Source organism: Mercenaria mercenaria, chromosome 11, assembly GCF_021730395.1.
Source record: "Mercenaria mercenaria strain notata chromosome 11, MADL_Memer_1, whole genome shotgun sequence".
Taxonomy (NCBI): domain Eukaryota; kingdom Metazoa; phylum Mollusca; class Bivalvia; order Venerida; family Veneridae; genus Mercenaria; species Mercenaria mercenaria.
In genome coordinates, this window is record NC_069371.1 from 34,527,230 (window position 1) to 34,671,408 (window position 144,179).

General features: G+C 36.0%; 1 protein-coding gene and 2 pseudogenes across 5 annotated transcripts; all 3 read left to right on the forward strand.

Moving 5' to 3' along the window:
• Positions 1–729: 729 nt before the first annotated feature.
• On the forward strand, positions 730–9,540 carry LOC123531710 (uncharacterized). Of its 5 annotated transcripts, none has more exons than XM_053517111.1 (10): positions 730–1,794; positions 2,864–2,943; positions 4,192–4,337; positions 6,480–6,625; positions 6,865–6,997; positions 7,617–7,751; positions 7,875–8,015; positions 8,174–8,308; positions 8,496–8,644; positions 9,137–9,540. In XM_053517111.1, the coding sequence occupies exons 1-9, from the start codon at positions 1,265–1,267 to the stop codon at positions 8,583–8,585; spliced, it is 1,536 nt and encodes a 511-aa protein (XP_053373086.1). In that variant the 5' UTR covers positions 730–1,264; the 3' UTR covers positions 8,586–8,644; positions 9,137–9,540. The 5 variants fall into 5 exon arrangements, with proteins under 5 accessions (XP_053373086.1, XP_053373085.1, XP_053373087.1 ...); XM_053517110.1 differs by lacking the exon at positions 9,137–9,540 and adding an exon at positions 8,862–9,097; XM_053517113.1 differs by lacking the exon at positions 9,137–9,540 and adding an exon at positions 8,862–9,095 and having other exon boundaries at positions 1,482–1,654.
• A 3,711-nt stretch (positions 9,541–13,251) lies between these two features.
• On the forward strand, positions 13,252–70,989 carry LOC123530874 (kinesin-like protein KIF13A; annotated as a pseudogene).
• Positions 70,990–136,094: 65,105 nt separating this feature from the next.
• The window catches only part of LOC123541056 (trafficking protein particle complex subunit 4-like), a 12,578-nt pseudogene continuing 4,493 nt past the window's right edge, over positions 136,095–144,179 (forward strand).

The following is a 144,179-nucleotide window of genomic DNA, read 5'->3' on the forward strand; positions in this document are numbered from 1 at the left end:
CTATAATAAATCATAACACTTATATTTAGTTGCATTAAAGTTGTTTCCCCTTGATGCAGTTACGCCATTTTCTTCAAATGTTTACCAAATTACATGCTACAAAAATTGATTTATTTCATTGATAAGTGGATGGAGAAAAGCATACTAATTTATTTGATAACATCAATCTACATCATTTTGGTAAGGGTAAATACTTATTGATGCATGTCACTTATCTTGTTATGTTTTTTTCTGTCCAAATGATCAGCATTTGCATACGAAAGTTGGTGGGGTAAGGAATTTACATTATCACAGCAGTTTCGCCACAAGAGTACACAGCATGTATGCAGCAGGAGTACACAGCATGTACGCCGCAGGACTCGGGCCAGGAGTACACAGCATGTACGCCGCAGGAGTACACAGCATGTACGCCGCAGGGGTAGTACACCGCAGGCTCATTTGCATGTGAAAAGTGTATGTGCCGCGTACATGCTGCGTACTATTTCTCGCATACTAAATTCCTCCAGCGTACATCCTGTGTACTATGTAGTCCACAGCATGTACGCAGCAAGTAGTACGCGGCAGAGCTCATTTGCATGTCAAAAGTGTACTACAAACGTACTATCGGTGTATGTGCGGTGTATATCCTGCGTACTATTGATTTCAGTACACATCATGTACGCATCATATACGCTGTATGTACACAGCAAGAGTACGCAGCAGGCCTTTTTCTTCTGTAAGGGTGCGCAAAAAACACCCTCTTCCCCAGTAATTTTGGATAAATATTTTTTATACAAATAAATGTAAGTCATTTATTTATACAGAATATTTACCAATTTTGTTTTTGTTTACACCAGTTGGTGTTGTAAGTGAAAACTATTAGATGGTGTGTTCAATTTTATAAATAACCGATTGCAATCAAATATTTCTAAGGTGGCCGACTTTATCATCTGTCCGGGTTTATCATCAGTACCAGTAGTGGTTTTTATATAAACACCGGTTTGACGACAGTGTTTGTGAGGATTCATTGTCGTAAGAAACTTAGTTGTGACTGTGACAGGAAGTTGTCTAAAATTATCGTGTCACCTATTTTTCGCGACGTTCTGAAAGACAAGTTTTGGGCATATTCTTCGTTGTGTGGTGATAGACAGTAGGTGGATTATGGAAACAGAAGCGTCTCAATATGTAGAATCGGTGTTTTCCACGAACAGTGCGGAAAAGGTATCAACAACACCTTCGAGAACCAGGAAAAGACATTTTTCAGAATCTTCAGATATAAATAGTGATGCTCAGACTAAGAAAAAAAAAAAAGGATGATGTTAGTGAAGGGGAAAGGATAGATGATTCAAGGGACATGAAAGAGCTCATTTTAAAGTTGTCAAAGGAGGTGAGAATGTTGTCAGATAGATTTAGTTCAAGGATTGATGCATTGGAAGAACAGTTCTCTGGATCAGAAAAGCGCATAATAGACAAAATGACAAAAGTTTTTGATAAACATATAAGTTCAGAGGTGTCACGCATGAAAAATGACATGACAAAAGAGATAGAGAACAAGATTGGTGACCTGCGTAGTGAGCTCTCTACGGATATGGATGAGATGAACCAGAAGATTAACGAGATTTCTGGTAATGACAGTTATGTGAAAAAACAGGATGATATCGCACTTAATATTGTGGTACGTAATTTGTCATTTAACACTTCTGAAAATATTCATAAGAAAATGACAGATTTGACACAGAAAGTTCTTCAACTGCCAGAAGTCTCGTATGTACGAGTAGAACGTAAGGAGGCGATGTCAGCTAGGCAGTACACCAGGTATCAAGTCAACTCGTCCCCCAGTCAACTTGTATCCGATTTGGTCATTTCGTCCCCTAAAATTGGTCATTTCGTCCCCCCCTTGATAAAATTTGGTCCACTCGTCCCCCCCTTGGTCAATTTCCCCCTTTTGATAAACTCGTCCCCCTTTTGATAAACTCGTACCCTTTTTGTAATTTAATTCCAATAAATATTATGAGGATTTTTTATTTTCTTACATAAATTTGTACTTAAATTAAGTTAAAATCGTTTTCTAAAAATTGTGACTTTCAGTTGAGTTATTTTTTATAGTTCACTATAGAATATATATATATAAAAAAAAAATAATAAAATGCCCTTGGAAATAAAAAGAAAAGTAAGACAATAATTAACTTTTTACGATTCATAGCAAGAAAAAAGAAGCCAATAATCGGTATAATTGAATATAAATTAATTGATTAGTAATGGAAGTATAATTAGATTAAAGTCTTTTAGTGGCGCTAAACTTAACAAACATTTTAATCTGTTGGCACTTTAAAATTTTAAATTTATTCGATAATTATAACTAGTTGTAATTAGAACTGATAATTAGATAATTGATAATTAGAATGCAAATGAAAATTAAAGGATTAATAGAATCCCATGTAAGTAGTCAATCAATTAAATACTGACACACTTCTAATCACAAGATAAGATATGCGGTACTTTAATTAATAGGTGATAATGCGACATTGTAAAGGTGATAATTATATTATAACAGAGAGGACAGTTAAGAAAACAATTTGTTGAAAGTACGAAAAAACAACATCAAAGCACCAAAATAATAGAGACTAATGATTGCAACTGTCTTTGAACTACCGGCGTCCAAATGTATATAAACTTTCTATATGAGGTAAGCAATCACTTTCTGCTTAATTATCACAGTGTTAAAGTTATTTGACGAAGGATTATTAGATATATAAATTTTCTGTATTAAATTTAGATTTTTATTCTGTGTTAGACGTGCAAAGATCTATAGGATTAATATTGATTGACTTTAATATAAAGTGCTTAGAATGTCGTCGTCTTCACCTCTCTGCATCTTTTGCAGCAAGAGAGTGCATGCTCACCATCATGCAATTTCGTGTGATATGTGCGGTAACTGGCAGCACAGAAAATGTGGATCAACAGGTAAGAATTTTTATGCCCCCTAAGGGAGGCATATAGTTTTTGAACCGTCTGTCCGTCTGTCAGTCTGTCGGTCTGTCAGTCTGTCAGTCTGTCCGCAATTTTCGTGTCCGGTCCATATCTTTGTCATCGATGGATGGATTTTCAAATAACATGGCATGAATGTGTACCACAGTAAGACGACGTGTCGCGCGCAAGACCCAGGTCCGTAGCTCAAAGGTCAAGGTCACACTTAGACATTAAAGGAGAGTGCATTGATGGGCTTGTCCGGTCCATATCTTTGTCATCGATGGATGGATTTTCAAATAACTTGGCATGAATGTGTACCACAGTAAGACGACGTGTCGCGCGCAAGACCCAGGTCCGTAGCTCAAAGGTCAAGGTCACACTTAGACATTGAAGGATATTGCATTGATGGGCGTGTCCGGTCCATATCTTTGTCATCGATGGATGGATTTTCAAATAACTTGGCATGAATGTGTACCACAGTATGACAACGTGTCCCGCGCAAGACCCAGGTCCCTAGCTCAAAGGTCAAGGTCACACTTAGACATTAAAGGATAGTGCATTGATGGGCGTGTCCGGTCCATATCTTTGTCAACCATAGATGGATTTTCAAATAACTTGGCATGAATGTGTACCACAGTAAGACGACGTGTCGCGCGCAAGACCCAGGTCCGTAGCCCAAAGGTCAAGGTCACACTTAGACGTTAAAGGTCATTTTTCATGATAGTGCATTGATGGGCGTGTCCGGTCCATATCTTTGTCATTCATGCATGGATTTTAAAATAACTACGCATGAATGTGTGGCACAGTAAGACGACGTGTCGCCCGCAAGACCCAGCTCCGTAGGTCAAAGGTCCTAAACTCTAACATCGGCCATAACTACTCATTCAAAGTGCCATCGGGGGCATATGTCATCCTATGGAGACAGCTCTTGTTATATATATTTTAATTTTCGGACCTGATCCATATCATCATCCGCTGTTCTGATATGAGAACAACGTAACATTTCTCATACCCAGTTTAAAATCGAGAAAATGATAAGTAAGAGTAATAATAGAATTGTATCAATTATGTTACAAATTAGTACAAAACGAAATAGATTATATCATAAAGACTCGTCATAATCTAGTGACCTACCTTTTCTGCCCACGTGAACTTCGTGCAAACTTATTTGGTCAATCTCTTTTAAAAAATTTAGTTTGGGCCGCGTCTTTAAGAAAATTGTTTTTTCTCATTAATTTACAGGTATCACTGTAAAACAGTATAAGGCTGCTGTTGCTGCTGGGTCAGATTTGGCATTTATATGTGCACCATGTGAACTGAAAATTCCGCCAGTAGACGATGATCACGATAGCGTAACAGATGACGAAATTCAAATGGATCTTGAGCAGGTATTGTAGAATAAATGTTTAAAAATCTATTATTTGTATTTCACTTCTGCAAATATCATATCAGCACAGGATAATTGACTCATAACATACACACATCACTTATTCACCGATGTGATTATAATGCATATAGATGGTTTTAATGTCTGGTAAGAATTGCTTGTTACTCCATAACTTCCAGGAAGCGGACTCAACAGTGGTTACAATAAGCTTAAAGCTTTCATCAAAATCGAGCTAAACAAATTAGTATACCCTTACAGAAGAAAAAGGCCTGCTGCGTACTCTTGCTGTGTACATACAGCGTATATGATGCGTACATGATGTGTACTGAAATCAATAGTACGCAGGATATACACCGCACATACACCGATAGTACGTTTGTAGTACACTTTTGACATGCAAATGAGCTCTGCCGCGTACTACTTGCTGCGTACATGCTGTGGACTACATAGTACACAGGATGTACGCTGGAGGAATTTAGTATGCGAGAAATAGTACGCAGCATGTACGCGGCACATACACTTTTCACATGCAAATGAGCCTGCGGTGTACTACCCCTGCGGCGTACATGCTGTGTACTCCTGCGGCGTACATGCTGTGTACTCCTGGCCCGAGTCCTGCGGCGTACATGCTGTGTACTCCTGCTGCATACATGCTGTGTACTCTTGTGGCGAAACTGCTGTGATAATGTAAATTCCTTACCCCACCAACTTTCGTATGCAAATGCTGATCATTTGGACAGAAAAAAACATAACAAAGATAAGTGACATGCATCAATAAGTATTTACCCTTACCAAAATGATGTAGATTGATGTTATCAAATAAATTAGTATGCTTTTCTCCATCCACTTATCAATGAAATAAATCAATTTTTGTAGCATGTAATTTGGTAAACATTTGAAGAAAATGGCGTAACTGCATCAAGGGGAAACAACTTTAATGCAACTAAATATAAGTGTTATGATTTATTATAGACGATGTGTGCGTAGTATGTATTTATTTTGATTAAAATCCATCTGAGAACAATCTAGGACTGGAATTATATAAGCATTTATACACTTTTACGTCCGTAAAAAGTAGCGCACCAATAAATTTTGGATTGATTTTTTCCAATGGGGCAAGCGCAATTAGCCAAAAACGTTCTGAAAATATACGAGCGGCAAATCCGATGAACAACTTTTTAATTTGGCGAGGCCTTAATGAGTTAACATAATGAGCATTAAAGCCTTTATAAAACATGATAGAGTGGTGTTTTGCTTAAGAGAATTCAAATAACAGTGAGAGCTATTAATTCTTCTCATTCGGGTGCTGTTGAGGCATTATCTTGGTAATTATTTCATGTATTACAAAATGTAATGCAACGAAGTTCAAATAAGGCTTTTCAATTATCCAAGTTACAAAGCTCCAGGATTAATTCAAAATGAAAAAGAATATATTTTTACACTGCATGCAAGGTGCAGCTCAGAAATCACTAAGATGTAAGCTTCACAAATGAACATTGCAAATAGTTTGGCAAATTTTTATTGTTCAGAATACCGGTAATCTGAACTATTCTACGCTATTAAGATAAAAGTTACTCGGACATCAAGTTCTTGCTTCCAAAAAAAAAAAAAAATGTACAAATCCTTCCTGCATGAAGTCCCTCCCGCGTATATGAAGTTTACTTCAGACTTTAACTTATAAAAAAAAAACTAAGTATAAATGCCAAAAGAAATTGTACAAGTCTTTCCCGTGTATATGAAGTGTACTGCACAAATTTCAAAGTATCTGCGGTGTACATGCAGTGTACTATTTTCTTGTACAAGTCCCTCCTGCGTACATGCAGTGTACTCCTTAAATTTTCAGAGTCTGTGCTGCGTACTTGAAGTGTACTAGTGACCTCCTGCGTACATGCTGTGTACTCGTCGAAATAGTACACGGCATGTACGCGGCATGCGGTGTATGTAAAATGTACTCCTCTGGCGTACTACTGTGTTCGCGGCATATACACAGCAAATACGCAGCATGTACGCCACAGAGGCTTGCTTCTGTAAGGGTAAACTAAATATTATTGTGTATGGGCCCGTTGCCTTAAATGCAAATAAAAAAAGTTTTGCATGCAGACGTTATGCATGTGAGGATAGATTGTACTTTTCTTTTTTAAAGGATTCCGAACAGCACACACGTTCTACAGACAACCTGGAGAGATCAACAAATACAGACGATGTCGAGATGCAGGAATCTATGGCAGTGAATAATGAGTCAGTGAGAATCGACGTTTCTTTTGCTGAGCCTAACGTGATTGTCGAAAGGTAAGTGTTAATAGCCGTTAACAAAAAAGAAATTTCACCGATCCTAAGCAGGTTTAAATATGATTCGTTCTTCATTAAGTGAATTACATGGTTTCTCATAGGTTCATATTAGAGTTTATACATTCTAACGGGAATCTTTATTTATCGTCATATAGTACGAGCGGTAAAGCTCGTACGTAACTTTTGACTGTTTATTCTTTCCGAACAGACAGGCAAAGAACGAAATTTGTTTGTTACAGATCTATTCTCGATCCACCTCCAACAGCCACCTTGATCGATGATAGACCGGTTGAATTCGAACTGATTCCTGGCGGTACGCAGAGGGGGAAGGACTTGCTGGTTGATTCCAGAGGATACTCGTACAATGTGAAGGTAATTGAATAAAAAAAATGCATAAGTCACTATTACTATTATAATCACGATTACTATAATGAGAAACAAAATACTTCGTTTTAAAATTGAATATACATTATATTATTATAAAAATAAAATAAGATTACATGAGCGTCTTTCCGCATTGAAATTATTTAACTCGTTGAATAAAATTTAGTATTTTATTCAACTCGTTTGATACATTCAATATGAAAAAACACTCATGTAATATCCTTTATTAATATGCACATTTTCCACTGTAGGAGGTTTGAGGGCGCACACGGAAGTGGCGGTGTGCTGTGTGTAATGGTTCCATGAAGTGTCCATCAGGGGTCATAGAGCGGGAGGGACAGTTTAAAGGTAGTGGATCTGACCATATACACGAACCGGACCCAGCGCGTTGTGTCACAGCCAAGGTCACAAATAAGGTAACAAAAGCAAGAAATATGAAAAAATTATTATTATTATTGCAGTAATGAAAAAAAGGACATAAAAATATCCGAAATACACTTCAGCTAATGTTATTCAATGAAGAATTGTACTGAACAGTCTGTTCGTTCTAAGCATGTCGAAACATTGCAAAGTTACTTCTTTTCAGGTGAAAGATTTGGCTTCCAAGGATATGTTTAAATCGGCGCGCACGATTACGGAGGAGGTGTCGGATGGGGTGACGGGAATCACAAATGTTGAACCATTCAATAAGCGGTACCGGAAAGATTTACGACCAGAAGATCCAAAAAACCTGGACTTTGAGGTAATTTTGTGTTATTTTAAATATTTACATTCTCAATTGGCATGTCATGAATTGCGATGTGTTGTTAAATGTGTATCGACTTTCAGTACTCTGCAACGTTTTTTTGTTTTCTTGCATTTTCAGTTGAACGAGAACGACTTACCGCCAGCATTCCTCAGGGGTGACATCCGTGTTGGTGCAAAACGTCACTTGATATTCGCGTCAGATCAGCAACTCGATCTTCTTCGTCAGGCCAAACGCTGGTACATTGACGGCACGTTTAAGGTAATTGAATACTTGCATTTATTGAATACTTGTATTTATATACGTCGGTTTCATTTCATAACTGGGGATATATGACTGCCAAAAAAAACAGCATCACTATCAAAATGAAAATAATATTTCCATGGTTTACCGGCATGCTCAGAATGATTACTTTTCAGGTGGTACGTGAACCATTCACACAGCTACTGTCTATTCATGCGTTCGTGCGCCCTGGTGATTGCAGCAAACAGGTCCCATTGGTCTACATATTCATGTCAAGAAGATCAACAGCTGACTACGTCAAGGTTCTTCAGGTAAGATGTTTGGAAATCAACAATGGCATTTTTTTTTCCAGAAAAATATATAACCATGATATGGCTCATCTGTTAAAACAGTTATCTTTCAGTAATTGTTTTTTAACTCTACGTGCTTACAGATAAATTATGAAAATGGTAGAGGTAAGTGAGTAAAAAAAAACAACATTTATTTTGTATTCTTCAGGCTGTGGGTCGAATGTTGAAAGGCCAGTGCGTTGTCGAGGGATTCGTGGTGGATTATGAACAGGCTTTATGGAAGGCAGTACGTCTTTGAGGGGGCCGACATCCGTGGTTGCGCGTTCCACTGGGGACAGGCAGTTTGGAAACGTGGTGGTACGTCACTTACAAATAATGATATGATGTAGCTTCAGATTTACAAATCATTCTCATGATATTTATGCGGAGAGATTATTTATATGACTAGGTATATTAAGTGCTCTAAGTAATACATGGTACTGGATAAAAAACATGTAAGATCGTTATATTCTTTATAACATTTTTAATACAGATACTGTATCATACATTGCCATCAACAAATCATTCATTTCAGAATCTAGGCCTTTCCACACAATACACGCAGGACGTAGGGACATACTGCTACATCCGAAAACTGTTATGCTTACCGTTCCTCCCACCAGAGCATATCCAACCAACGTTCTACGCCCTGTGTGATCTCAACTCAGCAGACCACCTGAAGCCGTTACTGAAGTACATCCATCACACTTGGCTACAGTCATCCACATGGCCTGTCACATCATGGTCCGTGTTTTAATAATAAATCACTGAAAACTGTATATTTATGATCTTTTTAATTATGTTTTACAGGTACACAAACGAGAACCTTTCGACGACTAGACTTCTGAAAGAAATGTCTTTAGTGTACAGACACCCGATAACAAGCTAAATGCTATGTGAAGTGTGCATGTAGAACAGACATTCAAAGTGTAACGGACATAAATCATGAACATTGATGAACACATAGTTATGAATTCAAATACTATTTCATAATTTATATTACAGTTATTGCATGTTATACATGTGTACCAGATTACAAGTGCTAATTAATAAATGTTATGTGAAGTGTGTAGTACAGACATTCAAAGTGTTACGAAATAAAACATTAACATTGATGAATACATATAGTTGTGAATCCAATTACTATTTATTGCATGTTATACATGTGTACATTATCTATTTCAATGAAATAAATTAAACAAACACTAGTCTAGTTTCTTTATAGTACCCCCCGACAACAAAGTTGTAAGGGGGGGTATACTGGTTTCAGGTTGTCTGTCTGTCTGTCCGTAGACGCAATCTTGTGCGCACCATCTCTCCTTATCCCCTTGACAGAATTTAATGAAACTTCACACAAGTGATCAGTACCAACAGTAGTTGTGCATGGGGCATGTTAGGTTCTTTTAGAAAAAAAATTTGCAGAGTTATGGAACTTTGTTTTTTTGTTACTATACTATATACATAGACACAGTCTTGTGCGCACCATCTCTCCTCATCCCCTTGACACAATTTAATGAAACTTCACACAAGTGATCAGTACCAACAGTAGTTGAGCATGGGGCATGTTAGGTTCTTTTAGAAAAAAAATTTGTAGAGTTATGGGACTTTGTTTTTTTGTTACTATACTATATACATAGACACAATCTTGTGCGCACCATCTCTCCTCATCCCCTTGACAAAATTTAATGAAACTTCACACAAGTGATCAGTAACAACACTAGTTGTGCATGGGGCATGTTAGATTATTTCAGAAAAAAAATTTGCAGAGTTATGGGACTTTGTTTTTTTTTTTACTATACTATATACATAGACACAATCTTGTGCGCACCATCTCTCCTCATCCCCTTGACACAATTTAATGAAACTTCACACAAGTGATCAGTAACAACAGTAGTTGTGCATGGGGCATGTTAGGTTCTTTCAGCGACAAAAATTGCAGAGTTATGGGACTTTGTTTCTTGTTAACATACTATGTACATACAGTCTGCATATGCAATCTTGTGCGTGCCTAATCTACCAAACCCTTTCACACAATTTAATGAAACTTCACACAAGTGATCAGTACCAACCCTAGTTGTGCATGGTGCATGTTACATTCTTTTAGATAAATATTCTGCATAGTTATGGGACTTTGTTTTTTGTTACTATACTGTATACATACAGTCTATATACATACAGTCCACATAACTATGCAATCTTGTGTGCGTCAAATTGCAATGTACTGTGTCAGTGCATGAGGGGGTACATTCATCACCTTTAGTGATAGCTCTAGTTTTTACTATATTATTTTATATTTTGTTATATTATTAGCCATAACTTGGTATACAAATGTATGCGAAAAGCTTTAGCTGATAATAATCACATTAAAAGTTGTTAAAATACGCTGATTGGAAGGTGTTAATGCTGATTAACTGCTTGAGAAGTTGTTGATTAACTGAATGAAACGCGGTAAAAGTTAATTAGACGGACGGAGGAAATTATTTGTTATAAAAAAGGTGTAGTCTTATATTAAAAATACGAACATTAAAAAATCAACTGTTTTCGCATACTTGCAAAAAAAAAAAAAAAAAAAAAAACTGTACTGAAAATATTAGTCAGTTAACTGGTTATAATAAAAGAAGGATATTAATCACATTAAAAGTCTTGATTGGAAGGTGTTAATGGTATTTAATTGCATCAGAAGGTGTTGATTGACGGAATAAAATGTGCTAATAGTTGATTATATTTAGGAAATTAATCTTATTCAAAAGATGGAAATTAAGCAGAAAAAAATACGAATATTAAAAATTAATCCTGCAGACTTACATAATAAAAAATATAATAATAATAATAATAAAAAAACATAAAAAAAATCCAGAAAATCCTCTGGTTCAATTGATCGTTTTTGACGCATTTTTTTTAAACAAACAAAAACATATTTATATTTTTAGCATTAAATATACTTCTTTTTTATAAAAAAGAAATACTGAAGACAAAAATAAGATTCTAGCAGCAAAAAGCAAGTTAGGGAAAACCCCCTTACAGAAGCAAGCCTCTGTGGCGTACATGCTGCGTATTTGCTGTGTATATGCCGCGAACACAGTAGTACGCCAGAGGAGTACATTTTACATACACCGCATGCCGCGTACATGCCGCGAACTATTTCGACGAGTACACAGCATGTACGCAGGAGGTCACTAGTACACTTCAAGTACGCAGCACAGACTCTGAAAATTTAAGGAGTACACTGCATGTACGCAGGAGGGACTTGTACAAGAAAATAGTACACTGCATGTACACCGCAGATACTTTGAAATTTGTGCAGTACACTTCATATACGTGGGAAAGACTTGTACAATTTCTTTTGGCATTTATACTTAGTTTTTTTTTTATAAGTTAAAGTCTGAAGTAAACTTCATATACGCGGGAGGGACTTGTTCTTTTCTTTTGGTGTTTATACTTTGAATTTTTTTAGGTAAAAGTCTGAAGTACACTTCATGCAGGAAGGATTTGTACATTTTTTTTTTTTTTGGAAGCAAGAACTTGATTTCCGAGTAACTTTTATCTTAATAGCATAGAATAATTCAGATTACCGGTATTCTGAACAATGAAAATTTGCCAAACTATTTGCAATGTTCATTTGTGAAGCTTACATCTTAGTGATTTCTGAGCTGCACCTTGCATGCAGTGTAAAAATATATTCTTTTTCATTTTGAATTAATCCTGGAGCTTTCTAACTTGGATAATTGAAAAGCCTTATTTGAACTTCGTTGCATTACATTTTGTAATACATGAAATAATTACCAAGATAATGCCTCAACAGAGCCCGAATGAGAAGAATTAATAGCTCTCACTGTTATTTGAATACTCTTAAGCAAAACACCATTCTATCATGTTTTATAAAGGCTTTAATGCTCATTATGTTAACTCATTAAGGCCTCACCAAATTAAAAAGTTGTTCATCGTATATTTTCAGAACGTTTTTGGCTAATTGCGCTCGCCCCATTGGAAAAAATCAATCCAAAATTTTTTGGTGCGCTACTTTTTACGGACGTAAAAGTGTATAAATGCTTATATAATTCCAGTCCTAGATTGTTCTCAGATGGATTCTAATCAAAATAAATACATACTACGCACACATCATCTATAATAAATCATAACACTTACATTTAGTTGCATTAAAGTTGTTTCCCCTTGATGCAGTTACGCCATTTTCTTCAAATGTTTACCAAATTACATGCTACAAAAATTGATTTATTTCATTGAAAAGTGGATGAAGAAAAGCATACTAATTTATTTGATAACATCAATCTACATTATTTTGGTAAGGGTAAATAATTATTGATACATGTCACTTATCTTTTTTCTGTTTTTTTCTGTCCAAATGATCAGCATTTGCATACGAAAGTTGGTGGGGTAAGGAATTTACATTATCACAGCAGTTTCGCCACAAGAGTACACAGCATGTATGCAGCAGGAGTACACAGCATGTACGCCGCAGGACTCGGGCCAGGAGTACACAGCATGTACGCCGCAGGAGTACACTGCATGTACGCCGCAGGGGTAGTACACCGCAGGCTCATTTGCATGTGAAAAGTGTATGTGCCGCGTACATGCTGCGTACTATTTCCCGCATACTAAATTCCTCCAGCGTACATCCTGTGTACTATGTAGTCCACAGCATGTACGCAGCAAGTAGTACGCGGCAGAGCTCATTTGCATGTCAAAAGTGTACTACAAACGTACTATCGGTGTATGTGCGGTGTATATCCTGCGTACTATTTAAAGCCCTTGATTTCAGTACACATCATGTACGCATCATATACGCTGTATGTACACAGCAAGAGTACGCAGCAGGCCTTTTTCTTCTGTAAGGACCCTTTTCTACAAAAAAAGTATTCATACACAGTGACCAGACAAAGGAGGAAAGACGCCTTGTGTCTAATATGAGGATGCTGGTGAATGCCATCAACAAAGGCCAGACAAATTTGAAAGTTCGGGGTACCCGTGTAGTAGATGGAGTATTGAAGGAGCAGTCTACAAATGAACAATCTATGAAAGGCTCAGATGCCGGTGACTATAATAACTCTTGTGAAAATCATAGTGATCGTGTAAATGGTGGTAATCAACATAACATTTCTAACGATAGTGAAAATAAAGATAAATTTTCTAGGGTAAATGGTAACTTTCGTGGTGCCCATGGTGGACGCGGAGCATGGTCGTTTGGTGGAACAAACCGGGGAAACAGTCGTGGCAACAGTCGTGGCACTAGAGGACAAGGTCGTGGCAGATACGGAAATTTCTGATTTAAGTCAGGATTTTGGAACGTTAATTGTTTTAATAAAAATTTTAATTCTGACAATTTTAAAGTTAGGGAGGCATGTATTGGTACACTGACGAGATAAAGAAACGCCTCATTCAAACTCGGTATACAATTTTTCGTTAACCGTGATTCAAAATTAGAAAAGAACAATTCCATTCGCAAATTAGATGCTTTACAAGAATTTATGGTCAATAAGAAATCATTTCATTGTCGCATTAAGCTTAAATCTTGAATTTTAATAGCCCGGTCGGAGAAATTGCATTAGAAAAATCAGTAGCGTGTGTGGCCACCTCTGCTAGCAACCACAGCAGCATGGCGACGCCTCATAGAGCCGCACCAGTTGCGTAACAGATACCGTGGGATTCTGGCCCACTCCTGGTGCAGCGCTGCTACCAGTTCCCGGACGTTTGCTGGCTAGGGTTAACGTTGGCGTAACCGCCGTCCGAGATAATCCCACGCGTGTTCAATCGGATTGCAGTCCGGTGAACATGCCGGCCAAGGTAAAACATTAATGTTTCTAGCCTTCTACCCTGGTGACGCGTGCAACGTGAGGTCGCGCGTTGTCGTGCTGATAGACTAATCCTTGACGTTGACGGAATAAAGGGACAACTACATGACGTAATATCTGGTCGATGTAACGCCTGGCTGTGAGATTACCTTGGTAAACGACGAGTTGGGACTTAAACCTATGGTTGATTGCTGCCCACACCATTACTCCATCTCCACCGTAACGATTGTGCTCCAAAACGCAATTGTTTGCGTAGCGTTCATGGCGTCGTCTATAGACACGGATACGTCCGTCGGCGTTCCACAAGTTGAAACGCGACTCGTCACTGAACACTACGTTCTGCCAACGCTGGCCGCGATGGTTGCGGGCCCAAATAAGACGTTGGTGACGGTGGCGTAACGTTAGAATTAGACCGCGGTAGGGCCTACGACAGGTAATTCCGCGTTCCCTGAGTCGATTTCTCACTGTATGTCAACTTATTGGACGTCCACGGTTACCTACAACTATACGTGACTGAATTGCGCCGTCACAAATCTGTCACGTAAATGACGTTGACGTATATAATTATCCTGTCGTATTGACGTTACACGCGGTCTACCTGAACGTGGTCTATCGATAGACGTTCCCGTGTCTCTAACACGTCGAATAAGACGCACAATTGTCGAACGAGAGACGTTAAAACGTCTAGCAACTTGTTCCTGCGTTCGCCCACATTCAAGCATAGCCAAAACCTGAGCCCTCTCTTCAGAATTCAGCCTCGGCATTACGAAAACTAATGTTTTTTTTTCAGAGAATAGCTGAAAATATGGTTGTGTGTCGTATTACACATGTACATGTGCAAAAATCGTTCAATCAAACCACATGGTTTACATGCACGGACTGCACGAGGAAATCATGACCAGGTACAAGAAGTGAACAAATGGCTGAATGAAATCGCGCGAGTTTTTGTTCACTGTGTTTGTCGGTCAGAGTACATGTAGATTTATTACATTTCACAACAATTAAAAGCGTTAGGAAAAAAATAACGCCAAATTTCAATGAGGCGTTTCTTTATCTCGTCAGTATATTTTAGAACTTGATATTATAGGGGTTGCTGAAACCCACTTGAAAGCTGGTGAAAACATTGATTTAAATCAATGTTGGGCGGTTAAAACCGCCCCCGGTTTTAACCAGCGGTTTTAACCGGTTAAAACTGCCCCGGTCAGTACTCCATGAAGTGGTCAATACCGGTCAATACTGGTCGATTGGTCAGTACTGGTCAATTAGTCAATACTGACTGTTAAAATATTCTGCAGAGTTTATGAACAATTTCAATAATGACTGTTAAGAGCATTTCGGGCTTGATGAAGGTGTTTGCATGCATTATATTTATTTAAAGCAACCAAATCAATACCCCCAAATTTGTCAAAAGTGGTTGATTTGTCAGTACTGGTTGATACTGGTCATTAAACTGCTAATTTAACTGAACTTCATTCGTAGAAAGTATTTCATAAACTGTGGCAGTTAAGTGTTTGATTCACAAGACTTAGTGTTAAATCTAATTATTTTCACAGTCACTGGAATAAAATTCAATGAAAAATTGGTGCGAACAACTGGACCCTTGATGAAAGTGGTTTAATTGTGTTTTGATAGCAAGTCCCTTACAGAAGAAAAAGGCCTGCTGCGTACTCTTGCTGTGTACATACAGCGTATATGATGCGTACATGATGTGTACTGAAATCAATAGTACGCAGGATATACACCGCACATACACCGATAGTACGTTTGTAGTACACTTTTGACATGCAAATGAGCTCTGCCGCGTACTACTTGCTGCGTACATGCTGTGGACTACATAGTACACAGGATGTACGCTGGAGGAATTTAGTATGCGAGAAATAGTACGCAGCATGTACACGGCACATACACTTTTCACATGCAAATGAGCCTGCGGTGTACTACCCCTGCGGCGTACATGCTGTGTACTCCTGCGGTGTACATGCTGTGTACTCCTGCGGCGTACATGCTGTGTACTCCTGGCCCGAGTCCTGCGGCGTACATGCTGTGTACTTCTGCTGCATACATGCTGTGTACTCTTGTGGCGAAACTGCTGTGATAATGTAAATTCCTTACCCCACCAAATTTCGTATGCAAATGCTGATCATTTGGACAGAAAAAAACAGAAAAAAGATAAGTGACATGCATCAATAAGTATTTACCCTTACCAAAATAATGTAGATTGATGTTATCAAATAAATTAGTATGCTTTTCTCCATCCACTTTTCAATGAAATAAATCAATTTTTGTAGCATGTAATTTGGTAAACATTTGAAGAAAATGGCGTAACTGCATCAAGGGAAACAACTTTAATGCAACTTAATATAAGTGTTATGATTTATTATAGACGATGTGTGCGTAGTATGTATTTATTTTGATTAAAATCCATCTGAGAACAATCTAGGACTGGAATTATATAAGCATTTATACACTTTTACGTCCGTAAAAAGTAGCGCACCAAAAAATTTTGGATTGATTTTTTCCAATGGGGCAAGCGCAATTAGCCAAAAACGTTCTGAAAATATACGAGCGGCAAATCCGATGAACAACTTTTTAATTTGGTGAGGCCTTAATGAGTTAACATAATGAGCATTAAAGCCTTTATAAAACATGATAGAGTGGTGTTTTGCTTAAGAGTATTCAAATAACAGTGAGAGCTATTAATTCTTCTCATTCGGGCGCTGTTGCGGCATTATCTTGGTGATTATTTCATGTATAACAAAATGTAATGCAACGAAGTTCAAATAAGGCTTTTCAATTATCCAAGTTAGAAAGCTCCAGGATTAATTCAAAATGAAAAAGAATATATTTTTACACTGCATGCAAGATGCAGCTCAGAAATCACTAAGATGTAAGCTTCACAAATGAACATTGTAAATAGTTTGGCAAATTTTTATTGTTCAGAATACCGGTAATCTGAACTATTCTATGCTATTAAGATAAAAGTTACTCGGAAATAAAGTTCTTGCTTCCAAAAAAAAAAATGTACAAATCCTTCCTGCATGAAGTCCCTCCCGCGTATATGAAGTTTACTTCAGACTTTAACTTATAAAAAAAAATTTAATATAAATGCCAAAAAAAACTGTACAAGTCTTTCCCGCGGATATTAAGTGTACTGCACAAATTTTCAGAGTCTGTGCTGCGTACTTGAAGTGTACTAGTGACCTCCTGCGTACATGCTGTGTACTAGTCGAAATTGTACACGGCATGTACGCGGCATGCGGTGTATGTAAAATGTACTCCTCTGGCGTACTACTGTGTTCGCGGCATATACACAGCAAATACGCAGCATGTACGCCACAGAGGCTTGCTTCTGTAAGGGGTGTCACATCGCCTAATTGACACCATGTCTTACAATATACAATAGATTATATTTTGCAGGCCTGTCTATCTAGTCACTAATTAGCTGTGATGATCAATAATCCCACTGTATTAATGAGACCTGTGCTTGAACATGGTAACTTTATCTTAATACAAAAATTACTTATGCAATCAAAGTATTCAAATGACCAGTATTGACCACTATATGTGTAGATCAGGGATACTGTGTATGACCAAAATTTGAATTGACCAGTACTGTCCATTTCAGTGAGTGTAACTTATAGTAATATTTTTTTAATTAATTCAAAATAAAGGCTACTGTAACATGTGTAAGAAGATAAAAGCATTGAATAAACCAGATTTGACCACTGACCAGTCTAAGTATATTGTCCAGAACTGAGCCTGACCAGAACACATTGCCAAGGACCAAAACTGAATCGGCCAGTATTGACCACTATACTTTTTTATGAACAAAATTTTATATCATTCAAATTGCATTATTATTTTTACATTACTGTTACAGCCTGTTCTAATCTGTGAATGTGCATTATGTAAAAGTGTTGAATTAACCAGTATTGACCACCCAAGAGTGACCAAAGTATTGAATCGACCAGTATTGACCGGTTTTAACCAGTATTGACCGCCGGCCCGGTCAATACTCATATTGACCGGCTTTTTGCCAACATTGATTTAAATGGCTATAAATGGTATGGAAACAATAGAAATGATATACATGTAAATGCCTGGACAGGTTCAGGAGGGGTGGGACTGTTGATTAAAACTGAAATATTGGAAGAATACTATGTTTCAATTGTAGAATGTTCATTTGAAGGCATCTTATGGGTATGCCTTAGTCATAAATATGCAAATAGTTGTTTATACTGCTGTGTTTGTTATTTGCCGCCAAAATCTTCAACACGATTAATTGATGCTAAGATGTATTTTGATAATTTACTTACTAGTATATATGAGTTTCAAAATAAAGGTGAAATCTGTATTTTTGGCGATTTTAATGGTCGCTGTGGTGAATTACCAGATTTTATAGAAGGAATTTATGATTTGCCTTCAAGAGAAGTTATTGATTATACATCCAATAGTTATGGAGAGTTACTTTTAAACTTTTTGATTGATGTAAATTTTGTAATGTTAAATGGTAGAAACTGCTTGAAAAATGACTTTACCTGCATACGCCCACAGGGATGTTCTGTTGTGGATTATTGCCTGGTGAGCCATGAATCTTTGCACCTTTACAGTAATTTCACAGTAATAAGGTCTAGAGAACTAGTACAAAAAGCTGGTGTACAGGGATTAATGGGAATTCCTGATCATTCTTTGCTTACTTGGGAGTTTAACTTCGACAGAAATATTCAAAGTCGTAATCATAATGTTTCTGATGTAAGGGTCAATGCAGATAATGTTAGATTTCAAGTAAATAATATTCCAAATGATTTATTTTCTGGTTAGTGTTATGTCTAGAGCGACACAACGGGGCGCCACGCCCTGCCCTTTTTTACTGCCGCCACGCTGCCCTTAAAATGTGCCCTCTTGCCTTTGATCTTCTGCTAAATCCCGCCAATTTCCCTGTTGACATGCCTCGACGATTTTTTGATCAGCAAATTACGTCACGGCAAATGCACACAGGTAACGAGAATCAATATAGTGTTAAAACTAATTGATAAAGAGTATGGATCCTGTGTAATGTCAGAAAGGCGCTTGTAAGCGGCCAGCTGATTACCGAGCACGTGAAAAGTGCCCTAGATTTTTTTGTGCAAAATTTAAATTAGCCTAGACCGTTGTTTAGTATGATAACAAGTATATATCAATGCAGTTTGATTCTACTGTAATTTCAACTAGAAAATGCACAAATTTTAATGAATATTGAAAGTAAAAGAAAGTTTATAATGTCCGTTCACGAGTCTTATTACTCCCGATGTCGTATGCATTTTTTCCATATTTCCTTCAAAACACAGGCAATCGGCGTGTGACTTTGACCCCTTATGAATGATGGACCCCCCACCCTGTTCTCTACAACCCAGATCCCAAACATAATAACAGAAAAACACATTTCCAAAAAAAAAAAAAATGCTATATATAAAAAAAATAAAGGTATGGTACTTTACGGCCAAACATTAAGGAAAAAATGGAATGGCCTCAGTAACGATCCCACTGCGTACACAATTTTCGGTCGATTTTTGAAAATCTGGTCTTAATCAACGCATAAAGCATAAATCTTAACGGTAAACATGCACTTTGGTCTCAAGGCTGCATCATTTTGATGCAGCGAGACGCTATTCTTTGACAAAATCATCTCGTACACGATGTGACCTAACCTGTATATTTCTCGGGCCAATCACAGGCAATCGGCGTGTGACTTTGACCCCTTATAAATGATGGACCCCCCACCCTGTTCTCTACAACCCAGATCCCAAACATAACAGAAACAGCCTTCTGTAAAGTTGTACTAAACTGCGTATTTAAGGCATTAGTTAGGTACAGCCTTCTGTAAAGTTGTACTAAACTGCGTATTTAAGGCATTAGTTAGGTAGAATCTTTTTCAAAACCTGGTTATCAAATTCAGAAATACCTTTGGTTAGAAATGTCAGTTTTTCATGGAATTTCAATCTTCTTATAATAGTAATGAGTTTGAGTTGCTGAGTTGTGTTAAAGTGCATGCTGGGTATATTAGCAGTTTTAAGACTTTGTTTCTGCGGCAGATTGACAGGTCCAAGGCCCTTGTTGGACCTCCAGTGCCTAATGGTTAAGATGACTAACTATGAAACTCTTGCCCCTTAGTGCTTCAGGTGTGTGCACTGATCGGGAAGTAGAATTCTTTCATTTGAGGAAGTCACCCAGCTGGGTTCTAGAACGTTCTTTGGTTTCTAGGCTTATCCTTCCAGCAGTCTGGGTTGTTGTCGTATAACCTTACACCAGTTATAGGCAAATGTTTGCTTCAGTGAATGTTTTCAGTTATTAACAATATCTTTATAACAGAATGACCGGGACTATTTAAAAAGGACTCAAAATTATTCTAGTGTTATGAAATGTTGCATGTCTTTAGCATATTTTTATCAATTATTAAAAGCAGCTGTGCATCGAGAGAAACAGTCAAGGTGAAATGTACAAGAAACTTAATTTCTCATCGGACATGTTAAATATTTTATCTCTTTCAGGATGACGGACCACCTCAGAAAGGAGACCCATTCTATGAATCATATGAGAACCACAATCTGATTGGGGTAGCTAATGTGTTTCTGGACTAACTTTTTTATGATGTTAAACTGGACCATCAAGTACCAATCATCAGTCAGCAGGGAGAGGTAGGCTGTTTTATATTATAATACTCTATTTATTTATTTTTTAAAGTCCGGCAATGGAGTGTCAGATTCAGTGGCTGAAAGTCTGATTTAAAGCCATTAAGGAGCTTAATTGAATTACAGTTTATACTTGATGAATGCACTTTAAGTCAATACAAATGCCTGTTTGAAAACTCAAAAAGGAGTCATGGACCAGGTGTTGATTCTGTTGAAAGCTTGTCTGTTTTTGCCTTCCACCACAGTACTCAGCGTTACGTATTTTAAAAAAACACACAACAAAAAATAGGCTGCCTTTGGCTAAATGATGGTGGAAGAAAGTTCTTAGTTCAGAATGCACACATACATGAATATATTTAACATAGTTTGTAAAGAATACCGACATAAAATATATTTGGTAGACCTTAAATACAACCAATTAGTAACATAAATGTCATTAAAAGTCATGTATATATATACAGGTTGCCGGCAAACTACATATGGAGATATCTAAGCTGGGCAGCGGGATCATGGATCGTTATGCAGACATAAATGATGATAGTGACGATGAGGAAGGCAATGAAGATGATGCTGATCAATCAATGTCAGTAGAAGCACCGCTTATAATCAGAGTAAAATAAATGCTTTTTTCTTCTTGCCAAATTTTCAATAATCTGCGCTAATTGGTGTGTCATTGAGGTGAAGCAACAATTTAAACAGCAACAGAACATTTTAATACTCGAAAAGCTATTGTGATTAGTTTCAATTTATACACAGAAAGTAATATGATTGATATTTGTCAAACATTTTCTAAGTTTAACTGTTAATGTTTGTTTTAATATGTCCTTTATAGGTAAAGATTTGTGAAGCAAAAGGCCTGCGAAAGGATCTATCAAATTTTGTGTTCTGCCAGTACTCTTTCTGGGGTCATGATGACCCCATCTCTGTCCCACCAGAGTTACACCCAGACACTAGTAAAAAGGACACCAAATGTATCAAGATTAACCATGAAAGGGTAAGCACATAGAATGTTTTAAGTTAGCAATGTTAGAGCAAGACGACTGGTCACTAATATATCAAGAACAATCTTTGGGCTAGGGCATTACTGATATTATTGTAGAACCCCACTAAACTGTGCCATCTGCAATTGAGATATATCATAAGATTTTCCATTTTAAATTTACAACTGCAAAATCATGCATGGAATCCTTGCATATAAATATCAGATATTTTATCATGAAAGTGTAGTTTTCTATTGTAGTTCTACTTTCAACATATTTGCAAAAAATATTCTGAAAATCTAAGACAATTTTTTGCTTAAAAAAATATGCTCAAACTTCTTTTGCAGGATTTTAAAGTGTACATGTCAGAAGAGTTCATTGAGCATGCCCAGGAAGGGGCATTATCTATCGAGGTCTGGGGACATAAAGTTGTTGGGTTTGGTCAGCAGAACTCCCAGGAAGACAGTGTGGCTAGATCCAACTCTCTTGTTGACAGGTATAATGATAATAAATACCTTGCTTAAATCACTTACTCATCACTGCCCTGAGTGCACCACAAGGATGTTCAGTTATTTCATGTAAGGAATTCCTCCAGCTAGCACACTGATAATGGGTGGTTTTAACAAAGTTCCCACCCATATCTGGAATGATGCTCGTAGGGGAGGGGTCTTCCTCCACCGTTGAAAGCTAAAGTTGCAGTATGTCATAAATTACACAATCTTACCCATTAAAGTACTTCATATATCATTCTAAAATTGAAAATTTGATGTACTGAAGTGAATAACTACTGCATTAATGATTATATATGACAAGATTTTACCTATTATTTATGCTTTTAAGTTATTACAATATGCATAGATGAAAAAATTAAGCCAGGTATACATGATGTTGCAAGCATGGTGAGTTAATAAACATCTTATAGAACCTGCAAGATACCATAATAAGAAACTCTAACTAATAACTGTAAATAATACCTTAACCCGAGCATGGGAATTCAAATTTGAAAATGGCTGACAATTACTGACAGATACATCTGATGAAAGCATGTTTAACTTTCAGATGGCATGAAGTAACCAGGAAAATAGAACTGTGGATTGAGATACATGAAGTTAATGACCAAGGTGAATATGCCCCTGTAGAGGTCAAACCTCAGGCTGACGTCCCAGCTGCCGGAGTATTTCAGCTAAGACAGGTAAATTGAAATTTATGCACATGTAAAATAAATACTATTTAACGTAGCGGACCCATTATGACAGTTGGCAAGTAACATATTCTCCACAGGCAGTTTCGGCATTCTCAGGTTTTTACAGAAAGCCTTGCGCGCATTGAGGTACTTTCGCCCAAAGAACGCCGGACCAGAATGTGTGATAGCACAGAAATTGCTGTGTTTCACTATATGTCCGATACCTTAATTCTTCATTCTGTTTGCAATATCTATTAGTAATTAGTAAATTGTTACAATTGTACACCTACAGTTGAACTCGGCATTTAGACAACTTTTGAATTGAGATTACTCACTGAGGTCACATTGTAATAGTGAAAAGTCTTAAATGGATATTGCTATATTAATACTTGAGTATCCAATAGGTTAGTGAAGACAGTGGTAGTATGCTGAGCATTTACTGCAGACACTACGTCATCCCGAAGCTTAAAATGTTTTAAGATGTTTGGCTAAAAATGTTGATAAATGGTAAAATATTTTTTTTTTAAACTTTGAAATCTTTGTTGGTACAGCTATAATGGATAAAAACCTTTTTAAAAAGACAAAGGTATCTTAAATGAATGAAATAAAGAGTGCTTTAAGTTATTGTTCTCTGAAGGGCAAACATTCGGAGAGGTTTTCTATAGAGCATTTTTACCATACTGTACACATACATTACTGATTTTCATTTTAATGATGTTTGTATAAATACAACTTCAATACTTACAGGGCCATGCCAGACGTATACTCACTCGTATAAAGTCCCGGGGTGACTCAGGCACTCTTCCATTAATCTGTGATAGTATAAGCTCGCTTGCCATTGGTTGTATTTGTGCTCGCTCCAAGATACAGAAAGGCTTGGACAGTTACCAAGAGGAAGATCTAGGTCAAGGGCTAAGTGCAAAACTTCTTTGTTTTTTTTGTTACTATACTATATACATAGACACAATTTAATGAAACTTCACACAAGTGGTCAGTACCAACCCTAGTTGTGCATGGGGCATGTTAGGTTCTTTTAGAAAAAAAATTGCAGAGTTATGGGACTTTGTTTTTTTGTTACTATACTTAATATACATAGACACAATCTTGTGCACACCATCTCTCCTCATCCCCTTGACTTAATTTAATGAAACTTCACACAAGTGATCAGTAACAACAGTAGTTGTGCATGGGGCATGTTAGGTTCTTTTAGAAAAAAAATTTGCAGAGTTATGGGACTTGTTTTTTTGTTACTATACTATATACATAGACACAAATTGTGCACACCATCTCTCCTCATCCCCTTGACACAATTTAATGAAACTTCACACAAGTGATCAGTACCAACAGTAGTTGTGCATGGGGCATGTTAGGTTCTTTTAGAAAAAAAAATTGCAGAGTTATGGGACTTTGTTTTTTTTGTTACTGTACTACATACATAGACACAATCTTGTGCGCACCATCTCTCCTCATCCCCTTGACACAGTTTAATGAAACTTCACACAAGTGATCAGTAACAACAGTAGTTGTGCATGGGGCATGTTAGGTTCTTTCAGGAAAAAAATTTGCAGAGTTATGGGACTTTGTTTTTTTGTTACTATACTATATACATAGACACAATCTTGTGCGCACCATCTCTCCTCATCCCCTTGACACAGTTTAATGAAACTTCACACAAGTGATCAGTAACAACAGTAGTTGTGCATGGGGCATGTTAGGTTCTTTCAGGAAAAAAATTTGCAGAGTTATGGGACTTTGTTTTTTTGTTACTATACTATATACATAGACACAATCTTGTGTGCACCATCTCCTCATCCACTTGACACAATTTAATGAAACTTCACACAAGTGATCAGTACCAACAGTAGTTGTGCATGGGGCGTGTTAGGTTCTTTCAGCGACAAAAATTGCAGAGTTATGGGACTTTGTTTCTTGTTAACATACTATGTACATACAGTCTGCATATGCAATCTTGTGCGTGCCTAATTTACCAAACCTTTGCACACAGTTTAATGAAACTTCACACAAGTGATCAGTACCAACCCTAGTTGTGCATGGTGCATGTTACATTCTTTTAGATAAATATTCTGCATAGTTATGGGACTTTGTTTTTTGTTACTATACTGTATACATACAGTCTATATACATACAGTCCACATAATTATGCAATCTTGTGTGCGTCAAATTGCAATGTACTGTGTCAGTGCATGCGGGGGGTACATTCATCACCTTTAGTGATAGCTCTAGTTTTGACTGGTTCATTGATTTATGACCTGGAAAAAACTATGATAGAGAATGTGCGTGCCTGGTATTCAGATTAAATTCTGTTTTGAACTGGTTTATAATTATTCTAGACTAGTTCACTGATTTATACATTTTCAGATAAAACTGAAGCAGACTGTGATAGAGAAAGCGCATTAATAGACCAGTGGGTATCACTGACTGAGGAAAGAAATGCTGTGATGGTTCCCGTAGCAGGCAGTGAAATTCCAGGGGCACCAGCAGACTGGTAATGATTTTTGAGTTAATATCGTAGTGTGAGAAAAGGAGACTGCTAGTCTAAAGGTCCTGTTTATCAATAGCCAGATAAAATCCTCAAGGGCTGTCATCCCAGATTTTTCCTCTTTGACAGTATCACAGAAAGCAGTACACCTGTAGTCATTTTTTCTTCCTCTCTGATTTATTTTGGGAGGCTTTCTGACAAAATTTGTGCTCTAATTGAACTTTTATTTCTGGTCCTTTTGGGAAAATGGGGTTTCACTATAATGGAGTTACCTCCCATTTACATGTTAACAAAGTGTGCTATCACTTTGCTTGGTTGTGTTTATATCTTCTTACAGAAGAAGCTTGTGTTCAGAATTGTGCAGGAGGTTCACCCTTACCCTGCTAAATTTCTATAATGAACTTGTTGTCTTTCAATTTGGACAGTACCATTTACTGTTCAAAGGGGTGCTTATCAAAACAAAAAGATTTTGACTGAATAGCAAACAGGGCAGATCATGATCAGACTGCACAGATGGGCAGGCGATCGTGATCTACACTGGTCGCAAAGGCCAAGTCAATCCGTCCATCATGTTAAGTGTTAATTAGGTTTAAGCAGCAATTGAAGCAGAACTGAAATGCTTTTGTGTAACCCCTGTATTAAAAAAAAAGATTTTTTGGGGGGGAAAAAATTGATGCTTTTTTCTGGAGAAATTGGGCTACATAACAATTAATTGTTAAAGAATACCTATTATTATTATGGAGCTATAATTTCCATTCTATGGCATATCCTCTGATAAGTGATGCACATTCCAAAAAAATAAATCGCCACAAATGAAATTGGTTCCATCAGTTTTGCCTCTCAATTTGCTGCTTTCCTTTATTCAGATAAACCTAGTTGTCCTTAAAATTTGTTCACTGTTTTGTTTTTTATTGCCAGCTAACAGAAATCTTTCCTTTAGATTCAGTCTTGATGTAATGATGCTGTATTTGCAGCGGCCCACAGACTCTAGGGACTTGTTCTTACCAGAGCAATATCTGTGTCATTTTCTTTTCTCTGGTTATAATTTCCCTGAACAACGCCAGGAACTATTTTTGTGGCGACCCATTATTGAATTATACATCTAGGATAGGAAGAAATTAAAATCTTCATTTAACAAGAATAAAGTTACATGACACTGAAAGAGTAGATATCTTTTGTGTCACATTCTTGAGATATTTTTATTGGTAAGAATTTGTATATTGAGCAACATGCACTCCTTCACGGCTGTTTTAATTGGTTGAGTTTTGCTTGTTGCAGTTATTGGGAAAATGGAATTTTTTGTAAATATTGGTCAATATATGCACATTTTAATTTACAGAGTGCTTTGTCAGCTTTTTTTTGGTTGCTGTCTGACTATGAATCTAAGGATTGAATTTTATCTCAGGCATGAGTTATTAAATAAATAACACTCTCCATCTAAATCATTTCTCACCCTCTGTCTAATGTTGAGAAGTTGATCAGGAAAATGAGAGTTTACTTCCTTAGTAGAATTGCTGATAATGGCTAGATCACCTTAGCTTCACATACCTGATATATTATTGGAACTCAGTGTTCAGAAACAACCCAAACAAATGGGTTTTAATATGTGAAATTTGTCATTTGCGCTTTGCAACCTGTAAGGATCCAGACCAGATACAAAATGCATAGATGCGAGGATAAATGAATGAACAGTATGAATGTGTGGATAAACAAACAGTATGGATGTGTGGAAAAATAAGAGTATGGATGTGTGGATAAATGAACAGTATTGATGTGTGGCTAAACAAGCAGTATGGTTGTATGGATAAACAAACAGTATGGATGTGTGGATAAGCAAATAGTATGGATGTGTGGATAAACAAATGGTGTGGATGTGTGGATAAGCAAATAGTATGGATGTGTGGATAAACAAACAGTATGGATGTGTGGATAAATGAACAGTATGGATGTGTGGCTAAACAAGCAGTATGGTTGTATGGATAAACAAACAGTATGGATGTGTGGATAAGCAAATAGTATGGATGTGCTGATAAACAAACGGTGTGGATAAACAGACAGTGTGGATAAATAAACAGTATGGATGTGGGGATAAATAAACAGTATGGATGTGTGGATAAACAAACAGTATGGATGTGGGAATAAACAAACAGTATGGATGGGTGGGTAAACAAACAGTATGGATGTGTGGATAAACAAACTGTATGGATGAAACAGTATGGATGTGTGGATAAACAAACAGTATGGATGTGTGGATAAACAAACAGTATGGATGTGTGGATAAATGAACAGTATGGATGTGGGGATAAACAAACAGTATGGATGTGGGGATAAACAAACAGTATGGATGTGTGGGTAAACAAACAGTATGGATGTGTGGGTAAACAAACAGTATGGATGTGGGGATAAACAAACAGTATGTATGTGTGGATAAACAAACAGTATGGATGTGTGGATAAACAAACAGTATGGATGTGTGGATAAACAAACAGTATGGATGTGGGGATAAACAAACAGTATGGATGTGGGGATAAACAAACAGTATGGATGTGGGGATAAACAAACAGTATGGATGTGGGGATAAACAAACAGTATGGATGTGTGGATAAATGAACAGTATGGATGTGGGGATAAACAAACAGTATGGATGTGGGGATAAACAAACAGTATGGATGTGTGGGTAAACAAACAGTATGGATGTGTGGGTAAACAAACAGTATGGCTATAGGGATAAAAAAACATGTGCACTAGACAAATCCTTGCTGGTCACTAAGCCCTTACATTGGTTTTCACACAGTGGAGCTGAAATTTATACTTTATTTTTCAGGGAAGCTCCGCCTGACATGGAACAACATCGACCAGTGCTCTTTTTGGATTTAAATTGTACGTATTGTCTGATTCAATCTTACAATTTTAATATTTTTCTTTCAACATTATTTTTAAGATTTCAAGGTAATTGTTACTCAGTTCCTATGAGGAGCCAACTAGTTCAATGACATCAGGTTCTTGAAAGAAAATTTTAATGGAATCGATAGGCAGAGAAATGTAATATCTAATTAAGCCCTGCATGCTTTGAACTAAAATCCTTATAATCTGTTAAAGCTCTATTTTAATGAGAGCTTAAAGGACCTAGCGTTGGGATTAGTGTCAGAAAATTTTTAGTTTTCAGAACAAAAAATAATGCTATGGAATATTCAGAATAATAAAGCAGAATATAGAAAAAGAAAAATGACAAACCTTAAGGCAAGCAGCTGTAATGCTTCCAGAGCCAACAAGAGAAACTGTGTGTGCACTAATAGCTCTTCAAGGTTTTAACCATTGTTGAGCTGGTGACACCTTACCAAGTGAACTTCAGTTCAAGCTGCTAATCAAAGATAAAATTACTGTAGTTCAATTTTTCACCATTTAGTAAGGGTGGATTCTCACCATTCAGTGGAAGCATATTTTAGCTATTCAGTAGAGGTAGTGGATAAGGCAAAGTATCATGCATGTCTAAAAATATCACAAGTTATGCTTATGTTATGCTATTATTACAGCTGATGATATGACGACCCCAAATGCCAAAGAAGGAACACAAGCTGCTGGTATCAACTCTATACTGCCAAAAGAACAATCCAATAACTATGTCGCTTTACCAATACTCAAAGCTTACACGGAAACTGATAACGTAAGTTGTAAACAAATGTTTCTAGTCGACAAACATAATTATATGTCATTAAAATAAACAGACAATAAAACATGAAAATCAAGTTGACAGTTATGTAGGACATAGAAAATAAAAAAAAGTGGATAATAATTATCTAGCTAGTCCAAAACCAGTGATTTTAATTAATACACTATTCAATTTACCCAGTGTGTTACGTGTTGTCACCTTGTCTTCCATTGGTTCTGTTTTAATAGCAGTTTATTTGTTATGGCTTTAAATATGACCATTTTGCATAAAATATTTTGCTGAAAGGTAACGCTCAATTTTTTGCAACATCAGCTTCTGCAGCTCTTTTGTTTTCTTTACTCCATCTCAAATAAGATTAATGTAGTCATAAAAAGAAAATGCCCTAAAATCTCAGTTATAAACCAGATTTAAAAATAATCTGGTCTCGGAAATATGCCAATGATTCCTGCAGTATTGGCAAAGAAGTCTCCAACATTCAACATGCTCTATAGACAGAATACAAGTGTGTTGGCCTGAAAAAAAAACAGATGACGTGTGGTCAGTGTTATTGTAAAATTTTGTCAAGGTCTGAAATGAAATAGAAAAATAGGGAAACTGCAAAGGTGGCTCTCAACAAAAGTGAAAATGTTGCAGGCTCTTTTTGACTGAGCTTGTTCATGGATGGTTGTGGAAATGCATATGCTACCGTTCATGCCATCAAGCCCCAGGTTGAGCAGAACTTGGTGTTTAAGATCACGTTTTGTCTTCTCTTCAGTGGCTGAAGCTTAAAGGTCCATTACTAAGAGAAAGTGAGTTGGCAATTTTTTTCATAGCCAGTGCATAGACTTCTGCAAGACACTAAATAATGAAGATTGGCAGGTCAAAATTTACAGAAGGTCTTTGGATCTCAAAGAAATGTATGTGTATTATGTTGAAATTTCAATGAATCGACAGAATGACCCCCCAGGTCTTTTTAACTTTCTTCATACTTCATAGAAAAATAATTGTACATATACTGCTATATATTTTAAATTTCTACATACCAACTTTCATTTTCCAATAAAATGAAATAGTTTCTGTGCTTTTTAAAAGAAATTAAAATGTTCACTTTCCTTAGTATTGGACCTTTAAAAGTGGCTTTGACCAAGAATATTTTTCCAAAACCTTTTATCTTGATAAATAACTTACACTAAGCTGATTTTGTTTCCTTATACTCATAATAGTACATCAAAGTAAGCGGACAAATCCTTGTAAAAAGTTGAAATAGGCCACACTTACCAGGATTCTATGGTATGATAAAATATCTGAATTTAGTAGGGATGGGAACGAATACTGAAATCAATATTCGAATATTTGGTTTGCCATATTCGAATATATTCGAATATTCGGTTAGTTTTAATGGAAGCTTTAAATTCTTATTAAGTGATTGGCATATACACAATGTATTCATTTGTTTAAAGCGTGGATCATCGTAAATAAGGCCGAAAAAATGTTTGTTTCGGGTAACCCGATCCTACATAGCGAAACCTGCCGATCCTAGCGTTTTATTTCACGATTCTGTCAGTATAATCATGAGCATATTTAACTAATTCAGTGTTTTAGCTTCAAAATGATACAAAAAGTCAAAACGATTATAATTTTGACCGTCGCAATTTTATCTAAAAATAGCAGGTCGTCCCATTTAAACACGTACGTGACGCGCTGTTGTATTACCGCCGCCATTTTGAAAAATTTCAAACGGCGTGTTAAAATTGTCGTGTAAAATGCAAGTAAGGCAGACTTAAACCTCCTTCAACATGAACTTGTGCATCAGTCATACGTTTTTCTTGATTTTATTATTAATTACTTCAAAATTTAATTCGAATACGGCCGATTGCGGATGAAAACCGATTCTGCGGATGGTCTGAAACGTCGTACAAAATATTGTGAAAAGATCGACAATATCTACAAGTTTGGTATTGTTTTAAAAAAAAAAATTCTACAACTTGTTACATAAAACAGGCACCAGTAAAAATGAACAAAAGATAAAAAGATATCACATTTACACCTAATACAAACTGTTAATCCGTAGCGATGACCCCAGGTAATTATGCATAGCAATTTTCTTGTTAATTGGACATCTTTTGACATGCATCTGACACATTGACGCCTGTTGCAAACTGTTAATAAGTAACGATGGCCCCTGCCAATTATGCATTGCTATTTTCTTGTTAATTAGACATCTTTTGATACGTGATAAACCAACATGACACGGGTTTATTCTGTAGAATTAGCATGCTCATATTGCCCAAAATCAATGATACTTATTTTGAAAAAAAAAATATACAATAATTTACGAATATTCGAATTTGATTTTCATATTCAAATATTCGACCGATTTTCGAATATTCGAACATTCGTTCCCATCCCTAGAATTTAGGAATATGTAACCAGATGATCCCTTTAAGCTTGAGGACACAGATACTGTAAAGTCATTTAACTTGGTGTTATTTAAAATGTGAGGTTTTGGCAGATGTGGCTATTTTATTTGGACATGACATTTATGGGTCTTAAATGTGAAAAAATACATAAATTGGGAATTTTATTTGTTAATTTAGGTAACGTTTTGTGGGAAGGCCATTATTCAGGACAGGTCCTGATTTTAGGCTTTTGACTGCCAGAATTTCCCTTTATAGCTCTATTGAAAAAGAAGATATCAGGGTTGTTTTTTTATTTATTTATTTATTTATTTATTTATTTATTTATTTATTTATTTATTTCATTGAGACCTGCATAGGCTGATAGCAAAATCCCAAAAAGTAGTCCCTCACAAATATTAATGATTTCACAGTACGACTTGAATCACTTGAGTTTCTTGTAGTTTGATTCATTTTGTTGTGTCTAGAAAATTAAAGAGTCTGTTAGATGAAAAATTGCTTATGGTTACATAAATTTGTTTTCTTGTCTAGTAATTCCTCATGTCTTATAAATGTCATTGTATTATCTGCTTAGAGGCAAAACAGATATAAAAGTAGGCCTTTGGTGTCAATAAAATCACGGAAATGGCCTCTAAATATTTTGTCAGTAAATAAAATGTCAGGTTTTTCAGAAATGATAACACTTTATAAAGAAGTGAGTCAGTCATGTTGTTCAAACTAATGAAGTCTAAATCAGGATTTAATTATGTCTGGCTTAGAGATTTATAAAATATTTTTATTCAAGAAAGTTGTTGGAGAAATACACCGGAACAAATTGAGTTGTCTACCCTTACAGAAGCAAGCCTCTGTGGCGTACATGCTGCGTATTTGCTGTGTATATGCCGCGAACACAGTAGTACGCCAGAGGAGTACATTTTACATACACCGCATGCCGCGTACATGCCGTGTACTATTTCGACGAGTACACAGCATGTACGCAGGAGGTCACTAGTACACTTCAAGTACGCAGCACAGACTCTGAAAATTTAAGGAGTACACTGCATGTACGCAGGAGGGACTTGTACAAGAAAATAGTACACTGCATGTACACCGCAGATACTTTGAAATTTGTGCAGTACACTTCATATACACGGGAAAGACTTGTACAATTTCTTTTGGCATTTATACTTAGTTTTTTTTTATAAGTTAAAGTCTGAAGTAAACTTCATATACGCGGGAGGGACTTCATGCAGGAAGGATTTGTACATTTTTTTTTTTTTTTTGGAAGCAAGAACTTGATGTCCGAGTAACTTTTATCTTAATAGCGTAGAATAGTTCAGATTACCGGTATTCTGAACAATAAAAATTTGCCAAACTATTTGCAATGTTCATTTGTGAAGCTTACATCTTAGTGATTTCTGAGCTGCACCTTGCATGCAGTGTAAAAATATATTCTTTTTCATTTTGAATTAATCCTGGAGCTTTCTAACTTGGATAATTGAAAAGCCTTATTTGAACTTCGTTGCATTACATTTTGTAATACATGAAATAATTACCAAGATAATGCCTCAACAGCACCCGAATGAGAAGAATTAATAGCTCTCACTGTTATTTGAATTCTCTTAAGCAAAACACCACTCTATCATGTTTTATAAAGGCTTTAATGCTCATTATGTTAACTCATTAAGGCCTCGCCAAATTAAAAAGTTGTTCATCGGATTTGCCGCTCGTATATTTTCAGAACGTTTTTGGCTAATTGCGCTTGCCCCATTGGAAAAAATCAATCCAAAATTTATTGGTGCGCTACTTTTTACGGACGTAAAAGTGTATAAATGCTTATATAATTCCAGTCCTAGATTGTTCTCAGATGGATTTTAATCAAAATAAATACATACTACGCACACATCGTCTATAATAAATCATAACACTTATATTTAGTTGCATTAAAGTTGTTTCCCCTTGATGCAGTTACGCCATTTTCTTCAAATGTTTACCAAATTACATGCTACAAAAATTGATTTATTTCATTGATAAGTGGATGGAGAAAAGCATACTAATTTATTTGATAACATCAATCTACATCATTTTGGTAAGGGTAAATACTTATTGATGCATGTCACTTATCTTTGTTATGTTTTTTTCTGTCCAAATGATCAGCATTTGCATACGAAAGTTGGTGGGGTAAGGAATTAACATTATCACAGCAGTTTCGCCACAAGAGTACACAGCATGTATGCAGCAGGAGTACACAGCATGTACGCCGCAGGACTCGGGCCAGGAGTACACAGCATGTACGCCGCAGGAGTACACAGCATGTACGCCGCAGGGGTAGTACACCGCAGGCTCATTTGCATGTGAAAAGTGTATGTGCCGCGTACATGCTGCGTACTATTTCTCGCATACTAAATTCCTCCAGCGTACATCCTGTGTACTATGTAGTCCACAGCATGTACGCAGCAAGTAGTACGCGGCAGAGCTCATTTGCATGTCAAAAGTGTACTACAAACGTACTATCGGTGTATGTGCGGTGTATATCCTGCGTACTATTGATTTCAGTACACATCATGTACGCATCATATACGCTGTATGTACACAGCAAGAGTACGCAGCAGGCCTTTTTCTTCTGTAAGGGTATGTAGCCCAGGAATTCCATTACTTTTGTCTGATTTTGTGATAAGTACAAAAGTTATTGTGTTTTATTTGAGTTATATGCTATCTTGCAGCCTTAAGTACACATTTTTACGTAAGCACCACAAAGGTCAAGGTCACTTATTACAAAGAGTTTTAAAGTGTAACTATGAAGCCTAGCCAGGTCATATTAAATCGTCATAAAGTCCAGAAGGCTACACAACCAGGTTTCTGAGTTTGATTCTGTTTCCAACTGAAATTATTTCTAGCCTATGTGATGTAAAATGCTATTGAGAATCATACAGCTGTTTCAAGGTCAAGGTCAGTTTGAATCAAGATTATGATGATTAATTGAGCTGTGTAGATCAAAATGTTCATCTACTATGTACTTGAATATACACATGGTATTCCTATCAATGGTATTTATAGCACGAGTGTTGCCCTTAATCCAGAACCTTCACATAGTAATCAACTGTTTGTAGTGTTCATTTCTTAGCTTAGTCCCTTTGATGACAGCTGTAAAAAGGTTAGACTGTCCTTCCTGCTGAATTTACTAAGATATCATGCATGTCTTTGATTGATAAAAATTGGCAGAAAACCTGATGTGTATACAACTATATATAAAAAAACAACTTTTTATTAATTTCAGGTGTGTGCCATTGCATCTTGGGATTCTTCAATCCATGATCGGCGAACCTGAATCGTATAACTGGAGCAGATAATCGTGTGTATTTGATACTTAAGGTGGTGTTGCGACTAAGTCACCCTGCTTACATGGAAGTTGTGCTGCGTAAACGTATCTGTGTGAATGTAAAACATCGTAACATGAGTCTGACAGACAAACTGAAGAAAAAGATGTGGTATGGCGGGGTAAGTCTATGATATGTTTAATATCTTAAAAGTTTTTGTGATTATTGGCTGAACACCACTAAATACAACTGTTCTTTATTTCATATAAAATCCACTTACTAAGTAACATTTTTTGGACATTTTCTAGTATATCAGATATTAGAGACTTGTATTCCAGTTAAGAACTATATCCCAAAGGTAGAAAAAGAAAAGGGGTGTTAATTTTATATAAGAAAGCTACAATTTGTTAAATACAACTCACTGGATTTGCTCCTTCCCATTTCTTTCAATGTCTCTTTCTTAGACTTAAGTTCCTATGCTGCCATTTTTTATCTAGCATGCAATAGGAACATTCCAAGTTTGATAGCATGCTACAAATACATGCTGAAACACAGTTACTACTGAGGACGGGCACAAGGAAAGGAAGAAAGATTAGGACTATTTATTTTTGGCCTACTTGTGACCAGCATAGGCTTACATTTGATTTGGTAGCAATCAGCCTATAATGGAGGTTTATATACATACATATATTCATAAACCTGAAAGATATATTTCAGAAATGTAACACCAGTAATGACTATATTTAAATGTAGTCAGACATGTATATTAATTAAGACCAGACTTGAGATAGTTAAAAACTGATAATGACAAAGTTTGGAGGAAACAATATTTTTAGTGTAATGGCTTCAAACTTTACTAACCCACTGCCTTAGCTGTTGAAATATACAGTAAGTCATTAGAGCTATTTCTAAATCCATCTTTAAAATGGGAAGTTTGAAACCAATTTTGTACTAGATACAGTCAGACTTCATTCGCTCAAACTAAACTAAATTTTTGGTACGAGCCATCAAACAAAAGTACATTGTATAGGGATTTGGACGGGACCAGACAATGAATTTAAGAGAAGGGTGGTGTTGAAATTAATTTAGTTCAAATGAACAAAATTTGACAAGTAAGTTGATTGGCAGTACTTAGTATTCGGTATATTTGAATCAAACTGTTGATAGAATACTGCGAATTGTTAAACCAAATTTGCATGCAAATTATTTCCAGGCATCTGAAGACTTGGAGCACATGGAAAGGCTTGCACAGATGGCCGCATCACAGAATGAAGTGAGTGCCGCTGACAGGGAGACGTATATAGAGAAGTACATCAAGGGCGTGTCTGCAGTAGAGAGTATACTCACTCTGGATAGGCTGAGACAGGTCAGTAATCTTCAGGATTGAGTCAAAGGTCGTAAAACTTTTGACCTTAATGATTGGGTCGAAGGTCATAAAAATTTTATGCCAGTGAAACAAAGGTAGAAGTCAAACATTATAAGATTCTTTCACAAGTTGAATTTCCTGGCCCCGAGGTCAACTGTCCAGGCAGTAACGAGGCTCTGCCTAGTTACCACATAAACAAGATATTTCCGTCTGCAGCTACTTCAGTAATAGAATCTTTTTCTTGCATACCACATTCAAGAAATAGTAATAATAATAATAAAATCAATCGAGTAGCTTTCTTTTTAGAACTGTCCTAAATTCTTGTCTGGTATGCAAGAATGTATATTCTGCTTTAAACAACAGATGATGCATGTACCAGTGAGGAAACATTATGATATCAGTTAAGATGTCAGAGAGCCATATAATTATTTCAGTTCATTACTACTCAGATGAATGAAGTTTAGCGTTATGTTGACATACGATACGTTCCGCAATAATTAAGATTATTTCTTACTTTGACATCATGCGTACACAATTTTTATGAGTTTACTTACCTAACTTGTATATGTCGGGTTAGGATACTCCAGAAAGTAAAATACCATATTCAACCGCCTCGGTAGCCTAGTGGTAGTGCACCCGCTTCGAGTGCAGGAGGCGTGGGTTCGATCCACGGCTGCATCGTACCAGAGACGTAAAAAAATGGTACTAGCAGCTTCCTCGCTTGTTGCTCAGCATTAAGGGGATAGTGTTAGGACTGGTCAGCCCAGTGTCAGTATAATGTGACTGGGTGGGGTATCATGCCATGTGTCTACGGCGTGATATTCCAGTGAGGCAGCACTATAAAGTTGGGCATTGTGCTCACTGCTATAAGTAGACACCGTCATTTATATGACTGAAAAATTGTTGAAAAAGACGTTAAACCCGAACACACAAAATACCATATTCTACTTCTTTTTTTCAACTTTGTATATTTTACGACACACAGAGTGAAATAATATGAGTTTGGCGGTCAGATTCTTGACTGAATGATTTGTCACATGTTGTCGCCACTTCACCTATGCAGTCAAGACAGTTATATGTGACCTTTAGCTGGAACTTTGAAAAAAGTTTGGAACATTGAAAAAAGTTCACATATGTCACAGACTCTTGAAAGACAGTCTCAAAATATGAATAGCTTCACATTTATATAAAGCATACCTGCATATTTTACATGTAGAATGTTAAACCATGATAAAAAAAGAACAACTGATAATTTGAGTTAATATTTTGAAATGATATATAAAAATAATCAATATCCTCTGTTTGCTGTCAACTGTGAAGGTGCCAAGTACAAAAAAGGGGTCAAAGACATTAATATATATTGTTCTGTAATGTCAGCAAGAGGTGACATATGTTATTACAGACTGGTACTAAATATCAGTATAGATATTTAGTTATCGGGGAATGCTTTGATCAAGCTTCTCTTTGTACTGAATATACTCTTGCAGAGATATAACAATCATTCCCATATTGTCCCCATCATATTTATCGAAAAACAGCTAGCAAGAAATATGATGATAGTCAAACTTAGTTATTTCCCTTAACAAAAGGATCTTCAGAATAATATTATATGGCGAAGGGACCGGCTCAAAAGTCATTCAATACCGACAGACAGTATTACTTCCAGACAGGAAAAGTACAATAACTTTCCAGGGCTCTCGTTTGGCAAAATTTAGGGCAGAATATATTGGCCCCATTCCCCCCTCAAAATGGTATGTTTTTTTCCCCCCATTTCAAAAAAATTCCCCCCTCAAGTCCAAGAACATTAGCGCTAAGCGTTTTGCAGCTGATTTGTTGGCCTTAAAATTTTGTTGCCAAAAATTCAGTGGCTCAGAGAAAAAATACGAAGTGTGATGTCTAAATAAGGTTGTTTATATTTGGCAGAATTCATACAGCAGAGTTTATAATTAGTAAAGGCCATTTATGACCAAAATGCCAAATAAAGGAAAAAACTCGCAAAGAATTGATTTTTTGTGTAAGTATTATACAAGATGTATGCAACAACATATAAAAAGTATAGAAAAGTATCATGATGCAAAATGTCTATTTTTGGGGTTAAAATGTTTAAAATATTAATGAAACTGTGGATTTCTGGAATCGGCTCATAACAACAGATTTATGCATCTAAGGAGGTCCAACTTTGGCACTACATTATAATACTATATTGTGCAAAATGTAAATTAATTAGAAATTTAGAAGAAAACAAAATGGCGTCCTAAATCCAATATGGCCGCCATAAAACGACATTTAAACCAGAATTGTAGTCGATTTTATGTCAAATTGTCTCATATCATTGCTTTTACATATAATAAGCTAGTTATTGTTAGTAACAGAATGCAGTTGACCTAAGATGAATAACATACTGCCAGCAGGTTCAATACGGGGCAATAGTGAAGTATACAGATAAAACTGCCGAGTCATTCAGCAGTAGAAATTGTCGTAAAGCAGCGATAACTTCCTTATTTATTAACAAAATATATGAGGATGGGTACTTTTCTTTCTTAGTAAGATCATTTCCAATCTGATAATCATGGTTTTGAGGAAAAGGTGTTTTCAGTTAATTTTCTTTTTCATTAAAAAGGAAAATGGGGCACGAAAAATATGGTAGATTCAAAAAGTCCTCAAGCCTTTTTCTGCCCCCTTTTTTTTGCTCTGTAGAGCTATTTTCCTTAGATTTTGCATTTATTTTCTGAAATGACATGAAAGATCTATGCTTGACATGTAGGTAGCATTTTCAAAAAGAAATAATAACATGACAGAATTTGCCATGGAAACTTATATCATACACCACCACTGCAATCAGGGGTCTCATTTTCAGCTGATTTTGCAATTTGTGTGTTTGACTAAAACTATTTTTCTTGCATCAAACATAACCCCCACTTTTCTTTTGATATTTATTCCGCACTGATAATATTCTTCAAGAAAATGTAAGTTACAGACATTCTAAATTCGTCCTGATGTGTGCTGCAGCCATTGGAAAAATATGTCAATTTTGTATAGTATAAAGACGAACAGCTATTTAGTTTGTTATAACCTTTGAATGACTTGGGTTAATAACAGTCATAGCTTGATCTCAGCATCACACATTATGTTAAATACAATCATATAGTAAAAGAGAACCAAATATTTGTTAGATCAAGTACTCGTGTATTCAATGTAAAATATGTTTGAATTTGGACCAACCAGAAACAAGTTCCATTAATAGCACCAGTCAAAGCACACCTGTGCTAGGGTATAGATAAGAAGATGAATTACAATGAAGTCGTTTTGTATCCACACATCAAGGAATCAACTTATAATTTATCTCGGTAGCTTGAAAAAGAGTTGTTGCAGCTACACTGTCAGGGCAGATAAATTATATACAAGAAACGCGGCAATGCCACGAAACCAGGTTTTCAACACTTTTCATAAGAATAAACAAGAGTGCCAGAATGTAACAATATACGCCCGTCACAGCAAATTTCTTACTCTAGCACCTGTATTTGCAGATGTAATTTTAATTTTGTGGTTGTTTAGTAATCATTGTAATTCTTTTGTTTTTCTAAGTCCACAAAAAAACTCCTTACCAGGTAGAGATACCTTAAAATACACCTAAAATTAGAAAGTAACAACTATGTTGTACCACAGAAAAGTGGTCTTGGTTTTTCCCAACGGTCAATAATAAAAAAAGTTACAATATAAGTTATTTATAGTAACAACTAAGGGAAGTTAATCTTAGAATAAAAAAAGTCCACACAGAAATCCTTACCAGGTAGAGATTGGTCAAAATACACCTCAAAATTGGATGTAACATGCATGTTGTACTACAGAAAAGTGGTCTCGATTTTTCCCTACGTCTAGTAATGAAAAAGTTACATTATAAGCTATTTATAGTAACAACAAAGGGAAGTAATTCTAAAGAAGGGAACTGCGCAAGACACTTTGTCTCATGATGGTGTATAATTGTGCCAAGTTACATCAAAATCCTTCTATGCATGAAGAAGATATGCTCCAGACAAAGTTTTCATTCTTGTATCCTTTGACCTCTAAGTGTGACCTTGACCTTAGACCTAGGGACCTGGTTCTTGCGCATGACACTCCGTCTCATGATGGTGAACAATTGTGCCAACTTTCATCGAAATCCCTCCATGCATGTAGAAGATATGCTAACCCTAACCCTATTTTTAGTAACAATGACCTTGACCTTGATCCCAGAAACCCCAAAATCAATCCCAAGCTACAACTTTATATAAGTTTTCTATACACCAAGTTTCATCATGATAGCTCATTCCTAAGTTAAAATTATTGACCGGAAACCCTTTTTCTATTTTAAGTAACAGTGACCTTGACCTTGACCCCAGAAACCCCAAAATCAATCCCAGCCTTTGTCTTGATATAAGCTACATACATACCAAGTTTTATTCAAATATCTTTACTGAAACAAAAGTTATTGACCGGAAACCCTTTTTCTATTTAAAGTAACAGTGACCTTGACCCCAGAAACCCCAAAATCAATCCCAGCCTTTGTCTTGATATAAGCTACATACATACCAAGTTTTATTCAAATATCTTTACCAAAACAAAAGTTATTGACCGGAAACACCAGTTTGACGCCGCCGCCCGCCTGCCCGACAGAATTAAGGTTTGGGTCAGTTAAGTTGAAAAGAATGTTTATATTTGTTTGCAGTTCTTTTCGCGTTTGAAATTCCCCCTTAAAAGAATTTTTTTGAAAAATCATGCGAAATTCCCCCCTTGCATGGACCCTGGCCCAAGTCCCAAAAAGCGAACGAGAGCCCTGCTTTCTGTGTCAGACGTGGAGTCATTTAATTCAAGATATTTTTTATAGGAAATTGCTTTGGCTGTAATGAATCATGGTTGTTTAAGTCTGAGAGTCTTTTTGTACCCCCCGACAACAAAGTTGTAAGGGGGGTATACTGGTTTCAGGTTGTCTGTCTGTCTGTCCGTCTGTCCTTAGACGCAATCTTGTGCACACCATCTTTCCTTATCCCCTTGACAGAATTTAATGAAACTTCACACAAGTGATCAGTACCAACAGTAGTTGTGCATGGGGCATGTTAGGTTCTTTTAGAAAAAAAATTTGCAGAGTTATGGGACTTTGTTTTTTTGTTACTATACTATATACATAGACACAGTCTTGTGCGCACCATCTCTCCTCATTCCCTTGACACAATTTAATGAAACTTCACACAAGTGATCAGTAACAACAGTAGTTGTGCATGGGGCATGTTAGGTTCTTTCAGAAAAAAATTTTGCAGACTTATGGGACTTGTTTTTTGTGTTACTATACTATATACATAGACACAATCTTGTGCGCACCATTCTCTCATCCCCTTGACACAATTTAACGAAACTTCACACAAGTGATCAGTAAAAAACAGTAGTTGTGCATGGGGCATGTTTAGGTTCTTTCAGCAACAAAAAATTGCAGAGTTATGGGACTTTGTTTCTTGTTAACATACTATGTACATACAGTCTGCATATGCAATCTTGTGTGTGCCTAATCTACCAAACCCTTACACACAATTTAATGAAACTTCACACAAGTGATCAGTACCAACCCTAGTTGTGCATGGTGCATGTTACATTCTTTTAGATAAATATTCTGCATAGTTATGGGACTTTGTTTATTTTACTATACTGTATACATACAGTCTATATGCATACAGTCCACATAATTCTGCAATCTTGTGTGCGTCAAATTGCAATGTACTGTGTCAGTGCATGCGGGGGGTACATTCATCACCTTTAGTGATAGCTCTAGTTATATCTGAGGGAGTGGGGTGGAGGGTGTCACCCATATGGCCTAGTCTGTAATCACAAATTCAAGGGGTTAGAGGGGTCACTCGTACGGTCTAGTCTGTAATCATACAGTGTTATTTTAGCTAAATTTAATTCAATAAAAACAACCTCTTTCTGTTTTCTTAAGTTCAAAATAATGTAAATACATCATGGATCTGTCTAATCGAAAAAATCTGAATATCTCCTGAAACTATTTTCATTCAGACATATTGTTGGATGAAGAAAACATTTTAGATAGTTTGTAAAACATTTTTGTCGAGCCCACTTGCGGTGGACTCGATATAGTCATCACTTTTGGCGGGTTGGTGTATGTGCGTCTGTCAGATTTTGTCCAGACCATAACTTTGACCAATCTTGTTTATATTTGGCATGAATGTACCTCAATGAGAAGGCGTGTTGTGTGCTAACCCCATGTTCCTATTTCAAAGGTCAAGGTCACAGTTGGAGGTTAAAGGTCAAACTGAAGTTTGTCAGGACCATAACTTTGACATGCATAGGCCAATCTTGTTTATATTTGGCATGAATTTTAACCTCAATGGGAAGGAGTGTCTTGCACAAACTCCATGTTCCTATCTCAAAGGTCAGGGTCACAGTTGGAGGTCAAAGGTCATATTGAAGTTTGTCCAGCCATTTCTTCTTCATGCATGGTTGGATTTTGATGTAACTTGGCATGAAGATTCACTATTATGAAATGAGAGTGTCATGCACAAGAACCAGGTCCCTAGGTCTAAGGTCAAGGTCACATTTAGAGGCCGAAGGTGCTGGCGGGCTCACGTTCTGCCCTTGGGCTCGCAGAATGTATTTCTAGTAGAAAAAAGTAGACAAGAAGCTATGTGTTGAAAAAAACCGACATAATTCTTTCTTCAATGCAAATTGAAAGCAAGTGTAGAAAGCAACAAATAACTATTCCAAAGTGAGGCATGCATACCCCGCTACTTAATAAATTTGATCATCTTTCATTTTTCAGGAGGTAGCTGTGAAAGAATTAATGGCCAAGCAAGGGCAGTCACTCCGTAAAACCACAAGTGTTCCAAATATACACCAGGTATAAAATTTGTAAAAAGCTGTTTTGGGTGTAATATTTAAAAAATAAACAAAAAGTTAAAATCTGAATATGCAGCTTATCTTAGGAGAAAGAAGGGAGGGAAACTTAGACTTTTAGGGCTTTCTCTAGGTTGTCGAAAAAAATATATGAGCGGCGCCATGAGAAAACCAATATAGTAGCTTTGTGACCAGCATGGATCAAGACCAGCCTGCACAGGATCCATGCTGTTCGCTGTCAGTTTCTCCAATTCCAAAAGGCTTTGAAAGCTTACAGCATGGATCCTGACCAGACTGCTGGATCCATGCTGGTCGCAAAGGCACTGTTGGTTTTCTCATAGTGCGGCTCAAATACCTTTTTACTGAAGCAGTATTTCAGAAATTAAAAATTGAGACCAATTGTCTGCATTCATAAAGTTGCTTCTTTACAGTATATGACACAGGATCTCTGATAGAGCTGTCAGTTGAAACAACGAATGAGCCATGCCATGAGAAAACCAACATAATGCATTTGCGACCAGCATGGATCCAGACCAGCCTGCGCATCCACGCAGTCTGGTCAGGATCCTTGCTGTTTGCTTTCAAAGCCTATTGGAGTAAGAGAATCCGTTAGCGAACAGCGTGGATCCTGACCAGACTGCGCGGATGCGCAGGCTGGTCTGGATCCATGCTGGTCGCAAATGCATTTTGTTGATTTTCTCATGGCACGGCTCAAATGTGCTTGTTAGTGTACTAAATGTTAGTAAAATGTTACTTGATGGGGGCTTTTTCCGCTTGAATGCTTTATAAGCTAAGTATAGGAGAAAAACCCTTTTCTACTCATTGTGATATAGGTAGACAAAATCACCTTTTTGAATTTTGTATTCCGTGCATAATAACTTATTTTATAGTTCACCAGTTGTTAACTTAATAATTTATTGAACTTTGAAATTTCATGATATTTGTAAAACCATAATGAGGTGATTTTGTCCACTAATGTTACAATGAACAGAGAAGGGTATATAGAGGACAGGGGATTTAATTGTACTTCACTCAGAAAGCATTCATATAAAGTGAATGTTACAAAACACAAAAGTATGGATTGTCTTATTCAGTATCCATGGTTACGAAAAACAGAGGTAAGATTTCTCAATGTATTAATTGAGGCTAGTCTTCTTGTGAGAAGTGCTGTGAAAAGTTAGCTCACTTAAATTGATCATAATACAGTCACAAATATGTATAATCAGTCACAGTTTGAAAATGAAGTGTGAAAAATTAACTTTTGGTTTGAAGTGTGATTTTAAAATCTTGAATTTCACTGTGATGTGCTAATACAGAAAATTACTATCACACTATGCAGTCAGGTATTTCTACCTGTTTGTCTTTTCTTCATGCTTTTTAGAATGCTATTGGTGATTTTCTCATTGTAAAAAGTACCATGTTCGAGAAATAGCATTTCATCTTCAGTAATTCATGAATCCCAATGCACCCTGTTGTTTTTGAGGTTGCTTTGAAAAAAGTTGTTTTAAATGGCAAGGTAGAGAGTCAGTGAGCCCTTTAAATTCGCTCAAATAATGTATATACATTAACTTTAGAGAAAGGGATTTTCACAAACCATTAGCTAGGTCAGGTTAATATAGATTTAATAATTTTTAATTCACTGCTTTTTGCTGCTAAAGTAGTAAACTTAATGATTAAAATAGTAAAAGAAGTCAAATGAAAAATTTGTTTTGGACCAGTGAAAAATATCAAGTTGATGGTAGATTTTACTGTGGCAGGTCTCGTATAATTTTCACTTTTGTGACCTTCAGGCTACAGAATGTTTACTGCTTTCATCTTTTGCTTCTCAATCTAAGTTTGTGAATAAACATATCGCTTCTTATTTAAAATGTTCTGAAAGACTCTCTACATACTATTATACTTAATAAGGCACTCATTGAAAAGTGCTTGGACCAGACTAAATTGAGATGCGCCATGAGAAAACCAACATAATGGCTTTGCGACCAGCATGGATCCAGACCAGCCTGCGCATCTGTGCAGTCTGGTCAGGATCCATGCTGTTCGCTAATGGTTTCTCTAATTGCAACAGGCTTTGAAAGCAGACAGCATGGACTGCTCAGAAAGTATATTTGAAATTGCCTATTTTTAGCTAAACTTCTCAAAGAATAAAGAGGGTTATTTTACTTGCTCCAACATCAGTGATCTTCCGGTTGAGGTTTTATGGCAAGTTTGTCATTTTCACTATATCTTCTTAACTACTGCCCTATTATCCTTAAATCTCGCGTAAGGATTGGTGTTTGCAAGGGACAGACATCATTTGATGTTTGGTACCCAAAAAGTCAAGGTCACTGGGGTCAGATTTTGTAACAGTGCTGGACAGTTTTGTGTCACACATTATAAATTTCTCTGTATCTAAAACAGTAGTACAGTAATTCTATTGCATTTTCTTTTATCTCTCATTTTCACTTGAAGTCTCTCTTTGCAAACTTTTTCGATTAGTCAAGCAAACTGTCCTTCTGGCAGCTCTTTCTGTTTCATCTAATTACTAATTTTTGCAAGTACTTTTAGGAAATTTTAAAATGTCTCAAATTTCTTTTGCTTTAAAGTCTACTTTCTTCCAACCTTCTGAAAACTTCAGCTCCTCCTTTTTCTAAGAAGTGCAATTGAAAACCAGACGGACAAACTCCATATCTCTTAACGTGAATTTGTGTCATGAAAGTTACTGCTTTATTGTGCAGTTTGCATATGAGCTGTGCCATGAGAAAACCAACATAGTGGGTTTGCGACCAGCATGGGTCTAGACCAGCCTGCACATCTGGCATTGGAGAAACTGTAAGCGAACAGCATGGATCCTGACCAGACTGCGCGGATGCGCAGGCTGGTCTGGATCCATGCTGGTCGCAAACCCACTATGTTGGTTTTCTCATGGTAGAGCTCAATTGTAGGATAGAAAGGATAGCTTTGTATATGGCTAATGACGCTCTGTTTGTATTCTATTTCCACAGTTCATGACTACACCACCAAGATTTAGAGGAGAGGGTATGTAGATTGCTTAGCATTTTAGAATATAGGAACGCTGCGCTAAGAGTTTAAGTAAATCTTCAATTATATTTTCTATCCATACTTATTCTGTAACATAAAAGATTGAAAGATTTTTATCAAGTTACGGGCTCATTCGAAACTTAAAGGTCTGATCACTTACACTTATTTATGATCTGTAAGTGCTGAAAGCATGTTAGATTTTCACAAGAGGTATTTTTAAGATAAGATTTTTCTGTCCTGGTTGCCCAGCCAATTAAAAGTTTTAGCATAAGTATAAATAAATATAAATCTTTGTCATTCATGCATGGATTTTAAAATTATTGGGCATGAATGTGTACCACAGTAAGACAACCTGTCGCGCGCAAGACCCAGATCCGTAGCTCAAAGGTCAAGGTCACACTTAGACGTTAAAGGTCATATTTCATGATAGTGCATTGATGGGCGTGTCCGGTCCATATCTTTGTCATTCATGCATGGATTCTAAAATTATTGGGCATGAATGTGTACCACAGTAAGATGACTTGTCGCGCGCAAGACCCAGGTCCGTAGCTCAAAAGTCAAGGTCACACTTAGACGTTAAAGGTCATATTTCATGATAGCCCTTACAGAAGAAAAAGGCCTGCTGCGTACTCTTGCTGTGTACATACAGCGTATATGATGCGTACATGATGTGTACTGAAATCAATAGTACGCAGGATATACACCGCACATACACCGATAGTACGTTTGTAGTACACTTTTGACATGCAAATGAGCTCTGCCGCGTACTACTTGCTGCGTACATGCTGTGGACTACATAGTACACAGGATGTACGCTGGAGGAATTTAGTATGCGAGAAATAGTACGCAGCATGTACGCGGCACATACACTTTTCACATGCAAATGAGCCTGCGGTGTACTACCCCTGCGGCGTACATGCTGTGTACTCCTGCGGCGTACATGCTGTGTACTCCTGGCCCGAGTCCCTGCGGCGTACATGCTGTGTACTCCTGCTGCATACAGCTGGGTACTCTTGTGGCGAAACTGCTGGTTGATAATGTAAATTCCTACCCCACCAACTTTCGTATGCAAAATGCTGATCATTTGGACAGAAAAAAAACATAACAAAGATAAGTGACATGCATCAATAAGTATTTACCCTTACCAAAAATGATGTAGATGATTGTTATCAAAATAAATTAGTATGCTTTTCTCCATCCACTTATCAATGAAATAAATCAATTTTTGTAGCATGTAATTTGGTAAAACATTTGAAGAAAATGGCGTAACTGCATCAAGGGAAACAACTTTAATGCAAACTAAATATAAGTGTTATGATTTATTATAGACGATGTGGTTTCGTAGTATGTATTTATTTTGATTAAAATCCATCTGAGAACAATCTAGGACTGGAATTATATAAGCATTTATACACTTTTTCGTCCGTAAAAAGTAGCGCACCAATAAATTTTGGATTGATTTTTTCCAATGGGCAAGCGCAAAATTAGCCAAAAACGTTCTGAAAATATACGAGCGGCAAATCCGATGAACAACTTTTTAATTTGGCGAGGCCTTAATGAGTTAACATAATGAGCATTAAAGCCTTTATAAAATATGATAGAGTGGTGTTTTGCTTAAGAAATTCAAATAACAGTGAGAGCTATTAATTCTTCTCATTCGGGTGCTGTTGAGGCATTATCTTGGTAATTATTTCATGTATTACAAAATGTAATGCAACGAAGTTCAAATAAGGCTTTTCAATATCCAAGTTAGAAAGCTCCAGGATTAATTCAAAATGAAAAAGAATATATTTTTACACTGCATGCAAGGTGCAGCTCAGAAATCACTAAGATGTAAGCTTCACAAATGAACATTGCAAATAGTTTGGCAAATTTTTATTGTTCAGAATACCGGTAATCTGAACTATTCTACGCTATTAAGATAAAAGTTACTCGGACATCAAGTTCTTGCTTCCAAAAAAAAAAAAAATGTACAAATCCTTCCTGCATGAAGTCCCTCCCGCGTATATGAAGTTTACTTCAGACTTTAACTTATAAAAAAAAAACTAAGTATAAATGCCAAAAGAAATTGTACAAGTCTTTCCCGTGTATATGAAGTGTACTGCACAAATTTCAAAGTATCTGCGGTGTACATGCAGTGTACTATTTTCTTGTACAAGTCCCTCCTGCGTACATGCAGTGTACTCCTTAAATTTTCAGAGTCTGTGCTGCGTACTTGAAGTGTACTAGTGACCTCCTGCGTACATGCTGTGTACTCGTCGAAATAGTACACGGCATGTACGCGGCATGCGGTGTATGTAAAATGTACTCCTCTGGCGTACTACTGTGTTCGCGGCATATACACAGCAAATACGCAGCATGTACGCCACAGAGGCTTGCTTCTGTAAGGGAGTGCAATGATGGGCATGTCCGGTCCATATCTTTGTCATTCATGCATGGATTTTAAAATAACTACGCATGAATGTATGGCACAGTAAGACGACGTGTCGCGCTCAAGACCCAGGTCCGTAGGTCAAAGGTCCTAAACTCTAACATCGGCCATAACTATTCATTCAAAGTGCCATCGGGGGCATGTGTCATCCTATGGAGACAGCTCTTGTTGTATATATAGATTTCCTTGCAAAAATACACCAGTAATTAAAACTGTGAGCATGGTAGAAGCACACAAGATACTATTCTATGAAATCATGATTTAAAAAAAAAATTCTTATTGTGTGAAATGGTAAAAATACTTTTTGATAAATTAAGCTTGATGCTTTATAATCTCTACTACTACAAATTGAACCTGCCCGCTTAGCTCAGTAGGTAAGAGCGTTGGTCTACGGATCCCGGGGTTGTGAGTTTGATCCTCGGGCGGGGCGTATGTTCTCCGTGACTATTTGATAAACGACATTGTGTCTGAAATCATTAGTCCTCCACCTCTGATTCATGTGGGGAAGTTGGCAGTTACTTGCGGAGAACAGGTTTGTACTGGTACAGAATCCAGGAACACTGGTTAGGTTAACTGTCCACTGTTACATGACTGAAATACTGTTGAAAAACGGCGTTAAACCCAAAACAAACAAACAAACAAACTACTGCAAATTAGTCATGACTGGGCAAATTTGGTTAAATTTCCATGTTACTTTACAAGATGTCATGTTCAAGGTCACAGTAACCTTGAGACTGAAAACAGTTTCTGTTCAATAACTAAATGAAGCTTTTGCCCCAAAAAAAGCCTTTATAGGATGATTGCCCGTGGTCTGTAGATGACCCCTATTGTTTTGGGATATAATAGGTCAGAGTTCAAGGACACAGTGACCTTGAGACTGAACACATTTTCCTCTTAGTAAGTAAAGAACACTTGGGTCATAGTTGTCAGACTTCATCAGTTGATTACATTTTATCAGTAGATGACTTATTTTGTTTTGGGGGTCTGTAGGTCAAAGGTCAAGGTAATGATAACCCCGAGACTGAAAACAGTTTCCGCTCAATAACTGAAAACACTTTGGCCAACAGTGTCAACCTGCATAGATGGGATGATAACCTGTGTACAGTAGATGACTCTATTGCTTTGGAGAGTAGTAGATCAAAGGTCAAGGTCACAATGTCCTTGAGTCTTAGAACAGTTACAGCTCAAAAACTATTTCATAGGATGATGGCTGTGGTCAGTGAATGACCCATGTTGTATTTGGGGTCAGTAAGTTAAAGAGTAGTTAAATGTTTTACACAGTGTAGTATATGCCTTAGCACAATTCTAACTTCATTGTACCCATTACATACACATCCTTAACACATGATAACCACATTTTTGGTAGGCAGTATATGCAACAATGGAATTAAAGATATTACTTTTTTTCAGAAAAGTACTCGATTGGCAAGAGTTATTGAAAATGTTTATGAACAGTTTTAGGGAACACAATATTATCATGAACAAAATGTTGATATAATTTCATTTTCTGATAAGGAATACAGAAATTTAATCAAAGTGCTGGTATATATGGGCATTGAATAACTTGTAGCAATAAGTTAAATGATTGTTTAAAATAAAAATAGTTATCAGTTCAAACATACTTACTAGTGGTCATTACTTTCTAATGGTTTCTCCTGATTTTACAGCTCGTCCAAGCTTTCTAGATTTGAAACTGCCCTCCCTCAATGGTAAACATATACTAATTTCTAAGCCTGTGCCTTCACCCTTTCTACTATGCTTTATGTGCAGTTTTTAGCTCACCTGTCACATAGTGACAAGGTGAGCTTTTGTGATCACGCAGCAACCGTCGTCTGTTCGTGCTTCGTCTTTAAACTTTTGCTTGTGACCACTCTAGAGGTCACATTTTTCGTGGGATCTTTATGAAAATTGGTCAGAATGTTCATCTTGATGATATCTAGGTCAAGTTCGAAACTGGGTCACGTGCCTTCAAAAACTAGGTCAGTAGGTCTAAAAATAGAAAAACCTTGTGACTTCTCTAGAAGCTATATATTTCACAAGATCTTCATGAAAATTGGTCAGAATGTTCACCTTGATGATATCTAGGTCAAGTTCGAAACTGGGTCACGTGCCGTCAAAAACTAGGTCAGTAGGTCTAAAAATAGAAAAACCTTGTGACCTCTCTAGAGGCCATATATTTCTCAAGATCTTCATGAAAATTGGTCAGAACGTTCATCTTGATGATATCTAGGTCAAGTTCGAAACTGGGTCACATGCCTTCAAAAACTAGGTCAGTAGGTCAAATAATAGAAAAACCTTGTGACCTCTCTAGAGGCCATATTTTTCATGGGATCTGTATGAAAGTTGGTCTGAATGTTCATCTTGATGATATCTAGATCTAGTTCGAAACTGGGTCACGTACGGTCAAAAACTAGGTCAGTAGATCTAAAAATAGAAAAACCTTGTGACCTCTCTAGAGGCCATATATTTCATGAGATCTTCATGAAGATTAGTCAGAATGTTCACCTTGATGATATCTAGGTCAGGTTTGAAAGTGGGTCATGTGCCATCAAAAACTAGGTCAGTAGGTCAAATAATAGAAAAACCTTGTGACCTCTCTATAGGCCATTTTTTTCATGGGATCTGTATGAAAGTTGGTCTGAATGTTCATCTTGATGATATCTAGATGAAGTTCGAAAGTGGGTCACATGCCATCAAAAACTAGGTCAGTAGGTCAAATAATAGAAAAACCTTGTGACCTCTCTAAAGGCCATATTTTTCATGGGATCTGTATGAAAATTGGTCTGAGTGTTCATCTTGATGATATCTAGGTCAAGTTCGAAACAGGGTCATTGCGGTCAAAAACTAGGTCAGTAGGTCTAAAAATAGAAAAACCTTGTGACCTCTCTAGAGGCCATACTTGTGAATGGATCTCCATAAAAATTGGTGAGAATGTTCACCTTGATGATATCTAGGTCAGGTTTGAAACTGGGTCACGTGTCTTAAAAAACTATGTCAGTAGGTCAAATAATAAAAAAACCTTGTGACCTCTCTAGAGGCCATACTTTTCATGGGATCTGTATGAAAGTTGGTCTAAGTGTTCATCTTGATGATATCTAGGTCAGGTTTGAAACTGGGTCAACTGCGGTCAAAAACTAGGTCAGTAGGTCTAAAATTATTAAAATCTTTTGAGCTCTATAGATGCCATATTTTTCAATGGATCTTCATGAAAATTGATCTGAATGTTCACCTTGATGATATCTAGGTCAGTTTCGAAACTGGGTCACGTGCGGTCAAAAACTAGGCCAGTAGGTATAAAAATAGAAAAACCTTGTGACCTGTCTAGAGGCCATATTTTTCATGAGATCTTCATGAAAATTAGTGAGAATGTTCACTTTGATGATATCTAGGTAAAGTTCAAAACAGGGTGACGTACTTTCGAAAACTAGGTCAATAGGTCAAATAATAGAAAAACCTTGTGACCTCTCTAGAGACCATATTTTTCAATGGATCTTCATGAAAATTGGTCAGAATTTTTATCTTGATAATATCTAGGTCAAGTTCAGAACTGGGTCACATGAGCTCAAAAACTAGGTCACTATGTCAAATAATAGAAAAAACGACGTCATACTCAAAACTGGGTCATGTGGGAAGAGGTGAGCGATTCAGGACCATCATGGTCCTCTTGTTAATTTTGTCAAGGATCGTTTTAAAGAGACACTTTTATAATTTTCTGTTTTACTATAATTTTTTCATTTGTTTTGCAGAAATTTGGGTGTGTTGCTGTGCTAGATAGATATTTTGAAACTTACTGTCAAACCTGTGTTATAATGTATAACACTTCAGTTGTGAAATATTAACTATGAACTCTTGGTCTGAAAGTTTCGCTCCACATTTTCGATTCAATAATGTTAAAAAAAGTATATTGTTTCCTGTTAAAAATGTTGAAAGTATCCTTTCCATGTCTTCCATTCAGAAATACATGGAAATTCTTGTCTCTAATTCTCAGGAGGAAACATGAGACCTGTTTTCTCTCTCCAACCATTTTCATCCAATAAACTTTGCTCTCCTTGTGAAAGACAGCATAATGTGTGATAAAAAAGAAGCCTTTCTAACAATAGTGTGACTGTATTATGTTAAACACAGGTTTGACCCATGTTATAAAAAGAAATGTTAGCTTTAATGTGGAAAGACTCATTGTAAGATAGAGCAAAAACGTATTGTAAATTGTAGGAAGTTGTAAGTGGTGTCAAGGAGTGTGTAAATACTCACTTTGCATCTTGAAATTTAGGTTGGGGGTGGAGGCAGGTGTTCCTTTATGTACAATTTTACCTGCCTAAACAGTAACCTGTATTAAGCAACAACTTGCCTTGAACAGTCAGTCAGCTAACTTCCCAGGTTGACTTTTTGTTCTAATTTCAACTTGTCTCAAGCAGTCACTTGCCTTAAGTAACTATGTTGTGTCACTGCCTTAGCTGGCTGCTTAACACAGGTTTTACTCCAGTTAAAATAGAGTTATTAAATTCTCGGACATGGTGAATGTTCCTCATGACTGGTTGACTGGTTGACAGAGGACGTTATGTCTTAAGTCATTAGTCCTCCATCTCTGATGTGTTGGGGAAGTTGTCAGTTGCTTGTGGAGAACATGTTAAGACTGGTACATGTCTGTCATCGCTTAATCTAATTGTGACAAATAGCATTAATGCAAAATGGCCCCTCTTTCTCTGATTGACGTACCAGCAACCAAGATGTAATAACACCAGCTGCAAATTAAGTAAAGTGAAATACAAAAAGTCCATTTTACAATGAGTCAAACATTTTCTGTGTGCTTGAATGTATCTTGAAGTACAGATATGTTAGAAATAAATTCTGTTTCTAGATGAATTTCTACTCAGGAAGGGCATGTGCCAAGTTCACCTCCTACTTTCATAATATCTTTAAAGGCAGCAGTACAGTGTTCCAAAATGAATGTTACACTCGTTTTGTTTCAAGGACAAAAGTTATTAGATCAGTTGATAAACTTATTTACCCTTACTAACTTTTTACAGTGTAAAAAAATTCTCAGGCTAGAGAACATTGTAAAATGATGGACAGTGCTATTCTTTAGATAGAAAGCATGAGTTGTTATTTTTGACACTGGATTTTTCTGTGTATTGAACTCTTGTTTTCTTAGTGTTAGAAAGTGAAGTAGATCAGATTGTTTGACATAATTTACAGATACTGAAAATACTGGGCAGAAAAAGATATATATTTTATTAGTTTACAATATATAAATGAGATTTCACTATTTAATGCAATTAACATTAATTCCCTTTAACTATATCTATTATGTAGTCTTGTAAAATTGTTACTTTCTGAAATGTATGAATACACAGCTAGTTAGAATTCTGTAATCACTAGCACAAAAAATATGTAACACATTTCTTTTGACACAGAAAATTCACTATTCCAATGAAGGAAAAAAAAAACTTTCAATTTTCAGTGACCCCCAAGTTAGCCCTAAGCCCTTTGACAGCAAAATTGAGTGGTGGCATGAAACCTTTACAGACACTCAGAGAGGAACATCAACGTGAACAAAAACCACTCCTGGACACTGACGAGGTAGGGTCTGTATTCAAAATGCTACTTTAGATGTGTATTAATAGACCCTGTAGGGTCTGTTTTCAAAAAGGCTACTTTAGATGTGTATAAATAGATCTTGTAGAGTCTGTATTCAGCAGTACTACTTTAGATGTTTATAAATAGATCCTGTAGGATTTGTGTTCAAAAAGGCTACTTTAGATGTGTATAGATAGACCCTGTAGGATCTGTATTCAAAAAGGCTACTTAAGATGTGTATAAATAGATCTTGTAGAGTCTGTATTCAAAAAGGCTACTTTAGATGTGTATAAATAGATCTTGTAGGATCTGTATTCAAAAAGGCTTCTTAGATGTGTATAAATAGATCTTGTAGAGTCTGTATTCTACAATACTACTTTAGATGTGTATAAATAGACACTTGTAGAGTTTGTATTCAAAATGCTACTTTAGATGTGTATAGATAGAACCTATAGGATCTGTATTCAAAAAGGCTACTTTAGATGTGTATAAATAGATCTTGTAGGATCTGTATTCAAAAAGGCTTCTTAGATGTGTATAAATAGATCTTGTAGAGTCTGTATTCTACAATACTACTTTAGATGTGTATAAATAGACACTTGTAGAGTTTGTATTCAAAATGCTACTTTAGATGTGTATAGATAGAACCTATAGGATCTGTATTCAAAAAGGCTACTTTAGATGTGTATAAATAGATCTTGTAGGATCTGTATTCAAAAAGGCTTCTTAGATGTGTATAAATAGATCTTGTAGAGTCTGTATTCTACAATACTACTTTAGATGTGTATAAATAGACACTTGTAGAGTTTGTATTCAAAATGCTTCTTTAGATGTGTATAAATAGACACTAACAGGGTCTGTATCCAAAAATGCTACTTTAGATGTATATAGATAGACCCTGTAGGGTCTGTATTTAAAATGTTTCTTAAAATATGTATAAATGGGTCTTGTAGGATCAATATTTAATATGCTACTTAGATATGTATAAATGGACCTTGTGGTGATTGTATTTAAAAGTGTAGACCTGGTAGGGTTTGCATTCAATAATGCTGCTTTAAATGTGTACATACAGACCTTGTAGAGTCTGAAATCTAAATATGCTACTTTAGGTATGTATTAATTGACCATGTAGGGTCTATATTCTAAATGTTACTTTAGGTGTGTAGAAATTGACCATGTAGGATCTGTATTCCAAGTGCTACTTTAGCTGTGTATAAACAGAACCTGGTTGGTCTACTTTAGATGTGTATAAGTAATAGATTCAGTAGTGTCTACTTTAGATGTGTGTAAATAGACCTTGTAGGATCTGTATTCAAAATCTTACTTTAGTGGTGTATCAATAGATTCCATAGGGTCTGTATTCAGAATGCAACTTTAGATGTGTTAAAATAGATTTTCTATGGTTGAATTAAAAGTGCTACTTTTAGGGTTATTGATGGACACTGTTGGTTCTACATTAAAAATGCTACTTTAGATGTGTATAAATAGATTCTCTAAGGTTTGTATTAAAAATGCTACTTTATGGGTCTATATCTCTAATGTTTATTGATTAACATTTTCATTTTTCTATGAAAAATGCTACTTTATTCATATGCACAATTTAAAAGACCGTGACTTTGTAAGGTCAAGATGTTTACATATAAATAATCTTACTGGTGTTGTATTAAAACATCTACCTAAGATGTTAACAACACTGCTTTAGATGGGTATGACTGATGTAACTTAATGTACATGTACATTGACATTTTAATACTAATTAAAATTTCCATTTGAATCAATGAAAATTAAGCGCCCGTAAGATCATTTCAAGAAATGTCATTTATTTTACATTGATTGAATTCCAGGTTTAGAGCAATTCCTTTAATTAGCTGCTTTCAGAGAAATTAACTAATCTCAATTTAGATTGAATTTTAAAACTTCAGCATGATGTTTGAAAAAATAGCTTGAAATCAAATGAATTTTGTTTCCTTTAAGGATGATGAAGACAGCCCTGTGAAAACCAGACCAAAACAACCTGATTTTAATTGTTCAGAGCAAAATCTAAACGACTCCAAAACCTCCTTAAGTAACAGTGCTTCAAAACAAGAACTTCTTAAAAATACACAAGATTTGCTAAGTTTGAAAGAAGAATTGAAAAAATTAAAGAAAAGTTTAATAGAACCTGACCCAGCAAGTGCATCATCAGATGATTTTCAAGATTTTGAATCTTACGAGAGTCAACAAAGTTCAAAACAATTAGATTCTTGTAACCAGTCAGAAGGTGTTGATGGTGAGAACATAGGCGAGGGTGGAAAGGTATCATTAATTTCTCATTCTGGAACTTGTGATAGCATTGCTGAGAGTCATGGAAAAGGTTACACACCAAGCATGACCTCCAGTGGTTATGGGTCACAAGCTGTTTCAACCTTGACCTTGTCGTCAGAGGATTCGTTGAGTTTAAGGAGTAATGAGGATTCAGATTTGCATAGAATGTCAAAACGTCCTGGAATTGAGCATTGCAGTAGCGGCGACAGTGATGGAGATGATTCAGCTCAAGGTCACTCTAGTGCAATAAGGTCAGAGGTCATAGAGGAGGTTGAAGGACAAGTTTATGGCTTGAATGAATGTTCAAGTAATGAAACTTTAGAAAATCTTAATGTAGACACTAATAGTGTTGAAGAGATTACTAACAGTATGAAAGATGAAAAGGTGGAGGAGATATCGAGTGTAAATGCTGCAGAAAATTTTGATAAAAGTTCACTGAAATCTGATCTCACAGAGGAAGAGGATGAGGACAAAGGATCTGTTCAACTTCACATAAGTGAAGAAGATCTGAGTGCTGCCAATAAAGGAGAACTTGCTGATGGAAATGCAACAAATCTAAGTCAAGATAATGTGCAATGTAAAAATGAAGTGCAAAATATAGATAAAGAGGGGAAAGTGGATGTTAAAGATGAAAAGAGTGGAAACTTCGTAGATAACTTTGATGGAGATAAATGTGATAAATATGAAATAGAAAACCAAAACCAAGTTAGAAATAGTTCAAGATCAACCAAAGGCAGTGATAGTTCTTCCAATGCATCAAGAGGAGCTCTTTATTCTGATAGTGTAGATCCATATAGTCTTGAGGCAATGGAAGAACTGGAAAAGTTAGGTGATGAATTTGGCCCTGATAATTCAGAATTTGTCTCAATGAACGAAACAACTGATAGTATAAAAGAAAAAAGCGAAGAAAAGATAAGTCATTCTGATCAAGCTGGACCTAAAACAGGAAAGGGGTTAGATGATAGCTTGATACTAAAAAGTGGTTTGAATATGAAGCCAGAAAATCAAAGTACACCAATTAAAAGGGAAGGGAGACTGTCTGGAATAAAGTCTGAGCCAAAACAAAGACCAGTGTCTTGCATTGTCATGTCCGATAATGATTTACTGGAAACATCTCTACAGGAGAAGAGTAAAAGGAACAGTCTAGATTTCTCAGATGAGCATTTGTCAGGTAAGCTGTGCCAGTACGTTGATTGTGGTAATAAGTCATGGCTTTTACTTTGGCAAGGAAAGTAACTAACAACACTGGGTGGTTAATGCATTTAAGGACACTGGTATCCATGTTATAAAGTTTAAGTTTGACTTGCTGTGATAAACTTTTTTAGTATGCATCAGTCTTCTTTTGATAAGATACTATAGTCTATCTTATCCTGAATTAAATTTTGATTATACCGGTAGTATGAAATTGTGTTTTAAAGTAGTTGTAAAGATGAAATAAAGTGAAGGATACTAAATGCTTTTCCTCTTGCAAATTGATCTCTTTTCATTATGTTTTTCAAGTAGCGGCAAAATTTATATTGGTTGTTCATGAATTATGATAAAAAGTGACAAAAAAGGAAGCGTTACATGTTGCAGTGCAACTTGCATTACAAGATTACTCAAGAGGAAGGCGAAAGTGGTCTCCGCACAAATGGTTTCTTAATACCATATAAATTTTTCTCTAACAACACAAAAAATAACCTCTTTATGCAAGTGTTGTCTCTTAAGAGATGCCATCTCTCAAGCAGATTTAGTTATAATTTAAAATCATACAATTTTTTTGGCAGGGGCCTGTGCAGCTGATTGGGTAAAGTTGGTGGCTTCAAACCACTTGCCCCTCTCTTCTGGTTGATTGAAACCATGCTTTGTTGTAGAATTCTTCATTTGAGAAAGCCTGTGAAAGGTCGGTGGTTCTACAGAGGTGCCTACTTATGCCTGAAACAGTAGCTCGAGGGGCAGTCTTGGTTTATCATCAAAAGCTTGAAAAGTTGCCACACAGCTTAAAATTGTGTTGGTATGACAAAAACCAACTAAAAACAAAACAAACAAAAAATGTGAGGATGTAAATTTGTGGATTCTAAAGACTAAAAAGATATATCTAAAGGAAAGTTTTTGGACAAGATTTTGTGACTTGATCACAGAATCCACAAAAATTAGTTCCTCATAAATAATAAAGATTTCTTATGAGTTTCCATTATGATAAATTTTCTGAAAGTGTGTATCTGTTTATTGCAGAAGACTCTATGAGTGTGTGTTCATTTGGTTCCCGGGCAGATCTGGATAGATTATCAGAGGTACCAGTGCCATCTTGGATTCAAGCTGGTGAAAGTGTTATGGTGACAACATCAAAATCAGCCTCTAGGATGACTGGTGTGGTACAGTTTGTTGGAAATGTTGAATTCGCCAGTGGTCCTTGGGTTGGGGTTGAGCTGGATTTACCAGAAGGTTTGTAAATACATGTATTTGTTTGAACGTCTATATAGCAAAATGAGCATACCTTGTCACCTCACCCCTTCTGTCTGTCAATTAGTGACATAATCTGGGATCCTGTAATAAATTTTAAAGTACAAGATATTTTTACATGAAACTTGGCACAATGATAGATGGCAGTATGGAGAAAATGCATATCCTTTTATAAGCTCACCTGTCACATAGTGACAGGGTGAGCTTTTGTGGTCGTCCGTCCACAATTTCTTGTGAACACGATAAAGACCACATTTTGCAACAATTTTAATCAAACTTGCACACAACTTGCAGGGTTCTAGCCAGGATTTTCTGAAGGCATGTTGCAGAAGGATATTTTGTGACGAGCAAAGGGGTGGGTGCGGGAGGGGTGTCCCCTCCTGTATGAGGGGTATGGGGATTACCCCAGAAAATTCTGTGTTACTACAACTCATTTTGGTGCATTTCAGAGTGAAAAAAACATAGTGGTATTTTCAGTGATTAATAAGCATCATTTACATGTACAACAAGAAAAGATATTAGGTCATAAAAATCCTATGGAGTTTATTTGCTGAGTGACAATTAAAAGTTCATCAATTTTAAGTTGCTAAAAAAGTTCATTTACTATTTATTGTACATAAAACAACACAATTTTAGCACTGCTTACAGATCTATTTGTATTTTAAAGTTTATGTCTTCTATTCCTGAGGAGTTCATTCGCTGAAAACTTATCCATTTTAAGTTTTTGAAAATGTCAACTATTTGTTGTACATACATGTAAAACAACACAATCAGAGACTGTCATCCAGGGAAACTAAGTTTCCATTTTGGATCATTGTCCGATTTCCTTTGGCCATTTGGCGTGGCTGGGAAGGATTCTGAAATTGTGACCGTGACCAAGTGGTTAAGGTCGCCGGCTCAAATCACTTGCCCCTCACCTAGCCTCACTCAGGGCGTTGAATTCTTCATGTGAGGTTCATCATGTGAGGAAGCCATCCAGCTGGCTTACGGAAGGTCGGTGGTTCAACCAAAGTGTCCGTTCGTGATGAAATAATGCACGAAGGGTATTTCAAAATTTTGTCTACAAGTTCTGTTTTGAAAGTGACGACAGAAAACATCAATTCTTGCCGTGAAAACACATCTCATACATGTGAAAAACATTGATATTACGGCGATAATTGTTCAAAAGCATTTTACCGTGTTGCACAATTTTTGACTTAATTCCTTACATTGTCTTTCCTTGACTGCGAAAAACATTCGGACGATAATTGTTGAATCATCTGTCATTATATCTAATGGCATGTATAATCTTAAAGCTGGCGAAAACAGTCACTTTCATGTACACATCACAAGATACCACCTGTCAAAGGATTTAAAGGCGAAGCTACGATGAAATTTACGTCACACGTTCCACATATAGGAAGCTGTCATTGGTTTATCGGTTATCTTAACTGGCATCGCTTTACCTAAACTATTGGGTAAGCACGTGGAAGCTTTTCAAATACACTATTGGATTAATCGGGGTGTTTATTTGGATGATTTTATGACATGTCGCTTCGGCAATTAAGGGATGACGGCGGAAAAAAGGGATGTCGAATATACAACTCAGAGTCTGAAGGCATGTCTCACGCGACAGGCAATAATAGCCTGGCGAGACCCCTGACTTGTATTGGCGTAATATCTTGGTTCCCTTCGAAAACTGGCCAGATCTCATCATGGGTTCCAGAGTTACGTCCCATTAAAGGGCCAAAATTTGCTATTTTTGGCTTATGAACATGATAAAGACCACATTTTGCAATCGACTTTAATCAAACTTGCACACAACTTGTATTGGCATAATATCTCGGTTCTTTCTGAAAACTGGCCAGATCCCATCATTGGTTCCAGAGTTATGGCCCCTTAAAGTGCCAGAATTTGCTATACTGGCTTTTGCAGCCATATAGAGACTTCATTTATGGTTTGATTTAATACAAACTTGCAAAATATCTTCAACAACAATAAATCTTGGATTCCGTGATGAATCAGTCAGATCCAATTATAGGTTTTGGTGTTACAGCCCCTGATTGACCCTGAAAGAGCCAAAATTTGTTAATTTTTACTTTGTGAATACGAAAGAATTGACATTTTATATTTGATTTTAACCACACTTACACTAAAGTCACAATAAGATTTTGGTTCCTTTCGAAAACTGGCTAGATTCCTTCATGGGTTCTAGAGTTACTGCTCCTGAAAGGGGAAAAATTTTCTATTATGGCCCTTTCAGCCATATAGAGGTTTCATTTATGTTTTGATTTGATACAAACTTGCAAAGAATGATTATCTTGATGATCTCTAGACCTGGATCGAAACTGGTTCATGTAGGGTCAAAAACTAGGTCATTAGGTCAAAACAAAGGAAAAGCTTGTTAACAGCTTAGAGGTGACATTTATGACCCTGTCTTCATGAAACTTGGTCAGAATGTTTATCTTGATGATTTCTAGGCCAAATTCGAAACTGTGTCATATGGGATCAAAAACTAGGTCACCACTCAAATCTAAGGAAAGGCTTGTTATCACTCTTGAGGCCACATTTATGATCCTATCTTAATGGAACTTGGTCAGAATGTTTATCTTAATGATTCCCAGGCCAAGTTCAAAACCGGTTTATATGGGGTCAAAAACTAGGTCAACCGGTCAAATCAAAGGAAAAGCTTCTTAACACTCTTGTTCATTTGATGCACATGAAAATTGGCCAGAATATTTGTCTGCATGAAATATCAAATGAATTTTATCTGGGTCATGTGGTGTCAAAAACTAGTTCACCTGGTCAAATCAAAGAATAAGTTTGTTCACACCCTAGGGGGCATTTTTGATTCTATCTTCATATAACTTGATCAGAATGTTTGTTATCATGAAGTCTTGGATGATTTCAAATCTGGGTCATGTTGGGTCAAAAATTAGGTCACTAGGTCAAATCATAGGAAAAGCTTGTATACACTCTAGAGGCCACATTTTTGCTCAAATCTTCCTGAAACTTTGTCAGAATGTTTGTTTTCATGAAATGTTGGACAAGTTCGAATCTGGGTCATGTGGAGTAAAAAAACTAGATCAAAGAAAATGCTTGTTTACACTCGAGAGGCTACGTTTCTTTGGTCCAATCTTAATCAGAATTGGTCAGAATATTTGTCTCCATGAAATCACTAGGTAAAACATGTTTACAAAGTTATGGTGTGTTCTTCAGGTGAGCAAACTAGGGCCATCTTGCCCCTTTTGTTTTATTTCTATGGCAAAAAATGTGGTTGCAGTGGCAACTAATAGTAAAAAGTGTGACAAAAAGTGGATTCTGCGATAAGTTTAAAAGTACAAGAGATTTTTTAAATGAAATTTAAAGTTAATGTTGAAAACACGCAATTTATTTCATTTTCTCCATTTGTTAATTAGTTTATCCACCTGTCTGTCCTTCAGTCATTCACAAATGGTGGATGTTGTCATAACTTAAAAACTACATGAGATTTTTTCGTAAAGTCTCGTAAGTAAGTAAAAGGCAGTATGTGGAATATACAGATCATTTTATTTTGTCCATTATTCTGTCCATTTTTCCATCTGTCTGTCAATCTGTCAGTCACAAAAGTTAGATCTTTTGTTAACTTTCAAAGTTCTAGAACTTCTGTGAAACCAGTCCTACAGATGGTAGGTTATCTGTCCTAGAGATGGTAGGTTATCTGTCCTGCAGATGGCAGGTTATCTGGAGAATATGCAGGTTTTTCTGGTTAACTTAAAAATTGCCAAACTACTGGTTTCTGGACAATAACTTATGAAAGGCTTGACATATTTAAATAATTTTTGGTACACAGGTGTAACATCATAAAATACAGGTCAAGTTCGACTTTGGCTACAAACCACCAATTGTTTGACGTAGTTATGGCCCCTTTCCAACTTAAATTTTGCCATACTTCAGTGACATGGCCGTATTGTGGGGGTATTATACGTCACTCCTGTGACCTCAGAATGGACTTTGTCTTTATGCTTAATTTGACTTCCGTTTCAGTTAATACAGTCAATGTTTAAAAGTTTTTACAAGTCTTTTCTTTTTATTTAGAGAATTATGCAGAAATATTTTTAGCTCGCTAAAAACATACTTCCTTTGTCAGAAAGTCTGTTAAATGCTGATACCTCTAATTTAGCACAATTTTGAAAAATAAAATGTTATGTTTTCTATAGTAAAGAGATTGATGAATCTATTTCTCCTTTTCCAGGGAAAAACAATGGATCTGTAAATGGAATACCTTATTTCCGCTGTAGGCCACGGCATGGACTGTTTGTTAGACACGATAAACTCATTATGGATAAGAAACGACGAGGGTCTAGAAAAAGTGCTGCTCATTTGATGAATCGTAAATCTGTTGGACATGGGTCAGGAAATAGTCCATCAACCAAAGGGAGTGCTTCATCCGCCAAGAGAAAATAGTTCCACCACTCAAATATTAATATAAGAGTAATAAGAGATTTATTTTATCAAAAGTAAAAGTAAAAACTATATAGTGATAGTTTAAAATGTTTCATCATCTTGCACCTCACTGAAAAGGGGATACTGCTTATACTTGGTATTTTCCTGTGACCTTGGATACCTGGTTGCAGGTTATTAAAATAGAATTGTTGTACAGGAACAGTTGAAAGACATGAAATTTTGAGGAATGAATAATTCATATCAAAGGCAATGGCATAAAGACAACATTTGTACAAAATTATGTTTTCTTGAGGAGTGATATTGACTTTCCAGCATTGCTAAAATATTTACATCTTTTTGTTCTGATATATATATAACAAAGCATGTTTCATCTATTTGTACACAGGAATATCAAAATCTTAAAATAGATATCAATATTCATAGAAGGTCAAGAAATCAATCTTAAGTCTGAGTTTTCTTTGCTAATAATTATTCCTTCTGTTTAACATCAAATTTTCAGTGCTTGGCTAACAATGTGATTGATAGTATTTATTTTATCTGCTGTAAAGTAATTGATATAAGTGGGAAGGCTACATTTCATGTATTTTGCAGTTACATCAGTTCATAAAAATTGCAATTAACAGATGAAATTCCCTTTCTTTTTATCTTTAGAAGTTGAAATAGCGAAATTATATACCTGCAAATTCATGTTTTTTGCAAAAAACACAACATTTCATGCACACAGAGTAACTTCTGCTGTCTGTATTTTAAGAAGAAAAGTCTATGTGACAATATTAGTCAAGCAGCAGACACAGTTTTTAGCTTATCTGCAGCTCTCTTACGATTTTGCTTCCATCTCTTGGCTGCTGGAATAGGAAATAAAAACAGAAAATTTACAGCCATTATTTGGGAGGGCGGAATGTTTATGACAAATGTGGACTCTTGCCTCAGGCTTTCTCATTTTCGATTTTGAGACAAGAGTCAGACTGGATGGTAGAGGGGAATTTCATTTGGAACTTTCAGTATGGTCTGTTAAAACTTCTGCTCAAATGAACACTGATGGTTAAAATCAAAATGGAAATAGTTATATTTAGGCCAGAAGGAATTAAAAAATGAAAATACAGTAAACCTCACTTATAAGGAACTCGGATATAAGGAACACTCGGTTATAAGGAACAGGTTTCAATTCCCCGATCTAATTTCTTCTTTATTCAATGTAAAAATCCTCGGTTATAGGGAACTCGGTTATAAGGAACACTTTTTCTAGACCCAAAGTACGAAAATCAATGGAAAACCCCTCGCTTATAGCGAACACACATAAAGAATAAATATTATTGAAAAATGGAAATAAACAGGAAAATTGCTGATGACGTCAGTGTAACGTCGTCACTTTCACGCGCTTTTATGCACATGAATAAACACATATTATTTCATTTTTATGATCTTTAGTTCGATATTTCACGGATATGATAAAAAGAAAATAAATAATATCATTATTTACTTATATTTACTCGAGATTATGTTTGAGAGCTACATGTATTAGGTATTTCATGTTAACAATAGTGAACAAATGAAAATCAGTCGTGGACACGGTTATGTCATATGTGTTAATTAAGCGTGATTAAAAAATGGCAAACAGTCCAGTTTACCAAACTTTCAATTGTAAAAATTATAGCAGGTGCTAAAATGGACAATAGCAAGACTATATGTATAAGTTACACTTTAGTCCGTATGTATGGCGCCGTTGGGTGCACGACATTTCATCGAAACACGTTTGGTCGAACAGACAAATGAACGAAAAGACATTATGCCTAATGGGCATTATGCAGAATGCGACAATTAGTCGATAAAATTAACAGGCCACGACACTTGGTAGAAAATAAATGATTATTGATAATTACTCAAATTAAACGATCAGTAAACGCCTAAAGGTGTTGTTTGTTGTTGATTCCCTAAAGTCCTTTTGATTAGAAAGAATATTAGACGAATTATGTTCACAAACGAGAAATCACAATCCGGTCTTGGATTTTCTGAAGGGAATAAGCTTGTGTTCGTTATACAAACTTCGGTTACAAAGAATTAGTTCGCTATACGGATATAAGGAACCTCGGTTATAAGGAACAATTTTTAGAGGTCCTAAGCTGTTCCTTATAAGCGAGGTTTACTGTATAATTTGTAATCAGAAAAAGTACTATATAGAACATTATATTTAAGATGATGGAAATAATTGGAGTGAAATTATTTTAGGATGAGAAAAGATCATTTTTAGTTTTTTATTGCAAGTAGAATGAAATGGCTTAATAGAGTTATTACTAGACAGTGGTACGGTAGAGCAAAATAGACTGTGTACATATTAAACTAAAGAATACATATAGATCTAGCTAGACTGAACTCAAGAATTCATAGCTAGATTATTTATGTGGAAATTTATTTATTGTACCCCCCGACAACAAAGTTGTAAGGGGGGGTATACTGGTTTCAGGTTGTCTGTCTGTCTGTCTGTCTGTCTGTCTGTCCGTCCGTCTGTCTGTCTGTCTGTCCGTCTGGTCGTCTGTCCGTAGACGCAATCTTGTGCGCACCATCTCTCCTTATCCCCTTGACAGAATTTAATGAAACTTCACACAAGTGATCAGTTCCAACAGTAGTTGTGCATGGGGCATGTTAGGTTCTTTTAGAAAAAAAATTTACAGAGTTATGGGACTTTGTTTTTTTTGTTACTATACTATATACATAGACACAATCTTGTGCGCACCATCTCTCCTCATTCCCTGGACACAATTTAATGAAACTTCACACAAGTGATCAGTACCAACAGTAGTTGTGCATGGGGCATGTTAGGTTCTTTCAGAAAAAAAATTTGCAGAGTTATGGGACTTTGTTTTTTTGTTACTATAATATATACATAGACACAATCTTGTGCGCACCATCTCTCCTCATCCCCTTGACACAATTTAATGAAACTTCACACAAGTGATCAGTAACAACAGTAGTTGTGCATGGGGCATGTTAGGTTCTTTCAGAAAAAAAATTTGCAGAGTTATGGGACTTTGTTTTTTTGTTACTATACTATAGACATAGACACAATCTTGTGCGCACCATCTCTCCTCATCCCCTTGACACAATTTAATGAAACTTCACACAAGTGATCAGTAACAACAATAGTTGTGCATGGGGCATGTTAGTTTCTTTCAGCGACAAAAATTGCAGAGTTATGGAACTTTGTTTCTTGTTAACATACTATGTACATACAGTCTTCATATGCAATCTTGTGCGTGCCTAATCTACCAAACCCTTGCACACAATTTAATGAAACTTCACACAAGTGATCAGTACCAACCCTAGTTGTGCATGGGGCATGTTACATTCTTTTAGATAAATATTCTGCATAGTTATGGGACTTTGTTTTTTGTTACTATACTGTATACATACAGTCTATATACATACAGTCCACATAATTATGCAGTCTTGTGTGTGTCAAATTGCAATGTACTGTGTCAGTGCATGCGGGGGGTACATTCATCACCTTTAGTGATAGCTCTAGTTGTTTTAGGTTGTCTGAGGTCAAGATGTCTCGTATATATCTATCAACATACATGTGTGAACATTTATTTAACTTATTCAAGATAGAGCATTTAACATACACGTTACAGTGCAAAAAGTGGTTAACTGTCAGTCACTATTTACGCTGATTTGATGACTTTTGTGAACATTTTTTTTTTCACATTCTACATGGCTGTGTCATATACAGTAACAGGTTGTTGTGTCAGTGATGTTTTGTGTTTTAGTAAAAAGAATGCATCGCATGTAGAGTATTAGATTTGTATGTACAGTTATTCCAAATGAAATGATTGAAATAGCTATGTACCAACGGCTCTGTTGAAATCATTTATTTGTATAAGATAGTTTTCTGTTAAAGGGACACACCTCTAGATTTATATCAACTTAGAAAATGCTTTCTGTAGCTAATAATTGTAATTAAAAAGTGAAAATAAAGTGGATCTATGATTTGTAGGCATAATATATACAAAAACACGTGTTTTGGCGAATTTTAGGCATTATGTATATATTACACGTGTTTGGATGATTTTAGGTATTATTTATAATTTTATATAAAACATGTTTTGGTTAGTTCTTGGCATTATTTATATATAAAACACGAGTTGGATTGAGTTCTTGGCAGAATTAAAATATATAAAAACACGAGTTAGGATGAGTTCTTGGCAGAATTTAAATATATAAAAACACGAGTTGGGATGAGTTCTTGGCAGAATTTAAATATATAAAACTGAGTTTGAATGAGTTAGTTCTATGAAGTACCGGTATGAGTTTGGATGAGTTCCAGGCAATATCTATGTGTAAAACATGAATTTGTACGATTTCTAGGCAGTATTTATTTATAAAACACGAGTTTAGTTGAGTTTTATGCAGTATTTTTTACTCACAGGTGCTGCTTGATGAGTTTCCATCAAACTTGTTTTTAGCATCATTGTTAGGTCCTCTCCCAATTTTGTTCAAATGGGGATGCTTGGCCTGTTTTAGGGCCACTAAACCTAGAAGTAGAAATGTCTTTAATTAATGTCTTTTCATGAACCGCTTGATAAACATTCATCAATTTTGGTCTGTAGCATCATTATAAAGTCCTCTCCCAAATTTGTTATAAGGGGGAGGGTGTCACTAGAATGAAATACAGAAACACCTTTAACAAATTCTCTTGAACCCTTGGATGCAAGTATTACATTATAGAAGGACCTTCCAAACCTCACATGGTCTGCTCCAGTTTTGTGTGTATTTTTCCACCCAAATGCAAAGACCTAAGAAGCATAATAAATTATTGTGTTTGAACTTTATCATTTGTCACACTACTTTATGTAATCAACTTCTACTGCCTCTGGAACTTTCAACCTGAAGTATATTTTGGATCAGTTCAAGGCAGTAGTTGTGAAAAAAAACAAGTTTAGTTAGAGGCAGTATACACTGGTTTAGTTGTAGGCGGTATATAAAACAAAAGTTTGGAGGAGTCCTAGGTAGTATTCATAATATAAAACATGAATTTGGACTGTAAAAAATGTAGAAAAGCTCTTTCAAGTGTCATTAAAGTAGTAGAAATGTGATGTTTCATAACAGGACTTTAATATAACAAATATACTGATGTCTGTTCTGTTCATCTGGAGGTGTGCCCCTTTAAAAGCCCTTATTACATGTTTTAGTCACATAATTTTTTGTTTTTTAATTTTTTTTGTATTTGTTGCACATTATTAGCACGTGTTTTAGATATTTACATACATAAAGAAATTGTTTATGCTAAAATTGCTTGTTAAAGGTACTGATAGTTGTAAAGGGGCTTATTTCTCAGCCATTGTGTACAAGAGTGTTTACATAATTTATTATTATTATTATTTAGATGAACCAATTACATTTTGTGAACCAACATGTACATATGCTAATTATATGTAAGCCTGTGTATGCTAAGCTTATTTCAACTTCATTGTATATACATTTGAGTTAAAAACATAAATACATACCAACCATATTACATACACATTTTTCAGTATCCTTGTATGTGAAGAGTGGAGACATAATATTTCTATATATCAACATGTAAAGTTTCATACAAGTTGTGTACCATTAATAAATTAATTGTAAATGTGGAAGTATTGAAAAAATTATTAGTTTTGTATCAAGAAATACACTCAAGGACTTAAAGTATGCCCCATCTATGTGTTTGGAAAAGTTCATAAAAGAATATATCTTTACACTGTTAAGACTGGTTAACAAACTGATCAGTTCGTTCAATAATAGAAGGATAAATAGATTCCTACACTGCAACACTCCAAAGAAAGTGACATTGACGTAATTTAAAAAGTTCACATGGTGGTGTCAAATACAGAACTCTAGAGCTGCAGCTTGTCTAGTATAATTTTGGCGACTCTCCCATGCCAATATAACTGGTTTGTGTTTGATATTTTCACTCTATAGCATTTAGATAAAAGATCTTGAGAAACTATCTAAAAGTCAATAATGACTTTTATAAAAAGATCTTTAGTTAGATAAAGTTTGAGAATTTTTTATGAAAATGTTGTTCATGAGTTTGTAATGCAGTAACATATAATTTTTTAATTGCCAGCTGTGAATTTCATCTTACATGAATTACAGCATTAGCCACACATGCACAGGTGACCAACAGTCACGTTTTAAAGTATCACAAAAGAAACCAACTTAGCAGATCAGATTTAATGAAAAATTATCAATGAATATAAAAATGATCGAATACATTTTGCAAGAATGAAATAAATATCTTATATAGATGAGGAGTTTTTGAGTGTGTGCAATCTGTCATGGAGTAATATTGCCCTCCTAAAGTCACACAGTTATCTCCGCTACAGAACTCTTGCACATTTCTTGATACAGATCTAATAATCTATATAAATATATGAATGATATAATCATATTTATGAGTTTATATGAGCTGCGCCATGAGAAAATCAACAATGTGGGTTGGGGAACAGCATGGATTCAGACCAGCCTGTGCAGTCAACCCTATTGCAATTAGAGAAACTGTAAGCAACCAGCATGGATCCTGACAAGACTGCGTGGATGCGCAGGCTGGTCTGGATCCGTGCTGGTCGCAAACGCACTATGTTGATTTTCTCATAGTGCGGCTCAAATGTACATTAGGTAATTACAGTCTTTCAGTTTACTTTGTTGAACAAAGTGTCAGTTAGATATAATGGCAGATTTAGTTGAACAATATCAGTCATGTGTTCTTGATTTCACCATGCATAATCATGTAAAAAATGTTATAGATTTATGATTAGAAATTTTAGAAATGTTGACATTTTGTGGTCCTAGTTGTCTTTTAATTCAAGTACTGCATGTGTCATTAGATTTTTGTCATGTCCAACAGTTTTATACATTGGCAGATTCAGAATTTTGGGTTATCTGGGGTCAGTTTTCTAGAGAGGTCCACTTCTGTTCTCTGTTGAGTTTCTTTAAAGAGATATATACAGTAAATGATGTACTCTTTTTATGCCCCCGAAGGGAGGCATATAGTTTTTGAACCGTCTGTCGGTCTGTCAGTCTGTCCGCAATTTTCGTGTCCGGTCCATATCTTTGTCATCGATGGATGGATTTTCAAATAACTTGGCATGAATGTGTACCACAGTAAGAGGACGTGTCGCGCGCAAGACCCAGGTCCGTAGCTCAAAGGTCAAGGTCACACTTAGACGTTAAAGGTCATTTTTTATGATAGTGCATTCGTGTCCGGTCCATATCTTTGTCATCCATGGATGGATTTTCAAATAACTTGGCATGAATGTGAACCACAGTAAGACGACGTGTCGGGTGCAAGACCCAGGTCCGTAGCTCAAAGGTCAAGGTCACACTTAGACGTTAAAGGTCATTTTTCATGATAGTGCATTCGTGTCCGGTCCATATCTTTGTCATCCATGGATGGATTTTCAAATAACTTGGCATGAATGTGTACCGCAGTAAGAGGACGTGTCGCATGCAAGACCCAGGTCCGTAGCTCAAAGGTCCTAAACTCTAACATCAGCCATAACTATTCATTCAAAGTGCCATCGGGGGCATGTGTCATCTTATGGAGACAGCTCTTGTTTAATTCTTGAGCACAAATATTATTTTACGTCTAAGCTGTCACAAATGTTAGCTTTTTATGTTTGAAATAATTGAATACAAACATGTATGTTTCTTCAAAAAAATAACTTTGTTTTAAAAGATTTGGAATTTTGTTATTTATCATCCACTATTCAGCTTGAATGTCCCTCATATATTATATTAAATATTAAATCCATGGCATTGTAAATGGCATGATACAGACAAAAATTTGAATATCTAAGGTAGTTACTTCTGTGGCATATATGGTCATATCATATCAACAAATACCATCTACATTACCTCTAGGTGCAAGAAATTACTGTACATATTGATTTCATTTGATATTTTGTCAAGAATGTTGTTCCACCTATTTCTTTCTGAAAAAAGCTTTTTTATGGAGGTTAATGTGGACTGTCTCTTTTAAATGGAGGTAAATAGTTTTTACAAATTACTGAAGTTGTATTGCGAGTAAAGGAGTTTTTAGCTCACCAGAGCACAAAGTGCTCAGGGTGAGCTATTGTGATCGCTCACCGTCCGGCGTCCGTCCGTCCGTCCGTCCGTCCGTCCGTCGTCCGTCCGTCCGTCGTCCGTCCGTCCGTCCACACTTTCCTTTAAACAACATCTCCTCCTAAACCAACAGGCCAATTTTGATGAAACTTCACAGGGATGTTCCTTGGATGGTCTTCTCTAAAAATTGTTCAAAGAATTGAATTCCATGCAGAACTCTGGTTGCCATGGCAACCGAAAGGAAAAACTTTAAAATCTTCTTCTCAAAAACCAGAAGCCCTAGAGCTTAGATATTTGGTGTGAAGCATTGCCTAGTGGACCTCTACCAAGTTTGTTCAAATCATGACCCCGGGGTCAAAATTGACCCCGCCCCAGGGGTCACTTGATTTTACATAGAAAAATCTTAAAAAATCTTCTTCTCGAAAACCAGAAGCCCTAGACCTTAGATATTTGACATGTAGCATTGCCTAATGGACCTCTACTAAAGTTGTTCAAATCATGACCCCGGGGTCAAAATTGACCCCGCCCCAGGGGTCACTTGATTTTACATAGGAAAATCTTCAAAAAATTTCTAAAAATAAAGCAGAAGGCCTAGGTCTTAGATATTTCACATGTAGCATTGCCTAGTGGACCTCTACAAAATTTGTTCAGATCAGACCCCCGGGGTCAAAATTGACCCCGCCCCAGGGTCACTTGATTTTACATAGGAAAACCTTAAAAAATCTTCTTCTCAAAAAGCAGAAGCCCAAGAGCTTAGATATTTGACATGTAGCATTGCCTAGTGGACCTCTACTAAAGTTGTTCAAATCATGACCCCCGGGTCAAAATTGACCCCGCCCTAGGGGTCGCTTGATTTTACATAGGAAAATCTTCAAAAATTTTCTTAAAATAAACCAGAAGGCCTAGAGCTTAGATATTTCACATGTAGCATTGCCTAGTGGACCTCTACAACATTTATTCAAATCATGACCCCAGGGTCAAAATTGACCCCGCCCCAGGGGTCACTTGATTTTACATAGGAAAATCTTCAAAAAATTTCTAAAAATAAACCAAAAGGCCTAGGTCTTAGATATTTGACATGTAGCATTGCCTAGTGGACCTCTACAAAATTTCTTCAAATCATGACCCCCAGGGTCAAATTGGCCTCGCCCCATGGGGTTACTTGATTGTACATAGAAAAATCTTCAATATTTTCTAAAAATAAACCAGAAGGCCTAGAGCTTAGATATTCGACATGTAGCATTGCCTAGTGGACCTCTACAAAATTTGTTCAAATCTTGACCCCCCAGGGTCAAATTGACCCAGCCCCAGGGTTTACTTTATTGTACATTGGGAAATCTTCATAAATTTGCTTAAAATAAACCAGAAGGCCTAGATCTTAGATATTCGATGTGTAATATTGCCTAGTCGACTTCTACAAACTTTATTCAAATCATGACCCCCGGGGTAAAATTGGCCCCGCCCCAGGGGTTACTTGATTGTACATTGGAAAATTTTCCAAAAAATTTCTAAAAATCATCAGTTTGACATTTGAAACATATTACTCTGGTGAGCGATCCAGGGTCATCATGACCCTCTTGTTTATGAATATATCTTCTTTAGAATATCATAGTAAGAATATCATAGAAAGAAGTGCTTTACTTGAAACTACTCTTGGGAAAAGTTTTACTTACTAATTAAGAATACTGTAGGAAATTAGTTTACTTTAAAGCATTTACCTTGGAAATGGGTGTTTACTTAAGAATGGTATGGGGAAGAGTATGATAAAATCTATGAGAAGATCCTTTAAGAATGCAACCAAGAAAAATTATAGCAGACTGAGTCTGTTCATGAGAAGTTTTGAAATGTTTTATTTCGTAGATGATGAATGTATCCCATGATCCCAATGGACCAGAAAATAGAACAATACTGCATCCAGATTTGAAGAGACATGTTATGGCAGTCACACAGCACTTAAAAGGTTGCTGTTGTGAAAGTTAATAAAGTATAAAACTTTGTCGTGATATGATTTTTTTTCTGCTTTTCTGAATGTGTGTTGTAAAATATCAGAGAATATTTGTCATAAGTGAAATTTGAAGATAATATATTTAGGAAAACTGTTGTTTCTGTTATTTATGTTAAGTTTAGCAGCAGTCTCTACCTCAATGCTTGTTTCATGTTTCATCGACTATTCGAAAAATAAGTAGAGCTATCCTACTCACCACGGCGTCGGCGTCACACCCTGGTTAAGTTTTTCGTACCAGTCCACATTTTGACAAAGTCTTTTGAGATAAAGCTTTGAAACTTTCAACACTTGTTTACCATCACCATGTCCAGTTGTAGGCAAGAGTACATAACTCCATCAAGCATTTTGGTTGAATTATGGCCCCTTTTTGACTTAGAAATCTTGGTTAAGTTTTTCGTACCAGTCCACATTTTGACAAAGTCTTTTGAGATAAAGCTTTGAAACTTTCAACACTTGTTTACCATCACAATATCCAGTTGTAGGCAAGAGTACATAACTCCATCAAGCATTTTGACTGAATTATGGCCCCTTTTGACTTAGAAATCTTGGTTAAATTTTTCGTACCAGTTTATATTTTGTGTAAAGTGTTTGACATATGGCTTTGAAACTTTTATATCTATTTCAGTATAATAGTCTCCATCAATAGGCAAGAGTACGTAACTCTCTCGTCTTTTTTGGCTGAATTATGGCCCTTTTTGAACTTGGAAACTGGTTCTGTTTTGTATATGTCAATGTTTTGTCAAGACTATTTGACATATGTCTTTTAAACTTTAAACACTTGTTTATCATTATGATTTCCATCTCTAGGCAAGAGTACATAACTCTGACAACTATTTTGACTGAATTATAGCCCTTTTTGGACTTTCAAATTTGTTCAGTTTTTTTTACAAGTCAGCATTTTGTCAAAACTATTTGAACTGTGGCTTTGAAACTTTTAACACTAGTTTATCAACATGATTTCCATCTGTAGGCAAGAGTACATAACTCTGTCAACTATTTTGACTGAATTATGGCCCTTTTTGGACTTGGAAATTAGTTAAATTTTTCATATAAATCCATGTTTTGCCTAACATATAACTTAACATATTTGCCATCATGGTCACACATTGCCATTTAGTGCAAGACTAATCGAAATCCACAAATAAAGGAACATTTTTTGTTTAATCTATTTTTTGTTTAGTCTGAAAATCTATGGAAATATTTTGACCCCATTCTTCAATCAATTTTTCAAATAGTCGAGCGCGCTGTCATCCGACAGCTCTTGTTATTTCATTTCTAACATAAGAATTATTTACAATTGTTCTCGATATCAAAGACTTACACAGCTTAAAAGATATGAAATTTAAAACCAGAAGCCCTAGAGATATTATTAGATATTTGGTGTGAAGCATTACCTAGTGGACCTCTACCAAGTTTGTTCAAATCATGACCCCGGGGTCAAAATTGACCCCGCCCCAGGGGTCACTTGATTCTACATAGGAAAATCTTAAAAAATCTTCTTCTCAAAAACCAGAAGGCCTAGAGCTTAGATATTTGACATGTAGCATTGACTAGTGGACCTCTACTAAAGTTGTTCAAATCATGACCCCGGTGTCAAAATTGACCCCGTCCCAGGGGTCACTTGATTTTACATAGATTTCTATAGGAAAATCTTCAATTTTTAAAAAAAAAATAAACCAGAAGGCCTAGAGCTTAGATATTTGACATGTAGCATTGCCTAGTGGACCTCTACAAACTTTGTTCAAATCTTGACCCCGCCCCAGGGGTCACTTGATTTAACATAGGAAAATCTTCAAAATTTTTCTAAAAATAAACCAGAAGGCCTAGAGCTTAGATATTTGACATGTAGCATTGCCTAGTAGACTTCTACAAAATTTGTTCAGATCATGACCCCAGGGGTCAAATTGACCCTGCCCCATGGGGTTACTTGGTTGTACATAGAAAATCTTCAAAATTTTCTAAAAATAAACCAGAAGGCCTAGAGCTTAGATATTTGACATGTAGCATTGCCTAGTGGACCTCTACAAAATCTGTTCAATCTTGACCCCCAAGGGTCAAACTGACACAGCCCCAGGTGTTACTTGATTGTACATAGGGAAATCTTCATAAATTTGCTAAAAATAAACCAGAAGGCCTAGATCTTAGATATTTGATATGTAACATTGCCTAGTAGACTTCTACAAACTTTATTCAAATCATGACCCCCGGGGTAAAATTGGCCACGCCCCAGGGGTTACTTTATTGTACATCGGAAAATCTTCCCAAAAATTTCTAAAAATCATCAGTTTGACATTTGAAACATGTAGCTTATATTACTCAGGTGAGCGATCCAGGGTCATCATGACCCTCTTGTTTTAACTTCTCGATTACTTGACTCTTCCTACAGTTTCTATCCAATTCGAACATCAGCAAGAAGTAGACGAGCACATATCATTTGGACTTTCATGTCGGATATATTTTGGAGTTCACCCTTTTCTTGATATAATATTTTATTCTATCAAACATTTTCAGGGTGCCTGTGTCATACACTGTTGATGTTATTCTTTTTTTTCATTTTCTTTTTCTGTACATATCACATAGTCAGTCTTGTTGCATTGATTACCTCCCCTAGCAGTACATAAATCACTGCCATTACAAATATATCAGCGATGAAAATTACATGACTATTTCAATAAAATTCAATTATTACATATATTCGTTTCTATTCTCAGTTGAGTTACAATGGTACCAGACACATCAATATTTTTCCATACACTAAAGCCTGAATTTCATATCGGGTGCGTGACATAATCTTATGTGTGTCTTGCATTAACTCTTTTATTTAGTTCAGTATAATAATTGTCAATCTTATTCAGGCTATTGAACAAATTCATAATATTTACATTATATTTACACATTTAGATAAATATGTAATAAAAAGTTTATTGTCTTTGCAACGGAAAATATGCACTCGTTCTTTAGCGGAAGAATTTTGCGCTCCTAAGTCACACAATATTTCAGCTGCAGAACTTGTGCATATTTCCCGAGACAAAGCTTATAATCTATAAGTATAATCATTTTATTTAATGTAACTGGAACGAACGTCAGTAACTGAAATCTTAAATCAAACTATGATTTCAAAATTTTTGACCTCCACCTCTGATGCATGTGGGGAAGTTGGCAGTTATTTGCGAAGAACATGTTTTTACTGGTACAGAATCCAGGAACACTGGTAAGGTTAACTGCCTGACGTTACATAACTGAAATACTGTTGAAAAATGGCGTTAAACAAACAAACAAATCAAAATTCTGCTTGAATGTTTTGTGATGGTAGAGGTCTCTTTTCTGAAAGGGGAGAGCACTGCGAAGAGACTGATCACATAGTATGCTTGTAATTTCTTAAGATTCTTAAGAATGTTGTTGTTTTAAGATGAATTAAAAGTGCTTCAAATGTATGTGATTTCTGTCAGTTACAGAATAAAAGTTGGAAGGCGAATGTTAAGTTTTTAATGAAATCTTGAAAACCAATCACCATTATCCAGATTATATTTGACAGAATAAAGATGGAGCCCAGAAATATGTCATCTAGTCGATTACAAAAACAAAATGATGGAGGTGAAATTGGAAAGCCCACACCTGCATATAACCGTACAGCCCTACTTAACTAGAATATGACCAAGAGACAAGTGTGTCAGCACCTGATTTTGTTTTCTGGTGTTCTGTGTATAATTTGACCCACTAACAAAACAGTTATGGTCCTTGTTTTGTTTTGGGTTTAACGCCGTTTTTCAACAGTATTTCAGTCATGTAACGGCGGGCAGTTAACCTAACCAGTGTTCCTGGATTCTGTACCAGTACAAACCTGTTCTCCGCAAGTAACTGCCAACTTCCCCACATGAATCAGAGGTGGAGGACTAATGATTTCAGACACAATGTCGTTTATCAAATAGTCACGGAGAACATATGCCCCGCCCGAGGATCGAACTCACGACCCCGCGATCCGTAGACCGACGCTCTACCTACTGAGCTAAGCGGGCGGGCTTAGTTATGGTCCTTGAATCAATATTTTATTCACAATTCTGCTAACTTGATAGAATGGTGTTTTGGTTGGTATGTCTGTTGATAGACCATTTGGTTTCTGATCAATATCATCTACATATACTGTAGAGAATACTTTGGCCTACAACAGCTAAACTTCAAAAGGTGATTGGCTATGGTCAACAGATTTTGTGAATTAATAAAAGGTCAAGGTCAAAGTGACTTTCAGACATGTAATGGTTTCCAGACGATAAGTGGAGACGGTTTTAGTCTACAGTTGTCAATTATTATATGATTGATTATTCCATTGTAGTGGTCAAAGGTGACATTACAAACCAAGATACCTCTTACATAAGAATTTATCAGTTTTTAGCTCGACTATTCAAAGGATTGGGGAGCTATCCTACTTGCCCCGGCGTGAGCGTGAGCGTCGTACAAATGTACCACCCCAAATATTTTCAAAGTCCATTGAGATATTGCTTTGATATTTTGCATACTTGTTTACCATCATGACCCCAGTCTGTTAAAACGAGGAGGCAAATCTATCAAGCATTTTGACTGAATTATGGCCCCTTTTTGACTTAGAATATGCTTATTGTAATGTTAAAGTTTTACTCATAGCTTATATTATACTATCAAGCACTGAGAATAGTTCAGCACGCTGTCCACTGACAGCTCTTGTTCAAACCAAGTTGATAAGTCCATAGAGACCTGAAACTTCATGAAATGCTAAACAGCAAGTGAAGTTGTGCAGCTTTGGTTTTGATTGTGCATTTGCTTGGTAACAACAGTAGTTTTTTTAGCACTTGAATAAGTAGCTTAATTTGATCATGCATTGTGCTTAAAAAAGAAAAAAGAATCAGTATGTGACATAGAAAATCAGCATGTGGAACGTTTTGCTATCACCAACAAACATATGCACCTTTAGATCTTCCAGATCTCTACTTTTTAGCTCACCTGTCACAAAGTAACAAGTTGAGCTATTGTGGCCGCTTAATGTCTGTCGTCCGTCGTGCATTGTGCGTAGTCCGTCAACAATTTCTAATAAAATCTTCTTCTTAAAAACCACTGGGCAGAATTACACCAAACTTCACAGGAACGATCCTTGGGCGGCCCCCTTTCAAAATTGTTCAAAGAATTGAATTCCATGCAGAACTCTGGTTGCCATGGCAACTGAAAGAAAAACTTTAAAAATCTTTTTGTCCAAAACCACAGGGCCTAGGACTTTGATATCTGGTATGTAGCATCATCTATTGGACCTCTACCAAAATTGTTCAAATTATCCCCCTAGGGACTTATATAGGGAAAACTTTGAAAATGTTCTTGTACAAAAACCACATAACCTAGGGCTTTGATATTTGGTATGTAGCATCATCAAATGGTCCTCTACCAAGAATTTTCAAATTATCCCCCTAGGGTCAAATATGGCCCCGCCCCAGGGGTCACATGGTTTATATAGACTTATATAGGGAAAACTTTGAAAATCTTCTTGTACAAAACCACATGGCCTAGGGCTTTGATATTTGGTATGTAGTGGTCCTCTACCAAGATTGTTCAAATTATTCCCCTAGGGTCAAATATGGCCCGCCCCGGGGGTCCCAAGTTTTACAAAGACTTATATAGGAAAAAACTTTAAAAATCTTCTTGCCTGAAACCACAACACTTAGACCTTTGATATTTGGTTTGTAGCATTGTCTTATGGTCCTTAACCAAAATTGTTCAAATTGTACCCCTTTGGTGAAAAGAGGCCCTGCCCTGGGGGTCCCAAGTTTTATATAGACTTATATAGGAAAAAGCTTTAAAAAATCTTCTTGTCTGAAACCATACGACCTTCGCTTTTGATATTTGGTATGATGCATTGTCTAGTAGTCCTCTACCAAAATTGTTCAAATTATGCCCCTGGGGTTAAAAGAGGCCCTGCCCTGGGGTCACTTAGTTATTATGTGAGTTATATAGGAAAAAATACTTAAAAAATCATCTGATCCTATTTCCAAGACTGTTTAATTATAATTACCTTATGACCTTAAGTAATATGATGTCACTTGACTGTGACCTTGACCTACTGACCTACTTTTTTTTTGTTTTAAGATACAGTCTTGAAATTTTGATGACATACACAGTTTTGCACTCAAATCGTAAAACTGAATTTCATTGACCATGAATGTGACCTACTGACTTTCTTAATATTTTATCATCAGTTTGACATTTGAAACATGTAGCTCATATTACTCAGGTAAGCGATCCAGGGTCATCATGACCATCTTGTTTATTCAAGTTAGTCGCAAGGGCGAATAAACTTGGTAATGTAAAAAAGTAAAACATGCTTTTAACCTGTTAACTGGATAAGTTGGTAAGTTATCTCAATCTATAATTATTACCACACAATTAAATTTATTGAGATTCCTAAGTTAAGAAAAGTACAGTTGTGATCTTGCATCTGTCAAACATCAGCCTGCCTCAATGTCAACATCTCTGAAACTACTGGTCAGAATTACAGTAAAGTCATTGCATGGACATCTGAAATTTGTTCAAATGGTGGATCTTAGTCCGTGTAGGGCCCTATAACTAAAAATTATTAATTTCAATATATTTCGCAGTTTTTCATCGGCACATAATGCACATGTTGCTTAATAGATTTTAAGTCGAATTTATCGTTTCTGTTCAGATGACAGCAGTATCTATAAGCACCAAAACATGTTCCAATTTCATAACAATCTTGCTCATTGCGGACTTGGAGCGGTCTTCTGCGCATGTCTGGAAGTTATTATCAATTTCAGCGCACGGCAAAAATACGCAAATATTATTGCATCTCCGCACGCATTTAGTGTATAATATACTGACTAAAGGTTAGGGTTAGGATTACCATGGTTACAAAATATATACATTTAAGATACTTTTTTATTCAAATTGCTTAAAGTCGATATATACTGGAGTCTGTAGTTTATACAGGCGCTCCAGGTCTGGAGTGAGTCACAGACTGAATGAGTCCTTCGTCGGCATAATATAATAGTGCAGAAATTGCTAAAGTTTGCTCGATATTTTATCTCATTAAGACTAACGATTACCTCAGCTGACTGAATCTTTGCTGGAGTTTTTGCATCGTTTCGGTGCAGAATACAGCAGTATCTAAGCACAAAAACATACTCCAATTTCGTAGTGTGGCCTTATTTGGACGAATGACGTCGACATCCTAAATATCAGTCGGCACTTTAATATCTACTACTTTTTGGGCATACATACCAGCAATATATCCAAATTGCTCATAGCATCCTCGAGCCCTACTGAACCCTGTGAATTATAGCAGTATAATGCATTCGATCCCGTTTTCGGACGCCTGGAAATGTAATGTTCAAAATTACGTTTTTTTTTATCAGATTAACTGTTTTTCGTCTGCTCGTGATGCAACAAAAAAGGCTAAAACGGATTTAATATTGTATCTTATATTGACTCCAACGATGACCTTAGGTGACCAAATCTTGACTCGTGTCCATCGTTTCGGTAAATAATACAACTTATCTAAGCAACAAAACATGTTCCAATTTTGTAATGTGGCCTTCTTTTGACGTATGACGTCGGCATCCTGTCGGCAAGGAAATATGTACAAAAATGTACTATTTATTGAACAAACATACCGGCAATATATCGACATGGTTCAATGCATTCTCAAGCCTTCCAGAATGTTGTGAAGTACAGCAGTAAGAAGGATTCGAGCCTCCTTTCTTTTAAATGAAAAATAACCAAAATTACATTTTTTTAAAAACGTTTTCAGACGTTTTATTTCCACTGCAGTTTTATTGTTTTCGGTGCAGAATACTGCAGTAACTAGGCATCAAAACATGTTCAATTTTCGTAATAAGGCCTTTTCTGAACGTATGCCGCCGGCGTCCACAAAATCCGTCGGCGTTGTAATATCTACTTTTTTTATAATTAGAGTCCGAGTACCGACGTATCCTTAGTCTTCTGTACAGAGTATTGTTATGACAAGAAAACTCTGTGAAGTTTCTGCATTTGTTCGAATACCCACTTTCAGTTTCAAATCATTATACAAACAACACCGACGAATATAGTGTTCCGTTACATATCAAAACATTTCTCCTTTCCTTTAAATATCAAATCATAGTATATAGTGAACTTAAGATATTAAGAAATAGCTATTATTTTGTGTTTATCTTGTTCGGTGTTATGAACTCTCATGTAAACAAATTGTCTATACTTTCACGCCTACTGAATTGTTCGCTTCTGCACTGTCGCTGCGACAACTAGTCTTTCTCGTATATAAGCTCCTTCATCTCTATTCTTATCTTTTTATTTCTGATACAATCCTTAAATTAATGAAGAAGTGTTTATTTTTGTCGAGGCTGGATCGCGGGGTCGTGAGTTCGATATTTGGGAAGGGTGTATGTTCTCTGTACCAGTTTAATAAAGTACATCGTGTCTGAAATCATTCGTCCTCCGCTTTTGATTCATATGGGGAAGTTGGCAGTTACTTGCAGAGAACGGGTTTGTACTGGTACAGAATCCAGGAACACTGGTAAGATTAAATGCCCGACGTTACTTAACTGAAAAGCTGTTGAAAACGGCGTTAAACCCAAAACAAACAAAAACACTTTGTTTCTACAGTTTAAGATTGTTATATATCTTTGTCTTTAAAATTATACTGAAAAGGGATTGATTGTTCATTAATCCAGGATGGGCCTAAATTGTCCACCATCTTGTAGTACAGCTGTAATATTCCTGTATTATCAGAGTAGGAACGGGGTGGGGCGGAAGTAGGACAATACGTTGTGACGGGTCTTCAAACTATATAAAGAAAATCAACATGTTTAAAGCATTCGTTGCCACTGCAAACGAGATACATGTAGTTTTGGAAATAAATCATAATCAATACAGTGTATACCAGCAAAAATAGCCCTATTTCGGGTTCTTCGTAGATCTATTATTATAGAGAAATTAGTCCAAAAGCTGACTCGATGACATAAATTCAAATTCCGTAAGAGGAATGGATTAGGCACTGTCGGAAACCACTCATTTATCACAGACGTCGTGGTATTGAACCGATTATCAATGTATATAAGGAACAGTGTCTCTGAAGTGCTAGATATATAGTGAATTGTGTGACAGTTCGCCGTTCAGGTGATGTGACAAATTTGCGACTTCAGTAATCGTCCAGAAGGCAGTTTCGAAAATCCCCAAAATAAATTTTCAACTTCCAATCTGTATTCATCAGCAATCAGATAATAACCTACAAAATAAAAATAAAAAAAAAACATTCAAAACAAAGATCAGAATTTTGGGAAAACAAATATATTGGAAACTGACAATTTTCTCAATGTGGGGAAGCAAAATGACTCGAACAGCTATTGAATAAGACTGAAAATAGTTTTTTCTGATGGCAACCATACTGAGAAATGTTCCTCACTTATCAGGGGAAGGAAGTGTGCAAATACTACGATTAAGTCAATTTCGCTATTAGCGTTTTCTCCCCTTGTGAGCAAAAAGCGATAGCGTATGGCACGCGGAATGCACAATAAATCCAAAAACCTATGTTCTCAGGTGAGAACCTAGGTTCTCGGAACCTAGGTTCTCGGCCGAGAACCTAGGTTCTCACTTCAGATCACAAGTTTTTCAGAGAACCTAGGTTCTCAGAATATTTGTGCAAATGGCCAAAACCTGTTTTCAGTCGGGATCATAGGTTTTAATTTCAGCCTCAGATCATAAGTTTTTGATTAACCGACGTTCTGGCGCTGTTGTAATTAAACCGAGCGCATAGGTTTTTATTGGCTGATAGGGCGTGACGCGTTCTCGGTGCCCTGGTTTCAATTGGCTAATTTTTATGAGAGACGGAGTTTAGATTAGCTGACCAAGTATCGATTTATTGAATGATGGGAGTTATATGATTTGTCTGGAAGTGTAATAAAGACACATCGGTGGCGACGGGGCTGGGGGTGGGGAGAGAGTTTTTGTTGGAAGTTTTATTATTTAAAATAAAATGTGGAATTATGCTAAAATAAAGCAATAAAGCTGACAATATTTCCGATTGACTGGTATTCTTTTCAGTTTTCTATAATTATCAGTTTTGCAGCTGTAAATCTTCAAACATGACCACTAATGTCATTTTTCAGCAAAGCGCAAAATGATGTACCTGACAGGTTTTTAAGAAGATTTTTTATATACAACAAAAATACGGCAAAAATTCTTTATTTTCAAGTTTGTATCAAAATGATCTCTCCAATGATATATAATTTGTCAAGTTTATTTCGACGTCACATCGGAGGCAAACGATTTATGAACGCAAAACACGCAAAACTGACGACGAGCTTCGCCCAAACTTTTGCGTAAAGACGCCCATATTTAAGAAACTGCCAGATAGTTTTTCTAATAAATTTGAACAAGCGTGCAAAATTTCAATCGCTATCGATTCCGTAAAAGAAAAATTGGGGTCGCCGTTTTAGATTTCGCTCTATTTACCGTGGCGCTTACCCTACCCCCAGTTAAAATGACAATGTTTTTATATTTATTTCGTAAACATCCATTAATTTAAATTCAGTTTCTGTTTATATTTGTGGATATAATGATATTGAATCCAATAATGATAAAACGTAGATATTATTTCATGAAATTCTTGAAATAAAGGAATGATTTCGAGAAAATGCTCTCCTATACATGACATAGAAAAACAAAACAGTCCTTTTATTGAAACAGGAAACGCGTTCCGGGGTACAGTGCATTATAGCCAAAAGTCGTATTCACCTGGCTTACGCTGATTTTGTATTTGTAGTTACAGCTTCAATTCTTAAACATCGGAAATATCGTCAGCTTTAATTTAGCAAAATTTCATAACAGTCCTTTATGAAAATCGTTAGGTGGCGCATAGTACCTTAAATATGATGTAATATTTTTGAAGCTTCCGTGTGATATTTTAAAGCACAATATTGGTTTATTTTAACAAGTTTTGTGACAATCCTACATTTCACTTTAAAGGCCCCTTAAAGTGACCAAGTGCCTCATTTAAACAAAGAGGACCTTATTTTGATACTACAGTCCAAATGTGATGAAAATCCGGCATCAAGCGATTCACGAAGAGAAGTTATTTAAAGATATTTATATTTTAGCTCTTGCTGCCCGTAAAAGGGACCGATGCCACTATTTAAATAAAATTAGGAGAGAACCTTTTTATAATGTTACATGCCAAGTTTGATGAAGATCCATGAAGCGGATCATGAGAAGAAGTCGTTTAAAGCAGTTTCTATGTTAGGTCTAGTAGCCCTTAAAAGGGGCCAAGCATTTTAAACAAATTTGGACAAGGGCCAAACTATGGCGCTACAGACCGAGACTGATCCATTTAGCGGTTCATAAGAAGAAGTCGTTTAATGTTAAGCTCCCTCAGTTGTATAAATATTAGAGAGGACCTGATAATAATGCTACAGATCAAACCTGAAGAAGTTTTTTCTAAATTTATTTCCATCTGTAGCTATAGCGGCCCCTAAAATTGGCCAAGCACCCACTTTTGAAACAAGGATCGGAGAGGATCTTATTAAAATGCAACAGACAAAGTTTGATGAAAATTCATCAAGCGGCTCATGAGAAGATGTTTAATGGTATTTCCATTTTAAGCTCTAATTGCACATAAAAGTGTCCTAACTTGATTTAAATCGAGAGAAGACCTTACAGTAATGCTACATACAAAGTTTGATTAAGCTCCATGAAGATGTTAATGAAGAGAGTTTGTTTAAATATATAAAACTTTCTATCTTTAGGTCTAGCGGCCCCATACAAGGGACCTAGTACCCGCCTCCCCCACCCCCACACACACATTTGAAAACAAATTGGAAAGGATCTTATATTGATGCTACAGATCAAATTTAATGAAGATCCATCAAGGGGTTCTTGAGAAGAAGTAGTTTAAACGTATTTCTATGATCTTAAAAATCTAGCGGCTCCTAAAAGAAGTTAAGCATTTGAAAAACATTGGGAGAGGACCTTATGCTAATGCTAGCGATCACAACTGAAGAATTCATTTCTATCTTTACTACAAATCTTATCCGAATCTAAACTCAGATGGTATGTAGAATGTAGAACGGGTTGTTTTTTTTTCTTCACTTTTTTTATTCACTGTACATAAAACATATACAGGGTACATTGTTGCACGAGAAAAAAAATCGCTGTTGCATATTCCGATACCCTCAGCTACCCTTTACCGAATTGTTTGGTATAATAAAACAACAATATACAGACGATCAGGCATTAAATATTGTTTTATTTTCTATATGCAGTGATTCTTTGAGACGTATAGATATCGTAGCAAGTGTGTCTTGTATGCCATCCGATCGGACAGTTATAGGAGAAAAAAATAACCACTGACTTGTGCCATAGTGTACAGCGTGTGTTTTGAATTTAATTACGAAGTTTTCACACTTTAATCACTGTTTACGCCCAGCTAAATGATAGTGACACTTTCCACTCTAAAGCGTCTTCACGCCGTTATGGAAGGTGCGAAAACTTAGACGATACATTCGTAAAATCGCAACTAAAACAAGTTGAAAACAGACTTTAAGGGGATAACAATACATTCGTAGGAGCGCATTTTTCGTAAAATTGCGTTTTCGTAAAACCGCGACTTTGTTACATAGAAATAAGAAGGAAAGCAGCCGGGACCACAACACCTTTTCGTAGTATACCGGTATTTCGTTAAATTGCGATTCGTAGCATCGCGAATGCACTGTATCTTATTTGGCTTGAGGGTAACTGTTCAGGCTGTAACGAGGCTCTGACGAGTTACCGCAAAACAGTTACTCTCGAACCAGATATTGCCATCCGCACCTTCAACTAGTGACATATTATTTTTCTTGTATACCGAATTCTTCAATTGCTGGAAGAAATAAGATAAAACAGATGTTTTTCTTGAAAGCACTATTTTACTTTAGTAGCGTATGGAGTTTTTTTCAGCACCTGCAAAAACACAGGAAAATCCTGTCTGGCTTTGGTTGTGTCTTCTTGTCGTAATGACACACTCGTGTCATAACTGCCCGAGTTTTAACGACCGTTTTTACGGGTTATTTTGTTCAACAGTAATTTAGGGAAAGGGTTTTTATGCGAAAATCAAGCCAAAAGCTTTCTACAAAACTGTTGTTCTATAGATTTTCTTTAAATAAAATCTTAAATTATCCTATAAATTATTTTACTGCAAAATGACGAAAACATTCGGTATTGTCTTAAATTTCCCTTGTTTTCACGCGCAGATTTTGTGCACCAAAATTTCACAAACATCTGTTTGTATTTTAGGGAAAAATAAGTTAATCACAAAAAAAGTTTTCAACAACATTAATTTCATTCTAGGCGTATTCTAATTTTGTATTGCATGTTACACACAAAAAAGCGTAATGAAAAAAAGATACTTCTTATCAAGCATTTAACTGCTCGTTCTGTCCTCATAGATTTTTGTTTTAAAAGTCTGAAAATGTTCCTTAAATATTTTTTAATAAAATAAGATATAAAATTCCTTGACTACCGGGTGCTATGAAAATTGGGAAGTTTAAGCACAGTTAAAATGTACGTCTTCTTCCAGTGTTTTTCAACCAAGTTCACATTGTCTGTTTTGTAGTTTTATTTGAAGCATTTATTCAAAAGTGTGTTGCGTTATTGCCCATTCAACTGTTTCGTGAAAAATTAAATACACTTTTCCCGGAATCCGGAGATGTCAGTTCGAGCCCGACTAGCTACACAGCGCTCCAAGAAGTGGGAAAGTTGTCAATATCTTGCGGAGAGTACCTTCTGGTTAGAATCTATATAGACGGGTTTGTAAGCAGACCCAATTTTTTTTGTTGTTTTTTCCTGTGTTAAAAGATATGGTTGTATTTTTTTTTTATTTGTTTAGCTGGAAACAAAACCAGGTATATGAATTAAACGGGAGTAATGAAATATGAAAGATCGGTGCCGTTTTCCAAATTCCAAATAGCCTAGCACAAAAGTTTAGATCCGGGGTCCCCGAAACATGACCGTCCAGAGTCTGTTTTAAAACAACACTTTAATAATAATATAAAAATAATAATAATACATATATTGATACAAACGGTAGAAGTTTTATCTGATGTTAAATATGAAAAACGGTCAAATGCTGACAAAATCTTGGGCCATATTTTACTAGGCTAAACAAAAAACAGATTTTGTTTGGCCCTCCGAGTTTAAATGAAAAGAATATATCAGAAAATACTAGTAGTTATAGCCACTCCTTTTATGAACTACAAGTTGATGTTTAATTGTTTGAATATCAAAAAAAATACTCATCGCGTTTTTACCATCGTGCAATCGCGTTTTTACCATTGTGCCATCGCGCCATCGCGTTTTCACCATCGTGCCATCGCGTTATCATCATCGTACCATCGCGGTTTCACCATCGTGCCATCGCGTTTTCACCATCGTGACATCGCGTTATCATCATCGTACTATCGCGGTTTCACCATCGTGCCATCGCGTTTTCACCATCGTGCCAATCGCGTTATCATCGTACCATCGCGTTTTCACTATCGTACCATCGCTTTTTTCCACCATCGTGCCATCGCTTTATAAATCATCGTACCATCGGGGTTTCACCATCGTACCATCGCGGTTTTACCATCGTGCCGTCGCGTTTACACTATCGTACCATCGCGTTTTCAACCATCGTGCAACGCGTTATCACCATCGTACCATCGGGGTTTCACCACGTCCCACGGCGTTTTCACCATTTTACCATCGCCTTCCGGATAAAATGCGTAGTCTCGTACAGTTGTATTTTTGTCAACAATAGATGAATGTATCTTAATGTATTTTGTTAGACGTAATTAACCATTTAGACTCTGCTGTTTTGCAAAAATGTTTTAAAAAATGTTCCGTGCTTATTCATTAAAACTGTAAAATCGTCAAGGCCACGTCCTTTGTATTTTATGTATGCATGAAAGTAAATAAAAAGCTGGGTGTAATAGTCACAGGGTATTATTCAAACTCAGCTTATTCTTGTTAGAATGTAGAAAGTACATAGTGCAATGTGAAAATGAATTGTATCAGGCCTGTATTTTACTGACCCCATATACTGTACCACTGCGCATGACACTGGGAAGGGTTGATGGTACGATGGGAAAATGCGTTTGGTACGATGATGAAAACGCGATGACACGATGGTGAAAAACGCGATTGTACATGATGAAAATGCGTTTGTACGATGATGAAAACGCGATATTACATCGACATTTCACAATCGTACCATCGCACGATCGCGATTTCATCATGGGTACCATCACGTTTTCCCCAGAGACAATCATAATTATTATTAGAATGTTTTTTTTTTATGATCGTTTAAAGGGTGTAAAACGTTTACGTTTTGACACAGAATTAGGTTTTAACAGCGGAAATTTTCCTTGTTAATTAATTTACACCAAAAATCAATGATAAAATAATTTGGCTGAATGTTTACATCTGACCACTGTATTGCTTATAGTTTTGGTATTCTCGACCCAACTTCCCCATCCCAATCCAATAAATGAAAATGCAACGGATTTACATCGATCAAAAATGCTTAACCTTAATTGGAACCTTCAAATCGGATTTCCAGTTTCATCCGAATTTCTTTTCATCACTGAAGGATGAAAATGCCCCAAAAATGTCCACAAAGCCTTGTAATATGATTTCAGTAAGTGGAATGCAAATAGTATGGTAACTTTTTGAATCTGCCATTATACGACGCGCCATTTTCATATTTAGTGTCTACATATCTTTATTGCAAAGGCCAACATATTAAGATGCAGATTTTGTTAATTTGTAAAAAAAAAACTAAAAGCCCCTCCTCCAACAACTCTGATAATCCATCGATTAAAACAATTTTATACAATATTCTTATGTAACTGTCATACTGTTGTTTTTACAAACACGAGTTCTTGTACGACTTTCTCAAGCTATCAACGAGCTCTATTTCAGTTTACAATACTTAAAAATATACTGAAATTTTAAAAAGGCATTGCAATTACTTAGAAAAAAATGTTGCATTTTTATTGAAAATACTGTTCATTATTTTCGTCATTTTTTAAGTCATAAGTAGTAATTTTCATTTTAAAGAATCACTCAAAAGGGTAAGAAATATAAATGCATCATTATATTGCACTTAATTAATTCCTTTTCGTCGATTATCACCGAATCATTTAAATGGAAAGGTAATGATTGCAGCTGATAGTGATTACATGTGGAATTTACACAAACATCTTTAAAGGGGCTCATTAGCACTTTTATGATATATAGATGATTATCATAATTTTGAACTGTAACAGCAAGGAATCTTGTTTTATATACTTTAATGTGACCATCCAAAAGCAATGATACTATACAGAATGTCACACGGCCGGTCAGTTGAAGTAAATGCACATTTGAACACAGAAAGAATTCCTTATTACAAATACCCTTTCTGAAAAAAGTGCGCTAAACACATTTAATCGATAATTATAAGTACTTTAATCTGAAAAATCTTTAAATAAAATTATATAAGCCAACTGGAAGACCAGTCCTAAAATTCCGAAACCGAATTACTAGTATTGAGCGGGAATTTACGCTGGCTTAATATATACTGTTCCGCATAAAATTATTTCGGGCCTAAACTATAAACGGAGAAATAATGAAATTAAAGAAAGACGATATCAAAATTTGTATCCAGAATGAGTTTATTACGTTGAAAGCTTTTCCCAAAACTTTAAATAAATTTTACCTTTATTGTTTCGATAAACAAAAGATTTGTAACTAATTTAATTCTAAAAATACATGAGATATCCAACGAACATATAATTTCGAGTCTTTCTGTGTATGCTTAATTACGTTGCATCAGTGTTTCATCTTAATTATTCAACAGTGTTCATTTTACTTGTAGTCTAGGCAGATGTGCAGAATGTCTAACAGAACTTATTTAAACAGAAACTACAAAATAAGTATTCATCTTTAGGATTTTTTGAGAAGTTTTAAAAACTGAAACTAAAAGAAAACTGCTCTTCTAAAAATTTAAAATAATAAATGGCTTAATTTTCAACATCGAATTGTTAAAAAAAGGTGTGTATTTTATTTCAAAATGAGATCAGCTACTTCATGCCCAAATTTTGAATTAAATTTTGAACATGTAAAGGTTCTCATTAGGTTCTCATATAGAGTGAAATTACATTGTTTTGTTGTATTTTGATTTCTTACATTACTAAATCTTACACAAATAACTTTCAAATTCAAAAGTATTCTGGTTTACATATTTGAGTTAGGTGTAGCATTTATGGTCATTTGCCATTTTTTCACATACTAATCCCTTATTCTTTATACGGACGGAAAATAGCTAGATTTAAAACACATACATGTTTGTATTAAAATTGCCAAACAAATTACTTAAGCTTAACTGGTTAAGTTTATCATTGATACATCTTAATTGTCCAGCAGGTGTCATTTGTATAAATTTGAGTGCATGCAGTATCCTAAATAAACATGTTAATTATCTAAGTTTCATTTCATTCTATTTTGATCCAGTTGTAATATGTAGTCAAGTTCAATACTTTATTTTCCTTCTTCTTTTATTCTGTCCTCCCGGCTTTTATCAGCAAATACTTCTAAAAGTTTGCTTCCTCCCAACTTTAAAAGTTAAACCTTAAATACCACTTGCACGATTCTAGAATAGTCGTTGCCAAACCCGACAACATGTTTCGAACCGTAACCAGAAACTGCTCTGCATGAAACACAGTTATGTTTAAAAAAAAAAAAAAAACATATTCAATCTATATTCTGATAACAATATTAATGCTTCGGCGATTGAAAATCCCGACTGCATTGGAGAGTAATAACAGAATAAACGTTTACCAATGAAAACCCGTGAGCGGGGAATTATTATCCAATAAAAACCTAGGATCTCAGGTTGGATTGATTTGCTTTCTGGAAAGAAAAAAACTTGTGTTCTGAAAAGAAAACATCAGTTCTCGGCCTAGAACCTACGTTCCAAGAAATTGTACATTTTCAAGTCAAAAACCTAGGTTCTCTGGAAAAAACTAGTGATCTGGGGGTGAGAACCTATTTTTTGGTGAGAACCTAGGTTCCACCTGAGAACGTAGGGTTTTTGGATTTATTGTGCAATCCGCGTGCCAAAGATAACGCCCTTTCATGTGGCGTACTTCTGTAACGCGCCGTTTTTTTAGGGCGGACATCGCTAATTTTGGCATAAAGCTTCCTTTAAACATGAATTTACGCCGTGATATATATTTCAAAATTTTAGCTTGTGATACTTTTCTCGCGTTAAACCGATGAAAAGTCAACAAAATGATTTTAAGAGACAGGAAATGAAACTGAAAGTGAACATCCGAGTTCAAAACCGACTTCACACGTCAGTTTACTCTAATGTTTGAAGAAACTAAAAAATTACTGACCAAAATCACATTACCATGGGGAGCTTGAATGATCTGCAGCTCGTACTGAATATATCGCTTCTTTGAACACGTTGAACTTTAATGAAAATAAGTAGTTTTTTCTTACCTCACTATACGGGATGTTGACAAAATCAACAGGAAATACCGGTAATGGAGCCAATATACCATGTAGCAGCGTATACCTACCATAAATGCGACGTAAAACGTTGGGACACGGTAAAATAGCAAATCTCTAAAAATTTAAAAAATTGAATTAGATTTCTCTTCTCTTTAGATTAATAATTAAAATTCTACTTTGATTCTTTAAGTTTCTTTGTTTATTTAGATTTAAATAAATTCTGAATAAATATAGATTTATATAGCCTAGATTAATTCTATACATAAAATTGTAGCACTAAGTTGTTGACTCTTTTCTTCATTGTAGTTTAGAGAAATTCCCCAAAATATATCGGCCATTATAAATCTGTTCTACCACATACGATCACCATAATTTTATATAAAGATATATTCGCTAGCTGAGGTTTCGAGGGCCCGTCTAACTAGAGCCGGTATATTACTATGGCTTATATCTTACTGTAACTTCACATAACATTGTCAAGCTACAAACAAAGTATTTGCAGGGGCTGGGCCCCTTAACCCAAGGTCAAGGTCACCAAGGTATTATACTTGAGTTATTTTTAAGGTTAAAGTTTTTCCGCTGTCTTTGTTTCCCTTCATGTCTTTGTTACTATTGCATTTAACTTACTGTGAGTTTTACATAAACATTTTCCCAAAATACAAAGAAAGTATGTGCAGGGCCTGGGCCCATTATACCCAAGGTCAAGATCACAAAGTTGTTACACTTGAAAATTAATTTTTAAAGTTATTTTTTGAAAGCTTTGTTTATAGACATATCTTTGATACTTTAAAAGATAATGACTTGAAATTAAAACTAGTTTTTTCATAATCATCAATCTGCATGCGTGGTTACAATCCCCTTAAACACTTACGTATTTATGACAGAATTGTGCCCCTTTCATACTTAATGTGTTTTTTTTTTTTTTTGACAATCTTCGCTTTCTGGATATAACTTTAGTACAACAAAAAGATAAGGAAATTCAAACTATAAAAGTTGCACACGGAAAAATTTATGCAGCGCGAATTTTCTTAAGATAACATTAACAACTATGCTATTAAACGTTTTAAGGACCCCATAGGAAATAAACAGAAACACTTTATGGGTTATCCTGTGATATATATGTCACGGTCGTATTTTTAGACTGTTTTATCCTTACCAATAGTAACGTGCCCCCGTGCATTAAGTCTTTTCCAAGCGGGGAAAAAAATACTTAATTTCTCGCGCAATGCGTCAAATTTTTCCCATAGTGTCCGTCAGGTTTTTATTATGTTGTATCGTCTGCTTTTTAAAATTTAATAGGGCTTCTCGGTAATGTACGAAAAATCACGGATATTTAAAGGAAGTTCCCGAGACAATTCATCAGTTTTGTCCGAAAAGTTTTGTGAACACTTCGTCATGTTTGCCAATCGTCTTGTTGTCTTACATGTTTGAATGAGAGATAGAATGAGAGAAAGAAAATACATTGGTCTGTTCTTTTTATTTACTGCCAAAATCCTTCGACCCTAAGGCAGTCTTTCTTCTCTTACGTGTTTAAAATGGGGAAAATCTAAATACAAATTCTTTATTTAACGATCTTCACTTTATGTGAGATATCGCTCACATGTCAAAAAGTCGGACATTAGTTTGGCGAGCGGAAAAGTAGCTGACTCACTGATTTGAAAATGATGTAGAAGAAACAGTGAGAAAACCGCGACGGCTTGATAGCAGCATGTTCATTGAGCAGGTAAGTTATTACATATTTAAATTTAAAACTTGTGATCTAAAATGTAGTCTTCTAAAATGTAGTCTTGTCCAACAAAGGACTGTGCTTGAAACTCTGACAAGTTTCAAACACTCGGCCTTCGGCTATTAACTGGTCTTAGCTTCAACACAGGTTGCTGGTTACAGCAAAAGGAAAAAAATGCGTTCAAAGCTATTTTAACCTCCACTATTCGTCCGGGGAAGGGAGGGGTTTAGGGGTGTGTGTGTGTGTGTGTGTGTGTGTAGGTGTGTGTGTGTGTGGGGGGGGGGGGGGGGGGGGGGGGGGGGGGGGGGCTATTGTACTCGCCCTGGCGTCCGCGTCGGCATCGACAGGACCTTTCTTGCTCAAAGTTTTTTCAGCAAGCTTTGTTTTTCTGTCATATCTTCGTTACTTTTGCATAATCTTACCGTAACCTCACATAAACATTGTCCAGCATATAAACAAAGTATTATCTGTAAGGTTAAAGTTTTTAGGCAAACTTTGTTTTTCTGTCACATCTTTGTTACTATTGCTTTAAAATCTTACTAAACTTCACATAAACATTTTTCAGCATACAAAGAAAGCACGCGCAGTAGGTCACCAAGGTGTTATACTTGGTTATTTTTAAGGTTAAATTTTTTCGGCAACCTTTGTTTTTCTGTCTTATCTTTGTTAAATATGGCTTATATCTTTCTGTAACTTTTACATAACATTGTCAAGCTTACAAAGTATTTGCAAGGGCTGGGCTATTATATCCAAGGTCAAGGGCACCAAGGTATTTTACTTGAGTTATTTTAAGGTTTTAAAATTTTCCCTATCTTTGTTTCCCTGTCTATCTTTGTTACTATTGCTTTTATCTTACTGCGAGTTCACATAAACATTGTCCAACATACAAAGAAAGTATGTGCAGGACCTGGGGCCCATTATACCCAAGGTCAAGATCACAAAGTTGTTATAACTTTTAAATTATTTTAATGTTATTTTTTGAAAGCTTTGTTTATAGATAAATCTTTGGTACTTTAAAAGATAAGACTTGAAATTAAAACTATTTCTTTATAATCATCATCTGCATGCGTGGTTACAATCCCCCCTGTGGGAACGCTAAATGATACAACATTTTTAGGCTCACTAAAAGATACAAACCGTTGACGCTAAAAGATACAAATTTTCTATAGGGGTATATGGATAATTTCTACACTTGATGACGATTTCACAAAAATATTATCTCATTTTATGCACGGCGTGTCAAATGGAAAATTAAATACGTTTGTATGTTTCCTTAAATAAACATATACTTGATACCAATTTAATTTTTCTGAAGTATTGCCAGCGATAAAAGAAGAACAAATATTTTCGTCTAATAGCAGTCTCTATGCCGTTAAAAAATACTTTTTAGTGGTATTTAAAAATTTATTTTTATTTGTAAGTTCTCAAACTGAGTTCCCAAATGTATCCTTCGTTGTGACATACAAAATGGGTTTTTTTAAATTTGTTATATTTATGTTTGACACTGTTATTATAGCAATTTTAAACTATTTTTTTGCAAAAAAAAAAAAAAAAAAAAAAAAACCCGCTACAATTGTATATCTTTGTTAAAATACGTTTTTTGATCCATTCAGCTGTAACATTGTACTCCCCACTGTTACGTACTTTCAAAAACTATTGTATATTGTAAAGATTCCGAACACATTTGTTTCATGACAACCAATTTTTTTCCATTTAAAAATGAATTCAAAAATGAAATTTCAAACGAGCCCCCTACATAATTACATCAAGTGCATCAACTATCTGATATTTCTACGGACTAATACACGCTCAGGAAAATTGTTACATAAATAATATTTTTATGATCAATGAATTTGAAAAACATCCAACTCTGGAAATTTATACTTACTATTTGGGGATTGGAGATTCATAGGAAAAAAAAAATGTATGTTCAATTTTCGAACTCTGAAAAGATAAAAAAAAGTAAATGACATGTTAAATACAATTGAGTGAAAGTGAACTACTGTTCTAAGTAAAAGGGGAGTTGGGGAAAAAAAAAAAGCAAAAAATAAAATTTGCTTTTTTATCTGATTAAGAAAATATTTTTGGGTATCGATCTGCATTTACAGATTTTACATCACAGAAACATCGAACAAAATGACGCGATATATACAACACGTGCTTGCAAGCAAAAAAATGCATTTAAAAGTCACAAGTCTCGTTTCTAAGAGGGACTTTCCAGCCCGTATCTAGAAAATTTAAGGGTGGGGGGGGGGCACTAGTTTAACATTGGGAAGGTGCATAAATGTTTATATTTTTTTAGATCAATTACCAAACGACGGTCAAGTCCCATAACTTTTTACATTATTTTGGGGTAAATACCTCCTTTTGGACTTGGAAGATCCTGGTTTTAAAATTTTACATGCAAGTTAAAACTACTTTTCAGAACAAAGTTTGTTTGTTCATTTTTCAAAATATTTCATCAGAACGCGGGGAGTTAACCTAACCAGTTTCCTGGATTCTGACCAGTACAAACCTTTCTCCACAAGTAACTGCCAACTACCCCACATGAATCATCAGAGGGGAGGACATTTATTTCAGACACAATGTCGTTTACAAAAAAGTCACGGAGAACATACCCCCCCCCCGAGGATCGAACTCGCGACCCTAACGATCCGTAAACCCAAAGCCTTACCTACTCGGAGCTAAGCGAGGGCTGCAGATTGCATTGACATAGTTAAAAAATTCTTGCCGCAGGACCGGTACACTGAACATAATATTTACAACGACTACCTGAATGACACACATTTAAATTTTCTACAAAACCATGGTCATTTAGGGGGGCCGCACATATCATGCAACCTCCCAAATAAGTACTTTTTGATGACGTCACTCGACCCCAGCATTTCCGGAATAAAAAAAAAATAAAAAAATGCAAAAATTGAAAACGAAACCGCATTTTGATTCGTAGAAAAGTCAGGGGGACCGCAGGGGCACCCCCCTCTAAAGATGCGCGTGGACTTCTTTTTTTTTTTTTTTTTTTTTTTTTTTTTTTTTGCTATTGGGGAGCCAATTTTCAGCACTTTATTACGAATTAATATTACCTGGGCTTTAGTACAGCATGTCAGCTTTTAATCTATGAAAAAAAAGATGCTCTGGATAAACACTAATCCCACAGGGGTCCGCAACGGACCAATCGTAGAGCGGGTGTGGGTAATCCCGAACAGGGGGGTAATTCCGAACACATTTTTCCAATGACATTTTTGTATTCTTGAAAGGCACCAATCTAATCCACGGCGTCACATACAGGATAACAACGAATTCCATATCATATTGCAATGAATGCAAAGTTTTGTCGCGCACCTTTTCAAAATAACAGACAAGAATTTATACGACCGCTTGCATGCATGTCGTTCTTATCGGTTTTCGTGTTTTGATGCAAGTAGTATGTAAGGATCTAAAAGTATTGATTTTTACCGCTGACCATGTTTTGATGGAATTCTTGCATCACAAGTGTCACGTGGGAAGGGAGTTAACTGCATTTCTCATTATGGAAAACGTTGAAAGATCAAAGAAGCCGTTCGGAATTAGACACACTTGTTAATTAATGTGTGGCTAATTCCAAACAATCAATGTATGAGGAACAGTTTATCCAAAATAAGTATATATAAAGACTTATAATATATTTGAAGCAAATAACTAGAGTTAGATTATAAATAAATAAAAAAGTAGATAAATAAATATATATATATATATATATAAAGATACAGTAACAAATAAATAAATCTACTACTTTGTAAAATGAGTTCAACTTCCTTTCATTCATATTGGCTCGTTTTAAACATGTGCAATATGATCCGACTCTGGTAGAGGAGGCGGCGACTCATGTAGCAATAGCATGAGCTTGTCAAGAGTTGCAAGCAAATTTTGGGTGCCAAGACAACCCTGCAAGACAAGGTCCACGTTACTGCTATGCATGTGAAAAACCCTACATGCACCAATTGTGGATACAGATTTCACCCTAAATGTGTGGCAGATGAATTAATGGGCTATACAGACAAACTTCTGTTTGATTGCAAATACTGTTAATTTAAACACAGATTATAAGACATTTTTAACATTGCAAACTGCATCATGTATAAGGGTGTTAATACCATATTCAATGTTTCGGACATTAATCATGTAGAAAGTTGTCACAGATGTTGTGCTGTGCTTCTGCAAATTTAGGTTTAGATACAGATGCTCTGTAAGTTCCAGTTATATGTTTCGTTTTATAAAGTTCCTTTGTTAAAAATCTAAGTATACTACTGTAAAGAATGTCTGTGTTTATCATTGTAAACAAACAAACGTTCTGTTCTTAAGAAGTTGGAACTGTTCGGAATTAGCCCCTCTGTTGTTCGGAATTACCCGCTCTGTTCGGAAATAAACGTCCAATAGGTAATATCCTCAATACACTATACTGACAATATCTGTATACTGATATAGTTCGGAATTATACACGCTAAATCAGCTGGAATCACTCTATAAACAAGTTGTTTTTAAATGGCAATATAAGTGGGTATTTCCGAACATTCAACATTATTGCTTAACTGTTCGGAAATACCCACACCCGCTCTACATTGATAATTTGGAAACTTCATCAAATCGCTCAAAATGTCATTTTTGATGTTGTCTACGAGTGTTAGTATATGCCTTAGATGTAAGATATAACCGTATTTGAGAGCTGCAGACATAGACATTTCAGAAATATTTTCAAAATAAGTTTCGTGATCGAGAGATTATGACCGATTAGATCCGAATTGAAAGTAGTGATGAGTTTCGAGTAAGTTAGAGTAGAAAAGGATATAGTTTTTGTCCTATTAAGCAGGTACAGCAACTACAAAGATGTAGAGGGAAATCCAGAGTTACCAGTAGAAGGTAAGCAGGACTAGTAGTAGATTTGTTAGCAAAATGTCTCAGATGTACTGACAGAGATATTCTGGAAACTAACGTAGTTGAACATGATATTAAGTTGTAACCTACGATCCGATAAGAGTAAAGGGGTATCCTATTCCTTTCATTCCAGCCACAGTAGTGAAAGGAGGAAGTCCCGATTAAAATGTTGGATTGGGAGTAATCGAACCAATCCAATGCTCATTTTCCTCCCCTATCGTCCTCATAAGGAAAAATGTAACAGTATAAGCGTTCTGTATAGATTGGTCGCCAGGTCAACAAAACTGACGGTTTTCGATGCTGAACCTATGCCAACATGGAGAAATGTTTCAAAAGCGATCTAAGTATAGATATTTTTCTAAACTAGAATTGAGCAAAGGTTTATGCAGGTTCCTTTGTTGAAAAGGCAAAAACCCATGACTGGATTTTAAACCCCGAAAGGTTTGTTCCAGTTCCGTAGGATGCCCTTGGATTAGTTAACGCACCAGCCAACGATTTGTGAGGACGGTATGCGGAAGGTTTTGAAGGACCTAGGGACTCAGATAGCCTATAGTGATAGCAGGGTGTATACAATCACATGGCCCAGAAACATGTTAGTAGCCCTTTACTGAGTTGTAACCAGAATAAGAAGAGGTAAGTAACAGCAAAACCGATAAGTGTTTTCTAGGTTTTCAGAAGTTAGAATGTTTAGGCAATGATAGGCGAGATGTCGCCACTTTGATCCCAGTTCCAAATAAGACAGGTATAAGGATGCCGAAAGACCGAAAACAAAGAAGGCCTACGTTCATTCTTCGGTGTAGTTGGATTTTACAGAAAGTTATCCCAAATTTTGCAGCACATTGCAGTTCCACTCACCAGATGTGACGAAAAAGGGTCAGCCAAATCTTGTGTAGAGTGGGAGGTGAAAGTCAAGAAAAGCTTTAAGACTTTGAAGGCAGCTTAATGGTCAGCCTATTTTGAAGTTGCCAGATTTAGATTCAGACTTTTATATTGAGAGTAGTGCTTCAGATTTGTTGCTCAGTATGATTCAGGAAATGATGGAGAGAAAATTACTTGTAGCGTATGCTAGTTAGAAATTGCCTACTAGGGAGCAAAAAGTAACTCAGTGAGAGGAAGGAGTGTTAGCGCTTAGTATGGGCAGTAGCTAAGTTTCACGGTATTTGTTCGGTAAAGACCCTTTGGTATAGAGAAAATCATCAGCCGCCTCACTTATTTGAATAAAAAGCGAAACTAGCAATTCCAGGCTGATGAGATGGGCATTGGCATGCAGCCAATATCGGATCAGTATTAGAGCAATCCTGGTAGAGAAGAAAATGTGGCGCAGATATTTGAGTAGAGTGTAGACAGGATGGATATATTATTATGGTGTACAGATGGAACAGTTGTGGGTTTCTTTTGTGTTTGCTATGTTAAGTATGTCATTTGTTCAATAAAGAAAATCTGCATTTTTTTTTTAAGGGGGACGTGCTGTCACAACTTGACAACGGGCCTTATTTTATATGTATTGTAAATGCAGGTTCATGCCATCGCTTGTTGTAAATTTGCGGTATTGAGGTAAATGTCAGATTTCACGAAGGAAATACCTCTCATGTTTTTCTGTATTCATAAACTTAAATTCCATGTACAGTTCAATAAATTCTGTTCAGTAATAAGAAAGGTTGATAATTTTATAAACTTCAGTTAATTTATGTTTGTATCCCCCAAAACCCAGATAATGGGCCTACAAATTGTCAATTTAAATTCGCGCCAAAGTAGTTAGATTCCCCGGCATACGTGAATCCCTGAAAATGAAATATGGGGTCCAGGGCTTGCCGTGAACCCCATAAAATTAGTTTTTGGCGGGACTTTCCCCCCTTTAAATAGAGGACTAGATATCCCTTGGCACACCACCTTACGATTTTATAGACGAATCATGTTGAATTATTTTTGCTAAAAATTTATGCTCGATCGAGGTAAGAAATTTTTTTGTTAGTTTTTTGATGTTTTTTGCATTACGTTTTTTTTTTGGGAAAATTTTGTTCATTTACAGAATTCTTAAATTTATTTTTGGGCAGATTTTTTAGCTAGTTTGGGTATTCGGATGATTATAAATTTTTCAGACTTTGTAAATTTTTCGAAAAGAGGAACAAAATTTTTTTCATTTAAAAGTTAAATTTGTACTAAATTTGTAACATGTATTAAAAGTATTTTGTTTCAAAAATTATGAAAAACATTTGTTTTTAGGAAACGCCAACTGCATTTATTTTTTGTAAATTTATAGGAAAGTTAGTACCAATAATTATGAATATGAAATTGTGTGCAGTCTATGCATACAATAAATGCCCCTTTTAGGGAAGGATTAGATATTATAGGGATGCCAACTATATAAAACGTTTTTTTAAGGAATTTTTTAATTTTGTAGTTGTAAATAAAGCTGCAGTTATCATGTCCGATCATAATGTTTCATCATATACTTTTTTATATCATTTTCCAAATTTAACTTTTGTCTTTTAAGTAAGTAATCTTTGTAATAGGAAGTAAAAGTGAGATTTTAATCATGTACGTTTGAACTAGTAGCAATATTTTTTGTAAAGTAGCACGTTTATTTATGGGGGCCTACGGAGGGATGGTGACCCCCAAAGGGGCAGTTTTTTGCCCTGATTTTGTTTCTATGGGGCTTACCATTGATATATTTTAGCTTCTTCCCCCAGACGATTTACCTGGTGAGTCATAACCCGGGAAATACAATCCCAGGTTCACTTTTCTTTCACTGCCTGGATGTGATTTCCCGCGCAGGTTTCTCCCCGGGGTTGTGCGTAAACCCCAAAGACGGTTTTTTATCTCTGAAGTCGCTAGGGGTGCAATCACCCACCACCATAGGGAGCCAAAACGGGAAAACGTATTTCCCCGGTTTTTAAAGGGGCGGATTTTGAGATAGTTTTTTTTGTCTCTTTAAAAATTCAAATTTCATTAAAGACCTGGGGTCACTCAGTTAGAAGGGAAAAAGAACTTTTGTACAGAGATACTGAATTTCTTTTTTTTTTTTTTTTTTTATAATCAGTTTTTTTTTCTTTATATCTATTCATTGTTAAAAATCATCTTTTGTAAATAAATTTGTAAAAATTTAAAGGGGGGTTTTTATTTTTTTTGATGGTTTGTCGCCGGTCGGCCTTTCCCGCACAAAGTATTATATAAAAACTCTAGAGAACATCAAAAACAAAAAAACAGCACAGAGCAATTCAAAGGTTAAGGGAACAAAAAGCGCAATGCCCGGTCTATTCTTTTCGTCAGTCAAAATGAAGGGTTTGTTGTGGCCTTGTTTAAAATAATTTCTTTATTTTCCCATTTTGCTTATATTAAGTTTTTCCCATTTCCCGAGGGAAGTATCTAATGTGGCGGAGTGGGGGCGAATCCGGGGCCCTTCAGTTTAGGCGAACAAGCACCCAGCAAACGTTTTTTTAGAACTTACACCCTTTGGGGTTTTTTTTTTTGATAATAATAAAACGTTTTTGTTATCTTTTTTAAAATTGTTAAAAGAACTAAATTCAAAGGGAAAATTTTTCATTGCAGGGGCGCACAATCTTTTTAATTTAGACAAAGGACCAAGCGACAAAGGGTTTATGCAAATAAAAGAAAATTACCCACAGTTTGTTTTCCAAAACCCCCGAGCAAGGACGGGGGAGAGGCCCCCCCTGTCAAACAAAAAGGTGGTGGTGTTTTTTTCCAGTTTGGAGAGATATATTGGAGAAGACTCCCTGTTAGAAAAACGTCACAGGTAAGTTCTATTCTTATTTTTAATTATTTTGTATAGGTTTTTTATAGTAACCGGTTGTTTGCCTTTAGTATATCATAGCGATCCGCATCCCCTTAGAAGCGGAAGGTTTTGAAAGTTAAATCCATGGGTTTTTTCTAATGTGGGGGGTTGGAAAGCGCCGGATAGTTTACAGATTATAAAAGGGCTTACACTTAATACTAAAACATTTTATTTAAAATTTATTAGGTACCCTATTTTCAGCTTTTCAACTGCGATGGAGGGTGGCGGGGAAAGGAGTCGGGTGGGAAAAAAAAAGGGTTTTTAGGGCCTAGGACGGTTTTTGATCAGCAGAAGCCATCGATGCAGCCACATGACTCCCCATTGTGTGTTTCGGCAGACGGAACGATTTTTTCCCGGATATCATTTTTTAAGGGTAGTTTGCCGATGCAAAAAAAGGGGGAGGGGCGTGCCAGGTATCCGAAAATTTTTTTATGAATGCCCCTTTTTGTTAAAAATTTTTTAGACGGCTTTTTTTTTGTTTTTGTTTTGGTTTTTTTTTTTTTTTTGTTTTTTTTTGTTTTTGTTTTTTTGTTTAAGTTTTTTGAAGAAAATAAATTCAAAGAAGATGAGATGATAGTAGAAAAATAAATAATAAAAATTTATCCCCAATAGCGATTTTAAGCTTTTTTAAAAATCACAGCTTTTTTTTTGTTTCAGGCTATGGTGTTCAGAAATCGATCAGGCACATGGCCCAGAAGTTTTTCAGTGGTTTTAGGAATATTTTTTCCCGAATTGGGGTCGGGCCCGTTCGGTTGTATTGTGATGGTAATCAGGACCGCACTTTCACTGCCCTTAGTGGAAAAAGCGAGAGAAGGAGGTACAGCTATATAAGTCTTTTTTTTAATGTATATTTTTTAACTTTTAAATATTGTGCATATTCAAATGAATCTCTTCAAAAAAATTTCCGTTCCTCCATCGTTAGAAAACAACAAAAACGAGTAAGGGTTTTCACTTTAAAATCTGAAAAACTCGCCGGGGTCTGTGATAACCCCTAGTACCCAAAAACGTTTCCATTTACACATGCATCCACTAGCTAGCAAATATCAATAAAAAAATTTAACAGAGTGCAGCTCCCACCAACAGTATTCAATATATTCCCCGTCTATAATAATAAAAAAATGCCCAGCGAAGAAAAAAAGAAAGTTTTGTTTTTTTTTGATTTTATCAATAAGCGGGTTCGTTAAAGAACACCTTGGAAAAAAGCGACTTTAACAGTTCCCTCAATTATGTTACGCAGGATTAAGTTGGATTTCCCTTTCACACTATTGCAGCCGTAGTGTGACATTTTGGCCAGTGAAAGAAAAAGGTGACCAGTCTGGGTAGGGTTTTGGGTTTTCAAAACCCCCACATTCTATAGGAAAGTGGCGGTTTTCCGTTCTAGGTGTTTCCCATTGATGAAACCCCCCCTTTCAACGTAAAGCGGCTTTCCCGGTTGGCTGGTTTTTGGGAAAAACTTTATTTTTAAAAAAAAATCATTTTCTGAGTTTCTCAGTTAAAACAAGTTAAAAAACAAAGCTTAATTATGAGTTCGCTGTGAAGAGGGTGAAAATCAAATACTAAAATAGAATGCAAAAATTGAAAATACGCGGATCGAATGAATTTGCATTTTCTACTAAAATCCCAAAAAATATTGATATTTAGAAAAAAACCAAAACTATTGTGAAGTTTTTTCTTTCGGTATAATGCCAGTCAATCCGGAGTTATCCAGGGGGCCCAGTGTCCCACCAATTTTTGCGGGAGTGATGCCCAAAGGTGGGAAAGCTCTACAAATTAGTACGAAGTGAAAAATGTGGACAATTTTAGGTGAATCCACTTGTGAAAAGGGGATGATTCCACCATCTCTGGCCGAAATTCTGGTGCCGCCTCCTGTGAAACCCCGACAGAGAAAAAAAAACGAAAAGTTGTGCTTCGGAAGATTTTATTTCGGGAGATGAAAAGCTGAAAGGTTGAAGGTAATCCTTAAAAATGTAATTCAAAAAGAAGTTTAAATAACAGTACGCATTCTGATTGTTATGTAAGTCCGTAACTTTTTACAGCCCAAAAATTCGAACACAAAATTTATTGCGGCTAGTACAATGTCAGCAGAAAAGAATGCAATATAAAACATAAGGAAAGATTTACCTTTAAAAGCAAAGCAATGTAAAATGGAGGACACACCGTATGGTAGTCGAAAAAAAGCATTATCCGGTTTCATTCAAAAAATTCTTTCTGTCTTAATTTAACAGTGTGTACATTCTATCTGTGAGCACTGCACAAAGGAAAAATCCAAATGACCGCGTATGCATAAAATACGAATAGTCTGAATTAATTTGTTTTAGGAAAGGGAAAAAAGGACGTAAGGCGCAGGAAAAAGGAAAAAAGAAGCGGAGATAGAGAAAGATCAAGAAGAGACAGAAAGAGATAGAACTGGGGATGGAACGGCGAAGAGGCAGAAAAAAGAACATGAGAGAAGTGAAGGGGGGGTTGGCAAATTAAGAGAGAAGGAGAAAAAAAATCAGTTTGAAAAAAAGGCAGAAAAAAAAAAGTATACGTTGGGGTGTGTGGAGGGAGTAGGTAAATGACAGTTGTATGGTGTTGAAATTTGGGACGGATTTTGACAATGAGGATTGTAAATCGACGGAGGTTCCTTTTGAGTGTTTGGTGAGGGGGAAAAAGGGTGGTTTTGGAACAGTTTGGAGGATGAAAAAGAACTGTTTTGCAAATTGTTTCCCGATTTTTTGAGAGGGGGGAAAGATGAAAAAGAATCTAAAAACAAAATACCCCGACAATTAATAGAAAAATATTTACATTTTTTTAAGAGTAGATGGGCGGGGTTTTTTGAGGGGGGTGGAGAAAGGAGGATAATGTGGGCAGGGGAAAGAGACTAGCAGGCAATTTTTAAGGGAAAATATGTTAAATAAAAACAAAACGCCGCTGTACTGAAATAATGTACGAGGGAACGGATCTTCCCCCGCCATTGAAGTGTATAGTCGCCTTATTATGAATTAAGATGTAAACCCCAACAAAGAATAGAACCATGACTGATAAATAGAAAACTTTGTTTTCTACAAAACACGTTTAAAAACCCGTTTGGTTAAAATGGGGGGGTATTTAAATAAGTGACAGGACAGGTTTAAGTCTCTAGTGTGACCCCTTTTAGACGGTTTAAAAAGGTCGGGCAGTCAATTTATTTAAACAATTGTCATTATCTCTTGTTCGCTAATTGTGTTTTCTTAATGGCATTCTTTTCATAGAAAATGGGGTAAAAAAAGCTTGTAAGTCATCAATGGTATTGATTGTGATTGTGCCGTTTAGTATTACAATAGCAAAGTTAGCAAATAATTTTAATAATAAATTAAAAATTTTTGAATAAAGTCTTAAAAAAATTTTTAAACAAAGGTTTTCTATTGATGCCCAAATTAGCAAATTGAATACTTATTTTTTTTAAATATCGGGTGATTGAATTCTTATGATTATAAAAATCTTTTAAATTTTTATTGTTCAACATTAAAAAAAGTGTTTTAATTAAAATATCACAATTTCATATAAATAGGATGTGCACTTTTAAAAAGCAAAAATGGGGAAAAGAAATTGGGATTGAATTATCATCTGTTTATTGTGTCTTGATTTTCCCGTATATATAATTCATACACTTTCCCTTTTATGTGATTAATACCCCATCCCAACAAGAAAAAATTTTTTGACCCAATAACTACAAAAACCCATAGCGTAATTCGGCAAAAAGTGGTTCCCTGGTGTAGTGGAAAGAAGTCCCCAAAAATAGATCCCAAAATTCCCCAAATTTTTGCGCATTTTCGTGTTTCCGGGGGGCCAAAAAGGGCATCATTCACTCGGGAAAGTATTTTTCATAAGTAAAACATTCCGGCTAATGCATGTTTTAAATTATTTGAAACGAAAAAATGGGTGGTTTTTTCGGGACCCTTTTTTGAAATGCGCAATATGAGGGTACTGACTTTAGTTGACATAATGAACTGATACATTCCAACATCCCTTTTTTTTGAAACAATGATGGATAATTGTAGAAAAAGGTTAGACGGGTGAAGATCTAGAAATGTATAGTTTTTTTTTCTGAAGTAGCTGAATTTTATATGAAACAAAGAACAATTTCTTTTATTGGTATATAGCCATGAGCATCGAATAATATTTCCAGTCCATGGAATATGCCCAGAGAAATCAAAAATACTACAAAATGTCTTTCCTTCTCACACCTAGGTGTTAATTAGGTTCTTACTGAGGGCATATGATTTCTCGCAATCATCTTATTCATAAAGTCAGCACAACTGCAACTAGACTTATTAATTTCATGTTTTCATATTGTTTGTACAGAAACATGCCCGCTTGCTGCCTTTCATTCTGTATATGTACCAACAACCGCAATCAGCGAGATGAAAAAGATTAGACTTTATATTAAAACATGACCTAAACTTTTTTTATATAAATAATTTTGACCTTAAAAGCACATCTTAAATTGTTGCAAAGTGACAAGATAGTTTTATTTTATCACAGTCGTCTTAATTTTTCACCCGATATAATTTTCATTTTAAAGGCACTGATCCCCAGACTTTGGCTAAAAATTATCTTTCTTTAAAATTGAAGTTTGGTCATACTATGGACATTAGAATATGAGCTTATGTTTCTAAACTATCTCAAAAATGCCAAATGAAGAGATAAAGATGCCAAATCGGGATTCGAACCAGGACTGCCGCAAAATAAATAAATCCGCTTTCGTTACCTCTTAGTAACCGACATCGAGGATAATTTATTTAACAACTCTTAAATATAGATATTTATTATCAAGGCAGGTTATCTATAAAGCGTTCATTGTAAAACTCAGTAAAACAACTAATTCTCATATGTTTTCAAAACATTTAGTTTGTCCGTTATAAAGTTTCAAAGCATTCATAAAGCAGCATGCCTCCAGATCGTTCGACAACAACAAAAATGTTTTTTTAGATATCTTGAGATAAATGCTATATTTCTTAAGAAAGCTTTAAAACTTACTGACAAACTTTTCAGGGGCGTCGGAAGGTGTTTGATATTGGGGCCGCGAGGAGGGGATAGGTACGGGAGTGAGCATCCCCCTCCCGTAAGGGGGGTAAGGGGGACCTCCCCCTGAATTTTTTTTTTAAAACAGGATCATAATGGCGAGTTCTGGTGCATTTTAAGGGTACTGAATCGCATCTCAAGTCTCCAGTATTTTCTTACTATTTACATGACTATAAGCAAAATAAAGTTTAATAAACTCTTATCAGAATTAATAATGTATAACGCAATACAAAGAATGCATGTATGTTTTTTGTACTTAATGTATTGAACAATTATCATTCATGTTACATTCATTTCTTATTTTTGTTTGAAATATCCTTTTTTGAGTAAAAACAATTTATGTAATTAATTCCTTACATCTTAGCGGTGTGATAAATCTTAACACTTACCTCTTTCATTAAACAAAAACATGATAATTATTTTTTCTGATTTTTATAAGTTAATACCTTAGATCTTTGCGGCTGGGTATAGCTTAAACGTTCCATTGACTTAAGACATGCCAATTAAACATGTTAATTTAACGTTACACATTTATTTTTAAGTTAACATGAATAGTTTGTTAACACAACAGTGTCTACTCCTATGACATATATGTATACTGTACTTGTTTTAAACAGGACAACAGTTATTTAGAAATCTGAAGGAAGTACAGTAGATTCCAACTCTAAATTTTACTATTTAGCTAAAAGTCATTTCCCAAAAAGACCTCTTTCCCTATTTATCTATTGACTACTATGTATTGCTACTGTTGATACTAATTGTTAGTTTACAACTATAAATATTTATTTGAATTCTTCTTAGAACAGAAGAATTTTCATAACATCTGGTAATTCTACCGACAAATCAAGTCAGATTTGCCCTTGTGGTTTCGTTTTCGGTCAAGGGTAGATCATCTGTACTTGACATCAGAATAGATAGATTTTCTATATTTTTTTACTAGCATGCAACTGCCAACTTAGATAAAGTACGTCACTTACCCCTTCTTGATAGTTAAATCGCAAGCTGACGGCAAAATTCCAACTGCGAAATTGAGATTGCTTTTCTTTTCAAGATTTTAAATTTAAATTCCACAAAATGACACAATTGCTGAGAATTCTATTTATTAATATCTCTATCCACATTAACACCATTTTGTAACACTGAATTTGGCCCCTCTTAATCACGGAACACTGTTTTACTGGTAGACCACGTGTGAGGGACATTAAAAGTGAATTAAGCATGCTTTTTCTCAAAAATCACACGGTCAATGATTATGACACATTAACTTATATGTCTGACCTAGTAACATATTTACGGTCATTATAATTTTACACAGAAGCGCGTGCAAATATCCTAACCAATCAAAAACTTAGATACTGAGTGAGGTAATAAAATTTTCTAATTATAGACTAGGTTACGATGAATAGATTCTGAACAAGATGAAACTTAAACGCCGATTCCTTCACCTTTTTAAATAAAAGTTGTCCTCTACTGATCACGTGTTTTTATTATGATTATTATTATTATTGAAATGTGAATCTCATGTTTATGTTACATTATGTACATACTGAGAATTTAATAATAAACTTGTTATAAAAAAAAAAAAAAAAAACATGCTGATTTGTTCATGCGTAATTAAGTCCAATCACGGACACGTGTGTATGACTCCAATTAACACCCCCGATCGTGTCACCGTCACCACGGTAACACACTAATCTGGACAGCGTGTATTGTTTAACACGAAGCAAAATTTAATATACTATACAAAATATTGGGTCCGCGGACCTGCGACTCCAACTTATGAATTTACAAAAAAATTTTTGGGCAAATTATTGGGGCCGCAGTCGCGGCCCCTGCGGCCCCACTTCCGACGCCCCTGCTTTTTGTTACGGAAACATTTGAGAATTTGCTGTTTTTATTACTTTTTACGATGAAAATTGAAAAGTGTTTTGTCACGCTTTTACTCCAGGTAAACTGTCTCGATTATAAATATCTATATTTTGGAGTCATTATTCACTACTTCAGCTATAGCGCTATTGGTTACGACGACGGGAAGATGTCTTTAAAATGTCCGGGGTTCGATTCCCGACGCGGTCATCTTTTTTCTTGATTTGGAACTTTTAAAATATGTTAGACACAAAAATTCATATTCTAATGTTCATAGTATGATCAAACTTCAATTTGAAAGAAAGATTTTTTTAGCCAAATCTGGAGGCATGCTGCTTTAAGAACAATAGCATAAGTTTCAAGATACCTATTTTTTCTCTCTTTTTTTTTTTTTTTTGCTGTCATGCAGTCAAGGCCTGTGTCTTTAATTTGATTATCTAGGATAGAAAGATAAATAAAACTTGTGTATTTTGATCAAATATCATAGCAGCAAAGTACAATTAAGAGCTAGGGTATCAAGAAATTATTCAAAACGTTATGACATGTGTTAGGAGGATACCCCTAATCCCAGAAGATTTTGAAATAGTTTCTGAAAAAATAGTTCAGTAATAGGAAAACTGCACCCTTTAACGCTTGGACGGTTATATGTAGTTCGAAATGAATTATTACGCCCGACATATAACCGCTCATCGTGTATAATAAATGCGGTTTTGCTGTATCTGTTTCTTAATTTTAACAATTTTTTTATAGTAAAAATATCTTTATAAATCACTTCTATAGTAGATAAGACTTTGTTTCAAATTCATACCTTTTGTTATTAATTTTTATTATTTTAAAAGTGGAAAATAAAATAGTTTTTAAAAAGAAGAGTTTTTTTCTACTTTTACTTATCTATACAAAACAAAGAATTCTCTATTGCAAACTCGTATTAAAGAATTGTATTTTCATTATCATAAGCAATCTATAGATTATTATCTAATCATGCTTATTATCAAACTGATTTCTCTCTGCCACAGAGTGAGATGCATGTGATTGTAATTATTTTTTAATGGTGCATGACCTTAAGGTTTGTATGGGTCAACGCACAAAATAATTATTTTTTTCAAGTTTTGTATGGGGCAACACACACTGGAAAACTCTTTAATATTGTATTGGGCAACACACAAGAAAAATAAAAAATCTTTGAAAAAAAAAAGTGGACACGCGTACCATGAGTTGTTTGTGCTGTAATTTCATATGACACATAAAAACTTACATGTGAACCTTTCTGGATGGCAAAGTGGGAGATTGGCCTTTCAAAAGTGAAAGATTGGGATGGAAAAGTAGGAGATATTGTACGGAGCAAAACGAGTACATAAAAACACTTCAATTGCAATGAACAAACACAATTAAAGTTAATTCTGCACTTTATTTAATTATTTATACCACTTTAATCAATATATTATTTCATAATATTTGTTTCATATACATTTGAACAGCAAAACATATTGTCCATCATTAGTCTCACTAGAACACACATAGTTATTATATAACTTAACTTGTCACTTTCCTGGTATGTCAAGCATGCCTTCTTGGCTGATTTCACCAATCCTTTTGAAATGTTCAACCTAAAATACTCTTCGTCACTGTTTAATTTCACTGTAAATAAAGAGTTCAAAGTTCTGTTTGACAGATTTCCTCTCTGGTCAGTCTGTATTTTCTCACAACCGACAAGCACCTCTCTGGATCAGCATTGCTGTGTGACAAAGAAAGAATGGCCAAGGCAACGGCTGGAAGGTGCTGGCCGGAATCTGTTGTTCTCGTTGACAAGTTTCATGACCTCCATATCGATATATTCAGTTGTCCTCTGCCTTGCTGTGCTGTAATTGGTTGATCCCCTGCATGTTGGAGGAGGCATGCTGGAGGTAGTGTTGTCATTGGTTGATTTACAGCTGGTGTGTGGAGCTTGCTTAGGGAAGGGATACTGGTTGCTTGTCCTGAAATAGATATCAGATTCATGATATTGACAACACACACTCGAAAACTCTATAGTATTTTATGGGGGCAACACACACAAAAGAAAATGAAAAATTTTATGTTTTGTATGGGACAACATACACCGGTAAACTCTTTAACATTTATGGGGGCAACACACAAGAAATATGAAACAGTTTGAATAAGCGCAAACGCATAACACGAAACACTTTATTTTTTGTATCGGACAACACACACACAAAAAATGAAAAATTTTATGTTTTGTAAACTTTATGACTGTTTTGTATGGGTCAATACACAAGAAAAAAATGAAAAATTTTAAGTTTTTTATGGGACAACAAACACTGGTAAACTCCTTACAAAAAATGAAAAATTTTAATTTTAAGTGTTTTGTATGGGACATTTTACATACACCGGTAAACTCTAACATTTATGGGGGCAACACACAAGAAATACGAAACAGTTTGAATAAGCGCAAACGCATAACACGAAACACTTTATTTTTTGTATCGGACAACACACACCAAAAAATGAAAAATTTTAAGTTTTTTATGGGACAACAAACACTGGTAAACTCCTTACAAAAAATGAAAAATTTTAATTTTAAGTGTTTTGTATGGGACAACATACACCGGTAAACTCTTTAACATTTATGGGGGCAACACACAAGAAATATGAAACAGTTTGAATAAGCGCAAACGCATAACACGAAACACTTTATTTTTTGTATCGGACAACACACACCAAAAAATGAAAAATTTTATGTTTCGTAAACTTTATGACTGTTTTGTATGGGTCAATACACACAAAAAAAAATGAAAAATTTTAAGTTTTTTATGGGACAACAAACACTGGTAAACTCTTTAGAAAAAATGAAAAATTTTAAGTTTTGTAAACTTTATGACTGTTTTGTATGGGTCAATACACAAGAAAAAAAGAAAAGATTTAAGTTTTTATTGGACAACAAACACTGGTAAACTCTTTAGAAAAAATGAAAAATTTTAAGTTTTGTAAACTTTATGACTGTTTTGTATGGGTCAATACACAAGAAAAAAATGAAAAATTTTAAGTTTTTTATGGGACAACAAACACTGGTAAACTCTTTAGAAAAAATGAAAAATTTTAAGTTTTGTAAACTTTATGACTGTTTTGTATGGGTCAATACACAAGGAAAAATGAAAAAATTTAAGTTTTTTATGGGACAACTTAAAATGGCCTAAGAAATGAGCCTTGCCACGAGAAAACCAACATAAAGAAATGAGCCCCGCCATGAGAAAACCAACACAGTGGGTTTGCGACCAGCGTGGATCCACACCAGACTTCGCGGCCTGTCTCTGATAACAATATTTAATGAAAACTCTACTAATGTTATGACTATCAATTTAAGAGAATTACTTAAGAAATGAGCAGGATATTATTATTGTTGGTTTTCTCGTGGCGGGGCTCATTTCTTTATGCTGGTTTTCTCGTGGCACGGCTCATTTCTTAAAATGGCTTAAGAAATGAGTCGTGCCATGAGAAAACCAACATAAAGGAATGAGCCCCGCCATGAGAAAACCAACATAGTGGGTTTGCGACCAGCGTGGATCCACACCAGACTTCGCGGCCTGTCTCCGATAACAATATTTAATGAAAACTCTACTAATGCTATGACTATCAATTTAAGAGAATTACTTAAGAAATGAGCAGGATATTATTATTGTTGGTTTTCTCATGGCGGGGCTCATTTCTTTATGCTGGTTTTCTCGTGGCACGGCTCATTTCTTAAAATGGCTTAAGAAATGAGCCTTGCCACGAGAAAACCAACATAAAGAGATGAGCCCCGCCATGAGAAAACCAACATAGTGGGTTTGCGACCAGCGTGGATGCACACCAGACTTCGCGGCCTGTCTCTGATAACAATATTTAATGAAAACGCGACTAATGTTATGACTATCAATTTAAGAGAATTACTTAAGAAATGAGCAGGATATTATTATTGTTGTTCTTACCATCAGTGTGCCAGCAGGTGTGCTATTATTATCTCCTCCACCAGTCGGTCAGCAGGCCAGCCAGTCCATTCCCTCGGTCAGCAGGCCAGCCAGTCCATTCCCTCGGTCCAGTTTACGGCGATGCAAGTCCTATTCGCTGACAGCATCTGAAAGGTTCAAATTAGTCTACATAAAGAACTGTCTTGAGCAGGATGCGCAGGCTGGTCTGGATCCATCCTGGTCGCAAACCCTCTATGTTGGTTTTCTCGTGGCGGCTTAAGAAATGAGCCGTGCCACGAGAAAACCAACATAAAGAAATGAGCCCCGCCATGGGAAAACCAGCAAACCCACCATGTTGGTTTTCTCGTGGCGGGGCTCATTTCTTTATGCTGGTTTTCTCGTGGCACGGCTCATTTCTTAAAATGGCTTAAGAAATGAGCCTTGCCACGAGAAAACCAACATAAAGAAATGAGCCCCGCCATGGGAAAACCAGCAAACCCACCATGTTGGTTTTCTCGTGGCGGGGGCTCATTTCTTTATGCTGGTTTTCTCGTGGCACGGCTCATTTCTTAAAATGGCTTAAGAAATGAGCCTTGCCACGAGAAAACCAGCATAAAGAAATGAGCCCCGCCATGGGAAAACCAGCAAACCCACCATGTTGGTTTTCTCGTGGCGGGGGCTCATTTCTTTATGCTGGTTTTCTCGTGGCACGGCTCATTTCTTAAAAGGCTTAAGAAATGACACTTGCCACGAGAAAACCAACATAAAGAAATGAGCCCCGCCATGAGAAAACCAACATAGTGGGTTTGCGACCAGCGTGGATCCACACCAGACTTCGCGGCCTGTCTCTGATAACAATATTTAATGAAAACTCGACTAATGTTATGACTATCAATTTAAGAGAATTACTTAAGAAATGAGCAGGATATTATTATTGTTGGTTTTCTCGTGGCGGAGCTCATTTCTTTATGCTGGTTTTCTCGTGGCACGGCTCATTTCTTAAAATGGCTTAAGAAATGAGTCGTGCCACGAGAAAACAAACATAAGGGAATCAGCCCCGCCATGAGAAATCCAGCAAACCCACTATGTTGGTTTTCGCATGGTGGGGCTCATTTCTTTATGCTGGCTTTCTCGTGGCACGGCTCATTTCTTAAAATGGCTGAAGAAATGAGCCTTGCCACGAGAAAACCAATATAAAGAAATGAGCCCCGCCATGAGAAAACCAACATAGTGGGTTTGCAACCAGCGTGGATCCACACCAGACTTCGCGGCCTGTCTCTGATAACAATATATAATGAAAACTCGACTAATGTTATGACTATCAATTTAAGAGAATTACTTAAGAAATGAGCATGATATTATTATTGTTGGTTTTCTCATGGTGGGGCTCATTTCTTTATGCTGGTTTTCTCGTGGCACGGCTCATTTCTTAAAATGGCTTAAGAAATGAGCCGGCCACGAGAAAAGCAACATAAAGGAAAGAGCCCCGCGATGAGAAATCCAGCAAACCCACTATGTTGGTTTTCGCATGGCGGCGCTCATTTCTTTATGCTGGTTTTCTCGTGGCATGGCTCATTTCTTAAAATGGCTTAAGAAATGAGCCTTGCCACGAGAAAACCAACATAAAGAAATGAGCCCCGCCATGAGAAAACCAACATTGTGGGTTTGCGACCAGCGTGGATCCACACCAGACTTCACGGCCTGTCTCTGATAACAATATTTAATGAAAACTCTACTAATGTTATGACTATCAATTTAAGAGAATTACTTAAGAAATGAGCAGGATATTATTATTGTTGTTATTACCATCAGTGTGCCAGCAGAATGCTATTATTATCTCCTCCACCAGTCGGTCAGCAGGCCAGCCAGTCCATTCCCTCGGTCAGCAGGCCAGCCAGTCCATTCCCTCGGTCCTTTACGGCGATGCAAGTCCTATTCGCTGACAGCATCTGAAAGGTTCAAATTAGTCTTTAACAAACACTGGTAAACTCTTTAGAAAAAATGAAAAATTTTAAGTTTTGTAAACTTAATGCCTGTTTTGTATGGGTCACGTGGAGAACACACCTCCAGAATCGACCAATCGCAAAAAGGCTACGTAGTAAAAACCAGTTCCGGGTCGCCGTATAAACATGGCAGCTGATGTTTTGAGAGAAATTTCCCAACGCTGGATGCATCGTTACTGACGGAAACTGGACGAAGTATTATAGGTAAGCGACTAATTACTTATGTTTCTAAAGGATGGCCACGACTGTGCTTGGAAATAACGAAGGGAATAGGTGGCTGTCATTGACTTGTCTATTGGCCCGAGAAATATACGGGTTAGGTCACATCGTGTACGAGATGATTTTGTCAAAGAATAGCGTCTCGCTGCATCAAAATGATGCAGCCTTGAGACCAAAGTGCATGTTTACCGTTAAGATTTATGCTTTATGCGTTGATTAAGACCAGATTTTCAAAAATCGACCGAAAATTGTGTACGCAGTGAGATCGTTACTGAGGCCATTCCATTTTTTCCTTAATGTTTGGCCGTAAAGTACCATACCTTTATTTTTTTATATAGACCTATAGCATTTTTTTTTTTTTGGAAATGTGTTTTTCTGTTATTATGTTGGGGATCTGGGTTGTAGAGAACAGGGTGGGGGGTCCATCATTCATTAGGGGTCAAAGTCACACGCCGATTGCCTGTGGACCGTACTGGATCACAGTAAACAAGAACTGAAACACTATTTTTTTTCTTTTAAATTAACTCAACTACGATTGTGTTTACATGACGCAATCAAAACCAGTAAATTTTCATGGATCTAAAGAGTGTATTCTCTTAAAACATTGCTTTGCAAGAGACAACAATTGGATTTTATCAAATGTAAACAATCAATACATGTTCTGATATACTGAAACGTGTACATAATGAAAACAGGTACGTTTTTAATGAGACATATACTGCCAAAAAGACTCATATCACGCGAGCATTGCATCAACACTAATCTGTTAGTGGTAAAAAAAGCTAAAACTCCAACAAGTTAAAGCATAGCAAAAGTTCTTTCTAGGGCACATCTATATAAATATATATTGATCATCTTGTAAAATTTTGGTTGCAATGTCTGTTTTAAATATTGGTCATCAGTGTGTGGAACCCGAGGATTGGACGCAAGGGCAAGATCATTCTATCTTGTTGACATATATACTCGCTTTTAATCTGTTTAACATCCTAATGTAGTGATTGTCTACGTCCTCGCACACAACAAACATTGTGTCATGATCAGTAATTCTTGCAATTAATCTCCTAATCTGATGTGACATCCGTCATCGAAGCGTGAATTGTTGCGCACATGAGGTCGCATGGGTTTGTTCATATATTGTTCTATGCATTCGAAGGTAACGACGTATGTTGGCATGTTTCAACAACGCACTTTCCATCCTCAAGTTAGTATATGTAATCCGCGAAGCGCGATCATCTAGAGAGTTGCCTCAAACAGGAAAGAATACTTTAACGTCAGAGGTATTCTAACGTGACGGAGTTTGACTGGCTACCTTGTATTTACACAGTGACTTACCAATTCAAGTGTTCTTCTCAAGAGAAGAACAAAATAGAAAAATGTTGTTGGTTGAGTAACTAAAAGTCCCGTAAATGCAGAACTTAATGTTCCCTGTAGTATTGGCTAGATTGTAGACGACTGTAACACAATATCTACTTGTCAGCCTGATGAAGTGAGTATAAATGTTGTAAAATGCTTGTAAATAATAATAATGTAACACTTGAAATTCTTGCAAGGTGTCATAAATGGTGAAAGTGTGTATTTTAATGAGATTTGCTAGTTTAAATGTCACATAACACCTTCTGCATTAGGAAAAGTAGTAATCGTGGTCTAAAATACATTGTACTATTTTCCTTTTATTTCATCCCATCCACTTGTTATTTGTACATTGATAAATAGTTATTATGTCTCCCACCACAGTGGTGTGGGAGACATATTGATTTTCTCCAGTCTGTGTATGCATGTATGTGTGTGTGTGTCACAAAACTTGTCCGCACTTTAAGTCGAACATTTCTCATCCGATTTTCATCATTTGAACAAAATGTGCTTGCTAATAAGGCCTCAGCCAAGTTTGATAACTAGCCAAATCGGCCAAGGCACTTGGGAATTATGGCCCTTGAATTATCAATAGACCGCTTACTCCAACACGTGAATTACCTGTAGGCCGCTTACTCCAACATGTAAACAATGTATAAAGACAGACTTACTATTCAGATGATTAGGCAGTTGTGAGAGACATGCGATCTCTAGTGTTTGTCTGCTTATCCGCTCGTTTCTCTTTATGTATGCGTATTTGTCACGAAACTTGTTCGCTTAATTAAGTGACTTGAATTTAGAATTTACTAGCATGGACCTATTTTACTTTAGTGATAAAAATTTGCTTATTTTTGTTGTTGTTTGGGTTTTACGCCGTTTTTCAACAGTATTTCGGTTATGTAACGGCGGGCAGTTAACCTAAACAGTGTTCCTGGATTCGGTACCAGTACTTGTTTTCCGCAAGTAACTGCCAACTTCCCGCCATGAATCAGAGGTGGAGGACAAATGATTTCAGACACAATGTACTTTATCAAATCGACACGGGGCGCCCGGGATCGAATTCACGACCCCATGGTCGATAGATCTGCGCTCTCTCTACTGAGCTAAGCGGGCGGATAACATAAGTATGACAATCATAATATTGCTAGTTAACATGGATTCATGGATTGCTCGTTCTTAAACATTTCTGTACAAATGCAAATGTTTCCCTTTTAAAGGTTTGCTTTGTGAGCCTTATCAGTGCTGGAATGGGTATTTCGTATGAGCTAGGATGCACCGCGGAAGAGGTATTCTTTTAAAATATTGTATATGATTGAATGAATAGAAAGTAATAAGATTTTATTTTTTCAGTAAGTAGCTTTTAAGCAGAAAATATTTAAGATTTTAAACTAAAATACCATTAAGTATTTAGTTTCATTTTAAATATATCGGCGCCTTGATGATGATTTATTTCGAAATTCCAATCAGGTATGATGTTCCTGACAGGTGTAGTAAAAGAGAATATCAAACACGTTTTAAACACGCATGTATTATATGTATGTATACATGAATGACATGAGTGCAGTGATTAATAACAAACTTTTATTGTATGCTGATAATTCTAAATTCTAGTATCCTCGTTTTTGGAAGGAGTGGATCGTTTATTGAATCTATGTTATCCTAAGAGCTAAATCGGGTAGGTGAGTGGCTTGTTGACAATAAACATTCTCCACATCTTGGCAAGACAGAATCATTCTTTTGGAACTAAACCTAGGTTAAGGCCTAATTCATTTTTGAAAACCACGTGCAATGGGACAAGTATCCAAGCTACCGATAAAGTCAAATATCTTCGAGCTGTTTTGGTTCAGCATCTGTCTTGTGAAGAAATTGCAAGGTCAGTGGGAAGAAGCGTACGCTAAATGTACGCAGTCTTTACGATAAGTTTTATTTCGCATAAGGTGACTATATCTACAACGCCTATTACACCAAGGATATTGACTGGGTCACACTCTTTAATCAGCGCAATTTTGACTTGTCATTGTGTTTGTTATTTGTTTTAGCACATGCATCTTATACATAATGCTTTGTTTTATGTAGAATTTTACTGAAATAAATCTATCTATCTAGCTCAAGCTTCTGTTCTGTATACAGTGAAATAAACAAGTCTGTGCATGTGAGACAAACGATGTGAGATAATGCGGTATTTTATGTGATACGTTGGTTCATTTTATAGCTGCTCAAAGCCTTAAAGCCTTAACATCTTAACAATTTTTGAAATGATCTGGCTTCATCCAGGTACTGCACGAATTACAGATTAAGTGCACGACGTTTGTAAGGAAATGTGCAGACACATTTTATAGGTTTTGTATCGGACGACTTGTTTCGCATCTGATTAACATGACTATGTTTTTCATTTGAAAGCAAAGAAGAAGGTAGTACTATATTGGTAGAGTTTATAAGATGTTATGCCGACCCAATTCCCCTTCCACCACTCCCGTCTTCGTTCCTTCCTCATCCTTACTGGCCGTGTAGGACAGGTATAGTTTCTTTAACATTCACAACTCCTGCTTGTTCTAACTTTAGGAACCTCTGTATCTAGTGTAATGTTTTGAGTTGTGTAAAGACGATGCAAATTTATTTCAATGAAGATATAATTTGAATTGCAACGCTTAATTCAGGTTAAATATGCACGGTGATACATACTGGTACTTGCCTCATTTCGTTCCAATGACATTAGAATTTAGATAATATTACACTTGGCATTAAAGTTTATATAATATAGCTGAGGTATTCTATTCGGGATGTTACTATTTACGGGGACATCCTGGACGAGTGATTAAGGTCGCTGACTTCAAATCGCTTGCCCTTCATTGGTGTGGGTTCGAGCCTCACTCGGGGCGTTGAATTTTTTATGTGAGAAAGCCATCCAGCTGGCTTACGGAAGGTCTGCAGTACCCGCTCGTGATGAATTAATGCACGGAGTAGCACCTGGGGACTTCATCCACCATCAAAGCTGGAAAGTCGCCATATGACATATAATTGTGTCGGTGCAACGTTAAACCAAAAAATAAATATAAGTTACTATTTACAGAAGGTAAAGGCAGAGTCTGTGAGTATACAGCTTGAAGGTGTTGCAATAGTGCCACTTCTGAGGTATTGAATGAGGATGCTTAAGACAAGTTGAAAACAGAAAGAAAGTCAAATTGAAAAGTCCTCTTTCAGGCTGTTTAAGGCAAGTGGAAATTTAATACAGGCGGGCGCTAAATAATATCTGGTACATATTCTTGTGCCGATGCACAGATGGTTACACGTGCCCGAGGTTAGGACCGCGTTTACTTGTAGAATGTTAGTTGTTAAATAGTAAGTGATGAAAAGGAACGCAGTTTCGCAGTCCCTCACCGATGCACATAGGGTGTTGAATTCTTAATGTCAGCAGGTCATCTAGCTGGCATACTGAATGTTTGCGGAACTCGTCCATGATCAGGAGCACCAGAGGTCTTCCTCCACCACCAAAAGTCTGAAAAGTCGCTATATGACATAAATTATGTTGGTGCGACTTTTAACCATCAGCAAAGAATTAAAGCGTGGGGGCGGGTTTTTGTAGATTTATTTTCTGTTTTATGGCATTATTTTGTAACAAATAGCAGTTTGCATACAAATCAAAAACAAAACTTCACTGTGAAATATTCGGGGTTAAAATTCCAACATTTTAACAGTTACAGCAATTATTTATAAAATGCTTGTTGAACTACGAGTTGCCTATGAATGAAGAAATGATGCTACATGTAATATTCTGTTTAACTGATTTCATTTTAGATAAATTTGCAAGACTTTATTTAATTTAAATCTAATGGAAGCTGCCCTTAAATATCACCTAATTTTCAGAGTTTGGATTGCATTTCTTTTGAGGACTTTTTTTGTATTGCATAAGTAGCTAAGGATTATAAATCATCAATAAAACTTTATGCTGGAATAGGTTTTGGTATTGGGCCCCTAATAGTAATGTTTAAAAAATGGCATTTGCTTGGTATATTCTTAAAGTTGACCATGTTTCGCACTGTGCTGCAAATTAAAACAACTTTTACCGTGCCTTGTATAATTATGGTATATCCTCAAGCTCAAGTAGAGACAAATTTCAATGTGATGGCCACTATCTAAAACGTTTGCAGAGAATTCGTTATAGCATTAATTTTTTTAAAAGAAACATTAAACTATTGTTAAACAATTATAAAACACAAAATAAGACTGTAAATATCATTTTTTTCCAGGGTGCCTCAAGTAAACAGATTTAATGAGACAGAATTCTAACTCCAACATTGAAAAATTAAGGTCGAATCATGTGGGTCTGTTTTGAATTTTGCTCACTTCATTTCTTCCACAATATGTAATCTAAAGAATGAAGGCAAAACAGAGAACTTCTACCGCATGTAACTCGGTACTTTTAAAGATATTTAACTCTACCCCTCCTGATTCAGAGGTAAATTCACTTTGAACAGCAAGAAATCGCTTATAAGATGAAAATTTTCCACTTTTGTACAATACATCCATAATAGGTTTTGAGAGAAGTAAACACTTACACGAAAAAAAGGAAAATATGGAGAAAAAAATTTTGGTCCCAGTGGGGCTTGAACCTACGCCCCCTGAAAATTGCAGTCAAAGTAGGTTTATGGTAGGAATTGAATACTCTTCAAAAAGGAGGTACTCTATTACGGGTCCAATACCTTAAGGTTCTGACATTATTTCTATTAATATAACCGGGCTATTATGAATAACGCTATGAATTAATAAATATGAATAAATTTTATATATGTATATAAAAGGTTTTTTTTTTTTATCAAAGATTTTACGATTCATCAGTCATTACGTTTATGACTCAGACAGTAGCTAGTGTAGCGATGCGGTCAGATAATTAATTAGAGCCAATGAAAATCGTGATCCCTAGTCCCATGATGCGATTAAACCAACCGCCGTCTTGAGAATCATCCTTGCTTTGGATACAGAAAAGATTAGTTCATATATATTTTATAACAACCTTCACCATCCTAGTAGGTGGTCAACTTTATGGCTCTAACTCTTTTCTTTGGCTCTAGTTTCTTGTCGCCTGTTTTATATATAAAATGCCTTATATTTCTTAAAGTTGGAGAGCTTCCAGTTGCTTTGTATGTGGCGGTTTTTTGTCGCCTGGATAAAGAGAACTCGTATTTTTCATGCAGTTTAATGCAACTTTGTTTTCCGGTATTTTTCAAAGGAATATCCTATATTCAATTCATACATTTTTATAGAGTGATGCACAATCTCTCCTTTGGGGAAACAATAGGACTTAAAAAGAAATATGATTTCAGGGGTACACTTTTAACTTTGTTAACGGATAAACTCGCACTCATCTATACTAACTGTGGCTGAACAATTACTGTTCCATGATATACTTGCATCAGTCCACAACATGAAGTTACAAAACCAACATTATAATGCCAATGTGCATACTACACAAAATTGAAACATTATATATGACTGCCAATGAGCAGATAACCATACTTCAGTGGTAGATTATTATTTAATGTTACTTATTATACTTAGAATCTATCCACAACTAGACAAGTTGCAAAAGCAATCATACAACGTAACTGAATTAATGTTACAATGTTACTTTAGTGATTCCAAAATCACATGGCTATTCAGTGTCAAGTTTTATGCCATATTTGCGATAAAGCCACTATCTATAGACAATTCTGTGTATATGGAGGCTACAATAAACATTATTGTTGTTTTACTTTTTAACTTCAATATTTTTGCATTTTACTGTTGTCCTTTCGACAATTGCAACATTTTCTATAATATATCACTAGTTATCACCATGATACAAGTCATTTTATAGAAAATTGAAGTTAACTTGTTTTCCTTCATGTGCATACCATACTTACCTTCAATTAAAGAGCTCTATTTTATGATATTAATGCATGTAATCTAAAAAACAAAAAAAAAAAAGAAAAACAAACACTTTATATAAAAATAATATACATACGGATGAATGAATGTGCAAATTAAGACTGGCCAGTCGCTGTGTAAATCCTGAAGATACGTGTGTGTGTTGCCACTGTATAAATGAATTGTATGTTTATTATTGTCTTTATTCATATTTGTATGCAAATTTGTTATTGTTACATTTGTTATGTTGTAAGTTTTATGATTGAGGACAATCATTTTTTTCAAGAAGGGGTAATGTGTAACCAGGCTATAAAATCAGCCAAATTCTTTCATAAAATTTTAATGATAAATTAAAATTTATTATTTTAATTTCAAATCTTGTGAATTTAAGTAAAAATTATTCAAAATTGATTTTTCTATTTTGTACATTATTTGCTTGGACATGTGTTACTTAACTTATTATTTTCCTGCTTAAACATGTCAGAAATTTTTACTTTATCACTTTCTAAACACTTTTGATTATAAAACAGATTTTGCTTTTAGCACTTTGCATTAGGTGCTTTTGTTAACAAACACCTTGGCTTCCTTGGCTGATTAAGTGTGAAGCCCAGGCATGTTCTTAAGTAAACTTCTAAATTCTTAAGTAAATGATTTCACCTTTTTGTTACAATAATTTTCATTGGTTTAAATATAAAATTACTTTTAAATTTTTATTGGCTAATATGGTTACCCTGGAGATTGTCCTTGGAAACATATAATTTGTTTTCCAACTAAAAATCAGTCTTCTTTGTAATTTCGAACAAGCAACATCGCTAAACTAAATTGACAGTATAGAATACAATTTCGGTGCTTGTCTTGGATGTGTTTATCTTTAACTGTATTTTGAACATAGAACTTTGATAACATTTGGAATACTGGACTATACTAAAATATTGAAATAACATTACATAAACTACACATTGGTGTCCATCATAAAATAAAAGAATTAATTACTGAACTGAAACATGGAGTTTATCATTTGTGCAACCATACAGGGGCAATGACCCCAGTCCAAAATATCTGTTGACTGATCGGTCTTCGGTGGTCAGTTACCACTTGAGCATAATTTCCCCCCACAACTATTTGGAGCTGCCGAACCGACGGTCACAGATATGTGCGCAGAGGTATTTTTACACTAATACGTGTGCAGATGTTTGATACTATTACGTGCGCACATAACACGTAACGTAATTCTTATTACGTACGCAAGTAATAGATATTATGTGAGCACGAAGTAACTAATACGTGCGCACGTTTTAGTATGACAAAAACATCCATGCCCCCCTCTGTGATACCTTAACTACATGTATAGACATTCCTCGTTCTTTTTTAAATCATTACTGTTATTCTAGAAAAGAAAGAGAAAAAACGCAACACCTGTATGTGTGCCTTCATTTCAAAAGCGTATTCATTAACAGTGCAGAGAGCCTAGCTAGTCCAGCAGGCCCGCTTCAACTACAGGGGGGGGTGGTGGGGGGGGGGGGGGGGGGGGGGGGATTTATTGATTTATATAAGTTATATAACGCTATATATATAAGTTGTAGAATTTGCATCACAAGCTAAATAAGGACACCGCAGATTTGTGGATCGCAGGATCGCAAGTGCGATCCCCGGGCGAGGCTTTTCTTCTCCATGACGATTTGATAGGGGGTAAAGTGACTATAATCATTCGTCCTCCATCTCATAATTAAGTGGGGAAGTTGACAACTACATGCGGAGATCAGGTTTTTACTGGTACGAAATCCAGGAACTCTGGTTGAGTTCATTGTCAGTTACTGTTGCGAAAACAGCGTTAAAACGCAAAACAAAACAAAACACAATCAACCTATAATAAATTATTAAAAACAATAATAAGATGATGCGTCTTTTGGTGTTTTAGATATCTTTTAAACACGAATATAGCTTAGCTACTGTGTTTAAAAAAAATGGTTACATAGGGATTTTATCTTTCAATTGTAAAATAAAATATTTCACACCGGAAATGACATGTCAGTGACATTAATTACTTAACATACATTTATTTATGAAACATCGTATGGCGATGAAGCGGAATATTTCAAATTGATGAAACAATTCTGAGTTGTTGACTTACTATTTTTCATACGTCATAAAAAAGAAGTATAAAAACACGTTTATAACTTTATCACAGACATACAGTAAAAGAATTATTGACTAATTATAGAAATAACGCGGTTAAATGGTTTAAAATATTTTAACTCGCGGCTAAAAATATAAAATCTAAATATGGTTTGCAACTCACCATCAAAGAATAGTACTTTCTACGTACAGCTGTAGTTTTTGACAGAAAAAAAAGTCTTACAGGATTTGTTGGGAATCGATCTCGCATACCACCAACACCAGGCATAAAATTTCCTTTCAACCGTGCGTACCGGTTGCGTCACAGATACTTCTGTACAAAATACGTCATCATTTTTACATAAAAGAATTATCTACATGTGCATTCTATACATAGAGCGTGACGTCACACATTTCGTGCGACAGTATGAAAGCGCTACCGTAGTGTACACAATGTCTACATGTGTCTACTAGTTGCGGTGTGCATGAGTTATCTTTCTTGTCTCTATAACATTTATGTAAACAATAAAAAATTTCTTTTTAAACAACTTTAATTACACGTTATTATTTCTTTTAAAATGCCACTTAAACAAAATCAACTTGCATATAATGCCGAAATACAGTTCATGTAGATCTAAAACATGTAACTGATCATTAAAATGTCTAGATCTACTTTCACTTTTGCATTAAACTTGGCTCTAAACATTTAATTTTTTTATAAAACAACTCTTGACTATCAGTTTCATGATTAGAAAAAAAACTCCGCGTATCTGTTTGATGCTCGGTTGCTTAGAGAGAAGCACGTTATCCTGTTATTTCAAAGAAAAGTGGGGCTAAAAATTGCGAAAAAAGTGGAAATTTAATATGAGCCGGAGCTGATTTTTTCTGAAAATGTATATTTTAATAACCTTATTTTCTCAGCAAAACTTCAGCTTGACACCAGGTCCGGTGTAATGAAGTATTTCGACCCCCATAGAATATCTAATTTACATTGACACGTACACAAAAACCGTGCGTAGTGCATTCATTTTTTAACATTTTCGCTTCAGTTTTTCAACACCCCTTGGAAAATAATACAATTTGAATTCTATAATGATTTTAATAAGATATCGACAGAAATGTAGGCAAAATTCAATAAAAACGGTCGAATTTTCATAATATTATATTTATAATCATTTGTAAAATTTCAAACAGCGCGATCTTAGTTACTTTTTTCTTTCTAAAAGTAAATAAATGATGAATACTCTGGGCATAAAATTCAGACTTTTGACCAGAAAGTACAAAAAAACAGAATACAAAAATCTTGAATAATAAAAAAGCAGCAATACATGGAGTAAAACGATTTTTGGCAAACATATTTCTGTTAGTGCGGCAGAATAGGCTATATACGTGACCTCGTGAACGTAAATAGAAATGCGATTTTTAAAATAAAGCAATGTGATGTCATTGCCGTTTTTAATAAGTTGTAAATGAATCTTTGTACATGTATTTTTTGACACGACAGTTTAAAAGTTTTTCTTGTCAAACAATAATGTAAATTTTTTTAGGGCAATTAGGTCACAGAGGTAGGATATCCACTACTATCGTTTGAGACATTTACCTTTTATATGGGATATAGCACATTCGCATTTGATAACAAATTAAAGAAGAAACATTTTATTGATTTCTATTTCTCAGCAATTTTAAGAACCGAGGCGGTACAATCAGACAGTGATGTGTCACATGGCTCGAAAACATTACGTAATGCCATGACAATCTTGAACAAAAATACCGCTTTGATCTCCACTTCAGATGTCAAGATACCGACACACTTCTTTTAGCTCTTTGAGGGGGTCAATTACTTAGTTTATCAACTGAATAATTACCAATAAGCGTTAACGTTTTTTAGGTTGACTATTCGAAGAATAGGGGAGCTATCCTACTGGCGTCGGCGTGAGCGTGAGCGTCACACAAATGTTAAAGTTTGCGTACCACCCCAAATATTTTCAAAGTCCATTGAGATATTGCTTTCATATTTTGCATACTTGTTTACCATCATGACCCCAGTCTGTAAAAAGGAGGAGGCAACTCTATCAAGCATTTTGACTGAATTATGGCCCCTTTTCGATTTAGAATAAATGTTAAAGTTTGCGTACCACCCCAAATATTTTCAAAGTCCATTGAGATATTGCTTTCATATTTTGCATACTTGTTTACCATCATGACCCCAGTCTGTAAAAAGGAGGAGGCAACTCTATCAAGCATTATGACTGAATTATGGCCCCTTTTCAACTTAGAATAAATGTTAAAGTTTGCGTACCACCCCAAATATTTTCAAAGTCCATTGAGGTATTGCTTTCATGTCTTGCATACTTGCTTACCATCATGACCCCAGTCTGTAAAAATGAGGAGGCAACTCTATCAAGCATTTTGACTGAATTATGGCCCCTTTTTGACTTAGAATATGCTTATTGTAATGTTAAAGTTTTACTCATTGCTTATATTATACTGGGTGGGTGGACAGATAGCTCAGTGGTTTGCACACTGGCTTTCCAATCCTGAGATCGGGGGTTCGATCCCCGGCAGGTACTCGGGAATTTTCAGAAATGCTTTTCAGTGTTTCCCACCCAACTAGAGGTGTACTGGTCAGGAACCCAGGCAATCCTTGCGTGTATCAGTGCTATACACTGGGCACGTTAAAGAACCAGGCTGTCTATTCGAAACGAGCTAGGCTAAGTTAACTGGACAAGCCTCTATCTGATTTCTGATCTCTCTGTCGTGGGGCTTTGTCTCACTCTGTCCCTCTGGTCAGATCGCTCAGTGTCTGTACTAGTAGAGGATGAATTATGCACCCTATGTGGCTGCATTTGAGCTATGTAAAGCGCCTTTGAACGTGAAATTGATCATGAAAAGGGCGCTATATAAATCTGGTATAATAATAATAATACTGTCAAGCACTGAGAATAGTCGAGGGCACTGTCCACTGACAGCTCTTGTTTTTCTCTCTTTCAACACGAGTGGATGGACGATGATTATTGTGTCCAATTTTTTTAGACACTTTTCAAAATAAATATTTTTCGGGAAATAATACTATTGTACATAATACTCCTTTCATAAAAGTGACAGTATTAAAAGTGTCAATTATTAGGGTATTAGGGCGAGTGGCTGTTCACTGTGGGCGAGTAGATATTACTGGCTACTAGTCCTGCATGGCGAGTGGTGTGAAAATTTTTAGCAAATCTTGCCAAAAAAACATGACAATTGAATGAGATCTCGTTTACCGGAAGTGACACGTTCTCCACGTGCCATTTTGTATGCGAAAGAAATTATTCATCTGTAAATTAATAATCACTGTATGACCACGCTTCTTTTGATGGTAAGAAACGTGTGCTTTGTGTCTTAAGACTATTTCACATTAAACAATGTTGATTTAGAAGCTAACATGTATTTCAAATGTAGTTTTAAAGGTACAAATTGTACTCTTGAATCGAATTGAATCGGTTACTGCGAAAATTGGAGAAGAGATTAACATTAAACCATCTAAATGTGTAAGGAATCTTGGTGCTTTTCTAGACTCCAAAATGAGCATGGAAAAACATATTAACTCAGTTTGTAGATCAGGGTACTGACAGCTACGTCAAATAGGCCACATCAGGAAATATCTAAATACAGATGCTACAAAATCTCTAGTAATTTCACTCGTCACTTCATGCCTTGATTATTGCAATGCACTCTTGTATGGTGTTCCAAAGGTCTTGCTGAATAGACTTCAAAGTCTTCAGAACACTGCAGCTAAAATTATAACGAGAATATCGCGTTATGATCACATTACGCCGGTATTAAAAGAACTGCATTGGATACCTGAGTTACTCATAGAGTGGACTTTAAGATTCTAGTTCACACATACAAAGCATTACATGACCAATCACCGATCTATGTTAAAGACTTGCTGGAACTCTATCAGCCAGCAAGAAATTTGAGATCCAAGAACAACTCAAAACAACTAGTTGTACCAAAAAGCAAAACTGTGAGGTACGGTGATCGTAGTTTTTCATCAGCTGCACCGAAGTTATGGAATGCTCTTCCAGCTACCATTAGAGATGCTAAAAGCTTGGATGCTTTCAAACGATCATTGAAAACACACTTTTTCTTCAAGGTCTATTGAAACTCACTTTGCACTGGAAAACAAGCTTTGCAATGGAAATTATTTCCTATTGTTTTTTTTATCCCCCGCCGATGAAATCGGGAGGGGGGTATTGAAATGGCATTGTCCGTCCGTCAGTCCGTCCGAGCTCACATTTGCATACTTAGGTGGCTATAGGTACAATAGGTAACTGTACTTTTTCTTTGATGGCATTCATTCCGTAAGGCTTTTATGTGGCTATTTTTCTCTTACGTGGCTAAAAGAACAATAGAGAGAACAAAAGAGTAGCCACATAAGTATCCATATGTAGGAACGTCCTTCCGTCCGTCCGCAGCCATTTCTCAGTAACTACTTGGTAAAATTTCATGAAACTTGAAATAAACATGAACCAACATACTGCGATGATGCCCGTCTAGTTTTTTTTTGATTGGTCAATTTCCCTCAGAGTTATTGCCCTTGATTTGATAAAAATGTCTGTCTGCAGCCATTTCTCAGTAACTAACAGGTAGAATTTCATCAAATTTGAAATAGACATGAACCAAGATACTGCGCTGATGCCCGTCAAGTTATTTTTTTGATAGATCAATTTCCCTCAGAGTTATTGCCCTTGATTTAATGAAAAATGTCCGTCTGCAGCCATTTCTCAGTAACTAGCAGGTAGAATTTCATCAAACTTGAAATGGACATGAACCAAGATACCGCAATGATGCCCTTCAAGTTTTTTTCGATTGATCAATTTTCCATATAGTTATTGCCCTTTAATTGTTTAAAAATCCACAGATCTGTACATAACAAACCAACCAATTGGAAGAATTTCATTAAACTTCTTTCATTCTTTTCCATGAACATTTATTATAAACGTGTGATGTTGTGTACCTACACCTGGTTGCTACCTTACCTTGGTCACCCCCCCCCCCCCCCCACCCATTTTTTTTTTTTTTTTTTCATTTTTCGTTTTCTATCAATATTTATAATCAACATGTAAACTGTTGTATCCTCACCCCTCCCCACCCAAACAAACCATTCATTTTCTTTTAATTTGATTTGGACTAATGAAATTATTTGCTTCTTGGTAACTTTCTTAACTTTTTGCTGGATATATTTTTTTGCTGTTCCTCACCTCAGGCCCTTTCGGCGGGGGATTCCAATTCATCGAATTTGCTTGATTGTTTTGGTTTTAACGCCGTTGTTCAACAGTATTTCAGTCATGTAACGGCGGGCAGTTAACCTAACCAGTGTTCCTGGATTCTGTACCAGTACAAACCTGTTCTCCGCAAGTAGCTGCCAACTTTCCCACATGAATTATCAGAGGTGGAGGACTAATGATTTCAGACACAATGTCGTTTATCAAATAGTCACGGAGAACATACGCCCCGCCCGAGGATCGAACTTGCGACCCCGCGATCCGTAGACCAACGCTCTTACCTACTGAGCTAAGTGGGTGGGCTTATTTCCTATTGTTTATTGTTCTTTAAAATATCTAGTTCAATTAAAATGTAGAGTAAAACCTGATTCAGGCTAAATACCTTTTATTGTTGATACATTTTTTGTGTTGTATTGTAAATCCATATCATTCTGTGATATGTAGTTTGTACAGTGCTTTTATAGAATCTGATTCTAGTACATAGCTGTACCCAAAGAAGTATAAAATACATAGAATGGCAACTGGCTGTAATCTCGCGTGATCTTGTGAATCGGCGTTATCATAGTAAAAACAAACATCGGCGAGCATGGAGTTATTATTATTATTATTATTTACCAGATTTTTATAGCGCTCTTTTCGTCAGATGCATACCACAGTACTATTACTGTTAAAGGTTTTCTAGGGGTATGGACCTCTGTTCTTTTCAGAGATTAAGGGTTATTTACTTTTTTTATTATTTATTTTCATTTTATTTATTTGCCCGCAACTGTGCTAATGAAGATGGAAAACATAGTCCAGGGCATGTTTTGAATACTATGTAAGGTATTGACTTCATACTTTACATATAAAGACATCCCAACTTTTTCTGAATGCCAAAAGGGTGTTTTTGCATTCAGAAGTGCGAGATTGAGGTGTTCAAGTGGGAGATAATCAGATTTAATACTGCTGTATAAATTTACATTCATGGTTTACTTAACAAAAGCTTTTGATACATACATAGGTACTAAAAACAAATGTAAAGTGTAAAACATCTCTTTAGCACTCCTAATAAAAAAAAAAAGAAGATAAATTACATGCAATATGATAGAGACAGAGGTCAGTGAGAGAAAGTGCAGTGACAAAAAAAAACCATACCTCATTTATCCCATTTTTGAATTATCTCCCTTTTTTTGACAACCTTGTCGGTGGCTTAACTCAAATATTATTTAAGGTATTGACTTGATACTTTACATATCATAGAGGTCAGTGAGAGAAAGTGCAGCAACGAGGAACTGTAACTCTAGATGGTCCCAGTTTTGAATTATCTCCCTTTTTTGAAAACTTAGTCTGGGGCATACCTTGAATACTATGTAAGGTATTGACTTCATACTTTACATATTCATAGAGATAACGAGAGGGAGTGCGATGTTAAAGAACCACAACTCTTGCTGACCACATTTCTCCTTAACACAACCTCCGTGACTGAAAAGCCCCTTATGCTACATTAACTTCGGGGAGCATTCATTGGTGTTACCGATCGCCTTGTTTAACAGATGTATTACATGGCATGCAAAGGTTCGGGGTTGCTAGCAATAGAGGATATTTGTTTGTTTTTCGTGAATATGGAATATTTCTCACTGAGAAGTGAGAAAATTTCAAATATTTTCATGAGCGCGTAGTGCGAGTGAAAATGTGAAAATTTTCTCACTTCGAGGTGAGATATATTCCATATTCACGAAAAACAAACAAATTTTCTTTTTATTTTATGCTCAATTATGTTGAGAAATGCATTTTGCAACTGTTTTAATCTCAGCGTGGGAAACAGATGCGCGTAAACAGACATGACGTCAGACGTGCTATGACGTTATTAAGATGCATGCAACATTAAGTTCCATTTTGTTTTATATTTTGCTGCATAACGGTATGAAATTCTCTTTAAGTAAAATAATTTGAATCGAGAAATATATTATAAAGAACAAAGCGCGACTATAATTTTCATCCTGTTTTAAGCAAATAATTTAAAATTCATACACAATGTATGAGGGGGCGGAGGTCGTATCTCTCACAGTGTGAAAATATAGATTTCATATTTTCACAGTGTGAGCGATGAGATATGAAAATATTTAACTGATAAAATACAGTATTTCATTAGTTAGCATAAAATAAATACTTGTACTTGTATTCATATCAAAGTGTCAAATGTTCAAAACCTGATTTTTTTTGACATTGTCATGTTTCTTGCACTTTGTTTTTATTTAAGTTAAAAAAGTATTGTACCTTTTTACTTGGCCACTTGCCCTTGCATTAGAGTAAGAGTGAACAGAACGTCCAATTGTCACAACATGAACAAAAAGAACAAAGTTGCAATATTTTAAATGAATTAAAATTACATTTATGATTAGCAAGATTATGCAAGGTAAGACCAGCCCAATCCTTTTGCAGAATCCTGAATTTTTGATTTGCAATATTAAATTTGTAAACTGTATAATATTAATAGAGGATATTACATGAGTGTCTTTTCATATTGAATTTATTGAACGTGTTGAATAAAATAATAAAAGACGATCTCTGCCGAGCATTTTATCAGTTTTATTCAACAAGTTTAATAAATTCAATGTGAAAAGTCACAAATGTAATATTCTTTTTATCATATGTTAGCCTTAAATCCTGTCGAAACATCAAAAATTCTACTGTCTTTTACTATATAAACAAGTCTATTTGACCAACATCTCCTATACTATAAAGGATGTCGACGTCAAAGCTTTATTACACTAGTGTATTATCATTTTTAGCTCATCTGATTTTTTGAAAAAAAAGATGAGTTATTGTCATCACTTGATCGGTGTCGGCGTCTGCGTCAGCGTTGCCTGGTTAAGTTTTATGTTTAGGTCAGCTTTTCTCCTAAACAATCAAAGCTATTGCTTGAAACTTGGAACACTTGTTCACCATCATAAGCTGACCCTGTACAACAAGAAACGTTACTCCATCCTGCTTTTTTCAAGATTTATGGCCCCTTTTGTACTTAGAAAATATCAGATTTCTTGGTTAAGTTTTATGTTTAGATCAATTTTTCTCCTAAACTATCAAAGCTATTGCTTTGAAACTTGCAACACGTGTTCACCATCATAAGCAGACCCTGTACAGCAAGAAACATAACTCCATCCTGCTTTTTGCAAGAATTATTGCCCCTTTTGGACTTAGAAAATCATTTTTATTGGTCAGTTTTTTTACTAAACTATTAAAGCTATTGCTTTAAAACTTGCAACACTTGTTCACCATCATAAGCTGACCCTGTACAGCAAGAAACATAACTCCATCCTGCTTTTTGCAAGAATTATTGCCCCTTTTGGACTTAGAAAATCAGTTTTCTTGGTTAAGTTTTATGTTTAGGTCAACCTTTTTCCTAAACTATCAAAGCTATTGCTTTAAAACTTGCAACACTTGTTCATCATCATAAGCTGACCCTGTACAGCAAGAAACATAACTCCATCCTGCTTTTTGCAATATTTATGGCCCCTTTTGGACTTGGAAAATATCAGATTTCTTGGTTAAGTTTTATGTTTAGGTCAACTTTTTCTCTTAAACTATCAAAGCTATTGCTTTGAAATTTGCAACACCTGTTCTCCATCATAAGCTGACCCTGTACATCAAGAAATATAACTCCATTCTGCTTTTTGCAATAATTATGTCTCCCCCCCCCCCCCCCCCCCCCCCCCTCTGAGGGAGACATATTGTTTTTGCCCTGTCCGTCCGTCAGTACGTCACACTTCATTTCCGAGCAATAATTGGAGAACCATTTGACCTAGAACCTTCAAACTTCATAGGGTTGTAGGGCTGCTGGAGTAGACGACCCCTATTGTTTTTGGGGTCACTCTGTCAAAGGTCGAGGTCACAGGGGCCTGAACATTGAAAACCATTTCCGATCAATAACTAGAGAACCACTTGACCCAGAATGTTGAAACTTAATAGGATGATTGGTCATGAAGAGTTAATGACCCCTATTGATTTTGGGTTCACTCCATCAAAGGTCAAGGTCACAGGGGCCTGAACATTGAAAACCATTTCCAATCAATATCTAGAGAACCACTTGACCCAGAATGTTGAAACTTAATAGGATGATTGATCATGAAGAGTTGATGACCCATATTGATTTTGGGGTCACTCTGTCAAAGGTCAAGGTCACAGGGGTCTGAACATTGAAAACCATTTCCAATCAATACCTAGAGAACCACTTGACCCAGAATGTTGAAACTTAATAGGATGATTGGTCATGTAGAGTAGATGACCCTTATAGTTTTTGGGGTCACTCCATCAAAGGTCAAGGTCATAGGGGCCTGAACATTGAAAACCATTTCCAATCAATAACTTGAGTACCACTCGACCCAGAATGTTGAAACTTCATAGGATGATTGTACATGCAAAGTAGATGATCCCTATTGATTTTGGAGTCCCTCCATTAAAGGTCGAGGTCACAGGGGCCTATACATTGAAAACCATTTCCGGTCAGGAACTTGAGAACCACTCGACCCAGAATGTTGAAACTTCATAGGATGATTGTTTATGCAGAATAAATGACCCCTATTGTTTTTGGGGTCACTCCATCAAAGGTCACGGTCACAGGGGCCTGAACATTGATAACCATTTCCGATCAATAACTTCAGAACCTCTTGATCCAGAATGTTAAAACTTTATAGAATGATTGCACATGCAGAGTAAATGACCCGTATCGATTTTGGGGTCACTCTGTTAAAGGTCAAGGTCACAGGAGCCTGAACATGGAAAACATTTTCCGATCAATAACTTGAGAACCAGTTGACCCAGAATGTTGAAACTTCATAGGATGATTGAACATGCAGAGTAGATGACCCCTATTGATTTTGGGGTCAGTCTATTAAAGGTCAAGGTCACAGGGGCCTGGTCATGTGTTCTTTTTCTTCTTGTCGTTCGCGTCTACACTGTCAGACTAGTAGCCTCGATGAAACTTGTGGTTTGCCGAAGATCCTCAATGCCTCCATACAGTTTCTGGTGGATTGAGGTATCTATCGGCCAAGTCGCAGCTCGCTCCTGGTCATGCCTTTTACATCTCCGAAGTATATGCTCCGCAGTCTGATCTTCTTCACCACATGGACAATCTAGCAATGATGTCAGTCTGTATTTCTTGTACATGTGAGCATTGAGCTTGTTGTGCCCTGAGCGGAGCCTGACCATCATCACTTGTTCAGACCGATCAAGGAGATGAAAAGCATCTTCCTCCATCCTTGGTCTCGTTAGTGCCTTGATGATGGTGACTTTCTCCTTGTAACTCACAGGTTCTGTTGGTTGTTCTGACTGAGCCTGGTCATGTAAAATCATTTCTGGAAAATAACTTGAGAACCACTTGACCTAGAATGTTGAAACTTAATAGGATGATTGGACATGCAGAGTAGATGACCCCTATTTATTTTGAGGTCACTTGATCAAAGGTCAAGGTCACAGGAGCCTGAACAGTGACTTGAGAACCACAAGGCCAATAGTGTTGAAATTTAGCAGGATGACTGGACATGCCATGTAGATGATCCCTATTGCAGCCAAACATCAGTGTCTCTTTGACTTTTGCTCCTGACCCCTATTGACTTCTTGCCTATAGGACTTTGCATTGGGGGAGACATGTGCTTTTTTACAAAAGCAATTTCTAGTTATTGCCCCTTTTGGACTTAGAAAATCAGTTTTCTTGGTTGAGTATTATGTTTAAGTCAGCTTTTCTCATAAACTATCAAAGCTATTGCTTTAAAACTTGCAACAGTTTTTCGTCATCATAAGCGGACACTGTACATCAAGCAACATAACTCTATCCTGCTTTTTGCAAGAATGATGGCCCTTTTTAGACTTAGAAAATCATGGGTAGGACAATATTTCTATTATACAAAAAAAATCAGATGAGCAAGCAAGGTGGTGCTCTTGTTATTTAATGGTTTTATTACACTCCCGCGACGTCAAACGTGACAATATGCTGTATTATATGCTTCCTGGAAAGCTGAATGATGGCCTGTTTTAAGTTATAAAAGTTTAAACTGTTTGTCAATTTATTACAGTTGGCCATACACTTCTCTCTGTAAATGGAATTCCAGCCGAGGGAAAAAATCTCCAAGATGGGCGTGATATACTAGAAGTTCTTTCTACGGATGAAAACTTTCCAATCAATATAAAATTTGGTAGACCCAAGTTAACAACCAAAGAGAGAATTATGTTAGCCAGCATGTTTCATTCGTAAGTACTCAGTTTTATTTACTTCCTGCATGACTAGAAAATAATGTAGAAATGTAATGTCTGAAAACATTTAAAGCATTTCCACAGAATGTAAAAACTTTTTGTCTGGTTAATTTGTATTCTAACATGCCTGTTAAACAAAGGTCAAACTATGAACATTTGAGTCTGATAAACAATGGTCAACTAGTTTTATGACAAGAAGTATCAATATAGGCCTACCCAGTAATGCATTTCCAGACATGCACTTTCATGTCAGAGAGTGAATCTTTTTTTTTTTACAAGGTTTTAGTTGGGAATTTTGGCTCCAAAGATGGAAATTACACTGTAACTGTTTGTCATTGGGATTGGGCCAAACTTAGCCCCACTTTGACCACTAAAATTCCACTGGATTAGGACAAGATTTAAGTTGATCAGTACACCTAGGCTTGTTTTAATAACAAATCTGACTTCAGTATTTTGACAATGAGAATTGATGTCAGCCTTTTTTCAGTCAATGGTTATGTAACTTTATATAAATTTTGGGATAATTTGAAAGTTATCTGTAATTGCTTTACTTAGAAACCTGGGATTTCTCAGTTAAAATTTTGTTTCAGACCACTCTTCTTAAGCACTATACTTGTTTACTATATCATCACGAGTTTAGCAAAAAGTCCAAGAACCATAACTTCCTGATGCTTTTAGTCAGAATTATGTCCCTTCCTGTACTAAACTCAGTATTTTTTTGATATTGTAATACTGTAAAAACTGTAGCTTTAAATCTTTATACAATTTTTTGTTGTCAGATGAGTAAAGTAGGTAAAAATTTATAACCCTTTTATGCATTTGTGTGAAATTTGGCCCTTTCCTTACTTACCTGTACTGTTATATGAAAAGAACTATTTGATCATGATGAACACTAATAAATTTTGCAGTTTGAAATGGTTTGTGGTTTGAAAAATCTGATTTTCATAGACTATCCACATTTCTTGTCCTCTTTCCAGACTATTTGCAACTGGTTCCCAGCTTTCTCCAGAGCAAAGGTCATCTGGTATAGAAACTTTGGAAACAGATACATTTAAACTCCATTGTATGCAGACTATGACAGGTACAGTGTTTAGTTTAGAAGTCCTTTTGCTGTTTCAGTTGTCCAATAAGAAAAAATAAGAATCATCCAAATGAAGAATTGCCATTATTGAAGTGTCTGGAAAGCATTCTATAATTATATTCTATACATCAAAGCTTTGTGTTAGACTTTGTTAAAAGTTAATATGGTTTCATGGCTGCTTTTCATCTAAATTATAACAGTTTTTGGTCCATACATTTTAGATGATCAAAATTATGAGATAAATCTTTCGTAGTTCCTCTATTTGTTGAAAAACAGTTTTGCAGACTGGAGTTAGGCTTATCTGTCTGTCATTCTGTTTGTCCATCATTCTTTGTCTATCCTTTTCGTGTATGGTCCGTAACTGTCTTCAAGGGATTTTGATATTACTGGACACAAATGTTCTCTGTAGTGAATACATGTGTCATGCAGAACTTCCAGACCACAAGATGAATGGTCAAGGTCACACTTTGAGGCCAAATGTAAACATAGTATTAACAGGGTCTGGTTTGTGTCTGGACCATAATTGTGCCATCAGTCAGTTGATTATACTATTGCTCAACAACATACCATGCACAGCTTAAAGGAAATGGTCTCACTTGACAGCTTGGTGTCAACAGGGTTTGCTCTGTAAGTCAAGCATCCATCATGGGATTTTAATATTACTTGGCACAAAAATTAATGTTCCCCATTATGAGTTTACATGTCATGGCTACACCACAACCCCTGGCTTAAAGGTCAAGACCACTATATCATAAGTCAAGTTTCAAAAGTTTTTATGCCCCCAGCATCTACTGATGCGGGAGGCATATAGTGATTGTCCTGTCCGTCCATCCGTACGAGGTTAACCAAATGGGACCGTTTCGTCTAGAATCAATACCCCTTACTAGAATGACTTGATACTAATGCAGATGTAACCTGTGACCATTCCTCATCTTCAGACATCAAAACCTGACCTCAGTTTGACCTTGACCTCATTTTGGACTTAGGTTGCTTTATATGGGCCATCTCTTGGTTAACCAAATGGGACCGTTTCGTCTAGCATCAGTACTCCTTACAAGAATGAATTGATACTAATACAGATGTAAACTTTGACTATTCCTCATCTTCAAACATCACCTGACCTTAGTTTGACCTGCACCTCGTTTTGGACTTAGGTGCAAAATCTATCGACAAAGATGCCACTGGGGGCATCAGGCGTTTATTGAACGCAGCTCCTTGTTTTTTCTTGTAGGGTCCTCATTTCAGCTACTCATCAAGGAACTCTGATATTACTTGGGATAGATGTTCCCAATAATGAGATGACATGTCATGAGCAAAACCCAAATTACTGTCTCAGAGGTCTAGGTCCCACTTTGAGGTCAAATCTAAATAGCCTTTTTTTCCTGTCTGGTCATTAACGTGTCCATAAATATCATTTGGTACAAATATTCCCCATTTATAATGAAATGATTTATTTTGTGCAACTTCCAGACCCCTATCTGATTGGCCAATGTCACACTTGGAGGCCAACTCTGAACAGAACTTTTTATGTGTATCCTCCCATCTGACATAGGCGTAGGAGCAGGGGGGGCCAGCGGGGGCCAGGCCCCCCCAAAGCTAGGAGAGGGGGGGCCAAACTATAGATTGCCCCCCCCCCCCCCCCCCAATATTTTGGAAAAGAGAGTCTAATATAACATTTGCTTAGCATCATATAATTCTTTTCAACCTGATTTCTGATTTGCATTTGGCCTTCCCTTGTATTCTGACTTGTCTCTTTCCGTAGTGTGAGTACCGAAATCTGTACGCGCCACGCCAAGGATTTTTTGATTACATTTTATAAAAATAATATATCATTGAGCGCAATAACTACAGTTCCGGTTTGAGCGTCTGAAAAATCTGTGTAACTATTAAGCCTGTTTATGCATGTTTACAAACGTTATGTATTTTTTTGTTTTTCATTGTCCAATAAAGGGAAATGATATTTCCACAACTTTATATCAAAATTAGACAAATGCAGCGCTAATTGATTGTATGTCCAAGGCTTCGACAGAAGAATGTAAAACAAGAGCACCGCCTTGCGGGTGCTGACGCTCATCTGATTTTTTTTGTATAATAGAAATATTGTCCTACCCACGATTTTCTAAGTCTAAAAAGGGCCATCACTCTTGCAAAAAGCAGGATAGAGTTATGTTTCTTGATGTACAGTGTCCACTTATGATGGTGAAAAACTGCTGCAAGTTTTAAAGCAATAGCTTTGATAGTTTATGAGAAAAGTTGACTTAAACATAATATTCAACCAAGAAAATGATTTTTCTAAGTCCAAAAGGGGCAATAATTATTGCAAAAAGCAGGATGGAGTTATGTTGCTTGCTGTACAGGGTCAGCTTATGATGGTGAACAAGAGTTGCAAGTTTTAAAGCAATAGCTTTGATAGTTTAAGAGAAAAAGTTGACCTAAACATAAAACTTAACCAAGAAATCTGATATTTTCTAAGTCCAAAAGGGGCCATAAATCTTGCAAAAAGCAGGATGGAGTTATGTTTCTTGCTGTACAGGGTCAGCTTATGATGGTGAACAAGTGTTGCAAGTTTTAAAGGAATAGCTTTGATAGTTTAGGATAAAAGCTGACCTAAACATAAAACTTAACCAAGAAAACTGATTTTCTAAGTCAAAAAGGGGCAATAATTCTTGCAAAAAGCAAGATGGAGTTATGTTTCTTGATGTACATGGTCTGCTTATGATGGTGAACAAGTATTCCAAGTTTCAAAGCAAAAGCTTTGATAGTTTAGGAGAAAAGTTGACCTAAACATAAAACTTAACCAAGAAATCTGATATTTTCTAAGTACAAAAGGGGCCATAAATCTTGCAAAAAGCAAGATGGAGTTATGTTTCTTGCTATACAGGGTCAGCTTATGATGGTGAACAAGTATTCCAAGTTTCAAAGCAATAGCTTTGATAGTTTAGGAGAAAAGCTGACCTAAACATAAAACTTAACCAGGCAACGCCGACGCCGACGCCGACGCCGACAACCGCTCAAGTGATGACAATAACTCATCATTTTTTTTTCAAAAAATCAGATGAGCTAAAAATGGCACACTTAATTAGAACAATACATAATATGACTGATTAAGACAGTTCAGTGCCTAGTAGTATCATCAGAATAACTCAATGATTGTTAAAACATAGAGGCTTGAGGGGGCCTATGGCCCATTTGGCCCCTGTTCAAGGCTTTGAGGCTTTGTCATGAATAATGCACCGAGGATACCTTGCCGCACCCCCGTCCTCCCCCCCACCCCCCCATCACTGCCGCCGGTCGAAAAGGTTTGGCCCCCCCCAAAGTTAAACTCGCTCCTACGCCCATGCCATCAGAGGATTTTAATATTACTTGGTATGAATCTTCCCCATAATAAGTTGAAATCTCATGTGTAAAACCAATAGCTCTAGCTCAAATGACCAGAGGTTAACAGTGTCTGTTTTTCGTCCACTCCAAAATTGTGCAGTCCATCAAGGGATTTTAATAATACATAGCACAAATGCTCCCTATGAGATTATGCATCACATGCAGGACTGATAGCTTCAAGGTCAATGTCACACTTAGAAGTCAAGAGTTTTGAGCAATTTTCTTGTCCAGACAGTAACTTTTTCATCTATTATGACCGATGCATGAATATTGAAAGAGCTTGGCACAAACATTCGACATAACAAGCTGATGTGTTATATATGGACCCACTTTAAAAAAATGTTTGTGTGTTCTCTTCAGAATCACTCTCCTTTAATATTATACTTAAATGTAAAAGAAACTGGGCACTTTTCTTGTTTTGATAACTTTAATTCTACAGAGTGTACAGTTGTAAAATTTGGCAAGTAAGAATCTTATGGTCATTAAGTTTTGTAAACACAACAATATGTCGGTCAAACTATGGCTAGGTCCTATGTAATAGCCCGAATAGCAATTTCACATGATTTCCACGTGCAGCATGTATACATAGGCACAGGTGGTAAAATTTGTTTTCTTTACATTCATTTGCACATGTACAAATGTGAATATAACTTTAGGTTTGGAAATATTCAAGCAGCAAATATGCCACGACTTTGAAACATCAGCGTATTGACGCTTTGATAATGCTGGGTAGGGGCAATTCTATCATAGCAGTTTCACGGGCAATTAATTTCCATAGAAACACTATAATAAGTTGAGAGATAGATTTGTGCAAACGGGTACTGTTGCCGGCTGTCCTCAATTCGGTAGACTACGTGTGACTGGTGTCAGACTGGACTGTCACATTGAGTTGACGCACATGCGACGTCAGTACCAAACCGCCACTGCTACTGCAAGGCAATATTGTATAAGTTGTTAGACAGAATGGCGGGCACACATGATATTAATGCAAAATTTTCATCACTTTTGATCGAACTACATTAAATGAACACAAGAAAACATTCTCTCGGCTATTTGTGTATATTTGATTTTGACCTCTACTAAATGTAGACGCGTCATATGTTAATAAAATCACGTTAGTTGAAAAGATAAATGTTTATCCTTTAAAATGATACCAAACATGACAACAATATTCCATCACTGAATTCTGAGAAAGTCTGAAAATATAAAATGCACAGTTTCTTTTGCATTTAAGTATATAATGAAGTGTTTCATTACTTATTTTTCTCCGTTTTCCCATCAATTTAAAAATATCTGTTATGAGAATTATTACTGTAACAGTGGACTCTGTATTGAATGGCAATACTTCATTTACTTGTTTCATATAACAGTTTGAACAAAAATAATCTAAAATAAAAAAAGAATAATCTCCTCAGTCACTTCAAGTACAGGTTAGAGCATAATGTTGAGAAAGATGGAAGGAGGAAAAAAATGTATAAGTGGATATGCTTGCGGGTTAAAAAGTTATATTTCACGAGCAGAAATATTCGCTAATCACCAAAAAATGAAGTGCCAAAGCTAAGTTTGTTTATCTTAATTTACTTTACTTTATTGACCTGTCTTGGTGAAGATGGAAATTTACGCTGGCTGATATTTGCGCGTATTTCTTGAATTTGCGAACATTTCCACCATGCAAACTTTTCCATACAGTATGTTAAAGTACATATTTTGTATGTCCTGCTGAAAAATTTTGTTAGGGTTCATTCCAAATAAAGTATAAGCAAGAGTAATCAACACAAGATTTTCTCTCTTCCCTTACAGAAGCAAGCCTCTGTGGCGTACATGCTGCGTATTTGCTATGTATATGCCGCGAACACAGTAGTACGCCAGAGGAGTACATTTTACATACACCGCATGCCGCGTACATGCCGTGTACTATTTCGACGAGTACACAGCATGTACGCAGGAGGTCACTAGTACACTTCAAGTACGCAGCACAGACTCTGAAAATTTAAGGAGTACACTGCATGTACGCAGGAGGGACTTGTACAAGAAAATAGTACACTGCATGTACACCGCAGATACTTCGAAATTTATAACACTTATATTTAGTTGCATTAAAGTTGTTTCCCCTTGATGCAGTTACGCCATTTTCTTCAGATGTTTACCAAATTACATGCTACAAAAAATGGTTTATTTCATTGAAAAGTGGATGAAGAAAAGTATACTAATTTATTTGATAACATCAATCTACATTATTTTGGTAAGGGTAAATACTTATTGATGCATGTCACTTATCTTTTTTCTGTTTTTTTCTGTCCAAATGATCAGCATTTGCATAAGAAAGTTGGTGGGGTAAGGAATTTACATTATCACAGCAGTTTCGCCACAAGAGTACACAGCATGTATGCAGCAGGAGTACACAGCATGTACGCCGCAGGACTCGGGCCAGGAGTACACAGAATGTACGCCGCAGGAGTACACAGCATGTACGCCGCAGGACTCGGGCCAGGAGTACACAGAATGTACGCCGCAGGAGTACACAGCATGTACGCCACAGGAGTACACAGCATGTACGCCGCAGGGGTAGTACACCGCAGGCTCATTTGCATGTGAAAAGTGTATGTGCCACGTACATGCTGCGTACTATTTCCCGCATACTAAATTCCTCCAGCGTACATCCTGTGTACTATGTAGTCCACAGCATGTACGCAGCAAGTAGTACGCGGCAGAGCTCATTTGCATGTCAAAAGTGTACTACAAACGTACTATCGGTGTATGTGCGGTGTATATCCTGCGTACTATTTAAAGCTCTTGATTTCAGTACACATCATGTACGCATCATATACGCTGTATGTACACAGCAAGAGTACGCAGCAGGCCTTTTTCTTCTGTAAGGGTTACCATCTCTGTAATACTTAATAGTAACTGTCACTGTTTTCTTCAGGATTAAAGTTTATTGTGATAGCTGACCCACGTCAGGCAGCAGTAGACGTATTGTTGAAAAAATTTTACGAAGTGTATGCAGGCTTTGCCCTGAAGAATCCATTCTACTATTAGATATGCCAATAAGGTAAGTTTACTTTTACCTTTACCCTGCTAAATTTCTGAAATGGACTGGTCCATTATTCAATTTTGGCAATACCACTTATTATTCAAAGGGGTGTTCACTGAAAATTTACTGACTGAATAGGGAACAGTGCAGACCATGATCAGACTGCAGGCTGATCTTGGTCTGCACTGGTCGCAAAGGCAGAATCGCTTGCTGCCAGCAGGCTAAAGGTTAAACAGCTCAACTTCAGGAGGACTGTTGTTTTTCAATTGGGAATATTTCGGCTGTGTATCCACTTTAAATAAATGAAACAAAAATAGTTTTGTTAAGATACATATTCTTTCGAATCAGGTTTCAGATTCTTTGAGATTCCAAACTCGATGTTATGCATTTTT

Bases quoted from the DNA above. Each gene is read 5' to 3' on its own strand.
- LOC123531710 (XM_053517111.1), top strand. From the start codon at position 1,265: ATGCTCAGACTAAGAAAAAAAAAAAAGGATGATGTTAGTGAAGGGGAA. The intron at 8,016-8,173 runs GTAATTGAATAC...ATTACTTTTCAG, and splicing joins ACATTGACGGCACGTTTAAG to GTGGTACGTGAACCATTCAC. The intron at 8,309-8,495 runs GTAAGATGTTTG...TGTATTCTTCAG, and splicing joins ACTACGTCAAGGTTCTTCAG to GCTGTGGGTCGAATGTTGAA.